The 144179-nt window shown below is 35.3% G+C and overlaps 7 protein-coding genes and 1 pseudogene across 14 annotated transcripts; 2 read left to right on the forward strand and 6 right to left on the reverse strand.

The window, feature by feature from the left end:
* The first annotated feature begins 8294 nt into the window (after positions 1-8294).
* Positions 8295-23714, forward strand: LOC109174880 (vacuolar protein sorting-associated protein 8 homolog). 4 transcript variants are annotated; one of them, XM_019324120.1, is made up of 22 exons: positions 8295-8438; positions 9880-10095; positions 10730-10795; positions 11004-12514; positions 12715-13017; positions 13113-13346; positions 13481-13601; positions 13702-13859; positions 16218-16851; positions 17215-17279; positions 17650-17751; positions 17905-18047; positions 18251-18306; positions 18852-19507; positions 19645-19835; positions 19950-20256; positions 20796-21065; positions 21157-21266; positions 21967-22300; positions 22552-22929; positions 23063-23282; positions 23352-23714. In XM_019324120.1, exons 4-22 carry the CDS (start codon positions 11024-11026, stop codon positions 23414-23416), a joined length of 5838 nt encoding a protein of 1945 aa, XP_019179665.1. In that variant the 5' UTR covers positions 8295-8438; positions 9880-10095; positions 10730-10795; positions 11004-11023; the 3' UTR covers positions 23417-23714. The 4 variants fall into 4 exon arrangements, with proteins under 4 accessions (XP_019179665.1, XP_019179666.1, XP_019179664.1 ...); XM_019324121.1 differs by having other exon boundaries at positions 9904-10095; XM_019324119.1 differs by lacking the exon at positions 8295-8438 and having other exon boundaries at positions 9397-10095.
* A 27844-nt stretch (positions 23715-51558) lies between these two features.
* Positions 51559-53657, forward strand: LOC109174872 (expansin-like B1). The gene is made up of 4 exons (XM_019324110.1): positions 51559-51820; positions 52200-52309; positions 52400-52711; positions 53207-53657. Exons 1-4 carry the CDS (start codon positions 51607-51609, stop codon positions 53408-53410), a joined length of 840 nt encoding a protein of 279 aa, XP_019179655.1. The 5' UTR covers positions 51559-51606; the 3' UTR covers positions 53411-53657.
* LOC109174871 (histone-lysine N-methyltransferase, H3 lysine-9 specific SUVH4-like) lies at positions 53633-57844 on the reverse strand. Of its 2 annotated transcripts, none has more exons than XM_019324108.1 (4): positions 57736-57844; positions 57526-57573; positions 57317-57374; positions 53633-57119 (listed from the first exon to the last, which is right to left on the reverse strand). In XM_019324108.1, exon 4 carries the CDS (start codon positions 57070-57072, stop codon positions 53761-53763), a length of 3312 nt encoding a protein of 1103 aa, XP_019179653.1. In that variant the 5' UTR covers positions 57073-57119; positions 57317-57374; positions 57526-57573; positions 57736-57844; the 3' UTR covers positions 53633-53760. The 2 variants fall into 2 exon arrangements, with proteins under 2 accessions (XP_019179653.1, XP_019179654.1); XM_019324109.1 differs by having other exon boundaries at positions 57317-57419.
* Positions 57845-77770: 19926 nt separating this feature from the next.
* LOC109174868 lies at positions 77771-82475 on the reverse strand (annotated as a pseudogene).
* A 5210-nt stretch (positions 82476-87685) lies between these two features.
* LOC109174869 lies at positions 87686-109345 on the reverse strand. Of its 3 annotated transcripts, none has more exons than XM_019324104.1 (8): positions 108976-109345; positions 107984-108072; positions 107786-107861; positions 106602-106651; positions 106192-106527; positions 105640-105678; positions 104689-104912; positions 87686-87696 (listed from the first exon to the last, which is right to left on the reverse strand). In XM_019324104.1, the coding sequence occupies exons 1-7, from the start codon at positions 109124-109126 to the stop codon at positions 104736-104738; spliced, it is 918 nt and encodes a 305-aa protein (XP_019179649.1). In that variant the 5' UTR covers positions 109127-109345; the 3' UTR covers positions 87686-87696; positions 104689-104735. The 3 variants fall into 3 exon arrangements, with proteins under 3 accessions (XP_019179649.1, XP_019179648.1, XP_019179647.1); XM_019324103.1 differs by lacking the exon at positions 87686-87696 and adding an exon at positions 104450-104654 and having other exon boundaries at positions 104692-104912; XM_019324102.1 differs by lacking the exon at positions 87686-87696 and having other exon boundaries at positions 104450-104912.
* LOC109174870 (bax inhibitor 1-like) lies at positions 98472-101115 on the reverse strand. 2 transcript variants are annotated; one of them, XM_019324106.1, is made up of 6 exons: positions 100883-101115; positions 100029-100172; positions 99838-99932; positions 99208-99394; positions 98949-99104; positions 98472-98751 (listed from the first exon to the last, which is right to left on the reverse strand). In XM_019324106.1, exons 1-6 carry the CDS (start codon positions 100991-100993, stop codon positions 98701-98703), a joined length of 744 nt encoding a protein of 247 aa, XP_019179651.1. In that variant the 5' UTR covers positions 100994-101115; the 3' UTR covers positions 98472-98700. The 2 variants fall into 2 exon arrangements, with proteins under 2 accessions (XP_019179651.1, XP_019179652.1); XM_019324107.1 differs by having other exon boundaries at positions 99838-99929; positions 100883-101114.
* A 642-nt stretch (positions 109346-109987) lies between the features above and the next one.
* LOC109174850 lies at positions 109988-115273 on the reverse strand. The gene is made up of 4 exons (XM_019324078.1): positions 114601-115273; positions 114246-114511; positions 113362-114165; positions 109988-110161 (listed from the first exon to the last, which is right to left on the reverse strand). Exons 1-4 carry the CDS (start codon positions 115271-115273, stop codon positions 109988-109990), a joined length of 1917 nt encoding a protein of 638 aa, XP_019179623.1.
* A 21-nt stretch (positions 115274-115294) lies between these two features.
* On the reverse strand, positions 115295-118101 carry LOC109174851. Its single transcript, XM_019324080.1, has 6 exons — positions 118095-118101; positions 117445-117573; positions 117204-117378; positions 116937-117098; positions 115926-116841; positions 115295-115789 (listed from the first exon to the last, which is right to left on the reverse strand). The coding sequence occupies exons 1-6, from the start codon at positions 118099-118101 to the stop codon at positions 115295-115297; spliced, it is 1884 nt and encodes a 627-aa protein (XP_019179625.1).
* Between the last annotated feature and the right edge of the window lie 26078 nt (positions 118102-144179).

The following is a 144179-nucleotide window of genomic DNA, read 5'->3' on the forward strand; positions in this document are numbered from 1 at the left end:
AACTAATTATTTATTAAGGAAATAAGGAAAGGAAAAAAGGAAAAAAAAAAGTATAGTGGGGTGTTTGACTTGCAAAATTATTTCTTCCAGGGTTTGAGGATAGAGAGCACAATGATGGCGGCAATAAGGAGAAGCAAATAATGGCAATCAGCATGCATTTTCTGGATTTCCTTTGCAGGGTTCTTTGCTGTCTGAAGAACATCTGTGCCCATATTTACATGGTCCACTGTATTTCTCACCTGTAACCAACAAAGAAAGGGAAATGGAAATGCACATTAAACCTAGCATTAAGATGGAGATCAACTTGTAATTTACTATGAAGAAACCTGGGATTCGATGTTATCCAGCATGTCTCCTTGGAGACTCAACCACAACAGCCAAATCTAGATTAATCTGATGAAGGACAAGAAGCTGTCTCTCAATTTCTATTACTGCATCATGCCTTTCCTGAATTTCTTATAAAGTATTTAGGACCTGCATTTAACTTCCTTCACATTAAAGCATAGATGACCGAAGGCGAAAAAGAAGAGGGAAATGTAGATTACCTGTCCTCTTCGTGTCTCTTGAATAGCCTTCTAATTTCTGAAATATTTGCTCACTGTTTCCAGTTTCAATACTCAGGCTCATTTGGTGGCCTTTCTGCAGCTGCATACACAATTTTCTTTTCTCATGCATGTTACCTTAAGCGTAGCCCGCAATAGTTTTAATTCCAAGGGAAATCAAAATCACGTGCACACCATCTGCGACAGCTTGATCCATCCCAGAAAGAATATCGGAATAGGTACACGTTCCGATCGAGCCAGCAAACTTTGTAAACCCTGTGCGTATCCGAAAAGGTTAGCGTTCGCAACAGCAGATCCGGCTGCAATAGAGGCAACATGTGTGCCATGCCCGGTCATATCTCTCGCTGATAATGGTTCATTAACTATTGGCTTTCCAGTAAAAGCTTCATAGCCTTCCAATTACGATGAAGCTCTCCGGTTCCTCTAATGAAGAAACAAAAACCCTGCATACTGAAAGGAGAAATAAGTCAACAAGGCTGCGCTACTCGGGCGCCATCTTCCTTGTCACCGTCGTCTTCATCGGAATCCTCATCGTCATGGTCGTCTTCCTCCTGCACGTCTTCCACCACCGGCTCAGGCTCATCGGAGTTTGGGGGTAAAAAACAGGGAAACCGTTTAGTTAAAAAAAAAATTAAAAATGCTTACATGGACTGAGAAATAAGGCCACATCAGCTTATTACCGTGCCATGTCATCAGATTACTGGAAAACTTATAAAAAAGTCTAGGTGAAAAAAAATTATTGGTTTATGGTTCAAAATATATGTTATTAAAATTCATGGTGCGGCATGAATAATCAAGAATAGTTCATGGTACGGTATGACACTTTAGCCAAAGTTTTTTAATACTGCATGACTTTTAAAAACTCTTTAAAAATTTTAATTGAACACCACCCGACTTTTAATAACTTTTAATAAAAAATTTACTTTATATACTCAATTAAAATTAAAATTATATTCCATAGCGCCCGAAATTTGGCCTTTTAGCTACACATTTTAAAATTTTTGAAGTTGAGATGTATTTGGGCAAATTATGTTGTGGAACTGTGTCCACCTTATTAGGACTCTATGTATTTGAGTTAGATTATGATTCTCTTCTTGAGACTCTCTCCTTATATATATCTCTAATCTGTACAATTGTAAATATATTACTCAATACAATTCATCCCGTTCTCATCTAGTATTAGTTAGCTAGGGTTTTCTTCACAAAATTTTCCACCGCAATGCTGCTGCCAGGCCGCCTCGCCTACGAGAATTTTCCAGACCGTGATGTTTGTAGTTGTTAATGTTTAGGTTGAAACATTTGTATTGGGGATGAAGAATTTATAACAACGATGCATGTTGTTCTTTTTGAAAAATTTACTACGCATCACACTGTACAAACCCTTACCTTTTCAATTTCCAATTGCTCTTTGATTAAGTAATTATGCAGCATCGGCATCGGAGACGACATCGACATGGCGGATGTGACTTTGAAGTTTAGTGTCAAATTTCTGATGGTTTTGGTCACACGGGAATCAATTGTTTTTGGCGCCTTAATGAACCTTGTTAAATTTGTAATGGTTTCGGTCATTCGGGAATCAGTTGTTCTCGGCGCTTTGATGATCAGTGTCAAATTTGTAATAGTTTTTATCACACGAGCGGCAACTGTTTTCGGCGTCATTCAGAGGCTCCGGGTTCTTAGGCTAATTTGGTGTTTCAGAATGATTTGGGTGCTAAAACCTCGTCAAATTCTCATACTTGGGTTCCGGACACTGGAGCCACAAATCATGCAACTCCAGACATAGCTGTCCTTTCTACCTCGGAGAAGTACACTGATAATTACACTTTACGTGTCGGTGATGGTATGAGCATTTCTATTAGTCATGTTGGTCATGCTACTTTTGATACCCCTTCTAGGTCTTTTACGATGTCTGATATACTGCATGTTCCTAGTCTGTCTACCTCTTTATTATCTGTTCAACATTTTGCTATAGATAACAATGTGTCCTTTGAGTTTCATCCTTCCTTTTTTCTTGTGAAAGATATCACCACCCAGGAAATCCTCTTACAGGGCAGTAGTTCGGGTGGCCTGTACACTGTGCCTATTCCAAGTTCGTTTACTTCCGCGTTTCTCTACGCTCGTGCTTCCGCTTCGGTTTGGCATGATCGTTGGGGTCATCCTCATCAGCGTGTCCTTAGTCAAATTCTTCAGTCTTGTCCGGTTAGTAGCTCTAGTTGTACTATTCATTGTAATTCCAGTTTATGTTCAGCGTGTCAATTGGAAAAATCTGCACGTTTCCCTTTAGCACGTGTTGAGTATAATAGCTCCGATGTTCTTAATTTGATATACACTGATATTTGGGGACCAGCTCCTTTGCTATCCTCTAATTGTTGTCGTTATTTTGTCATCTTTGTTGATGATTATTCTCGTTACACCTGGTATTTTCCTATGAAGCAAGAATCTGATCTTTATGTCATATTTGATAGGTTTCGTGGCATGGTTGAGCAATCCTTCAATCGTAAGATTAAATCCATACAATCTGATCTAGGAGCTGAATATAAAAAGTTACATTCCACCTTGCCTCAATTAGGCATTATTCATAGACAATATTTTGCATACACTCATGAAAAAAATGGTCGTGTTGAAAGAAAGCATAGACACATTGTTGAAACAGGTTTAGCTCTCATGAGTCGTGCTTCTGTTCCCTCTAAATTTTGGGATTATGCATTTGAGACTGCAGTTTATTTAATTAACAGGATGTCATCTACTGTGTTAAATAAATCAAGTCCTCATCTCATGTTGCATAAATTCCCTCCGTCATACTCATTTCTTCGTGTCTTTGGCTGTCTATGTTATCATTAACTACGTCCCTATAGCCGTGTGTCTTTCTTGGCTATCCTGAGTCATTTAGGGGGTATAGGTGCATGGACCTTCAGGATAATAAGATATATATATATATATATATAGGTTTAAGTTCAGGTGTGGATCTGTGGGTAAAGTGTGAACTTGTGAACTGCTATCATCCGTTAACAGCGGACGGAGTGAACCTGGTATGCCACCGTCGTCGGATCCAGTCATCATCAACAATTGTCGGTACGGGGCTTGGGGTTCGGTGGAGTCCTCTGGAGCGTAAACAATACTAGAAAGCAGTGGCCTATGCACTTTCGAATTCCTTTTCAAATAAAGTTGCGGGTAGTTATGTAATTGTGTTTGGAATCACATGTACCGTAGTGCACCCACGCCTCGTGCTCCCTCAAATTTCTGACGTACGATCTAATATTTCAATGCACCGGATTGATCCATCAGTTCACACGTTAATAATGGTTCGCACCGGAAAAATAGCCTATATATATATATATATATATATATATATATATATATATATATATATATATATATATATATATATATATATATATATATATATATATATATATATATATGCAGGCATGTTCGGTTTGATGAAAGTGTATTTCCTTTCAGTAAGACAGTTTTGCAGGCACCACCTGTTCAGGCTACTCAACCATAGGCTAAATCCGTTCTCATTCCGGCTTCATCCTCCATTCCGGTTTAACCCACTCCACCTGAACCAGTTCTAACCAGCAACGATCCCAGCTAGCCAGAACCGGCCCAGGACGAGTCCTCGGCGCACAACGAAGCAGCCCCTACCCAGCGTCGTCGTGGCTAGCCGAGAGGGCGATCATCACGGCCCACGGTTTGAACCCACTCAATGGCCACTCGGAGTCACGGTGAAGGTTCCCTTTTGGCTCTATCTGCTCAGGTTTGCCCCACTGAACCTACTTGTTATACACAGGCTGTCAAACATGATGAGTGGCGCAAGGCAATGGATGAAGAGGTTAATGCGCTTCTTCAGAATGAAACTTGGTATCTTGTTCCATCACAGTCTGATATGAATATTATTGGGTGCAAATGGGTTTTTCGCACCAAAAGGAAAGCCGGTGGGTCAATCGAACGCTACAAAGCAAGGTTAGTAGCTAAATGATTTAATCAAGTACCTGGTCAGGATTTTTTTGACACCTTCAATCCAGTGGTCAAACCCACTACTATCAGGTTACTTCTATCTTTAGCTATATCTTCTGGTTGGATTATTAAGCAGCTTGATGTGCACAATGCGTTTTTGAATGGGAAGTTATCTGAGACTGTTTATATGAAGCAACCACCGGGATATATTGATAAACAGTTTTCTAATCATGTTTGTTTATTAAAACGTTCTCTATACGGATTAAAACAGGCTCACTGAGCCTGTTTTAATCATTTACATACCTTTTTTATGGCAACTGGTTTTATAGCTTCCAAAACAGATGTATCCTTGTTTTACTACTCACAAGGTTCATGTTTCATTTATTTTCTTGTCTATGTTGATGACATTCTTGTAATGTGCAATGATCACAGTCTCATCAGTACTCTTCTAACTCCATTGTCATCTACATTCAAGATTATGGATCTTGATGAACATGGTTTCTTTCTTGGGATTGAAACCATTAAGTGTAAGGATGGAATTTTGCTCTCTCAACAAAGATACATGACAGATATCTTAAAATGGGTTGGCATGACAAACTGTAAACCTTTAGCCACACCCATATCTGTTTCAAAATCCACTGTCTTCCATAATGATTTATATGATGATGCCACACAGTATAGGAGTTTGGCTGGTGCTTTACAATATCTTACAGTTACTCGCCCAGATATGTCCTTTGTAGTAAATCAATTGTGTCAACACATGCATGCGCCTACAGTCTCTCATTGGGAGCAGTTGAAACGCGTTCTAAGGTATGTAAAAGGAACTATCACCTCTGGTTTGCGAATTAGGCAATCAGTATCCAGAGAATTACTGCTTTCTCATATTCTGATTGGGCTGGCTGTCCTGAGGATCGTAAGTCAACCAGTGGGTATGCTGTTTTTCTTGGTTCTAATCTTATATCATGGGTCTGCAAGAAACAACGAACTGTTGCTAGATCATTTACTGAAGTCGAATATAAAGCTTTAGCAGATGTCTGTGCTGAGGTAATTTGGACTTTCTCGCTCCTATGAGAAATCGGTATAACTAACGTGCCTACTCCAAAGCTATGGTGTGATAATCTTGGAGCTACATATATGTGTGCAAATCCTATTTTTCATGCTCGAACCAAGTATATAGAGATTGATTATCATTTTGTTAGAGACAGAGTTGCGAATGGAGATATACAGGTTAACTTTATTTCAACCAAGGATCAATTGGCAGATATCTTTACAAAGGCTCTACATGGTCCTCGGTTTTCTTTTCTTAGGGACAAGCACAAGGTACAAGCTACAAGTCACAATTGTACTTTGTGTTTGAGGGGGAGTATTAGGACTCTATGTATTTGAGTTAGATTATGATTCCCTATCACAGTCTCCTTGAGACTTCCTCCTTATATATATATATATATATCTATAATCTGTACAATTGTAAATATATTACTCAATACAATTCATCCCGTTCTCATCCACCTTACAAGGTGGACACGGTAAACTGTTCATAATTATAAATATATAGTTCAAAAATTATGAACATATAGTTCTATAATTATGAACATAGAGTTGTAAACATAATTATGACCATATAGTTCTATAATTATGAATATAGATATTCAATAATTGTGAATATGAAATTCAAAAATTATGAATATATAGCTTTATACTTACGAATATATAATTCAGTAATTATGAACATAGAGTTCTGTAATTGTGAATATAGAGTTCAATAATTATGAATATGAAGTTAAAAAATTATGAATATATAGCTTTATAATTATGAACATATAGTTCAATAATTATGAACATAGAATCGTGTCTGAATCCACCTTACAAGGTGAACACGGTTCCACAGCATAACGATTGATGTATTTGTATTAGTGTAAATTTATATTTATTCTCAATGTGAGACAACTTTTTCAAAGCATTTCAACGTTTCATTTTTCCAACTTCATGAACGTGATTTATGAATCAATTTCCAATTCACATGTTATCTATTTGAGTGTATAATATATCAATTCCTCCGTTCTCTCAATTGAGAAAATCCAAATTCACATTCATCCAATTCTTATATGGAAACACTGAAAGAGTGTCTGATTATTACACAAACACAACTATTTATATTAGGTTGCCAAGTAGCTTGTAGCTCAATGACACCTCTGTGGCTTTTATATTTGGGAGGTCACAGTTTGAATCCTAGCGGGAGTCTATCCCCAACAACACTTGTCCCTTTTTAACTTAGAATAACTAACATTCATACTAAAACTTTCTTAAATAGTAATAAAATTATGCATAATGTGGACTTAATAAGAGGAAGATGGATTTCGTCTCTAACTCTCTCCCGGAAGTGGCTTCACCGACGGCGACCACTTGGTCGTCGGAGGACCAAGACTTGCTCATACGTAGCACCAAGAAGTCCAAAAGAGGACGCGAGCAAGATGAAGCAACTGCGACGAGATCTTTAGATGAATCCGTTCAAGTAACACCGGTCCTTGCAGACTCAAAATCGCCGGAATATGCTCAATGGCGAACTCCTGCTGCGACACCCAACCAGGCTTGGAATCGGGAAGAAACGATGTCCGTGGCTGATAAGGAACTAGTTTTGGACGATGAGGAGATGGACCAAGACAAGCCAATGCACCCAAATTGTCCAAGAATTCCAATATCAAAAGAGGAAAAAGAAAGGCTTCGTCGGCCATGGCGTCGTTCTTTGGTATTAAGAGTTCTTGGTAGAAAGATTGGGTATACCTTTCTCCTCCAGAGAATTCAGCGAATGTGGTATCCAGAAGCAGGTTTTGAGCTCATTACACTCGACCCAGACTACTTTCTTGCAAGGTTCGATTCCCTCCGGGACTATGAATTTGCGAAATATGAAGGTCCATGAAGGATTATGGATCACTATGTGGTTGTTCAAGAATGGGAACCCAATTTTCATCCCCGGAATAACAAGGCTGGAAAATTGCTTGTCTGGATTCACTTCCCAGCTCTGCCCATTGAATATTTCGAAGAACAATTCTTATTCGAAGAACTAGCTTGATTACCATAATAATTATTAGTCAATTATAATATTATTTGTGTAATTATTAGCTTAATTACCATAATAATTATTAGATTTGTATAGTAATAATTTGGGAGATACAAATTTGAAAAACTTACGAATTGGACTAATTACATGAAATTGGTTAGTTTAGGAATCTAGTTGCATATTTTTTGAATTTAATGACCTAATTACATTTTGGTGTGTAGTTCGATGATCTATTTGACCCTTATTTCAAAAAAAAAATTTTTTTATATGTTTATAAAATGCCACCTCATTATTCATTATTTGATTATAGATCTCAATCGTCCAATACTTTATGATAAATTAGCATGAAAGTTTTGTATATTATTTATAAAAACGTCATTACATTTTTTATTTGTGTATAAAGAGGTGTATTCAATCAATCAAAGGAAAAAAATATATTCATTTAATAGGGTTAATATTTATTTTTAGTTTTTTTTTTTTAAATTATTCATTTAATTAATGCCACCCCACCAAAAAAAAAAAAAAAAAGTCAAAGATAATTTTGACTCCTTATAATAACCGGCCCCAACATCTGAACTATTATTTACAGTTGGTAATTAAAATGGAGGACCAAATTAGCACTTTAATTTCAGCATAGCAACAAACTGTACGTACTGCTCCCTTCTTTTTGTATCTAGGTGTCGCTGCAAACACTCAGACTCCACGCTCGCTACAAACACTCGCCGCAAACAGTCGCAGAACACTCAGAGTCCAGCACCGCCGTCGCCGTGCAGCTGTCGCCGCCGCCGCCGCCGTGCAGCCTCCTCCTCCTCGCAGCAGAAATCATTCGCCCGCCTCCTCCTCCTCACAGAAATCAGGTAATTCTTTAATTTGTTGAACCCTCCTGATGAATTATTAAATTTGAACCCTAATTTCTTATGAATAGCTAGTGTGTTGAACCCTAATTTCTCTGGCTTTGACTGATTTTTTGAATCATCTGCAGCCAATCTTAAGGAATGAGAAAAGCCTTCTGTAGATTATAGGATTCATGTTTATGAATGCAAGTAGTTTCAAACAGTGCAATCAAAGAAACTCTACAGCTTGAATTAGAAAAATCTTCTGCAGACTACACACGTCATAATCTATGCATATGTAGATCAGTGTTATTAGATTTTATTTTATTTATGATTTTGTTATTTAATAATTGCTGATTTTGTATTTTCTAGATAGGGTTAGAAATTTGGAGAAGTCAAAGGAGAGAACATATAATGGCTATGCATATGTAGATGGATCAATGCAACCTTCCAAGCTCCCTAAAGAACAGCCCAGTATGATTATCTGTCATAGGGTATTATTAGTCAATGGTTCTAATCTAATATGAGCTGTCATTGAGTATTCCCTCTTTATCTGGTTTTTTTCACAGACTGATTATGCATATCCATTTAGTACTATGTATGATTCTGCATCGGAAGTGAAATACTTTTTAACTCAATTATGCTAAAATATTCAGACAAATGAATCTGGCTGCAGAAAGTGATGCGTTAAGAGGAGCTTGATTGACCATAGAAATGATTGCCTCTGAAATTCCTGTTGTCTGCTTACCTATATTATGACTTGTAATCTTACCTTTTCTGATTTCATTCAAAACTCCTTTAGTTACAAGATTTTGGGGTTATGAGTGTTGATAATTAAATTTTGCATATTACAATAAATTAAGCATTTGAGCTTACCTTTTCTGATTTCATTCATATTTTCGAGCCTCATGCACTCGTGTTTCCATTTTCTTTTTTCTTGCTTGTTTATATTTTGCGACTTTCAGCTGTTAAGAGGGAAAGTTGAAAAGGCTTAGTCTTTGAGTAGGGAGGGGATACGACTTTCCCCGACTAAAGACTGAGAAGTTGCTAATAATTGAAAACTCTCCATTTTGTCTCTAACAAAATAGGCATACTGCTGCCTGTTTGTCCTATGAGCACCTAAACCTTTAATGAGTGGAACATCTATTAGTGAAGCAAGAGAACCACAAGGCATAAGGTCATCATAGAGTCTTGCCATTTTAGTTGATGTTCTGAATGCTTAGTCTTTATTGCCTGTTTGTACCCTCTAATTACACACTAAACGAGTTCCTTATGCAGTATCGGATTCCTTTTTTATTCCAATATCTTTCTGGTTAACAATGAGGTAGATTTCCTAATTAATTCAAAGATGGAGAAAAATTGTAGGGAACTAGGTACTTGTACAATGAATAGAAATACCTGTTTGAAAGAACATTTTTCTTACTAATGCTTTAGAAATAATGACATTCCTCTCCTCACTTCACAGGGTAATTTTCATCTTTCAATGCAGTTTATTAGTGGTGGTCATTGTTGAAAAGCATTGAGTGATAGAAGAATTGAAGAAACAAATTTATAACTCAAAAAGTGGAGAGTAAGACAAAGTAAAATTGGGGTGATTAAGGAGGATGGTTTGTGGATGCCGGTCGATCCCGATACTCAGAAGACCCTAGGCTACTGCTTCATTGAGTACAACACTCCTCAGGTACCTATTTTTATAAGTATTATTTTTTTTGGTTGGTCATAAATTTTACACACATATTTTATATATGCAAAGTGAGTGCTTTTGGACAAAATGTATAAGAAAAATAGAACCTTCATATTTATATACAAAGTTGATGTGTATACAAAGTGTTACTGGGGATGAAAAAACATTTATGTTGGCAAGCAAAAGAGTTGCACAACTTTTGAAAACTAAATATGCTTCTAAGATATCACTGTAATGTTGTCCCACAAATGATATATAAGAGATAGGATGAAATGAGAGGGCTTGAATTCCAATATTATACTAAATTCTATAGTACTTATATATAAATATAATATATAAAGGCCATTTTATTATAAACATTTTCTGTGCACCGAGAAGAAAGCAAGATAGTGCTTTACTTATTATCATTATGTTTTCTTGATGGTCTTTGGGATACTGTTTGTTCTTTTTCTTTATTTGATTGATTGAGTCTGTTAATACTAATCCAATATTTTGCAAGTTTTGGCCGACTCTGTGGAGGCAATGCAGTAGTATGTAATCAGCTATTAGAATGACTATTATTCATGATATACTCAAAAGTTTATAAATCAATTTTGGTATTAATTTGTTGCAATCTTTCATATTTTTGTAGGAAAGATGCCAAGAGCACGTGGAGGTCGTTTTGGAGCTAGACTTTTGACAATACCTGCACCATCACGTATGAATTGTCAACATTAAAAAAAAATAAAACATCCAACTGGCCAAATCCCTGATGTCATTTCAATTGATCTGCACAGAAAGCAAAACGTGGTCGTTTAAGCTGGGCGGGTCACTCATGCAATAAAAAATAAAAAATAATCCTATATTATATTCTAAAATCTTGGGCGGGAGATTGAGCCTGATCTGTTTGGCTTTTTTATATATAGGATTTCCCACGGTGTAGCCTATGATGATGGAGCTCGATCTCGACTCCATCCTCCATTCACATGCTCACACTTTCTCCGACGACGATGATGATCACTTTATCCCTCATCGAACTGTCGACGAAATCCTACTCAACCACTCCTCCTCTTCTTCTGCTTCGCCTTCTCCTCCTCCTTCTCCGTCCACTTCGGTTAGATGCCAGGAACACTCCGACGGCAGTTCACTCTCTCCTTCTTCCGAAGCCCTAAGATTACAGCATTCGCAGTCTCTCTCTTCGGAATTGAATCCCTCTGCTTCAATTATTAGTCGAATAAAGTCCGATGATTTCTCTTCTTTGCCTCCGTTTCTCTCTGGGGTTATCAGATCAAACGCTAAGCCTGGGGCTGCTCTGGCAGCTGCTGCTGCTGCGTCGCGCTCCATTCCAACGCCTCACGCTGCCGCCATTAGGAGAGCTGGCTCCAGCTCTGCAACCGTGCGAAAGGTTTTCAAGCACAGCCGAGATTTGGTTTCTTCAGCCGCCAGTGATGCTGCCGAGGTTGCCTCCTCTAGCAGTGCTGGCACTGTTGAGGGCTTAGTGGCCACTGATGATATATTTACCCCTGGCAGTTCTAATATATTGGATAATTTCCAATTCCCTAAATTGCAAAGAACTGACCGGGCAGATTCAAGTGGGGAACTTTCGTTGCCAGATAAAACTCAGGAGAGTTTGAGCGAAACAAGTGGAGTATTGGCTAAAGCGGATGCTGATTTAGTATCTAAGGTAGGTAATTCCGGCCAATCTTCCTCCACTACCCCAGTTGAAACCAGCATTGACTCCGCCATAAGTAGTAAAAGGTGTTTAGATGTTGATGGGAATTCTGTACAATCAGAGTTACTGGAGAGAAAATATGATAACGGTCAACATTTACCAGCAAATGAAGACAATACCGTTCATACTGAAACCATCACCACAGTAGAGGATATTCTCCCGTCCTCTGTTTCTGGCTGTGAAGTCAGTTCTGACGAGGAGATAAGCCCAACAGTTCCTGAAATGGAACTGGAGAATGTGGTACCTGATACTGGGAATCGTGAGGTTCTTTCAGGAGAGGATAACAGTAGTTCTAAGAATGAAGCTGCAGATATTTTGGAAGAGCAAGTAATGCAAGAGGATGGTAAGAGGGATAGTATAAAGACAGGAAAGAAATCCCTGCCTTCCTTAAGACCTATTGAATTAGCTGAAGAACTTGAAAAGAAGCAGACATTTGCAGGAATGCACTGGGAAGAGGGTGCTGCTGCCCAACCTATGAGGCTTGAGGGAGTTCGTAGGGGATCTACTGCCTTGGGTTACTTTGACATAAGTGCTGAAAATACTCTTACTCACAACTTCTCCTCACCAACTTTCAGGCAAGATCATGGTTCCCCGCAGGTTTTGACAGTTCATCTCAACTACATAGCAGTTGGAATGTCAAAAGGACTGGTTATCATTGTGCCCAGCAGATATACACCTCATCAAGTTGACAACATGGATGCAAAGGTGTGATTTGGACATCTGTTTTTTGTTTTGTATTCTGTCTTAATTTACTTGAATAGTAAATTTGCAGCAAACAATAGAGTTCTTTTGTGTCTTGTTCAGTTTCTAACTGATCATGGACTTATATGATTCAACAATGCCCAACCTTATTGATATTGGTTTCATTAATTTAGTACTAAAAGGTGAATGTATATATGTTTCAGATGTTGATGCTGAGTTTACATGGGGAAAGGGCTCATATCCCTGTAACTTCCTTGTGCTTTAATCATCAAGGGGACTTACTCTTTGCAGGATATGGTGATGGGCAATATACGGTGTGGGATGTGCAAAGGGCCTCTGCAGCTAAAGTTGTGACTGAACATAAAGCTCCAGTAGTTCACCTCTTTTTTCTGGGTCAGGATTCTCGTCAGTTTAATGTGATCAGTGGAGATAGTAAGGGCATAGTCAAATTGATTCGCTTTTCAATAGTTCCCTGGCTCAATAGGATTTCATTTTCTAAATCCATGGTAATGTTTTGTTCTTATTGCTTTTTGTACATGGTACTAATTTAAAATGTTCCTACCCCTGATGTTATATAAATTACTTGATTGGTTTGAAACAGAAGCTGCTAGATGAAACAACAAGCACCGTAGTCTGTGCTTCTCCATTACTCTCTGGTGATAGTCTTGGAACTGCTCTAACACCTTCTCTAGACAGCAATTCAGTGCCTGGTGGTAGTGTTGGTAGTATGATGGGAGGCATGGTTGGTGGAGATACTGGGTGGAAACTCTTTGATGGATCTTCTCTGAGTGAGGAAGGAGTGGTTGTATTTGTCACACATCAGTCTGCTCTAGTGGTATGAATTCTAGAAGATTGTATGACCATTGAATTACCTTTTTCATCCTCCTCCATCCTTCATTCTCTGTAATAATTCATTGAACTTGATGGTGTTTCCTGCTCACTATTCATTTTATCTTGTATTTTGTGCAGGCTAAAGTGAGTCCTAATGTAGAGGTTTATGCTCAACTTCCCAGACCAGATGGTGTTAGGGAGGGTTGCATGCCCTATGCGGCTTGGAAATGTGTGCCTGGGATGCACAATTCTTCAAATGGTATTGAACTTATTGGTTGACCAATCATCCTTTAGAAATTAGAAGTGCTAGAGATTTAAGACAGCACCCCCTTTTTAAAAATTCTTTTAAACATCGACAGAAAATGTGCCTGTTGAATCATCACATAAAGTTTCACTGCTTGCAATTGCATGGGATCATAAAATTCAAGTTGCTAAGTTGGTAAAGTCAGACCTAAAAGTTCTCTGGGAGTGGACCCTGGATAATTCAGCAGTTGGAGTGGCATGGTTGGATGATCAGGTTGGTCCATGCAAGTTGCAATTATCTTTTTATTTTCCATTGAAGAAATATACATAGTACTCTATTTCTAGTTAAATCTTAAAGTGCCTGATTTGAGAGAAAACAATCTTCAAAATGAGATGAATCTGTTGAGATATACATAGTACTATTTCTAGTTAAATCTTAAAGTGCCTGATTTGAGAGAAAACAATCCTCAAAATGAGACGAATAGAAGTTGAGATATTATTTTTCTCTTTTTAAAGATTTCCAACCTTTCAGTTTCTTGTTTTGGACATCTATAGTTATGAAAGTGACATAGGCGGAAAGTAGTATGTATGATCCTTTTGGGGTGAATAAGTTGCAAAGGAGCTATGGGCTAGGGCGTATTTTTTTTTTTACCAAAACAGGCAATGGATAGAAAGAGGAGAGGAAACAAAGATAACTAGGATGCTAATTAATAACTAAATCTATAGGAAATAACCAAAACTATCCCTAATGATTCTGGGAAAATAGCATAGATTCCTTCTCAGATTTTGATTTCTACCAACTTGCAAAATCCCAAAGAACTTATGAAAACCCAAGAATCAAAGCCCTGGCATCGGAGAGCTAATTATAGGTAATTTCTTACATGCGCAGATAGTTGGGGTTTGAAGGGAAACACCATTTTCTCCTAATAACTGTTTTTGGACAATGAGTTTCCTTTCAGCAATTATTACGCTTAATACATCACATACTATTGTACTAAAGGAAAGACAATACTGTGTCAGACATTCAAGTGAAATCCATTGATACTTGTTTTCTCTCGCTCTTTTTTAATGCTAGGTATGGGGTTTAAAGGGAAAACACAAATTTCTCCTTAAGGACGTGTTTAGTGACAAATGCTTTTCATTCTCTATTTCCAGTTTTCATTTATCCATTATGAAATTAGCAACTTGTTCAAATTCAATTGTTTTCCAGTTTACACAATATGAGATTGCATCAAATTTCAATTATTTTCTTTATATAAAAATACACATGCGCATGATTAGGTTGCAATGGTAGATTGGTAGTGGGTGGTGTAGGCGTTGAGTCAGATTGGACCTGACTATATTTATACAAATTTTTCTAGTGGCCGAAAAGGTAAACTAGAAAAAAAATTAGAAATAATGTTTGAAATTTGGGGTGAATGAATTTTGGGTTAGATTTAAAATTTTAGACATTGTGTTCAGGTTGTTCATTCAATTTGGGTCATGGCACGCCATAATTATTTTGAATACTAAAATCTTTTGAGTTCCCAATACGCCAATAGTCAATATATAACTGATTTGAAAATAAAGTTTAGGTTTTAGGTTGTAGTATAGTGTTTGTTTGGCCAGCTAATGTCTTTATGAAACAACACTTTTTCTGACAAGTCTCACTCTAAAGCTTCTTGAGAATGAGGAAAGAAAAGCCTTTCTATATTATTACTGTTCGGCATAGGGTCTGTTTCTTGATGCACATAAGCTCCAAATTAAGGTGGTTAAGTAAGCATGTATCTATATTTTGTTTAGTTTCTGATGCCATATATGGGTTTGAATTTCGTAATATTCAAACAATTTGAGGTCAAGTTTTAAATTCAGATAGTTAATTTCAACTTTGATCATGACACAATTCAAAATTACTCCGTAATAAATTATTTTGGATATCAAAAATTTTGGGTAACCTAAAAGTAACTATAAAAAGAAAGTTGAAAATTACTCTCATTTTGTGGTAAATTAATTTTGTGTTGGGTTTTGAGTTGAGTACAGTTAAAGTTCATGTTGTTCACTATTAGACTATTTTAATGGTTGGTGTGTAGTGGGCTGTTGTGGTCAGCGATGGTGGTGGATAAATTGAGGATAGAGATGTTTGATGATTGATGATAGTAAGTAGAGATGTGTGATGGTTGGGGTGGTATGAATGGTAGTAGTGGATGGAAGTGGACGGCAGTGGTACTGATGGTGGTCATGCATAGGGGTGGTGGTCATGAGTTTGATGCTTTATGTCTGTTTTTGCAGTTTTGGAAAACATGAACATTGCTTTTATTTACTGAAGGAAAATATTAAAATATAATTTTTCCAAATTCTTCTCTGTTAAGTTGAAAACAATTGTTTTCCATTTTTTGTTTTCTAAAGAAAACAGTTCAATTTGAAATGAAAAATTCTCTGTTTTCTGTTTTATGTTTTTCTACGTTCTAGTTCTGTAGAACACTGGAGACTTTTTTTTTTTTTTTTTTTTTTTTTTTTTAACTTCATAGGCCCTAATTTCCCCATGCCACAATGATAATTGTCATAATGTTTCTGGAATCTAAGTTTCTCATTCCACAATTTTAATTGTTGTTATGTGCTTGTTACATCTTGTACTGACACAGTTACAGTACAGATGTTGGTAATTCTCACGTCAACTGGACAGCTCTGTTTGTTTGAAAAAGATGGAAATTTGATCCACCAGACAAGTTTCTCTACAGATGGGCCTTGTGGAGATGATCTCATTTCATATCATACATACTTTAGTAATGCCCATGGGAACCCTGAGAAAGCTCATCACAACTGTATAGCTGTTAGGGGGGCCAATGTATACATTCTAGGAACATTGCAGCTTGTTGTCTCCCGCCTCCTCCCTTGGAAGGAACGCATAGAAGTTTTGCGAAAAGCAGGTGACTGGATGGGTGCACTGAACATGGCAATGACACTTTATGATGGTCAAGCACATGGTGTAATTGACCTCCCTAGAAATTTAAGTGATGTTCAGAAGACTGTTATGCCATATCTTGTTGAGTTACTATTGTCATATGTAGAAGAGGTATTTTCATACTTATCTGTAGCATTCAGCAACCAAAGTGGGAAGTTATGCCATTCAGATGAGTCAAATGATAGAAGCCATCTTATGCATCCTGAAATTAAGGAGCAGTATGCACGGGTCGGTGGTGTTGCTGTTGAATTCTGTCTCCATATCAAGAAAACTGATGTCCTCTTTGATGAAATATGGAAAAGATTTGATAATGAAAAACAACAAGGTACTGTCTAATTCTCTACTTCTGCTTGGAATTGGGAAACCCACACTACTACATATATGTTTTAAGTTTAGTGAACATCTGGTAAGATAATTCCTAATGCCTGTACTGTTCTTGCTGTTGGCCTGTGATGTCCGTCTCTCTCTCTCTCTGCTTTTTGATAAAAGGCTGGATTGAGGATTTGAGGGTCTGTTAATGATCAGCCATGCAATTTAGGTTTTATGGAACCTAAGTAACTCAAAAAACATTGTTTCAAATGTAATCTTTCCAGTGTGATGTCGGCATTATATTAGATATGCAACAAACAATGATATTTCATTTGGTGCCATACATTACTACATATCAACCTCTCCTTTCCTTGTGTAGATACATTCTTGGAGCTTTTGGAGCCTTACATATTGAAAGATATGCTCGGTTCCCTGCCACCAGAGGTAACTCCATCAATCTCAATCTCACCCCAACTTTATCGTCCTTTTGCATATTGTTGGAGACAGTTGAGATGCATATTACCTCAGAATGCCCAGCATTGAGTTTTCCACTATGTTCTCTTTTGCTCCCATGTGTTTTACCACATTATAGTTATTCTCTTCAGAAGACTAACAAGTGGTAACTAACTGTAAATGTTTTAAGAATAGAACAAAACAATCAGACTATTAGTTTTTATATGGAGTTATTAGTATTAAGAGAACATGCTGCAAATTATCATCCCTCTAACTAGATATTTATGTACTATGGCATGCATTGTTAGTAAAATCTTATACTCTGTAATTTATCCATAAGTGGTTTTTGTTTGTTCTGAAGATTATGCAAGTGCTAGTGGAACATTACAGCAACAAAGGTTGGTTGCAGCGAGTTGAACAATGTGTTCTCCACATGGACATTTCATCATTGGATTTCAATCAGGTACTCAGGTAGTATTGAGTTTAGCCTTTTATAATGAATCATTAAACATATTTTTTGTAATATTATTCAAGAAATATTTATGCTAAATCCTTTTGTCCTGTATTTTCCTTGATATTTTTTTCTAGTTCCTAATCTCTGTAGTCTGGTCTATAGGTTGTTCGCATATGCAGGGAACACATGTTGTATGGAGCACTAATATACTTGTTCAACAAAGGTCTTGGTGATTTCAAGGCACCCCTAGAGGAGCTTTTTTCAATTATAAGGAATAGCAAAGGAGAGACTGCTGCGCCATTTGGGTAGTGGTTTCATGGATTTTTCATTTAGTATTGAAACTTTCTCATAGTTTATGCATGCTCAACTCCTATTCCCTATTTCCCTTTGCTTCCGTCTTAGTACATTTGTCATCTGGAAGTAATTTTATCAGAATACTAGTTCAGGCTGATATGATTTTATGATGGTTGTTTCTTAGGAATAATCATGTGTTACTTTAATGTAACAGGTACAAGATGCTTGTTTACCTGAAATACTGTTTCCAGGGTCTTGCTTTTCCTCCTGGTAAGGCACCAAGCCATCTAGATTGCCAAATTTTGAAATTAATTTATTCTTGTCTCTTGTTGAATCTGTTTCTCCTAATCTGGTTATTGATGCATGTCAAAATGACTAAGACTTGATTAATTTCCATGTACGTGGAAAATGCATTCTAGCTTGCTAGCTGTATATATTTGAAAAGCAGTAACTAAGGATCCTCTGCCTATGTGGCACTGCTTTAGCAAATGCCAGGTAGTAGTAACTGATCAGAATTACTGGTTACTACATCAAATTCTTCAGGATTGTCAATACTAGCTGTTTTAGGGATAATAGAGAGTCCACTAATCATTTCTTGTGCTTGTGTGTGCACACATGTGCATGGATAACAACTGGATTGTAAACTTAAAGCATGAACCTCATGTTCTTGAAGACAAGCTGACGAATGTTACAAAGAAGTTGTAGAACTTGTACTTAGTTCTTACACCTTCCTACTAGGTTTTGGGGTGTCCAACTCACTCCAACATCAAAAATTGAGTGGCAAGAAAGAGTGTTAAACTATTTATGTTTTGCAGGGCATGGAACTCTCTCTACTAAAATCCTGCCATCTCTTAGAAAAGAGCTTGTGCAATTTCTGTTAGAAGACTCTTGCTTGCCGAATTCATTGGCAATTTCAAGCTTTCCAGCCAATGGGCCACATCCAAACCTGCTTTATCTATTACAGCTGGATACTGAAGCTACATTAGATATTCTGCAATGTGCATTTGTAGAAGATGTTCCACAATTGGACCATATTTCTGATGATTCAGCCAATTCATACACTGAATCAGCTGAAGTAAATGGTTTGTCTGACAGTCAAAACTTGGTCCAAGAACTAGTAGATGTCTTAGCTGCAATTCTTGATGCAAGTTTCTTCCAAAGTAGCAACTCTTGTAGCAGTGGTGATGATAGATCCATTGATATCTGGCCTTCAAAGAGAGAGAGAGATCATATTTTGGACTTCATTGCTTACTATGTTTCTTGGGAAAGGGCTAAAGTCTCAAAAAGTACCCTAAGTCAGATTCTTGAATACTTGACTTCAGAGATTGATTCCTCAGATAATGCATCTGAGAATGATGAAACCTCGAAGAGAAGACAAAAACAACTTGTTACACTTCTTGAAGTATTGCCAGAGCATGAATGGGATGCTCCTTACTTGTTACATTTATGTGAGAAGGTTCAGTTTCAACAGGTGCCACACTCACATTCATGCTTAATAAAACACTATCATATTTTACATGTTTTTTTCCTCTTTCTTCTCTCTATATGTTTTTCACTTGTTTTCTCAATTATACTTTATTTAGGAGAAGATATTTCTTATTTATTTAGGTTTGCGGCTTCATTCATTCTATCAGACATCAGTATCTTGCTGCTTTGGATAGTTATATAAAAGATGTTGATGATCCAATTCATTCCTTCTCATTTATTCATGACATGCTGCAACAACTGGGCAACAAAGATTCTGATGCTTTCCGGTCTGCAGTCATCTCTCGAATTCCTGATCTGGTCAAATTAAGCCGGTAATGTCTTTGAAACTCTTAATATCCATGCAGATATTGATTTATGCATTGTGTGCAAGCTCAACTACTTGTAAATCTCATTTTGATAATCTCTAAATGATTTTTTATCTGCAGGGAAGATACTTTCTTTATGGTTATTAGCCATTTTGGAGAAAAATTCCAACACATTTTGTCTGAGCTACGCTCTCATCCAAAAAGCCTCTTTCTTTACCTAAAGACACTCACTGAGGTTCAATCAAGTGGTAGCCTCAAATTTTCTTCCATGAGAAATGAAAATGTTTTAGAATTTCCTTCTCTAAGAAAGGGAATGCATCAGTCACTAAAGATTCAAGCCTACCTGGAAAATCTGTCTAACTTTCCAAAAGTTATGCAAAACTATCCAGTTCATGTGACTGACGAAATGATGGAGTTATATCTTGAGGTGATTTCTTAATTATTCTGCTGTCATTCACTTAGGCTTTCTTTCTTAATCAAGGACAATTTGTTATCTGTTCTATGAGTGCCTGGATACTTTTAATGATAAATATTCTCAGAAAGTGCTCCTTTTGGTAAAATATATCAATCAACCTGATCTGAATGAGGAAACATGTTAAGATTATTGAATAGAACAAAGAGATTTTTTGCCTCGGTAAGATTGTTGTCTCCTACACTTATGTTTTCCTGCAGCACTTTGCAAGCTTCTGCAACACCAACACCATCCATGCTGCAGATCTTTGCCTTAAATGATCTATCATTTGTCCACCCATTTTACAATGTTTTGTTCATTAGTGCTCTCACAAAAAATTCAAATTCAACTCCTAGAGCTGAATAATCTTTGTTCTTCTTACTCGATTTCTGTGGATGTTAAAAAATCTCTTAAACGTAATTTAGTCTTATCTCTTTGTGCCTCTTAATGAATATCTTCTCAACCAAAAAAAAAAAAAAGTAATCTAATTCGTCATTGGTGCAAAATTTTTGCAGCTTTTGTGTCAGTATGAACGTAACTCAGTTTGCAAATTCTTGGAGAGTCTTGAAAGCTATAGGGTGGAACACTGTTTACGTTTGTGCCTGGAACATGGCATTACAGATGCAGCTGCTTTCTTGTATGAAAGGGTTGGCGACGTTGGAAGTGCACTTTCCCTGTTACTTTCTACCCTTAATGATAAGTTCATTCTACTTGATGCATCCATTGAGAAGGAGCTTTGTGGTGCTCGTTTGAAGCATTTTAATAATCTTTTAGAGACAAAAGAGGTCTACTTTCTCCCAGACATCATTTTTTCTGTTACAATATTTAGGTTTGTCATGATTGTTCTCTATACTTGATTTGCATAATTTGTGACAGGTCAATGACATACTTGAAATGGTGCACTGCTCTATCTCGCTGTGCCAGCGGAATAGCCCCAGGCTTGATCCTTACGAGTCTGAATGCCTTTGGTTTGAGTTGCTTGATTCGTAAGTCATCACTTTTAACAAAAGTTATATGGAATACAAAAGAGAATTATAGCCTTAATATGTACATAATAAAGATAGCGAATTTATTAGGTCATTAAGAGTTCAACCATTTATGAATTTGGTTAAGACTTAAATTGGTGTCCTGCTTATGCCTGGATAAGAGGACATTCATGTCTTTGAGCTATAAATGTGTATCCTTGTGTTGAACACACATCAAATAAAAAATAAGGTTACAAAAGTAAAAATATAGGATACAATGTTTGGAGTATTTGAGACATGATTGCATGAACCAGTTTCCTGAGTTCACATTTGGTGGGTCTTGCTTTCTAGATGTATGGTATATTTTGGGATGCTGTATATTAGCTTTTAATATTTTTTGAACACATTTTCAAGTGATTAGCACACTGATTGGACTATTGCCCATGGAGCCTAACTCTTGGTTACTCTTGGGGTTGGGATTAAAAACTTTTTTTTTTCTTGCAAACTAGCTGAAACTCCCCCTTTTCAAATAGTAAGAGCACTTAAACTAGCCTTTATATCAATTTTATTTTTTATGCTTGCAATTTGATGACTTTTATCCTAAGTTGGAAATAGAATTTTGGTCTTCAATCTCAGAATTGTTCATTGACCAATTTATTTCTTTATTACTCTTGTTTACTTTTCATTTTAAAAGGTAACAAATACATTAGCTTTTTTACAGGTTTTGTGAACCTTTAATAGATTCATATAATGATAAAGTGGAATATGAGGGAGATAAGAGTGTTGGAATTTCAGTCAATTCAATGGGAAATCAAAAGGATGAAGGGGCTTGCAGAATCAAGTGGAAAGTCTCAAAGTCCCATCAGAATGCTGAAGTTGTTAGGAGATTGCTCTCATTCTTTATTAAAGAGATTGTTGAGGGAATGATTGGATATGTTCGCTTACCAACAATCATGTTAAAACTGCTTTCTGAAAATGGTAGCCAGGAATTTGGAGATTTTAAACTTACCATCATGGGGATGCTTGGAACCTACGATTTTGAAAGAAGAATTTTGGTTAGTCTCCTTGTCTGATTTTTGTCATTTTGTCCCTCCAATTATTCAATTACATCACACTGCAATCTTAACTAAAGACCAGCAACCATTGTGCCCCAAAAAACTGGCGAAGTTGTGTCTCATAGTTGCATTAAATTACTTTGTGTATTTGTCAGTGATATCTTCTATTTCAAACAGAACTAGTTGAGATAATTTCTTTCTTTGAAATGCGCTGAATGCTTCAGACTGAGTAGTTGGCATTGCTATTTCAGGACACTGCCAAATCCTTGATTGAGGATGATACGTACTATACCATGAGCTTACTTAAGAGGGGGGCTTCTCATGGTTATGCTCCTCGGAGCCTTACATGTTGTGTTTGCAATTGCCTTCTATCCAGAAGTTGTAGCATTCAAATTTTCAGTTGTGGTCATGCAATGCATCTGCACTGTGAACTTCCAGAAAATGGTACGTCGGTTGGATGTCCAATTTGTATGCCTAGAAAGAATTGTCAGAGGTCAAGAAGCAAATCCATGTCATCAGAGAATGGATTAGTGAGCAAGACTTTGAAATCTCAGCAAGGACATGGGCACGCAAATGCTTTACATCTACATGATAATGATTTTCTTGAAGGACACCACCCTGTTTCAAGGGTGGGTACTCTTTTAAATTATGTTTACCTTCTGCTACTTGTATTACCTTGCTTCCTCTCTCTTTCTCCACCCCCCCCTGTGTTGCTAATGTACTGAGAGTAAGCACTCACAAGATTAACCTTGGCTGTAACAGTTTGAGGTCTTGAGTAATCTTCAGAAAAAGCATGTAGAAGAAATGCCTAAGTTGAGGCTAGCACCACCTGCTCTTTACCACGAAAAGGTAAACAAAAGGATAGAATTCCAAACAGGAGAAAGGTCATCGAAAGTGGAAAAAGCAAGCAGGAACAGACAGTTGAGGGACATAAAAGTGAAGGGATCAGCAATAAGGTTCCCCCTGAAATCAAATATATTTGGTAAGTCTTCTGATTTCTGATTTCTGATTTATGTAGTTTATTATTGGTTTGTGTCTGTCTTGTCTGAAGCATCCATAAACTTGTTCCCTTCCCAGGCAAGGAGAAGATTGTTAAGCGTAGCTAGCATTAATTGACTGAAAACTGAAAATGCAAATGGAAACCGAGTAGCTGACAAGTAATCACAATCTAAGGGCAGAGATGGAAATTGAAAATAGATGTGATAGATGTTTCTGAATTTCTTTCATTCTATTAATCTGTAAATAACTTCCAGGTCAGAATATATATAGGTTGTAAATTTTATGAAACAATTTTGGCTGTGCTGTTGTAATTACAAAAAAGTGTCGAGGCAGAAAGTTGGTTGGCAAAGAGGAAAATGTAGTTTTAACAGATGGTTTTGGTGTTGGATTGAAAATTTTAGTTTTAGTTTTGGTATGAGTTGTTATTCAAGTGATGATAGTTATCCCCAAAACTGGCAAGGAGTGTAAATAATGGATTTGGGTTTCAGCATACACTTGAGAAGTGAATTTATACATGAATGAATGATCACAATCTTCTATTTGAATGTACATAAACACAATCTAATATTTCAAACGCCCAATGCACACAATCTACTTTGGAGTAGTTTGTGTGTATCCGTGTAGTAAATATTATATGTATTAATTAATGTTACGTTGGTTCCTATTTGCTCATTAGTTGTCTCTCATTTTTTATTGAGTCATTTTTTATTAATTAAAAAAATATTTTTGTTCATAGGAGTATGCTTGTATTTTCCATTACCCTCCTCAAACCACTGCTACTACTTTCACATCTAACTTTAACATGAATTGAGTTTGGTATTAAGAATACATCTAATGTCACAAGTTACATAGAATTAGAATGTTGTTGAAAGTTTATCATTAAAAAAAAAATTGTGGACAAATTATATTTTGTCTTGTGAGTGTTTAGTAAATTGTAGTGCTTGTATACTTATTTGATTAAATAAACTTTCTCCATAAATTTGAACCAAAATAGCAAACTTAAGTGTGACACCACTCCAATACTTCCTCTCCTAAAGAGGTTGAGTTATCAACCTTAAAGGCTTCACTCTTCGACCTGACGGAGCACGTGAGAAGAGGTAAATCACGGTAACTTTAGTTTAACAAGCATGGACAAATGTTGGTATGCACAAGAGATTTACTTGCCTACTTTAGACATAATCTTCACACTAGTTTCTTATTCCAAATATATCAGAAATCAAAAGAAGCACAACTTACCAAATATATCATAATCCCCACTCCAATACTAGTTCTAGTCATTGGGGATAATTTTAAAGTTACATATTCACTTTCTTAGTTTGAATTGGTCAACTATAAACAATTTAGACTGATCACAAAAAAGTTTTTTTTTTTTTTTTTTTTTTTTTTTTTTTTTTTTTTCATGTTGACTAAGATCATAAAACACTTTTTGTCTATTTTCTTTTGTTGGCTAAAATCACAAAGCTATTTTCATGGAAAGCTAACCTTCGTCTACCTAGCATATATACTACTAATGAAATCAAACAAATTGAATGAAGGAAAGGTTGAAGTATAGGAATTGGGGCAAATAATTGATAGCAACTCCCAACGCTTTGGTACTATTTTCCCTTATATAATTACTAGTATTTGCGCCCGTGCGTTGCACGGAATGAGTTTGTTATAAAATTTTAAAAATATTTATATCGATATACAATTGTATAAATTATAAAATCGAATATTATATAATATAATTGAAGAATTGAGTTGCACCGATTATGTTTTCTGATGTTATCAATGCTTGAATTCGAATAAATAATTGCCCAATTAATAGCTAACGTGTAGATATACGCATTCGGTGTTGCAACTTTAGAGATTTTATATATCAGTGTTTATAATTTGTATTAATTGGGCTAATTAGCTCGTTGTCTAGGAACTCAGTTATATAAATTATTTATACGGAAGATATATTTTCTATGTAGATCAGCTATATAGCAATTTTGTCATTTTTGTATATAAAAAAAAAAAACATAATATCAATGGCTTAAATTATACATTATTGAAAATCTCTTTATAGCTAGACGACATTGGTAGTAGTAACGGAATTTTATCCATCATCGTCTAAAGTTAAAACTATCAGACTATCAGAATGGGTGACTCGGAAAAAAGTAACATACAATTAACCGTGATTAAAGACTGATTTTTTTTAGTAATAACTCAAATATTATATAATGCAATTAAAGATATGATTTCGCCCGTGAATTTGTTGTAATTTGTTGTAATATATTACCTAATATAATTGTCCTACTAATTGATTCCATGCTACTATGTATAATTCATATATTTGAATACTTGTTAAAGCTAAATACCTATTAATTGCTTTAATAATAATTAAGATAATTTTTAGTCAATCAATATTCAATAGTACTAAAAGTATTACTTTGAATTTTTATAAATAAGATATAATATTATTAAAACAAAATAATTAAAAATAATGTGTCCATAGTACAAAAGATTTTATAATAGTAATTTTTATTGCCTAATAGAATATGTCAATTAATTAAACATTATTTATGGAAGATTTTACTTTTATTAATAGTATAGATATAAAGTGGTGTAAATAATAATTAATAAATTATTATTTCCTTATAAAATTACACCGAAATTATAGTATAGATATAGATTGATGTAAATTATTATTTCCTTATAATATCACTATTGAATTACACATTATTGAAAATCTCTTTGTAGACGATATTGGTGGTAGTAACAGAATTTTGTCCATCCTCGTGTAGAGTTAAAACCTTCAGGCCATCAATTTGTATTTTTTTTAAATATAAGATTTACACATGTTATTAGGGGTTAAAAAAATATTTTAATTTTTTTATTAGTAAGTATTTTTATTTTTAAAATATTTTTCGGCAACACAAACACTCCCTTAGTCTCCCATCAAAACTTGATAAAGAAAACTCATTTCGTTAAGAAAATTAAAACTAATTAAAGTAAACTAATCATTCTATATTTATTTTTAACTGAATATTAATTTCATTTTGAAATCATTGGTTCACATATTTGAATTATTTATTTTTTCTTTAATTATTATAAACAGAAATGATATTATTAAAACTTTCAGGCCATCAGGATGGGTGACTCGGGAAAAAATCGCGCACAATTGATTGTGAGTAAAGACTGATTTTTTAAGTAATAATCCAACGTGAGTTAGTGTTTGACCCTGACTTTTGTTGACAGTCATGACATATGCGAGCATCAACGGGAATTGTTTATGCTAGAACTTGAAGGTCAATCTTGTATCAGAAGGGTTAAGAGATAATTTAATGGAAGATTTTACTTTTATTAATAGTATAGATATAGATTGGTGTAAATTATTATTTAATTTTATTAATAGTATAGATAGATTAATTTCATTTTGAAATCATTGCTTCACATATTTGAATTATTTATTTTTTCTTTAATTATTATAAACAGAAATGATATTGTACTAATTAATTTATGATATTTATCAATTTGTATTTTTTTTTAAAAAATATAAGATTTACACATGTTATTAGGGGTTAAAAAAATATTTGACAATTTTTTTTATTAGTAAGTATTTTATTTTTAAAATATTTTTCGGCAACACAAACACTCCCTTAGTCTCCAATCAAAAACTGATAAAGAAAATTCATTTCATTAAGAAAATTAAAACTAATTAAAGTAAACCTAATCATGCTATATTTATTTGTAAGTGTATATTAATTTCATTTTGAAATCATTGGCTCACATATTTGAATTATTTATTTTTTTCTTTAATTATTATAAACCAAAATGATATTGTACTAATTAATTTATGACATTTATCCAATTGTAATTTTTAAAATATAGTGTTTTACTCGTTCGTTGCACAAAAAAAAAAAATTTGTTATTAAGAATTTAAAAATGATAATAGACAAAAATAAAAAGATGTTAAATTGTACAATATAATAATATAGTTGGACTTTTATATATTTGGTCAAGTATCTATTTTCATAACATACAGAATTTAAATTTTGTATGGTTAATATAATCTCTAATCATTACATATTTTGATACATTTATAGAAAAATTCACATAATTAAGTTGATTTATTCCTAATTCTATTTCATATATATTATAATTCTAAAAATATGAATAATAGCTAAAAAAAATTATATATACTTAGAAATCAATAAAATAAATGTAAATTTTAAATTTTGTATGAGTAAATTTAAACTCTAATCAGACGCATTTTCTTATATGATTGTATAATACATTATATATACACATAATATTTATTAATATGTATATATGAAAATTATATAATATAATATCATTAATTATAATTTATATTGATAGATTTTATTGAGCGGTTAGCATTATTAGGATTGTTAGAATAATTCTATGTTAGTTTCCTATCATTTAGCTCTTCTTTGTGTATATAAAGCCTGTAACCTTATTCTCTAAAATACACTGAAATAAACACTATTATGTGCACTCATCGATTTATAATTAAAAATTACATTTAAAAATTTAAAAAAAAAATAACATTTATATTTTGTATGACTATTTAGTATAGTGCGTAACTGTATGTATGTATTTATCTACAAAAAAAGTGTATGTATGTATATTTTGTAAAATTTATAAATATTCCATGCATTGTTAATTTTATAATTTTATTTTCTTAATTATATTTCATATTTTATTAATTATAATGTAATAAAATTACCACAAATATTTCCACGGAAGAAATATTATATTCATTATTGAAAAGGGGTTATAATTTAAAAAGTAAATTATTAATTAGATTATCTAATATAATTGTCCTACTAATTGATTTTATGGTATGTATAATTCATATATTTAAAGACTTTTTAAAACAAAATACCTATTAATTGCATTAATAATAATTAAGATTATTTTTAGTCAATCAATATTCAATAGTACTAAAAATATTACTTTGATTTTTTATAAATAAGATATAATATTATTAAACCGAAATAATTAAAAATAATGTGTCCATAGTCCAAAAGATTTTATAATGGTAATTTTTATTGCCTAATAGAATTTGTCAATTATTAAATATTATTTATAGTAATTATGTTAATTTTACAACATCAAATAATATCTCAAAATCAATTTAGTACTTAAAACTGAAATTACTATACAACAATATTTTTCTTCAAAATAACAAATGATGTGTAGTGTTGTAATATTGACTACTATTATAAATAAATAAATAATTATAAACGTTTATTATACGATTGCGAATTTGCGATGGGAGCATATATATTTCGTCATGGTTGTTCGCTCTAGGCTCTAGCGTTTCTTGAATTGCCATAATGTCCTTATTGTATTCCATATTTGGATAACAACGAAAGAATGCAAGACAATGTTCCTATTGTAATCCAATATGGGAAAACAATGTAAACCTTGTATCGCATTGCCTGAAAAATAAAATACAATTTTCTCCACATAATTTGTCCAAAATATAATTATAATCCGTAATTCAATATTAATACAATTTCACAATACTACTATGTATACAACACCAAAAATTTCAAGCCAAGTATTTACATAACACACGAGTTCGACAAATCAAAACTCATTCTCAATATTTCGAGAATCACCACTCACAATATTATCATTTATCGATAAATGTATTTGTGTTCACATAAATAACATATATCATATAATATCAATATATACAATACTCGGGGAAAATAATAATTTTGGTGAATATAAAATCTTACCCTCGAAGACAAACTTTCTATCAACGTAACCTTAATAGCATCCTAACCACCTTGATAAGAAACCTGTGAATCAAATAAATTCAATAATAATAATAATTGAAACATATTATTCATTGATCATCATCATCAATCTCAACAAACTTAGATTTAAACAAAAGAATTTGGAGAGTAGAAACAATTACCTGAAGTAGAGATTAAGTGAATGAGTTTTGCTAGGATTGAAAAAGACGTAGGAATAGATTGAAAATCATGAAGAACCAGTAGTGTGAGGGAAGATGAATGAATGCCAAAGTCTATAAATTTGTATTTATAGGTGAAAAATAGTAATTCGAAAGGAAAGTATAATAATTTATTTAAAAAATATAGAAAGTAAAGTAACTAAGGTAATAAAATTATTATTATTATATGTAGATTAAATTAAATATTAATTGTATATAATGTCTATATATATCAGAGGGAATATTTACTATATTTAATTATTTAATTATTCTTTTACTACCTAATTTATATATTATTATTAATATCAATATATACATATATATATATATATATATATATATATATATATATATATATATATATGAATTTACATAAATGACACTAAGTTTTGGGAGGAAAATTGGTTTGGAGGATTTTACTTTTATATATATATAGATATAGATTGCAATTACATTGGAATGATGGGAGTCACATTTCTTGTGAGCTTATAATATGCCAGCTTAGATTATTAACGTTAACGTTAAAGACGGCGTTATAGGGCATTCCAGAAGGACCAGAATGAAACGTTTTTCCGTACGCATGGGCAGTTCAACTGGTTATAGAGGTGAAACTTAGAAAAAATAATCAGGAATCGAGTCTTACCAGTGACAGTGTGGGAGCAACCTCTCAAAATGAGAGGGGCTCATTGTGTACAGTAAGCAAAGGTCTAACCTATGTGGTTTATGTTCAGTTAAGTCACCATAATTTACATTTTCCATCCCCCCAGATGTTTTGTCGGGTCGGGGTGTGGGGGTCCTTAGGGTTGGTGTTCAAGCTTTTGAAAAGAATGAAACATTTTTCCTTAAAATGCACAACTACAATTGAAAAGCTGGTCCCTAGCATATATGTTTTGAGCATTTATTTATCTTCTTGTTTTGATTTAAAAGAAGGGGAAATGACACTTTTTTTCCTGTGTTATATACTTATAGTATTTTCTCCCCTGAATTATTTAAGTCGCAGTTTCCCCCTGATATGTTATATATATAATAGGTAGGATAATATTTGATATAAATATATATATGGAAAACATGTGAATTGTTATGTAATATATATTGTATACTGATATATATGATAAGAATCTTTATAATTAATATGATGAGACTACAACTTAAAATATTCTCCTATTAAATTACTACTATAAGTTGATTAAGGAAGGATGATGACCAATATAATTATTTTTCTTCTTCTTTTTTTTTCCTACCTTAGCTGATCCTTCTAGCAACAGAAAAAAAAAAAAAAAAATTCCTCTCTTCTTCCTTTCTCTCCATTTTGGCACTTTTAAATTAAAAGGGAATACAAAACAAATTTCTCATATTCTTTTCAAGAGTTGAAACAATCCACTCAAGCCTACATTGGATTTGAATACCGAGGCTTAGGAAAACTATTGGAAGGGAAATTGCTTAACCGGTAAGTGGTTTTGTCCTCCATTAATTTGCCATATTTTTTTTCAAAATATATGAATTTTGTTAGTTGATGATTATGAAAATGTCTTAGTATATAATGATATAGTTTTTTGATGTGATTATTTGGAAGTATTTGTTGTAATACCTGTGATAAATTTCTTTGTATGAAATGCATGAAGAAAAAAAAATAAAATTTATTTGTTTGATTTATTATGTATTACCGTATGTTTAGGAATATATATATATATATATATATATATATATATATATATATATATATATATATATATATATATATATATCGGAAAATTTATGAATTGAAGTTAAATTTTGGGGTGTTACAAAGAGTGTTGTAAATATCATTTTCATTTTTGTCTTGAGGGAATTGTTAAAATAACCTACTTAATTGTTATTGGTTGTACATGTGATATGATATTTTATATTTTGAGTTTTAAATTTAATCTTGTTCTTATATATAATATCGTATACTTGTATTTTTTTGTTTTTTTTTTTTTTAAATTTTACTGCAGGAAAGAATTTGGAAGAAGAAGTACGTTGTAAAATTTAAAGAAATTGCACAAGTAGCTTTAAAGAAACAAGTTGTTGAAATCAAGCAAATTTTTGCTCACTTATCAAGCAATCAAGCATTCCAAATATGCTATAAGCAATGTATCTCCATCAATACCTCAAGTGAAGAATAATCAAGGCATTTTATTTTAAAACGTTTTTATTTGCTTTCTATTGTATTTCTAACAACATATATTTGTTAGACAATGAGGTCTCTTTTTTTTTTTATATATTTTAATTTGACAAGTAACATTTGTTGAATGAATTATTTTATTCCAGATAATAATTAAATTAAAACATTTAATTATGACAAGATTTTGAAATAAATAATTATATATATATATATATATATATATATATATATATATATATATATATATATATATATATATATATATATATATATATAGAAGAGCGCTCATATGCGGCGGGGTCTTACGGTGCGGCGGTGCGGTCAAATTCCAGAATACACCAACAGTGTAATAAAAACACACCCCAATGAAATGTAATAAAACATCACAAAATACACCACAGACTCAAAAAAATACACCATATAACTCACCACCCCCAATGGTGTATTTCCGAACAGTGTATGGTGTTTTTGCTCACACCTAATGGTGTGTGTTTGGTGATGCAGGGCTCTGTTTACTCTGTTTTGTGTGGTGTATTTCCTAACGTTGATGGTGCATATTTGGTGAACTATTGGTGTTGCCGCACCGTAAGAAATAACCGCACCCTAAGACACTGCCGCACCTGAACCCGCCTCTATCTATATATATATATATATATATATATATATATATATATATATATATATATATATATATATATATATTGTGTGCATTTGGCTAGTATTATTTGAAAAAAAAAAAGTGACCAAATAATGGTCACTTATAAAAATATCAAGATTGACAATAGTGACACTATTTCAACTTATTTTAGTGACACAAGTTTTGCCACTAATTTTGAGTATTGTTACGGCTTTAGTTAACACCAATGATTGTTTCAGAATTAACTTCTTTTTGTCACAAACAAATACAATATTTGTTACCATGATTGTTGTCACAACAAAATAATTATTTGGTAAAACTTTTTAGGTCAATGATTATCATTTTTGAGTCAATAACATTTCTCACAAATAAGTATAAGTATTGTGACTAAAGTGTTGTCACAATAAAAATAATTAATTGAAACAATTTAAGTTGTCACTAGATCCATTTTTTTGTAATAACATATTTCGTCACCAAATATACATTTATTGTGACGACTATTGATATCACTGAAATACTACTTTTAGTGTACGTAAACATTGTCACAAAAGTCTAAGTAATTGTGACAACTTTTCAAAAGTCGTCACTACTACAATAGTGACGGAGGATATAGTGACGACAGGTGACGACTTCAAAAATTGGTCACTAATTTCAATAGTGACCAAAATCGATAGTTTTGGTGACAATTTCTATTATCACTAAATGTGAAATTTCTTGTAGTGTAGGTTTTTTCCACATGGTTTTCTTAGTGAAGTTTTTAATGAGGCATGGATATATTTTCTATTATACTCTTTTCTTGTCTAGGTTTTTCCCATAGGGTTTTCCTAGCAAGTTTGTATGAAAGCAAGATTGTAAACGAATAATGTCCAAGGGGGAGTGTTATAAATATTATTATTTTATGGCCATTATCTCCCACAAACCCATGATCTTCCCCATTTTTGATATTATTATATTGTAACTGTTATCCTTGTGATGTATATATGTTTGATTCAATGCTTAATGAGAATGGGAGTTATTCTGGAGTTGATCCATTCTTGGTCTTTCTGCTCTTTCCCTTTCATGGATACGACCAAAATATAACATAAAAGAGTTAAACTTAAAACTTTTTATTGTCAAAAGAATTATCTTGTCAACTTAGTTAGAATTATTCCAATATTGCATTATAGTTGTATTCATAGAATCATGCTAATTAATTAAGCATTTGTTGTCAAGACGTTGTGGTCTAATGACACCAATGTTGAACTCTTATATAGAAGGTCGTGAGTTTGAGCTTTAGTGGAGGTTGCATTGACTCTTTATGCTTGAAAATAGTTTATGAACAGATACTACATTGTAATGGAGTCAGTAGCATTCAAAAAAAAAAAAAAGTTTTTGTTAGCCATCTGTGAAAGTTATGTGTACCAACTACAAGTGTGTTAGAGAGTGGTAAAATAATTTTAATTAAAATATAATATATTTTCTATGTACTCATCATAAAAAAATATAATATTTTTTTATAAAATATTACATTTTTCATGATAAAGCAATCTCAGCCAAAACTTACTCGGATCGGTGTTAATGTTAGAGTTAATATCAAATTTAGTCATCAACTATAGTGAGTTTACTCGATTTATTAGTCCTAAACGATATATTGTGTTTAATTAGGTCATCGACTTTGATAATTTTACTTAATTGAGTCACCTGTTAAGATAATTTGGTAATTTAATAATAAATCCATAAGAAATATACAGAAACAATACCATAACAACATTACAAATTTATAGGGATTTTACATATTAGATTATTTATTTATTTATTTACATATTTAAAATTTTGGTTAATCGACAATTTCAAACCGAATTAATCGTTAACTAAATCAAATCTTCAAAAGATATCATTATGTTCCGAAAGGACTAAAGAGTGGTCAAGTGAGTGAAATATTATTTGAAGATCATTATAGAGTTCCATTTTTGTCAGCACTCTCTCGAGTTTTGGGCACATATAAAATAATGATTGCGAAATTTTCTCTTCACCAAAAAAATAAATAAATAAAGAGAAGACATCTTGATAGTGGATTGATCAAGATCAGTCTAAAGAATGTTTTATGAAAATCATTTTCCAAGAACAAAGACCACATTAAACAAATTAAAAATGGAAGAAATCTCATAATACATATCATATGATGTCGTAATGGATATGTCAGCTTTGGGAAGCAAATAACAATTATAAGGTTAGATTCAAGAGAATAATAATTAGTGTACTCTAATCATATATGTTTATTTAACTAAAAGAAAAGAAATTGAGATTTCATTAGGTTTTTTTAGTCAATTAACTCACACCACATTTAAGGACGAACAGACTGACTTTAGTAGTTTACATTTTATTTTTTAAAATAATACTGTAGGAAGTAATATGGTGGTGGGAGACATTGTCCCAATAATAATAATAATAATAATAATAATAATAATAATAATAATAATAATAATAATAATAATAATAATAATAATAATAATAATAATAATAATTAATACCCGTTTTGGTCCGTCGACTATTAGATAATAATAGTTAATACCCATTTTGGTCCTTCAACTATTAGATAAAAGGATGTTTTTACCCCTCCCTATAATGGTGGATGAATGGAAATTGTAACGGAGGACCAAATTGGGTATGATTTTACAAGTTAGAGGACTAAATTAGATATTTTTAATAGTATGAGACTAAATTGCGCATTACCGAATAGTCGAGAGACCAAAATGGGTATTAACTCCAATATTTATTACTTTGCCTCTAAGTGTTTCAATTTTTTTTTTTTCAAAATATCTCATTAATTTTAATTTTTCGCTCCCACTCGAAAAGATTTTTGGATCCGCCCCTTGTAGCAAGTAACCTTCTTGAGGTCCAAGTCAGATATAGTCTTATGAAGTCGAGAAATCTGAATTATAAATTTTTTTTAAGTGATAAAAAATTCGTAACTACTATCAAAAAGTATACATTAGTTAAACAATAATATGAATTAAACAAACTTATTATGGGTAGGTATCATCAAATCAGTTTGCCACAACATAAAGATGAGTGTGACATATATACATGTAAAAAAAACCAGCTTAAATCCCCACCACTTGGTTACCACTCTCCATACTGGAAATGGAGATGTGGCAACATTATATTAATAAACTTCAATTATAAACATATAAAATATTTAGCAACTTAATATCCACACACACACACGCTTCTGGATGCTAAATCATTAGAATGGCCATTATCTCTTTCATGCATTTTTGCACATCTCCTTGTGTAATGACTAGTGTCATGCCTGCACTATGCTACTATACAACCAAACCTATGCTTTCTAGAGGTGCAATGGTTGGTAAATAACAAATTTGTCTAATTTTAATTGTCTTTGAAAATAGTAATTTTTTAAAAGATATATATGCCTATGTATATACAACTCTAATTGCCACAACCCCACAAATCATTATTGCATGAACCATGATCTACACAATTGTGTGAATCGTAAATAAAAAGTACATTTTTAATATACTAAAGGTACATTATTTATGTACGTAAGATACACTTTTTAAAAATACATTTTAATATACTAAGGATATATTATTTTATATAATGTACCTTCAGTACAAAAATAATGTATTTTTAATATATTAAAAATGTACCTGATATTCATGGTCCACACAATAATTTGCCTCATTACTGTGCACAACATTGCTTTTCACACACATAATATTTGAATAGGGCCAAGAGACAACACAGTACAAGGCGTTTGGTTGAACGTAATTTGGTTGGAATTGTAATTCAATGAAGGCCTCAATTACAGTGTTTGGTTGGAGGGAATTGCAATTCCCTCCTTTTGTTGAATTGCAATTCATGGGTACCCCCACGAATTGCAATTCATTGCTTGTGGGAAAGGAAAAAAATAAAAGAAATGACAAAAATACCCTTGTTGATTGTTATTATTCTTATTATTATTACACAAAGACATTTTAGTCTTTATACTACTTTTTCCTTCTCTTCTCCAATAATTCTATTCCTACCTACCAAACAATGTAATTTGAATTCCTACACTATTCCTACCTTATTCTTTTCCCACCGAATTGCAATTCTTTTCCTTCCTCCCAACCAAACACCCCTTAGTAGTATTAGACTATGTTATTATTATATACTATGTTTTTAATATATATAATTAGTTATGTAATAATCTGTTAATGATCTAGTCTCTAGCCTAGAAGATAGTTCTCTCTCTGTGAGAGTATTAATGTAACTATGATTCTGTTAATTCAATCGATAATCTTTTCCCAAATTCATCTGGTATCAGTTAGCCAGTAGGGATCTCTTTTTTCTCTCTCTTCTTCTCCGATCGACAATGTCGTTCAGTTCCGAACGCACACTCACAACCACCACCATCTCCTCCCCAAACACCCACCCAAACTCCCTCCCTAGTGCGCACCATTTTATGTCGCTTAAATTAACCCATCGGAACTATCTATATTGGAGAACCCAAATAATTCCCTTCTTACGAGGACAACGACTCCTCGGCTTCATTGATGGCACACGGCCGTGCCCTTCTCCGGTGATCGAACTACCGGCCGGTAGCCAGGGAGATGCGGCATCAGTTGTCGCGAATCCGGAGCATGAAGCTTGGATTGAGCAGGATGCTTCTATTTTATCGCTGCTTATATCCTCAATCTCTGAAGAGGTTATGTATCTCACTCTCGGCCAAACAACGTCACGTGCGGTGTGGCTTGCGGCAGAAACGGCGCTCGGCTCCTCCTCCCAAGTCCGCTGTCTCAACCTCATGGGGCAGTTTCAAGCACTCCGTCAGGGAGATAGCTCCACACCGGAGTACCTCGGCCGTGCTAAGCATTTGGTGGAGGATCTCGCACTCGCCGGGCGACCGCTAACGTTGACGGAGCAGAACCTGTATGTCTTCCGGGGGCTGCGACCGGAGTTCCTGTCTATGGCGGCCTCCTTGGCGGTCACCGGTACGCCGGTGACGATTCCTCCAATTGGCGGATTATTTGCAGGCGCAGCAGTTCATCCATGCGGATGACTTCCCGGCCTATCAACCTGCAACGGCGAATGGAGCTCCCACGGCGTTCTATGCCGGTCGCGGTGGACGGCACCAAAACAGTGGAGGCCGTGGTGGCCAGTCACGCGGCGGCGGCAACCATGGAAGCAATCGCGGAGGTGGAGGCCGCGGAGGACGTGGCCGGAATGGTGGCTTACGCTGCCAGATTTGCCGAGTCCAAGGGCGCTCGGCGACCTTCTGCTACAAGCGATACTCGGAGCCACCACCTTCGGCGCATGTGGCAGTTGCTGGAGACGGAGGCAGTGCAGGCGCATCGTCGGCAGTCACCTCCTGGCTGCCGGATACGGGCGCATCCACTCATGCGTCGCCGGATCCCGGAGTTATATCGCAGGCCGAAGAATATCACGGTGATGACGTTCTGAGAGTGGGTAATGGCACAGGTTTGACAATCTCGAGTGTGGGTCGTGCAGTAATTCCTACGGTCATTAAACCTTTAAAATTGTCTCGTGTTTTACATGTCCCTGAGTTGTCGGTGTCATTATTATCTGTAAATCGTTTTACAAAAGATAATAATTGTTACTTCGAATTTCATCCTAATTTTTTTGTTGTGAAGGATTCCACCACACAGGCAGTTCTGCTTAAAGGTCCGAGCTCGGGGGGATTATACACGTTGTCAGTTCCAAGTCCGCACCATGCGTTTGTTTCTGCTCGTGCCTCTTCCACAATCTGGCATCAGCGTCTCGGTGATCCACGAACAAGCCCTAAAACGAGTTTTACAAAAATGTCCGGTTGAAGCTAATAAAAATGTAACTCGTAATTTATGTTCATCTTGTCAACTCGGGAAATCCTCTCGATTCCCGTTAGATAGGGTAGCTAAATCTAGCAATAATATTTTAGACCTTATCTATACTGACATTTGGGGTCCCGCACCTGTTATTTCTGCGGATGGCTCACGTTACTTTGTACTCTTCGTAGATGATAATACCCGCTATTGTTGGTATTATCTGCTACGACTCAAAACCGATATATACAAAATTTTCGAGGTTTTTCGGGCAACGGTAGAACGTACTTTTTCACGCTCTATCAAGTCCATTCAGTCTGATTTGGGGCGGGGGGGGGGGGGGGGGGGAATATCAAAAGTTACACAAAGTGTTTACCTCCTTAGGAATTGTGCATAGGCAATCATGCGCCTATACGCATGAGCAAAACGGGCGCGTGGAACACCGGCACCGGCATATTGTCGAGACCGGTCTTGCCATGATGGCCCAAGCCTCTGTCCCACAAAGGTATTGGGATCATGCCTTTGAGACAGCAACGTACTTAATAAATCGGTTACCGTCATCTTCACTCCAGTTTGATACACCTCACTACCGGTTATATCAGTCTCCACCCACTTACACATATTTGCGTGTATTCGGGTGTCGTTGTTTCCCATACCTTCGTCCATACAACCGTCATAAAATTGAGTATCGGTCAAGTCCGTGTGTCTTCTTAGGTTACCCACCGTCCTTTAGGGGTTACCGCTGCATGGACCTAAACACCGGGAAAACTTACATCTGTCGCCATGTCCACTTCGATGAAAGTCACTTCCCTTTTGCTAACAAGGACCCGGTACAGTCTGGAGCACGTAAAATCGTACCCAGTCTGCCTTGGGGGTCCAGTCCCATCTTGCACCGTAATACGACTGTTGAACCTGCAGTCACCACTCCGTGTCCGGTTATAGAACTAGCTCCAGCTCAGCCTCCTGTTGTCAAAAGACGAGGACGTCGAGCTCAACCTCAGGAGCGAGCCCATGTTATGCGGCTTAGGCGCATGACACAAGGAACTGGGGAGCAGTTTCATGTCTTAACAGCATCCACAGATGACCCGACTTGCTACTCTCAAGCAGTGGGCCATCCACAATGGCAAGACGCAATGGACCAAGAGTTCAACGCGTTACTACATAACAACACGTGGACTCTTATTCCAGCTACTCCGGACATGAACATAATAGGGTGCAAATGGGTTTTTCGCAGCAAGCGAAAAGCCGATGGCACGGTGGAACGTTATAAGGCCCGGCTAGTTGCCAAAGGCTACAATCAAGTAGCCGGCGAGGACTTCTTTGAGACGTTCAGCCCGGTTGTTAAGCCGACCACGGTTCGGCTGTTGCTTTCTTTGGCCATTTCCCGCGGGTGGACTCTACGACAGCTAGATGTTCACAACGCCTTCCTGAACGGGCATCTGGCTGAGACGGTCTTTATGCGGCAGCCACCAGGCTACGAGGATCCTGATCATCCTGATCACATCTGTCACTTACAACGTTCCCTATATGGGTTGAAACAGGCACCCAGCGCCTGGTTCAAACGCTTACATGATTTTTTGATTCTCACAGGGTTTGTTGCTTCCAAAACAGATGTGTCTCTGTTTCACTACTCCGCTGCTGATGCCCGAGTATTCTTACTTGTTTACGTGGACGACATCATCATGCTCGGGAGTGACACAGCCTTAGTTGATTCTATACTAAGGCAACTGGCGACGACCTTCAAAATTCGGGATCTAGGGCAACCGACGTTCTTTCTCGGCATAGAAACCATTTCTATATCTGGTGGTATGATACTTTCTCAGCGCCGTTATATGCGGGATATTCTCCAGCGAGCCGGCATGTCAGATTGCAAGGCGTTAGCCACTCCGGCCTCTGTGACTCAACCCGTGTGTCAGTCCACTGACTCCTTCGACAACCCAACGCAATATCGCCAACTTGCTGGAGCTCTTCAGTATCTCACCATCACTCGGCCGGATCTGTCTTATTCGGTCAACCGACTATGTCAATTCATGCATTCACCGACTGATGAGCATTGGGGTCTACTGAAGCGAGTTCTTCGTTATGTAAAAGGAACTCTAGAGTACGGTCTATGCATCACGGCTTCAGGGGTCTCGGATATTCATGCCTACTCCGACTCAGATTGGGCCGGCTGTCCTGTTGATCGCAAGTCCACAAGTGGGTATGCAGTATTCTTCGGCGCAAATCTTATCTCCTGGGTCTCTCGGAAACAGCGCACCGTCGCCCGCTCGTCGACCGAGCCAGAATATAAAGGGCTTGCAGATGTTTGTGCTGACGTTACCTGGGTTGTGTCCTTGCTACGAGATCTCGGATTAGGGCCTGTCTCTACGCCCACGCTATGGTGTGACAATCTAGGTGCGACCTATCTTTGTGCAAACCCGGTGTTTCATGCGCGCACCAAACATGTTGAGGTTGACTATCACTTTGTCCGAGACAAAGTTTCAGCTGGAGACCTTCAGGTTCATTTTGTATCTACCAAGGATCAGCTAGCAGACATCTTCACCAAACCGCTTCCGGCAGCACGGTTCGCAACTCTGCGTGGCAAGCTCAATGTGGTTCCTCACCTACCTTGTGCTTGAGGGGGAGTATTACACTATGTTATTATTATATACTATGTTTTTAATATATATAATTAGTTATGTAATAATCTGTTAATGATCTAGTCTCTAGCCTAGAAGATAGTTCTCTCTCTGTGAGAGTATTAATGTAACTATGATTCTGTTAATTCAATCGATAATCTTTTCCCAAATTCATCAGTAGCACAATAATTATGCGCAGTGGTCCAATCCGAATAATTGGTTTCAATTATGTTGTTAATTACCTTTCCATAGTTAGTAACCCTCAACTGAATAATCGGTCATAGAGGTGAAACTTTGGAAGAATGACCAGGGATCGAGACTCACCAGCGGCAGTGTGGGAGCAACCTCTCAAAGTGAGGGGGGCTCCTTGTGCGCAGTGAGCACTGGTCTAGCCTCTGTGATTAATGTTCAGTTGAGTCACCATGATTTACATCCTCCCACCGCTCTGTCGGGGCAAAAAAATTAAAATAAAAGAGAAAGTATGAAAAAAAAAACACTTAAAAGAAGTATAACCATAAATATTGTTGGATATAGCGAAAAATAAAACATATCAAAACTTTATAAAAATATTTATAACAAAATATGAAACATAATTAATTTGATAAAATAATTCGAATATAAAATAATTACACATCCCATTATTAATATAAAAGAAAGTTATATATATATATATATATATATATATATATATATATATATATATATATATATATATATATATATATATATATATATATATATATATATATATGTATGTATATATTAATAAGATCCCAAGAGAGTTAGGCCTATAATGGGTAGAAAAATGACGGTCAAATTTTTTAATCAAATGAATGACTCAGATTGATCAGATTTACATTTTCCTTAAGATTTCCTAATTTATCCTTAATGAATATGATGTTAACATTTTCGTTAAATATTATCCTTTCCGTTAATTTATATTAAATATTATCTTTTCTGTTAGTTCACCGTTAACTTACTCATTGAAATTAATAAGAAAGGTCTTAGGTTCGAAACCTCACCCAATCAAAGTTGGCATAATTAGTACTCTATTTTACTCTTATTAAATTAAGTAATAATTTAGTAGCTACAACAAAAAATAATACATATGCATTCCTTTAATTTAGAATTATGTGTCTACAATGTCTTTATTCAAAAAATAATAATCATTATCAATAAATTAAATAAGAGAAATAATTTCATTAGTTATATTGTATTTATTTTTCTCCAATATAAAAATTCTTTACATTCAAATTCATCAATTGATTATATTCGCTACATTGTCCCTACAATATTTTTATTAAAAAAAATTATTCATTATCAATAAATTAATTAAGAGAAATAATTTTATTAGTTATATTGTCTTTATATTTCTCCAATGTAAAAATTCTTTACATTCAAATTCATCAATTGATTATATTGACTACATTGTCTATTATCTTTGTTTGTGCACTATTTTTAATTAAATATCAAAGTTATAATACAAAATAATGCTATATATTTATTTACCAAGTATTTTATTAATACCATGAAAAAATTAAAAAAAATATAATTAATAAAGTCAATCATATTAACTACTTGAGGGATTTGTTGACAAAGAGAGTATTCAAATCACACAACAAAGTAAAGTGAGAATTACCTCGCAATATCCTTGTTTGACAATCATCTGTAGCGGTTAGCGGTTAGCCGATTATATTAACAAATTTGACCAGTGAATTATATCAACGGTTGGTAAAAACATATTTGAAAAAATTAGCTGTTTAGATTAACATGTAAAATAACCTAAGGGTATATATATATATATATATATATATATATATATATATATATATATATATATATATAATAATAATAATAATAATAATAATAATAATAATTGTTTTTAAAAAATAAAATAAAATAAAAATAATTAAGCCAATCATATTAACTACTTGGGGGATTTATTGACAAAAAGAGTATTCAAATCACACAACAAATTGAAGTGGAAAACTATCTCGCAATGTCCTTGTTTGGCAATCAGCAGTTAGCTCTTCAAAATTAGTATATATTTAATATTTTATGTCCTAATTTTTATTTGTTCTCCCTTATGTCCCTGATAGTACTAATGTCCACGTAAACACGGTCCACGTACTGAGTGCAAACGATAATAAGAATAAAAGGGTTTATTTCATATATGAAGAGGAACCTAATACAATCTACACGACTACTCCGAGGGCCGACTGACTGCGGTCGGGCAGCTCTGTAAGTAGTCTATTGATCGTTCCAAAAGTCCCCATCACTGTAGCCGCTGCGGATATTTATAGCCTTCAACCAGGAATAAGCTTCCGGCCTACCGGCATGCTATCCACGTAGCCTCCACGTGCCCCAACCTGGTGAACACCCCCTGTCAACCCCTAGCGTCGCCACGTGTCTCTTTCCGAAGATGTGGCCTCTTCGTAGAACAAAGGTATGGTGGTCGGGTAAAACATCGGTCGGGTCCGACCGTCCATAAGCAAAGGAGCAATATACATGCAGATGGATGACCGGTACCGACCAGCACTCTACTGTAGCGCTCGGGCTAAAGAACCTTACACTATCCCATCTGAAGAGTGTCTTAGGGCGATGGGGATATATCCTACCAAGAGCCCCCCAACCCGGGGCGTTTTGGACCACTCGGGAGAAAAACGACATCGGATGAGAAGATTACGTCACTCGGGCCTCCGGCCCCGACCGCTTAGCCGTCTCTGCTCACGTCACGTGTCGATCTACAGGCACCTTGAGATCTGTAACGGTCACCTCATGCAAGTGGGCACTTTCCCGCCAAGAACTCTCCTATAAATAGACCTCCATTCGCTTCATTTCAACTTTTACCACACTGTGGAAATTGACCGGAGCATCCTGAGCAATCAATATTGTCAATCGATCGGATTTTGCACCTACTCAACCGCTCAACAAACTTCATTTATCAGTAAGTTTCCTTTTCTCATTTTCCATTTAAATTTTCTTTACTTTTCGCATAGCCTCTGTCCATGTCAACCCATAACTCGGTCGGTTATAACCCGACCACTTCCCTGATCCGACCATCTCCTTTATGAAGGGGATATGTCTGATTCGGATAGCCAGAATGTCTCGGGGGCGGACTACGACAACACGATCGAAGATGGCAGCGAAGAAACGATGATAAAAGAGTCATCCCCCGAGGTTAATAACCCCGTCCATCAACGACGATCGGTTCCCGAACCAGTGGACAGTTCTTCGAGCTCGGAAGGCTCGTCAAGCTCGAGCGATAGCGACGACACTAGCGACGATGAGAGCGGCAATACTTCATCCAGCGGTCGCGGATCCCCGACCAATCACGTTCGGGAAACGCCCACGAGTACAATCGGGGCCGACCACGACACGCCCGCCTCTCCGCGGGGTCGAGATGCTACGCACGATTCGGCCGAGGAAGAACCAACCCAAGCGGCGGCCGAAGAAGCCGAGTTCGTCTTTCTCAACAGCGAAAGCGTTGAGCAACAAGAATGCCTATTAACTTCCCACGAGGCGGCGAGGATCTCGGTCCTACTAAACGGTCGGGTAAAGTTTGATACGCGTAGGAGCCTCGGGGGAATCAAGGAACGACATCAAGGGAAATGGATCGAGATGCACTACTACTCTCTGCTAGCCCCAATCACCTTCCCCTTTACCCCTTTGCTGACCGCCTTCCTCGGCTATTACCAGATGCTACCGGCTCAAATATGTCCGAACGCACACCGGATTCTGGCGTGTTTCTCCAAATCTGCGCTCGACACAACGTCGTATGCTCGATGGAGCTATTCAATTACATCTACACGATCAAGCCCCTCGCAGCCAAATATGGTGGTGGATTCCTGATGATTCAATCCTGGGATCACCTGTGTTCGATTGATAATCTACCCGGGAATAACCGAGGATGGAAGAACAGAATATCCTCAGTCGAGTACGACCCATGGATTATACCGGTCGACCGGACGTGGGGACCACATTATAGGAAACATGTGCAATCACCAGCCACCCGGGCCCTCCGCGAAGCGACCTTTCACATCTCCTGCGAATTCTACGAATACAAGGTATTTCGCTCGAGAGAGGCATACGACAACGCCCGATTGCCGCCACCCCGATACGACCAAGAGCTGAAGTATAAACCTCGACCAACTACTGTGTCGATCGCCGTAGCGGCCCCTCGAGCTGAACCGACCAATGAAGGTCTAGCACCTATTATGCTCCCTCGGCCTTTTTACGCCGATCAACTACTAACTCTAACATTATGTTTCTTTTGATGCAAAAATGGGCCCCACTCGCGGCTTCCCGACTACCAGCACTCCCCGAATCCCGCGAGCTAAGATGACGCTCCGGAAGAAGGCCACTAAAGCCGAGCTGTCAGCTGGACAAGAGGTCGGTGACATCTCCATCCCGACCGCACATCCTCTGGGCGCCTCCACAACCGCAGCTGAAGGGGTAGTGCTCGCTGATCCTCCAGCCGATCCTTTGGCCCCACGAGTGCCCGGGCGAAAGGGAAAAGAGAAGGCGTCCGGGAAGGACGTAGAAGAGACGGGCGCTCTTAAGCGTCGTCGCAAGCAAAGCCCTCCGACCGAAGTCATCCCGGGCGGTGAACAGGCGGCCGGGGAATCGTCGCTCCTCACCTGAATCCATAATCTACGTCCGCTCGGGGAGGATATGACCGGTTGGACACCGGTTCAAATAGATAAGAAAGGTGCCCGGGATCTAGTCGATGTTTGCCCCATTATCCCTTTAACTTTATTTCTAACTTTCGACCATTCTTTAACCAACCGTCTAACTTAAGGCTTTCTTGCAGGCTTCGCGAGCGATCCTTAGTCTTCAGTACCGGGCCTTATTGGCCAATGAGGCCGAGGCTTTGAAGAAGGTCTCCGAGCGACGTGGTAAGGAGATCAGCGATCTCCAAAAAGAGCTGAAGGCCGAGAAGGATGCCCGAGTGGCGGCCGAAAAAGATGCCCGGGTTGCCCTGAAAGAAGCGGGCGAACTAAAGACCCGATTGGGCAACTTGGAAGGCTTGGCCAAGTTCCTCTGCCGCGATGAGCCTACAGCTGACAAATTCTTCCGAGCGCTCATGAAGAACAAGCTCGGGGAAGAGAAAATCTGGACTTTCAGCCATTGGGCATATGCGTCCGGCCAACGGGCGATGCGAGAGGAGACCCGATCGATAATGGGGGAGGTTTTCGAAGGCGAAGATCTAAAGGCGGTACTGACCACGCTTCCCGAGGAGATTGTCGACCCCGGACCCACGCCTTTTACCGAACCATCCTCATCAGGAGCCGCACCCGAGCCTAGTACTAGCGAAAAGGCTGAAGGGAAGGTCGCATGATTACCGACCGACCCTTCTTAGAAGCCTTTCTTTTTGTCAACTTAACTTGATCGGGAGCCCGGTCCCGTTTGTACCGGGCAACTTTCTTTTGGCATTTCAATGAATCATCCGTTATTTTATATCCTTCGTTTTTATTTTTTGCGTTTTTAGAGTCATTTGTTTTACGAGTTTTGTTTACGCTCGTTGTGCGACCAGTCGATTGACTGACCTTTGTGCTCATTTTAAACTTAAGGGTTTACAGTCGTTAACCGGTCGATTGACGCTAATCGGCTTTAGTCGACTTCAATTCCTTCTCTTCCTTCCCTAGCCCCCACACTGCCGGACATACGAGGAACGAGTAAGTGCGGCATTGGCTAAGAGGTTAGGATATTTTAAAGATTGACCGGGCTTATGTTTTCTGACATTCTTTCCCGATTCCTATCATTGTCCGACCGTTCGCTGGATTTTTATCCATCGGGCATTGTGAACAGCCCAGTTAAAAGTGTTAAGGACTTTTAAAGTCTTTAGGTTTTTACCCTTATCAGCTATAACCGAAATTTTAGATCCCGGTATTATCGGGCAAATTTTAGTGACATTGTGGTCGTTGGGTTTTCGCCCGTTCGATCGTTGAGGTCAAGTCTTGGAAGTTGTGAGTCACTGAGTTGGTTAATTCACGATCAAAATCACCTTCCTGACTTGATTCAAAAATCTACTTACTATTTACATTTCTTATTGACAATTATAGACTATATTATCTTGCATTTGACAATTATAATCAATTATAATCAATCTTGACTATATTATCTTGCATTTGTAAACTTAGAATTGCCTATTTAAATACGCAAATTTAACATTTAATTATTTATGCATGAACAATTCCAATATAATCTTGTCTTGATATACTTTAAAGTACTTATTTAAAAAAAAAAAAAAAACATTGAGCATTATCCCAATCGCACAATGCGCGTAAAAATAATATATATATATATATATATATATATATATATATATATATATATATATATATATATATATATATATATATATTAAGCACTACACACTCACGCACATTAAGCACAAATCTTACGCACCTTAAGCACAAGACTCACGCACATTAAGTACAAAACTTACGCACATTAATCACCCGCACAACTGCACGGGAAGCATTCACCCGCACTCATGGGCGGAGTTACAATGGGGGCAGTGGGGGCAGTTGCCCCCACCCCCACCCCATATATAACATTGTATCTATATATGTATATATAGTACAAGTTATAGTATAAATAGAAGAAAACATAAAATGTTAACAAGAGTTGAGGTAGATCAGGTGGCAAGTAATGCGTGTTATACAATGATAGTGCTCGGGTTAGAATCCCTCCTATGGCTATAGCGTAGACTTTCACTATTTTTATTAATAGTTGCTTGTTCTACAGTTTTTTAAATTACTTTAGATTTTTACAAACCTACAAATTATTATATCAAATTAATTATATTTCATATTTTATTATAAATATTTTTATAATGTTTTGATGTGTTTTATTTTTTGTCTATATCCAACAATATTTATGGATAACTTCTTAAGTGTTTTATTTTATTTTTCAAACTATCTTTTTGTTGTAATGTTCCGCCCCCACTGAACAAAAATTCTGACTCCGCCCCTGCCCGCACTGAAACTTAAACATATATATATATATATATATATATATATATATATATATATATATACACACACACACACACACACATATAAGGGCTATATATAGAGATATAGGGTGGGGGTAGAAGAGGGGTACAACTGCCCCACTGTAGATCCGCCCCTGTATAGCAATTCCATTTCCACGTACTGAGTGCTACTTCCATTACTTAATTTAACGACTATGATAATAGCCACTGAAAACTACTTTCAAGGACGGAGAGATATTTTGAAAGTATAGAAATGTTAAGATCTTGCCTAATAGAATATACACAATTTGTAATAGAATTGTTAGAATTGTGAACTCTTGTGTATCATTATATTCATGCTTTTATATATATATATATATATATATATATATATATATATATATATATATATGTATATATATATATATATATATATATATATATATATATATATATATGTATATATATGTATATTGGGGTTGGGGGGGGGAGTATCATATTAGAACTTATTTTCATGAGAAAATTAAGAATCAATCTCAATATTTTATCTAGTAAATCTAACGACGGATTTAGAGCGAGAAAAAAAAAATTATAGTGACATTTTATTAATTTTTTAACCAAGTCAAACAGCTAATAGTGGTCAAATAAGCGAGTAGATGATAAATTAATTGTATTACCAAATAGGGGCATACAATCTATGTTTATTTGGTTTATCCAGAGATCCATGAGAGAGAGAGAAGCGTATGCAGTTGATGTAAGTGTTTACTTCAATCCTATGATGTACCTATCATTTCAAACACAATTAGGATTGCATAAAATCCGTTCTTGAAACAGCAAAACTATGAGTTATGTATCTTGAAAAGACAAAGCTAAATCTGAAAAAAAAAAAAAAAAAAAAAAAAAAAAAAAAAAAAAGCATCTTATAATATTTATCTGGAAAAAAAAAAAGTACCGAACCAAGGGGCTAGATTTTATTTTATTTTTTCATTTGACAAAATTATATCGAAAATTCTATTACTTTCACCAAACTTAATCATTGAAGACCTTTTAGATATTTTGAACTGAATTTGATTGATTGATAAAGTCGTGAGATCAAAAGTGGTCGAATTGATAATTGATGATCAAGTTGAAAAAAATAATTTAAAATGGCATATAGAATTGTCATTTTGAGGTATAATTTTAAATGGGGTCTATTTCTAATTTGAATTGAGTTAAAGTGGATCAAATTGTCCTAAGTGAAAGTTTAATTTGATATATTATACATTCGAAATGAATATTAAGTAAATGTATATCCATAGTTTTGAGAATGCTTTGAAGTAGCATCTGTCGTGCATTGAAAAAGGATGATTTGTACTAATATAAGTACGATTTAATTTGTAAGGAGTTTGAATTGTATAACATAGAGACACCCTCCCTTGCAATGAAGGGTAGGGGAGGGGTATTCAATTCAAACGCCAAAAATGAACTAGTTTACCAAAAAAAAAAAAAAAATTGCAATTAGTCAATTTTTTTTTTTTTTTGGATCAGATTTAATTTTGCCTTTTAACTATTGCATAAATGTCATATTTAATTGCTGTGTTTAATCCTATTATATATAAAGAGGAAAATTTAAGAACAATGGTAAATTTACACTCTTTTTCATCCCAACTATTTGTAATTTTTGTACATTGTGTTTTAATAGTTGTACTTTCAAATTTCTTTGGCACCATATGCCCTTACCACATTAATATTCCAATTAAGTTTTCTTTTTCTTTTTCATTTTTTTTCTATTTTTTTACCTTTGTTTAGATTTATATTTTTTCTATCCAAATTATTAGTATATTATGTTGTACATTTTTTTTGGACACATTTCCTTACCACATTAATTTCCAATTACATTTTTCAAACCGCTTTTATTTTTTAATGGTTGTGCTTTTAATTATTGTAATCAAATTAAACAGATAAAAACCTACAATAAAAATTTGATAAAATGTATATGCAAGTTCTGAAGTGCTAAATTTTCTAAAGTTGAATCTAAGCAACGTAACGATTGACTAAAAGTTTACATGTGTCAGAATAAGGCAAATTAAAATGTTGCAAGCGGCATATATATTTAAAATTTGTCTCTCCAACATTAAAAAATAATAAAAATAAAAATAAAAATTGAATCCAAGTATAAATAGGAGTAAAATGTTAAAAGAAATACGTACAAACAACACAAGATACAACACACAACATCAAAGCTTACACTTAGAGAAATTTTCAACGAACTTTTTTAAAACTTAACGTAGAATACTTCAAGATTCTTAAAGTTCGAAGCATCATCTAGCAATACTTGACTCTGTTTTTTGTTTGAGATTTTATCAACATTGATTGAACACTTGTTGTAATTGCTAATACAACTGTAAAGTTAGAGTCAAATTCTGCAGATACAATCCGAGTCAAATTTGGATTGATCTTGGTGGAAACTGGAGGTTGTATAAATAAAAATAAAAATAAAAAATTTAATGGATTTCATATTCATTTGAATTGAATAATGTTCTCAGAAATAAAGAGAAATTGACTATTTATTTTTGTAATAAAATTGGCATAAAAATCAATTGAAATAGTAGTTGAGTAGGTAGCTACCAATTTTGGTCGTCCATTTGGCCATGCCACCTCAAGCCTCAAATATTGATGTAACTTGCCAGAAACTTCCAATTATAAATTCTGTTGCCTTTTTTTTTTTTTTTTTTTAGGTTTAGGAAAATTCGTAGCCCATATTCAATGATTTGAACTAGATAAAATTTAAGAAATAATTCAATTTTTTTGTACTACATTTATAGGATTTTTCAATGGCATTTCAGTCTTCAATTATGATTTTTTTTTTCAAAAAAATAAGGATAAAAAATATAGCGATTCAACCTCATTTGTATAAAAAAGATTGAAATGTCTTTGTATTTATAGACATTTCAATGATTTTGTTGAAGGAGAACTAAAAATAGTCATGTCAGAACAATACTAGGACTAAATGAAGATGTTCTAATAAAAAAGAACTCAAAGTAGACTATCACGTATAATAAAACACAAATTATACAAGAAAAAAAAAATCACACTAAAAATACCTTTTGCAATAAATTCAACTGAAAAGGTGTCAATAATAATCGAAATTCTGTTGTTTTTTAGTAGCTTTAATCAAAGACTTTGATATAAGAATTGTGTCAGATTTTGTCTTTCTTTGAATGTATCAAACAAAATTCTTTTTAAATTATAATGTCACTCATAACAATGTTATATGAGTATATTTTATATTTAATAATTTAAATAAATATTCTTCTCAATATATATATATATATATATATATATATATATATATATATATATATATATATATATATATATATGGTCCATTTCAGGTGTGAATCAGTGAATATGTGAACTCTCACGTATCGTTGAGATGTGAGATTGGAAGGTCAAGATCTGAGGAGTGGTGTAGTGGTACATCCGGTACAGTTATACAGTTATATTTACCAAGTCAAAATCATTATAAATCACAAGATTGAGAAAAATCAACGGTGCATAATAGTACACATGTTCGCATGATAGCATTGATTCACACACAAATAATATAACTTTATCACACTTAGACATCATTACACAACACAAAATTTTTTAAAAACTTCATTTCTAACCTTAAATTAGGACAAATAGTTACAATTTTAGTCTCCCAGTGAACATATTAGGATTCTATATTGTATATGAACAATTGAACATTCAAGTGATTTCAATTTTTTTGAAAATATAACCTTGACAGGTTTAAAGTCAGAATTATATTCATCGAGAGACCAGTTTGCTATATTTTTGCAAAGTTAGAATAATATTTGCAACTTCAAATTGGCTAATGGCATATAAATAAAAATTTTAAAAACAAATGAGTTTAATTTCCTTCATGATCAAAAATGTCAAAAATATGATGTAAATAAATCTGTTTATATGCCAAAACAATGAAACATAGATTTGGTGTGACATGTAGCAATCAAGATTGGAAGCCCTAAAGTACAAATCCCTAAATCCCACATGGTTGCCACTCTCCATAGTGGAAATAGAGAGGTGGCAACATTGCATTATAAAGATGAACTATAAATATATGATTTCCTTGAGCTTCCCATCACACAACTCTGATCTTTCACCTTAAAGGACTACAATATAATGGCTATCTTTTTCAAGTATTTTTGCACACTTCTCTCTATTACTTTGGTCATACCTGCACTTGGCCACCCTCAAGGTGGTGAAGGTGGTGGTGGTGGTGGCGGCGGCGGTTCCACCCAACCTGGTGGTGGTGGTGATGGTGGTAGCGCCTCCTCCCAACCTGGTGGTCCTAAAGCTACCTATTATACCACCTCTGATGGCTTGGGTACTCCAAGTATGCCTATACCTCCTCTCTTTCGTACCCTTACACGATCCAACACGTTTTTGTTATTTAGTATGTAGTGGTTATATGATTAGAAAGTATAATAATTATGTAGGAGTAGATGTTATAATATAGGAGAACATGCTCCATTTATATGGAACATGACCAAAGGTGAAATGAGAATCATGCTTTAGGTGAAAACGTAAGAACTGCACAAATGCACACAATCTACACAGAATCTAATCATTGTATGCCCGGAGAATTAGATTGTGTACATTCATATAGTAGATTGTGTGCACTTATACAGTAGTTCACATATTCTCACTTAAGGGATAGTTCTCATTTGAACGTGAACCTATATATATATATAATGAATTTGTTGGTTTGGCAGGTGGATCTTGTGGCTATGGAGAGTTAGGAAGAACTGAAAACAACGGCCAAGTTTGCACCGCCACGAGTCGGCTTTACAACGGCGGCGCTGGCTGTGGTGCCTGCTACCAGGTAAACCAACCTGCCTGCCTGCCTGCCTTTCTCTTACACATTTGATAAACCATTAAAAGTAGAGTTGAAAATGTTTGGGATAATTTTCAGGTAAGGTGCAAGAACAAAGACCTGTGCAGTGAAGAGGGAACTAAGGTGGTAGTCACAAACTATGGAGAAGGCCCTGCAACTGACTTCATTCTCAGCTACAGCGCCTACGCTAAATTGGCCAAGTACCCGGCTGTGGCGGCCCAGCTCTTCGCGCAAGGTGTTGTCGACATTGAGTACCGCCGAGTTTCCTGCAAATTTGGTGCCAACCTCATGATTAGGATCCAGGAACACAGCAAGTTCCCTAGCTTCTTGTCCATCATTGTCATGAACCAGGGCGGCGCAACTGACATCCTCGCTGTCGAGATCTATGAGGTATGTCCGTCTCGCCTTTTTCACCCGAGTCAATGGATACAATACAACACAAACAACTAGTCAATCACACAAGCAACGACAAATGTCCTCATCATCGAACTACAATACCCCACACGAGATGTGCTTACAATCTCCCATTGCATGACCAACACTAGTCAAAACACCTTTTTGGATCAACTTTTTAAGAAAGTCATTTTGCATGTAATCAACTATCAGCTAATTTACCAAACATCTTTCTACAATCAACTAATGCTATCAACTAGTCAAACCCACTAACCCAATCAACTAACATCTATTTACCAAACACCCCCAATACCTTTTTATGGATCCATAGAATATATTACATGTCCCACATCAATCTCACCACTAGAATCTAGTCCTCAAACAATTGAGAAACAATGATATTGACCAAGCCTCTACATAAATTAGCAACACACACACATGCCAGATAAGAATGTAGGGAATACATAATAATCAAAGACTTTTGGTATGCAGGAATCGAGTGAAAAATGGATATCAATGAGGAGGGCATATGGAGCAGTATGGGACTTGTCTAGCCCACCATGTGGACGACTTAAAGTGAGGTTTCTCGTGAGTAGCAGCGATGGAACAACAGCTTGGGTGCAGTCAGACAAAGCTGTCATTCCTGCTGACTGGAAGGCTGGCGTTACTGTTGAAACAGACATTACACTCTCTTGAGCAACACAAGCACTCTCAGCATCTATCATATCATAGCTTATAGACATCTTAATGTAATGTAATAATAAATTTAATAATCTCTATGCTATGATCAGCCATTGCACTTCAAAGCATGCATGGTTATATACATACATGCTCTAGGCTGAAGTACAACTATCGTGTGTTATCTAAGACCCTGTGAGAAGATAATAAATTTTGCAATATGGTGAAAGAATGATCTGAGATGAGAAAGAGCAAATTTAATTCATTCGATGTATTTACACCAGAAACAACAAGCTAAAGAAAGAGCTTACATTAGGTAATGAGGAAAAACCTGAACCCACCCTTGAGGAGAGACCCTTAAAGACCAACTAATACAGCCTACCGGTACACTCAGCAGATCCACAAAAGCATTGTTTTACCTTGATGTTTCCACTGGAATCACGAACCTGATCCACTGTATAATTATAGTGATAAGTCAGCTCTCGTAATGGAGAAATATTCTCTACAGCAAAGAGCATGATATGCGGCACTTTTCTGTCATCATAGTCATAAAGGACATTTTGTGCATAGAGGTTAGGCGAACAGCTGTGATTGATAAACCTTCCGACATTCCCATACTCTGCTGCATCAATGGTATGGCCAACTTCTTCAACCTGCTCACTACTAGTACATTTTTGTCCAGAAGGATTGATAGAACAGTCACTATAGTTATGGCCAATATCAAAAAGATACTCATCACTACCAATCCTTCGTTCAGCTTCCTTGTCTTCAAGAAGCTCTCCTGCATACTCACATATAAAGGTTCCTGAAGGAATAGAAGTCAGGGATCTGACACCCCAGCCCCGTGACTCAGTCTTGAAGATCTCCAATTGAATCTTGATACCGTTCTGGCTGACTCTGTTATAGCAAGAAGGTGGACACTTACAATGAGGACCACACTCATATACAAGAGGTTTCACTTCAACTATGGCCCCATTACGGTTGTATGGAAGTTCACCTCCATTTCGGACTGCACATGCGCACTTTTTGGAATCAGAACATTTACCGGTACAGTCACAACCTTTAAGTGGAGCAGGGTGGAACCATTCTGGATATTTCATCTTACGGATGTAATTAAATGATGGAGGTTTCTCACTGTCAATTCTGTTGATAGCACATATAGGAAGCAACTCTTTTCCTCCAGTTATGTCAGCAACACAAACTCCATGCCGCATTGTGGACTTTTTGGATGACTTTACTTCTTTCCAAAATACATCCGCTTGACCAGGAATTCTTCTAAGCTCAAACATAAAAACCATCTTACCGTGCTTACCTTCTACTGTCCAATAGTTCTGAACAGTGTATATGCCATCATAAACATATGTTGTGGCCACCTTTGGCTTTGCATCCACTGATTCAGAAGGCTTGGTCTCCTTGTATCCACGAATCACCCGCACTGGATTCTTTACAGTTATGCTATTTCTCAAAGCTAGATTGCCTCTTTCAAGCTTTTGGTCTTCTGGTGTCTTAGCTTTACTAATCACATTTCCACCTTGTCCAGAATATATCAAGACATCAGGATCATCCGTTTCATCGGCATAAGCTCCGGAAGAAACAATACTAACTGCAATTGTAATTCCAGTCTCAGTATGCTTCATTGAATCTATACCTGCTTGATATAGTCGATGAATACCAACAAGGGCAAGTTCCACCCTATACTGGAACTCATCACCAACTTCAACTCCAGGCACTTCACCTAATATAACATTGCCAGTGTTAACTTCTTTACCCATTGCTTTGATTATCTTTGATGCTTCAAGATCAATCCTTTTAGTTTTCTGCTTAGATTGTGCCTCTTCCTCTGGCCTTGACTTTGATTCTTCTCCTTGTAAGAGCTTTCTACAAAGAACCTGAAATAAACGCAGTGTCTCTCTTACTTTGCTACGGACATCACCATGGCTGGAACCATTTGGGCCAAAAGGTGGCAAGGTCACATCAAATTTGGGCAGTCTATTTCCACTAGGAGAAACTTCAGATGGCACTTCAGTATCCTGGTCACCAGCAACAAGAGCATCTTCATTACAAGGAACTTTAGCACCTTTGGCTCCATCTGAAATCTTAGAAACTGATCTCTTCTTAAGAAGTGCTTTCCTAGAAAATTCTTGTTTATGGCCAACTTTTTTTGTGACAGTTGTACGATACTGTCTCGCTTTACCATGAGCATCATTGTGTCTGGAATCATCGGAACCAAAAGGTTGCAGGGTCACATCAAATTCAGGTGATCGCTGTCCACCAGTAGAACCTTGAGGTGTCACTTCACTGATTGCAACAATAGTTTCCAGGTTCTCAGCACCGAAAACACCCTCACTAGTTACTAGGGCACATTCACCACCACTTCTTGCCTCGATAGAAAAAAGTGATGCCTTCCTAACAACACTTTTTTTGGCAACAGCATTGGACCTCTTCCGATAAGAAGCTGTATTTTTCTTAACTTCACCTTCCCTAATCACGCCATCACTAGTTAAGTCCGTTGTCCCCTGCCTCCATGGACAAAGTGGTTCAGCCATCAGAGCTTGCACAAGTGGCTTTACAACTTCATTACCAGAATCAAAATCATCACCCGAACACCTTTGATCATTTTCGTCAACATCACAAATACTTGTACCTCCTTCCCCAAGACCAATAGCATCATCTGGAAGGATGCATTTATCAATTTCTTCCTGGGAGTAGACAACAATCTCCTTACCAACCACAGCTTCAGCATCACGAACACCTTCTGATTTTTCAATGGAAGCCCCCACTTCATCTGCGATAGCTTTCACTATATCCATACAATTCTCTTCAATCGGCTTAGGAGCGTTCGTTCCACAAAATGGAGGAAAGTCACGTATAGCAGAAACTCTTCTCGAGCGGTATTTTTTCTTTATCAAGGACGAAGTGTGTTCCTCGACACTGTTATTGTATTGCAACTGCTGTTGTGAGCATGTTTTTCCCAAACTGGCAGGAACCATCTCATCAGACTGGGCAGTTTCATCAATAGGTAGTGATACTGTCTCATCCTGCTCCTTCATCAAATCGTGGTTCTCTATTTGATCCCCTTCCTCCACTTGCTCCACTTTATTACCTTCTTTGGTAGAATCAGATTCAAGAGGCTCAATACTAGCATGAACAGCCACATCAGACAGGGCACTTTCGACAATAGGTAGTGTTACTGCCTCATCCAGCTCCTTTACCAAATCACGGTTCTGTATCTGATTCCCTTCCTTCACTGGCTCCACTTTGTTATCATCTTTCAATATGTCAGATCCAAGAGGTTCAACATAGCTCATCACTTCTTCCACCCCACTAAGAGTTCCATTTGCAGTTGTGGCCACCACCACTTCTGCGACCACTCTATCCAAGGATTCATCCACTGCCAATTTAACTGAGCAGTTCACAACTTCTAAAGATTGCAACTCACTAACATCATCAGAATCCTTTACACCTGTAACCTCCAAACCGGCGGCAGCAACCACACTTCCACCAGATTTCACATCAGTTTGCGGAGCATTTTCGCCACACCCAGGAGGAAAATCCCGAACTGCTGAGACTTTCCTAGCTTTATATTTCGGCATATGATCCAAGGATGAGGAATGGAAACCATTCTCTAATGGCCTCTTCTGATTCTGATGAGACAACCCACCACTCGACACCATAACCATTTTCTTTACAAACTATGAAGATATCCACCTTCTAGCTAGTGAGAATGCTGAAAAGCAAGAAAGATAATTAGAATCCTATTTCATAGCAGAACCATATCAAACAATAAATAAATCTCAAGTTTTTTTCTCAAATCCACTAACATTAGCTCTCACTTCCCAACCAATAGCTCACATAAATCACAGAAAAGATTCATCAAACATAAAATCAAATTGTTGAACAAGCTAACAAATAACAAAAAGGCACCTCTCCGACTGGTATCAAATTTAACTCCGGTTGTGCTGCTCCGATCATCCAATATTTCCTGGCCGGGAAATTGATGGAAAATAAAACAACAAAACTGAACCAACTGCAAATTTTACAGCAAAAGAATTATCCTACGCATGCAACAAGGAAAAACAGAACTAAAAGCAAACATAAATCAGGAAGTGAAGGTTGGTCGGGAAAGAACTTACCAGGCATCAAAGCTCAACAACCATGACGATTTTGCGCCAGTTTGGTACCTAGAACGAAAAAAATCGCAGAAAAAAAACGGTTAAAAGGGGAAAAGGAAAAGGGAGGAGAAGCAAAGAAGGGAAAATTTGAAGCTAAATCAGGAAAAAGGAAGAAGAAATGTAAGAAGAAGGTATTGCAATGAATAAGAGTGGCGGAAAATCGGAACGAACCGGGTCGGCGATCCGGATCTGGAGAAAACCCAGATTGAGAAGGCATAGCATACGGTAATGGGAGGTGGATCAAGAAATGAGGGAATCCATGGATGGATTACAAATTACAAATTACAAATTACAGTACAAATTACAATGGTGGTGGTGTGTTGGTTTCTGCGCGAGAAGGGGACGGTGGCCGTTTAGCAATTTGCAGCGTCCGAATAAAGCAACAAGAAGAAATGGAAATTGCTAAATTCGATGAAAATAATAAAATGATTTTTTTTCTTTTTGGTACAACTTTATTTTATGTAAGAACCCACTATATATATAAGTGATTGTACTCAATTTTCCAATTTAAAATGAATTAATCACACTTCTTATCCCTCAATTATGTTATAACTATCAAATTGATTCTCGATTATTTATTTTGACCAATTAAATTCTCAGCTATTGATTTCATAACTAATTTGATCCTCGGCCAAACTGATTGAGAACCAATTTGATAATTACGAAATACCAAATCGATTACAAAATTAATAATAGAGAATTTAATTAATCAAAACGATCATTAATTCGTTTAAAATTGTGTAATACGATATTTATATTTAATATAATCTTTTTATGCAATAGATTTTTTGGTTTAAATAGTTACCAAATTTATATAAAACACTTATGCATTAATAAATTGTCATTGCCGTATGGCGTATGCCGTATAAACTCAAATAATTAATTTCTTTAATAGTTAAGGGAATTAATTTGTATGGTCTTATCATTAATTAGAGGTGAGCATAATTACTGAAAAAATCAATGAAATCGATAACCAGTTACGTTATTGATTATTAGTTCTTTAAAAAAATTTAATTAATCGGTTATGAACGCTCAAAAATCGTGGTTACCGAATAACTGATACTCTGTAATATATAAAGGTTATGTAAAATTTAGCTCATCACTAAGCCCAATAAAATATTTTAAATGGGTTATGACATTCAATTTGACATAACTTATCAAAAATTGAAATTCGATTTTCGGTCAGTTATATCTATTATTGGTCATTTTCAGTCGGTTATGAAGATTAAAGAATAACTATTATCAGTCGGTTATTGATTGTAATTGACCCATGTGTGTGTGTGTGTGTGTGTGTGGTCATACACCACCAGGTATGCAAGAATGCACCACCACGGTGTTCAGTAATGCACCAAGGTGTGGTGCATTTCTAAACAAGTGGTAGTGCATTTATGCATTCCTGGTCGTGCATGACCGCACGTCCCAAGCTGTGGTGCATTTGTGCATTTCACCCTAGTGTATTTTTAAACACGTGGTGTATTTGTGCATTTCACCGTGATACATTTTTAAACACGTGATGCATTTATGTATACCTAATAGTGCTTGACCGCACGTTCGCACGGGAAAGCCACAAAACTGTCCAACCCCAAAAGAGATGATTGAGTAGGTGAAGCATGACTATAGTATTGATTCTTACTAACACTCTCTCAGTTGAGTTTGTCACACAGTCTTCCTAGTATGCTTTACATCTCATATGTGGTTTGCAATTTTACACTCTATTACACCATCGAGTATTGACTTTTGATTTCTCTCATCACCAAAATAATAATAATAATAATAATAATAATAATAATAATAATAATAATAATAATGTTATTACCTTAAATAAATAAATTATTATACTTTACTTTTGAATTAGTATTTTCTACCTATAAATACAAATTTATAATTCTTTTAACCCTAGCTTCCCCCATCATTTCCTTATCCACATTGGTAGGGCTTCTCCATTCCGTATTTTTATGTTTCAGATGCATTTTCTTAGAACTAAATTAATCGGGATGTTTTCAGTTTGTTGGTTTGATATAGCTATAGTCTGATATACCTTTCCTTTCTTCTGGTGTTGTTTTAGTTTTTTCCATGAGTTTGAAACATTGTATGCTTAGATTTGTGCATCCTTGTCATTATATGGGAGCCTTGTTTTTTTTTTTTCTTTTGGGATAGTTTGTGCTTTTTACCCAAGAGTTTTGAGGAACAGGACTGAACACATAAACATGTTCTCTATATATAGTTTCCATGTATTGAATGAATGAATGGAATATGGCTCCGTTTTTTGGATATGATCATATGAATGCCAATGTTATTACTGTATTTGTATTTTTTTCGTAAATATATATATATATATATATATATATATATATATATATATATATATATATTTGTTTATTTCTATTTGATCTTACTGATGCATAATATATTATTATTGTCACCCCTCAAGTTTCTATGTTTTATAACAAGCAGCTAGCGTTAAGGGTTTACGTGGTTCGCTGGCCAAAAAAAGCAATCAAACAAAAGCTAAATCGAATTGAGGGGTGAGGACGTTGTAGATGAGGCCTTTTCTCATCATACTTTGCATTTTTTTTAGAGAGAATGAGAATGCGATGCTGAGGAAAGAGAAAAAGGAAACGGATAGATTTTTATTTTTTTTTTAACTAGAAGTTTCTATGTTTTTCTTATACAAATTTATAATTGTATATTTATATTAATAAATAATTATTAAGACAAGTATAATTTATTTTATATTGTGAACACATTATTTTTAATCAATTTGATTTAATAATATTATACCTTAATTATAAAAATTACACTTAATAATTTTAGTACTAAATGTCATACAATAATTACCATAAACAATGTTTGATAATTGACAAATTTTATTAGGCAATAAAAATTACTATTATAAAATCTTTGGTAATAAGTACACATTATATTTAATTATATCAGTTTAATAATATTATATCTTATTTTTAAAAAATTGAAATAATACTTTTAGTACTATTGAATATTGATTGACTAAAAATTATCTTAATTATTAAGGTAATTAATAGATATTTAGCTTTTAAAAATTTTCTAATATATGAATTATACATAGTAACATAGAATCAATTAGTAGGACAATTATATTAGGTAATGTAATTAATAATTTACTTTTTAAATTATATCTCATTTTTAATAATGAATATTTTCTTAAAGTATGTACAGACTATGCTTATCAATATAGAATTAAAAGTGTATATATATATATATATATATATATATATATATATATATATATATATAGGGAAGCAAACCAAAAAAAAAATATATATATATATAGGGAAGGGATCAGGTGCATTTGTTGCTTCCCGTGCGGATGTGCGGTGGATTAATGTACGTGAGGTTTATACTTAATGTGCGTGAGATTTGTACTCAATGTGCCTGAGATTTGTACTTAATGTGCGTCATGTTAATATGCGTGAATTTTGTACGTAAGGTGTCTGAGTATTGTGCTTAATATGCGTGAGATTTGTGCTTAATGTGCGTGAGTAATTCAGAATTATGAGCTCAGAAAGAAGCAGAATAGAAAACTCACGCACATTAAAGCCCAAGCTTCTTGTTACTTCTTCCTTCAAAAACTCTTTCTGTTTCTCTCTTCTCTTGGAAACCTTTGCAGTGCTGCCTTAGCTTGCTTATGTATGTTATATGCTGCTGTGTTGAGTTCGTTCTTGCATATTGAGTGTCCTCAGCAACTTCCAAGATTAAGCGCCATTTTTTCACGAAAAATCTGCAATTCGATTCTCCGTAAATCACGCGGGAACTTCGGCGAAGGGTGATCGATCCCATTGGGAAAGGAGAAACTGACATTCATATTTTCTGCTGCATTTTACACATTCACGCACATTAAGTACAAATCTCAGGCACATTAGACACAACATTCACGCACATTGAGTACAAATCTCACGCACATTAATTACCCGCACAACCGTACGAGAAACATTCAACCGCACGGGAACCTTTCACTATATATATATATATATATATATATATATATATATATATATATATATATATATATATATATATATATATATTATACTTAATGGATAATATTATTAGCACAAAATAAATTATACTTACCTTAATATATAGATTATTTTTTAATATAATTTCCTAATTTTTATTAAAGGTAATTATTCTCTTAATTTTTCTTTCCTTCTTTTGTGTAATTATTATGATAATTTTATGGTAATGTATTTAAATATTGGAAGAGAACAAATGTTATAATTAATATAATTAATGAAATTATTATGGTAATTGTCACAATATTTGGTAATTATAATTAATATAATTAATGAAATTGAGAAATATAAGATTTTTTTCATAGAGATATTTTTGACAATTTCATTAAATTATAATTAATAAAATATAAAATATAAATAAACAAATGAAATTATAAAATTAACAAAACATGAATATTTATAATTTTTTAAAATATACATACATACACTTTTTAAATTTCTAAATATAATTTTTTAAATATAAATCTATCAATATAGATTATAATTAATGAAATTATATTATTGAAATTTTCTATATACATATTAATAAATATTATGTGTATATACAATGTATTATACAATCATACAAGGATATGCGTCAGATTAGAATTTATATTTATTTATACAAAATTTAGAATTTACATTTGTTATTGAGTTCTAAGTACAATTCTCTTAATTATTATTATTCATATTTTTAGAATTATAATATATATGAAATACAATTTGGAATAAATCAACTTTTTTTTTTTTGAATGCTGTTCATATACTTTCTCAACCTACTGAAACACAAAGAGCTAATAACGCCTCCACTGAGGCTTGAACTTACAACCTTCCAAATGGAAGTCCAACCCGGGTACCATTGGACCACATAGTCCTGGTAAATCAATCAACTTAATTATATGAATGTTTTCTATAAATTTATGTAAATATGTACATGACTAGAGATTATATTAACCATACAAAATTAAATTTTAATTTTGTATGTTATGAAAATAGATATTTGACCAAATATATAAAAGTCCAACTATATTATTATATTGTACATTTTAACATCTTTTTATTTTTTCTATTTTAATTTTAAATTCATAATAACAAAAAAAATTTCGTGCAACTCACAGGTAAAACACTATATTTTAAAAAATACAATTTGATAAATATTAGAAATTAATTAGTACAATATTATTTATGTTTATAATAATTAAAGAAAAAAATAAATAATTCAAATATGTGAACCAATGATTTCAAAATAAAATTAATATACAGTTACAAATAAATATAGCATGATTACATTTATTTTAATAAGATTTAATTCCCTTAATGATATGATGATTTTTCTTTATCAGTTTATTATTGGAGACTAAGGGAGTGTTTGGGTAACTGGAAATTATTTTTTAAAAAAAATACTTACTAATAAAAAATATTTTTAAAATATTTTTAGCGCCTCATAACATGTGTAAATCTTATATTTTTAAAAAATACAATTTGATAAATATCATAAATTAATTAGTACAATATTATTTCTATTTATAAATTATAATAGTTAAAAAAATCAAATATGTGAACCAATGAATTCAAATTGAAATTAATATACAGTTACAAATAAATATAGCATGATTAGATTTTCTTTAATTAGTTTTAATTTCCTTAATGAAATGCATTTTCTTTATAATTTTTTTATGGGGGGCTAAGGGAGTTTTTGGGTTGCTGAAAAATATTTAAAAAATAAAAATACTTACTAATAAAAAATATTCTTAAAATATTTTTTAATCCCTAAACATTAAATTTTTTTATATTTTTTTAAAAACACAATTTGATAAACATCATAAATTAATTATTGCAATATCATTTATGTTTACAACGAGAATAATTAAAAAAAAAATCAAATATGTGAACCAATGATTTCAAAATGAAATTAATGTACAGTTACAAATAAATATATCATGATTAGATTTACTTTAATTAGTTTTAATTTCCTTAGTGAAATGATTTTAATAAAAGTAAAATCCTCCTTTACAACATTCCAATCCAAATTAACATGAATATTAATTAATTAGTAAAAAATTAATAAAGCTTGATTGGTAACAAAATTTTATATGAAAATTAACTAATATCTAATGAATTGTTACCACAGATTAAAGTCAATATGTACATAAAAATGAAAAATGGTTACCAAATTCTGAAAATAATTAAATTATTATAATTGTGAAAATAATGGATACAAATTCTGCGTAACAAATGAGAAAATTCGTTTGAAATTATTTGTAATTTTATAAGGAAATAATAATTTATTAATTATTATTTACACCAATCTATATCTATACTATTAATAAAAGTAAAATCTTCAATTAAAATGTCTTTCACCCTCCTGATACGAGATTGCCCTTCAAGTTCTAACGAAAACAATTCACGTTGATGCTCACATATGGCATGACTATCAACAAAAGTAAGGGTCAAACACTAACTCATGTTGAGTTATTATTGAAAAAACCAAGTCTTTAATCGCGGTTAATTGTATTTGACTGTTTCCCGAGTCACCCATCCTGATGGTATGATGGTTTTAACTCTAGACGAGGATGGATAAAATTCCGTTACTACTGCCAATGTCGTCTACAAAGAGATTTTCAATAATGTATAATTCAAGCCATTGATATTATGTTTTTTTATATACAAAGATGACAAAATTGCTATATATCTACATAGAAAATATATCTTCCGTATAAATAATTTATATAACTGAGTTGCTAGACAACGAGCTAATTAGCTCAATTAATACAAATTCTAAACACTGATATATAAAATCTCTAAAGTTGCAACATCGAATGAGTATATCTACACATTAACTATTAATTGGGCAATTATTTACTCGAATTCAAGCATTGATAACATCAGAAAACATAATCGGTGCAACTCAATTCTTCAATTATATTATATAATATTCAATGTTATAATTTATACAATTGTATATCGATTTAAATATTTTTAAAATATTATAACAAATTAATTCTGTGCAACGCACGGGCGCAAATACTAGTTAGGTAAAAGTACAAAATATACATGTTTTTGGACTGTATTTTACATACTAGTATTTGCACCTGTGCGATGCACGGCCATAAATAATAATAATAATAATAATAATAATAATAATAATAATAATAATAATAATAATAATAATAATAATAATAATAATAATAATAATTAAACAATATAACATAATAATAAAAATGAACAAAATTTATATAGAGTAAAATATTTAATAGCAATTAACATTGAAATTGTATTACATATTATTAAAAATAAATTAGTATACAACATTTTTAGTTGTACTCACAGATTGTCATTTATCCCTACAAATCAAAATTTTTAATAAAAATTAGTATACAACATTTTTAGTCGTACTCACACATTGTCCTTTATCCCTACAAATCAAAATTTTTAATCCCCTACTCTTCAAGAAAGTTTATACAATAATGCTAAATACAATATAAAAAATATATGAAAATAATTCATATTATTTTTCAATTAAAAAAAAACTTAACCAATAAATAGATGATGGCAGATGATGAAAATCATTTTTGATACCCTATAATAATTCATTAGCTAAGAAAGCCCACACTATTTAATATACTATCCTATTTGGTTGTAACCAATTAAGAATATGATGATATTCTCAAACCTAATAAGAAGTAAACTAACATTTTCTTATGAATAAGAGAACGATCTCAAATAAATACTACGTAGTACATTTTTACACCATTAATTATAGTTGAATGTACATACCTTAATCGAGTATAATAGAGGTCATTTAAAACTAATTTGTTTCAATTTTTTTATTTTATTTTTATGTATAACAGTTTCTAACTAATAAGATAATCATTGAAAGGAATCAATTGATTTAAAAAAAAAAAAAAACTTAAATTTCCTTTTTTTTTTTTTTTGAATGCTTAAATTTCCTTGAATATATTTAAATAAAATATAAATTATACTTTGTATCTGTTTTATTTAATTTAATTTTTTGTAAATGAGATGTATCAGTTTTATAAAGAAATTATACATCTCTAATCTGTTGTTTTAACCTGTGAATCCAGTAATTCTATTGCATGATCTAAACTTATATAATTAAATATGAAGTATTGTTGCCAACTACCATGTAGTGTGATGGCATCTTGGTTACCATTTCAAATGAATGGTCATAGATTTGAACCTTGAACTTCAGTATTGTGACCAGTAAAGAATCATGGGTATTTCAAAAAAAAAAAAAAAAAAAAAAATATATATATATATATATATATATATATATATATATATATATATATATATATATATATATATATATATTATTGAAATATTTATAATAAAAACTATTAATGTTGTTAAGTTTAATTAAAAATGAAAATATTAACTTTATTCATTTATAAAGTTTTCAGGAAAATATTAACTTTATTCATTTATAAAGTTTTCATCTAATAATTATGTTTTCATTTACATGCTTGACAATTATTTGATGGAACAAAAATCCTTCTATATATATAATACAAATGAGATTGAAAACTAATTTCAATTTTCTTTGAAAATATATAATTCTATAAGTATACAATCTTAAAATCTAGACATGACTTTGTACGCTAACATTGGATATGGTGACCTTCATAAGAAAAAGAATTACTGCATCTGTCCCAGCTTCAACACCTTTTCATTCAATAATGTTTTTAAATTAATCACACACCTCAACGTTTTATCTATTATGTGTATTCATCATTACTTTAGAAATATGAAATGTGTTGTAATTAGTCTGATAAACATGTCTAATGTATACATGTGATTTTCTATCCCATTGATTCAGTTTTTATCACTATTAAGAATGTCGTCAAACCATTCTTAAGATCATACTAATTTCATTATCCGAAACTTTATATTATTGTAGAAAAGTGTCTTCTTTAATTAAATGATGCTATCATTAATTTGTTCACAGATTCATCGCATAATCTGCGCTTTAATCGAATATAATTTGACAATTAAATTTGATAAGATTGCGAACAAAACTGAGGAACCAGCATATATCCTTAAAATATATAATACATATTAGTACTAAGAAACATAAAACTATATCTAGAACAATAAACTTTGAGAATTCTGATTCATTTAACCACACTTCTGGACCTAAAATTAAACTAATCGCTTTTACCTTCTAGTACATGAAATAGCAGTAAAGACTGATAAAACAAAAAAAAAAAAAAAAAAAAAATGAATCAGGCATCAGTGAATACTAAAATAATGAAAAAATAAACATATATATAAAATCTATAAAACTGATAAAACAAACAATGAATCAGGCACAATATTAAGTCTATAAAAAATTATATATAAAGATGAATAAGATTAATTCATATTTAAAAATAAAAAAACATTATTCTTATAATCTTATACAATCCTAGCTAAACACAATCATGTGATATATATATATATATATATATATATATATATATATATATATATATATATATATATATATATATATATATATATATACTAGTTTTTTTACGCGCATTGCGCGATTAAGATAATGCACAATATTTTTTTAAATAAGTATTTTAAAGTATATCAATGCAAGATTATATTGGAATTGTTCATGCATAAATAATTGAATGTTAAATTTGTGTATTTAAATAGGCAATTCTAAGTTTACAAATGCAAGATAATATTGTTAAGATTGATTATAGTTGTCAATAAAATAATTGTATAGATATGGTTGAAACCAAATACAGGATATAAGGGAGAGAAAATAAAAATTAGGGCATAAATTATTAAATACTCCGTATATACTAATATTGAAGAGCTAACTACTGATTGCCAAACAAGGACATTGCGAGATAGTTTCCCACTTCAATTTGTTGTGTGATTTGAATATTTTTTTTGTCAATAAATCTCCCAAGTAGTTAATATGATTGACTTAATTATATTTTTTATTTTTTTTATTTTTTAAAACAATTATTATTATTATTATTATTATTATTATTATTATTATTATTATTATTATTATTATTATTATTATTATTATTATTATTATTATTATTATTATTATTATTATATCATCATACCCTTAGGTAATTTTACATGTTAATCTAAACAATTAATTTTTTCAAATATCTTTTTACCAACCATTGATATAATTCGCTGGTCAAATTCGCTAATATAATCCGCTAACGCTAACCGCTAACTGCTGATTGTCAAACAAGGATATTGCGAAGTTGTTCTCACTTCAATTTGTTGTGTGATTTGAATAGTCTCTTTGTCAACAAATCCTTCAAGTAATTAATATGATTAGCTTTATTAATTATATTTTTTTTAATTTTTTCATGGTATTAATAAAATACTTAGTAAATAAATATATAGCATTATTTTGTATTATAACTTTGATATTTAATTAAAAAAAAATAGTGCACAAAAAAAGGTAATAGACAATGTGTGAATATAATCAATTGATGAATTTGGATGTAAAGAATTTTTACATTGGAGAAATATAAAGACAATATAACTAATAAAATTATTTCTCTTAATTAATTTATTAATAATGAATTATTTTTTTAAATAAGGACATTGTAGGGACAATGTAGCAAATATAATCAATTGATAAATTTGAATATAAAGAATTTTTATATTGGAGAAAAATAAATACAATATAACTAATGAAATTATTTCTCTTATTTAATTTATTGATAATGAATAATCTTTTTTGAATAAAGGCATTGTAGACACATAATTCTAAATTAAAAAAACGATATGTATTCTTTTTTGTTGTAGCTACTAAATTATTATTTTTAATCTATCTACAATCTATCTACATCTACTCTACAATTCTAATAAGAGCGAATAATGTTAGGCCCTTAACTGGAACAAAAAAATTGTCGGTACTATTGTTTCTTAAAATAAATGGTTCATATTATTTTGATTTTAGTATTTTTAATGATTTTCCTTATTTACCCTTTATTATATTATTTTCTTCCCTTAAATAACCTAAACTCCGTTAGTTTAAACTTTAGTAACGGAATATTCCGTTAACTATTTATTATTTTTAAATTACTCATTAATTTCTATAAGAAAGGTCTTAGGTTCGAATCTCATCCGAATAGAGTTAGCATAATTGTTATATATACTACGAATATGTTAAAACGTATTAATATATATATATATATATATATATATATATATATATATATATATATATATATATATATATATATATATATATATATATATATATATAACATAAACTTTGGTCAAATAATTAGTCCAACTAAATACATAACATTTAAAGTTAAGCATCAAAGATTATAAATCAAGAATTTTAAAAATCATTTGATTTTTATGCATTTAAAAAAAAAATAGGTTAAGTTTTTTTTTTTTTTTCCGTCTAATTAATCTTCTTTTGATTATTTAGATCATAACAAAACTTAATATTTCAATTATACTTTTGCATTACTGGTATGATTTAGGTCGTTATGGTATCAATATTTTTTGTATGTATTTTTATAACGGTACAATTGTACATTACTTTACAAATATTACACTATTATTATTTTTATTGGACAAAATGGTTCTTACATTATTGTCAAACATGCGCGACCTAACTACAAAGTCGTTGATCATAAATACAATTACACCTGGACTCTAAAACGGTAGGACCATTTTCCAAAGAATTGACAATGTTGACATCTCAATGGCTCCAATTGAACAAGTTTACACATCAGAATTTTAACAATGCATGAAAACTTCTAAAGAAATTTGTAAGTTAATCTTTAATATATCATTATAACAATATCTATTGTAACTATATATTTTGAATTATTTATTATCATCCTCTATTGACAGGAATTGTAACAATTGTCATTGACAAGCTCTCAAAACAATTTGTCTCAATAACGAATGTAAATTAAAAAAAAAATCAATGATTTTATTATTGTTGATGAAAAGTATGTACGCCACTTTGTTACTCTTATTAAATTAAATAAATTAGTAGCTACAACAAAAAATAATACATATGCATTTAATTAATTTAGAATTAGATGTCTATAATGCCTTTCATATATAATTAAGAAAATTATTCATTATAAAAAATTTGAAAGAGATATAATATCATTATTTATATTATCTTTATTTTCTACAATTCAAAGATTCATTAACTTCAAATTTATTGATTTATTATATTCACTACATTGTCCATTGTCTTCTTTTTACATTATCTTGTAATTAAATATTAAAGTTATAATATAAAATATGTTATATATATTTATTTACCAAGTATTTTATACAAATGTAATAAATATTAATATTTTGTTCAATACTTTCACATGATAACCTACAACACACATCTCACAACACATGAAACATGTAGGGGAAAAACTACCACTACCAAATATCAATAGGTTCTTGTAAGATAAAGAGTTAATAGTACAATTAAGATCTCATCATATACACAACAAGGCAAATTTAAAGCTTCCTAAACCATAATCTCATTGCACGATGAATCCATCCATGCTACCACCAGTAACCCAATTGCACATGACACACTACCAAAAAAAAAAAAAACAGTAACTTAATTGCACATGACACACTACCAATAAAAAAAAAAAAGACATGTATTTAAGATGAAGACAATAACAATGCTACACAAAAGAGAATTAAGAAGAATTAGAGAAATTTAAACCAAAAGTAGTATTTATTTAGACTATCACTTTTAGACTAAGTATTTAGACTAGCGTTATTACAAAGTTGCAAACATTTATTTTAGTAACAATATAATCAATCTCATATATTGTCTTGCATTTATATAAATATTTATTTACTTATGCATGAACATCTCCGATATAATATTGTATTGATATATTTTGAAATACTTATTTAAAAATAATCATTGGGCATTATTTCGTTCGCGCAAAGCGCGTAAAACAACTAGTTAATTTAATTAATTTAATAAGAGTAAAATAGAGTACTAATTATGCCAACTTTGATTGGGATGAGGTTCGAACCTAAGACCTTTAAATTCTTATTAAAATCAATGAGTAAGTTAACGGTGAACTAACAGAAATTAACGGAAAAGATAATATTTAACGGAAAATCACATTCATTAAGGATAAATTAGGAAATCTTAAGGAAAAATTAAAATCTAATCAATCTGAGCCATTCATTTGATTAAAAAATTTGACCGCCATTTTTTTTTACCCATTATAGGCCTAACTCTCTTGGGCTCTTATTAGTATAGTAGATATATAAATATATATATATATATATATATATATATATATATATATATATATATATATATATATATATATATATATATATATATATACTAGTTTTTTACGTGAATTGCGCGATTGGGATAATGCCCAATTTTTTTTAAAAAAAATAAGTAATTTAAAGTATATTAAGGCAGGATTATATTGAAATTGTTCATGCATAGATAATTGAAGGTTGAATTTGCGTATTTAAATAGGTAATTCTTCTCCCAAAGGTTGAGTCTCCAACCCCAAGGGCCCCCCACACTCCGACCCGACAGAGCATTGTGGGAGGTTGTAAATGCTGATACACAAGGAATCTGCCCACTTTGGACATAATTCCCGCACTGCCGCCGCCGAGGTTCAAACCTTGGTCTCTTCTCCCAAATACTACCCACTAAACCATTGAGCTAAGCCGATGCGGGTTAAATAGGTAATTCTAAGTTTACAAATGCAAGATAATATAGTCAAGATTGATTATAATTGTCAATAAAATAATTGTATAGGTATGGTTGAAACCAAATACGGAACATAAGGAAGAACAAATAAAAATTAGGGCATAAAATATTAAATATATACTAATATTGTTTGAGGAGATCAAATTCCGACATTAGGATTTGTGGTTAAGTTCTATTAAGACTTTAATATTAGAATTAGATTAATGGTGTAGTTATAATTCTATAGTAGACTTTAATATTAGAATTAGACTAACGGTGAATTAACGGAAAAATTAAATGGATAATCATATAATTAAGGATAAATTAGAAAATCTTAAAAGAAAAAAGTTAAAACCTGAACAATATGAACCATTCATTTGATTTAATAATTTGGCGGTCATTTTTTCTACCCAATGTTAATAATTAAATAAATTCGCTAGTCAAATCCGCTAACGCTAACCCCTAACTGCTGATTGTCAAACAAGGACATTGCGAGGTAGTTCTCACTTCAATTTGTTGTGTGATTTGAATACTCTCTTTGTCACAAAATCTCTCAAGTAGTTAATGTGGTTGACTTTATTAATTATATTTTTTTAATTTTTTCATTGTATTAATAAAATACTTGGTAAATAAATATATAGCATTATTTTGTATTATAACTTTGATATTTAATTAGAAAAATAGTGCACAAAAAAGATAATAGATAATGTAGTGAATATAATCAATTGATGAATTTGAATGTAAAAATTTTTACATTTGAGAAAAATAAAGACAATATAACTAATGAAAATATTTCTTTTAATTAATTTATTGATAATTAATAATTTTTTTTTCACTGAATAAAGACATTGTAAGGATAATGTAGCGAATATAATCAATTAATAAATTTGAATATAAAAAATTTTTATATTGAAGAAAAATAAAGACAATATAACTAATAAAATTATTTCTCTTAGTTAATTTATTGATAATGAATAATTTTTTTTTTTGAATAAAGGCATTGTGGACACATAATTATAAATTAAAGAAATGCATATGTATTATTTTTTGTTGTAACTACTAAATTATTATTTGTATAATTTAATAAGAGTAAAATAGAGTACTAATAATGCCAACTTTGATTGGGATGAGATTCGAACCTAAGACCTTTTTCTATTGAAATCAATGAGTAAGTTAACGGTGAACTAACGGCAATTCTTAAAATTTTAACGGAATTAGTAACGGTGTGTGGGTATTTTAGGAAATTTTAGTGTAAAATTTAAATCCGATCAATCTTTCAATCAATCTGAGTCATTCATTTGATTAAAATCTGTGACCGCCATTTTTTCTACCCATTATAGGCCTAACTCTCTTGGGCTCTTATTAGTATATATATATATAGTAGATATATATATATATATATATATATATATATATATATATATATATATATATATATATATATATATATATATATATATATATATATATATATATATAGAGAGAGAGAGAGAGAGAGAGAGAGAGAGAGTGGCGGGTTCAGGTGCGGCAGTGTCTTACGGTGCGGCGATTTCTTACGGTGCGACAACACCAATAGTTCAACAAATATGCACCATCAACGTTAGGAAAATACACCACACAAAACAGAGTAAACAGAGCCCTGCATCACCAAACACACACCATTAGGTGTGAGTAAAAACACCATACACTGTTCGAAAATACACCATTGGGGGTGGTGAGTTATATGGTGTATTTTTTTGAGTCTGTTGTGTATTTTGTGATGTTTTATTACATTTCATTGTGGTGTGCTTTTATTACACTGTTGGTGCATATTGTTAACACTGTTGGTGTATTCTGGAATTCCGCCGCACCGCCGCACGGGAAGACCCCGCCGCATTTGAACTTTATTCTATATATATATATATGACCTGTGTATATAATCAAATTATCAAGTATCAACATTAATTTATATGAATGTAATCAATTCCTATAATCCCCACAATTACAAATTTGACCAAATTACCAACATGGAAATAATTCGAGTAAATACCAATTCTGGTCCCAATTTAAGGTAGGATGATGAGGAGAATTACGAATTAGGATAGATTTTAGGACTTAAATTCCATTATTTATGCTCAAATTGGGATCTTAATTTGAAAAAACGAAAATATCCTTAAAATTTTTAGGGTCTGTTTACTAACAGAAAACTGTTCTCTGTTTTCTGTTTTTAAATTTTTCAGTTTTCATTCTCCGTTTTTCATTCTCTGTTTTCTGTTTAGAAAACTTGTTTACTAACCGAAAATTGTTCTCTGTTTTCTAATTTTTCAGCTTTCACTTAAAATTTAGTTTAGATAATATTAATATTTTTTGAGTTAATATTTAAAATTTTTTTTGGATATATTCATTTGAATGACATGCATATGAATATATAACTTTTACTTTGAATTCTAATATATGTGAGATTTCAATATCCGATATCTGGACTGAACTTGTATTATGATATAACATAATTAAAAATATTCGAACTAATAATCTATTGAGTTCAATCAAAATCTAAAACATTATATAGAATTTAATTCTTAATTTTGATAATGTAAGTAAGCAAATAAATTATGTTTAAATAAGTAAAGTAAGTAGAAAAGATAGAAAATAGTGATAAGTAAAATAAGATGATAATGAATGTAATCATACTAATGTGGTTATAGCGACATATAACTAAATAGATGATAGATGATTCTGTTTTTCATTTCGAAAATAGTTTTTAAGTGTGTTTCAGTTTTCCAGAAATTTCCAGAAATTATTTTCAGTTTTGAAAATGAAAACTGTGTTAGTAAACATGTTTTCTGTTTTCTATTTTTCAGTTTCCGGAAATTTTCAGTTAGTAAACGGCCCCTAAATTTCGGCATGTCTTAGACGAATGAGTGACCGGCGTGATGAATTTTGACACTAAAACAATAGTCGTGGAAGAAATTAAGTAGGAACTAAACATGTGAACTAAAATTGTCATTTTGTCAATATTCGTGAGACCAAAATTGATATTTGCTATTTCAAAATAACACATAAGTAACTTAAATGTAATATAAATTTTAATGAAGAAAATGATTCACAAACCCAACAATCACCCGTCTCAAATAAAAAATAGAAAATTATTTATTTTCTGTTTTTTTTTTTAAATACTCATAATTCTTTACAATATAGTATTTGTTTTATATTTTCTCAAACATTTTCAGCCCAAAGAATTTAAGCTTCCACTTCCAAAGTTTGAACTTATAACCACCCATTTAAAATACTAATCAAGAAATCATCACACTACATGATAATTGACTCATATATTACTGCTTAATTGGCTTACTTCACCCTAAGTTAACAAGAATTTATCCCATGAAAAGATATTTTGTCAAGAAATGCTAATTGTAGAGTCCTCTAATACAGTCCCTTTTTAATAATTATTAATTAACTAATTACCATACGCGCATTGTGCGAATATTCCAATGCCTAATGTGTATTTTTAAATTAGTTTATCAAAATATCATTCGGTATCCTGGTATATATCAATGCAAGATTATCAAATTTTTCATAAAAATAAACTGGTGTAATAACAGTTTTAAAGGGAAGCACCATCACTGGATAGTACACTAAACATAGTTTTTGCAACACAAAACCTTATTAATTGGCATGATTAATGTTTCCTCTTGTTGCCACTTTCGCCAGAAATGAATTCTTGATTTGATCTAGTCTCCTAGTGCGCTTCATTGCAATTTTAGTGCCTTAGCACAGTACACATTTAAAAACATAGTCAAATCCTCATTCCCCAAAAAGACAATGATAATAGACATAGTTTCACCTCTGTGTTGAATATATATTGTGAATTAGGTGTACCGTTTCATTAATGCATGTCCAATGCGTGATTCTAATTGGTCGCCTCCTCCAAACGTGATCGGCGACCGTCCGATCGCCAGTAATTATTGCCGGAAAATTTAAGAAAGATCGCTAAAACCCTAGGTAACCTGTAATTACAGGTTACCAACTGATTTCTAGGCTTAAATATTTCAAAATAACATATTTATGAATTTAATTACAATTTTGAAAGTTAATTGATTTTTTGAATAAAATTTATGGGTATATTTGACCCGTTTCCTTTGTATTTATGTTGCAATCATCCAATGTCTCTACCAAAATAATTGGCAAGGTTGTGTTTGGAAATACAGATTTTGAATAATTTATGTTTGCAAAGCTCTCTTTGATCAATGTCATAAAACATGCTTATCCAAGTGATGACAAACAAGTTGACCACAAATTCCAATGAAAATTGCTATTTATTATATTTTAAACTTAGCTTACATCTCAATATTCTTGAACAAAGAAACTTGATTTAATCAGGTAAGAAAAAAAAAATCAAAATTCAAATAAAATAAAAAGATATATCAAAGGCCATGCGAAATATCATAGACAACCTCTTAATTGTAGGGATGGGGGCGGGGCGGGGAGTGTACTCCCCGTCCCCGTCCCCGCGGCCCCGTTCTCATTCCCGTAACCCGTTCCCATCCCCGATGGGGAATTGAAAATATTCTCCATCCCCGTCTCCACGGGGAATTAGGCGGGGACGGGGATTCCCTATTTCCCGTCAACTCCTAGTCAAAATGTTAAATTTTTAATAATAAAAAATTTAAAATGTAAATCCTAGTTTCAAAAACTAAAATACTAATTCTACAAATAAATATATAAAATGCTAACAGTATACTATATATATTTATATATGCAATGAAGTATATATGACAGTAGCAATACTGCAACTTATATCTACAGTAACAACATTAACTATATATATATATATATTCATTACATATATAAATATATATAGTTTACTGGTTTACTGTTAGTATTATATTTATATATATAAATATATTGTTCGGGGATGGGGCGGGACGGGGAGGGGTGTCCCCGTCCCCGTCCCCGTCCCCGTCCCTGACGGAGAATCACACATATTCCCCGTCCCCGTCCCCGTCCCCCGAAAATTTTTTCCATTCTCGTCTTCTTCGGGGCGGGGATCGGGGATCCCCGTCGGGGACGGGGCACATTGCCATCCTTACTTAATTGGAACAATAATACCATTTTTGAGTATTTACGGCACTAATTTTATTGAAAAATTATGAGGTGTCAATCGGCACCAAGTACAACAAAAAATAATTGTAAAAAATTTTAGAATTTATAACCGGCAATGCACCCCGTACATACCTTATACAAGCACGATTACCGATCAACATTCTAAACTTTTGCTCACACGGGCTTAGCTCCTCAATGATTCAATTGAGAGAAGAGACCAAAGTTCGAATCTTGGCGGTGCCGCGACAACAGTGTGTGGGTTATGATCACAGAGGACAGATCCCTTGTGCGCACTGGCATTTCGCCCGAGCAAATTATTGTGGACCATGGTCCATACAGTGCTACGTAGACCACAATAAAAATTACATTTTTAATATATAGTGAATGTACATTATACAAAATAATGTATTTTTAGTACTCAAATAATATACTTTTCCTGAATACAATGTACATTTTTAATATATCAAAAGTACATTATTTGTATACTGAATGTACATTATTTGATAATATGGTCCACATTATAATGATTGTCGTCTTGTCTGCTGAGCCCTTGAATCATCGTGATTTACATCGTCCTAAATGCTCTATCAGGCTAAAGTGTGAAGAGCCATTGGGATTGGGGATTCAATCTTTTTCGGAGAAGCATCCTAGGGCTCTGTTTGGCATAGCTTATTTAGGAGCTTATAGATTATTTTAAGCTACTAATAAACTATAAGCTCTGTTTGGTAATGTTCCTAAAATAAGCTCCTAGCTTAAAATAAAAGCTTATTTTGAAACAAAGGTAGCGTCAAAATAAGCTCCTAGCTTCCTAACTTTTTTTTCCATCTTTATCCTTATTATTTTAAAGAAATGACATAATTTACCCTTCCCAATTAAAACTATTTTCTCTTCTTCTTTATCCGCAACTTTCACCTCAATTATTATTATTATTATTATTATTATTATTATTATTATTATTATTATTATTATTATTATTATTATTATTATTATTATATTTGCAACAATATTGCTACTTCATTATGAGATGCTAGATCATGATTATGCTAATAGTTTTATTTGAAAATGCTAATTTCTTTTTAAAGACAAAATGTTAAATTTTAATATATAAACAAACTAATTTAAATTTTATGAAGGTGTCCTTGTTAATCTTTTTACATTTATCAGCTTATAACTTTTCAACTTTTAGCTCATTTTCAGCTTTCAACTCCTAGCTTATAGCTTTTCAGCTAGGTTTGCCAAACAGAGCCCTAAACTTTTCCTACTTCTATTTTATGCTTTTTACTTTGAAAAGTTTAATTGCATTACAAGAATGGTCCATTCCTCCCTTATCCCACATAGTAGTAGCAGTCTAGCAGACAACTAAGAGAAGGATGTGCTCACAAAATTTAGCCAAAAAAAAAAACTGCATATAGAAGTCTGCAGATTCCAGCATTTAAACTTCAAAAGTTGAAAACTATAGTATACAGTGTTTGTAAAAGATGTATAAACTTTTTTTTGTTTTGTTTTGTTTTAGAAAAGAAAACCAAGCAAGCACACCCATTCCATAATATTCCAAAATTTGATTTGAAATGGCCAAAAGGAAGAAAATAAAAAGGGCAAGAGGGGAAACCACCATATATCCTTACTGGAAGATTTTTTCTGCATATTTTGCAAAATAACTGTCTGTCTGTGTAATCGTGTAGTTTGAGCTTTGAAGGGGATTTTTACTTCTCGATAGATCTAACGATGAATTCAGATCTGTTCAGCAGTATTTCCAAGGGATGTACAAGATTCGGGCACACTAGCGGTTCTTGCTTGGGCACTGAAAACCGGGGGGCTGTCTGCTAGCAGTTCTGCCCGAGGGAAGGATGGCTCGAGTCCGGGTCAGAACTTTCGGTCGCTTGGGCACCGAAACTGGCTGTCAGCTAGCAGTTCCGCTTCGGGGAAGGAGCAGTTGGATGGCACGTCGAGCAGCAAGTCCTGATCGGAACCCTCGGTTGCAAAACCGAAGGAGTCCAGCACGAGGGAACTATTATCGGGAGGCAATGCAAACAGATGCTTCGGGCTGAAGCAAATGCCATCGGCCTCTACTAGCTCCTTGTGTTCATAGGCACCTTTAATCGTCACCCTTATGGGACTCTTCATCACCACCTTTCCTCCTGGACCAAAGGGAAAGTATTAAACTTTCTTCAATTCAAGTTTGCTAGAAAACACAGAATAATATAAGAAACATTGCAGACCTGAAGGCTTCTGATCCAGCCCATCTCGTGATCTTTTAACATTTACCGAGCCAACGTCACTCGGCCCTCCAGCGACTTCATAGCAACTGCTGCTGCTTTTATACTTTGCGTCCTAAAAAGCAGTAAAATACGTTGAGCTAATTCTGTAGTGAGCAAAAGCCCGATTGGGTAGAGAAGTGCTTAATAAAGCAATTCAAGAACTTCTGAAATGATATTCTTCAATGCCCTTTATACCTAGAAACTCGAAACCAAAGTATACACAAACACGGGGAAAATGAAACAAGAGAGAGACAAACAGAAGGAAAATTATCTATAATGCTGCTCATGTCAATAATAACTGCACGCTAAACTGAAAGGTCAAGAAGAAACAGGTAAAACATTAAGCGGAGAATTCTTGGAAATCATTAAAACAAGTTTAGCGATGTTAGCATATCACAAAAAAAAAGGCACCTGATACTTACTTTCAGGTCTATATAATGCAAAGGTGAATCAAGATGCTCGAGAATCTGAAATTCTTCAAATTGATCCTTTTCCCTGAAATATAAAACCATATTAGACAATCAAGTGCATTATATATCAAAAGTAACTGACGAAAACCTTGAATTCCAGAGACGTGAGAAACCCATCAAGGAATTACGTGGCATAGATATACAGAATCACACTTCTTTAGCCCGCTCTTGTTGCCATATTCAGTATATCAGGTGATTCTTGTATCTAATATTTTTAATAACTTAGAAAATAGAAAGCAGCAAGTTTCATAGCATGTTTTTATCCAAGATTATTGATTAGTACCTTTTCACTAGTTCTAGTTCCATTCCTCCTAGTCCAGTAGGCTTCCTGACTCTCTCGGCCCCCGCATCTTGAAAATTGATGGTACCCTTTTTATTATAGTTATGTACAGGAGTACTCAACGGGGAATAAGCCTCGTTTACAGCGAGTTGCTTGTTGTCAACTGATAAAGAGCTGGCTTCAGATTCTTCTTCTCGACCTATAGAGGATGGATGCCGAATGAGCATACTTCCATGGCCTATCTCGACAGAGACCATAGGTTTATCACTCTCAAGAAGCAAATCCTCGGCAGAAGATCCAGAGAGGAACAAAGATTGTTGTTCGTGTAAGATAGTATATAGATCTTTGGTGAGCTTCTCAACTGGAGATGGCTTTGGGCGAGTGAAACATGTCCTCTTCCTCGAAGGCACCATTGTATCCCACACATTAGGTTGTGTAGGACCTGGAAGCACAACCAATGGTTAACTGTTTGAACGAGAAGTCACTCAAACCATTCAATAAATTTTCAAGAACAATATAAATTACAAGTACCAAACTATAATTATATATATATATATATATATATTGTAGCTGCTATGTAGATATAGAACTAACCTGTTAAATCACTTACTTCAGTACCACCAAATTCAGCACAGCTCTCCGAGTTAGAGACAGCAGAACCAGAACTTGACCTGTTGCTTGTATCCTCGTCTAAACCCTTGCGTAAACCCTGATTGTAATCCGGAGGGACTCCTACTTGAGAATAAAAATGGTTTTGCTTCCGTTTCATAACCTTTTCTTCTTTGTTTCTATTGGACACGATTTTGACCCTTGAAATCTTGTAGTTCTCGGAGTCATCCGGATCAATCCTAGCATGCAAAGGAGTATAGTTTGCCAATGTTCCTTTTGTTCTCCAACGTGAGCCACATGCATTGCACAGAACTGGCTTTTCTGGAGGTCCATTACGCCAAAGTGGAGTGCCTAAACATAAATTAACCGCCAGAAACAATTCAGACTGGCAAGTTTATGGAAGAATGAATGGCATAAAAGAATATGACTAAAATAATGAGAGTAACAGACAAGTAATTTTTTTTTTTTTTCTTTTTGACGGTTTTGATACTTTCAGAATGCTACATGTTTTAGAATGTGCAGAAAATGCTAACGTTTTCATACTTCAGCATGCAACGTTGCAACAAGAGGAAGTATGGAATTTGCGTTCCATAACTTGCAAAAAGGAAAGATGGGTTGGTCGAGATGAGCATTGAATGTTAACAAGCAATGCAAACTCATGATCAGAGAATCTGTTCACTCAAACCGCTCTTAAACCACTTGCAGATAGAGTCACTATACAAATGGCACAAAAGTTTAAATGTCTGTAAAGCGGACATGCTAAAAATGGAAGGGAAAGGACCTCATGATAAATCCCAACGCAAAGACATAAGAGCAATCTAAAAGAAAACTTTAAAAGGGAAGGAAATGAGAATTTCTCATAAAGAGAAGTCAGAACCTATAAGATCAAAATAAGAAAGGTCCAGTCAAATGCAGGACATAGCAATTTTATCCAGCAAAGAATTGTAGCCTAAGTGTTCTATCAGAATGTGGTTTGAATACAACAAAGATTATATTCCCGCTAGTCAAGATGTGTTAAGGCCATTACATAATAGCTGAAACAAGGCAGAAACAAAACCGGCAAGGTATGAAGTTAGAGGTAGAGGGTACTACTTAATGGAAGGAGATAGTAAAAACATGACAATTTTGTTTAGTTTTGTTGATTGCGCCTAGAAATGACAACAATGGCATGAAGCTCCATTACGATACTGAAGTAAATGAAATGAATGAATCCTAAACCGCCAAATATTTTTGGAAGAGAGCATTCGTTTTAAGTAAATCACAAACATCAGTTCAAAGAAACACCAGCCACGGTTGGGAAGCATTATTGTCCTGTCAACCCTCTATGGCTGTAAAATTTATCGGGATACTAATCCTGTACAAATAGAACGTAGATTCATGTGCCAAAGAATGTACATTTACCACAAAGGAAATTTCGAAACTATGAAGAGTATGAACCTAGAGAAGAGAAGCATGATTCAATACATTCAGAAACACTTCCCATTGCATTTGGGAGAGGAAATGGTATTGATTTGCATTGCAAATTTTACCAGTCACAGTGTGTACAATACACCTAGCTAAGCAGAGAAGACAGGAAAGTTCAGAACTCCAAATCTTCTTAAAATTTTGCAAAATTCAGGCCCAGAGATTTTTGGGTAGTCATGGTTATATATGAACCCTATAATACAATAAACGGATCTCAAAAACAGATAGAATACACATTTTTGTTCAGTTCCACCGTTCCAAAGCAAGGTACCATATGGGTATCAGAGCATGAAGCTGCATAATTCAACAACTGATCTGAGCATTCAAATCCATTTTACACAGAAAAGAAGACCGACCCGAGAAGCGAATAATCAAATTATGCTCAATCGTTTCTTGAATATTCAAATATTTACAAGGGAAAAAAAAAAAAAAATCAAACTCACTTGTAACACCACAGTGATAGCAAGGTCCTTGCTTTCCCATATCTAGGAACTTTTTTTCCCCTAAATTTAACGAAAAAAAAGGGAGAAAGAAATACTCTCTTCAGAAAGAGAAGAAAAAAAAAAAACTATTTTTTCCAAAGAAAATGAAGATTTATATATTTTTATTTGCAAATATGAGTTTGATTGTTTCCTTTAGCCTTTCTACAGCAAATATGAGCAGTGGGTTTGAAGGCTTTTTTTCTGCAATACAGAGTTTATGCAGAAAAAATACCAAAACCCAACAATACCCGGAAGAGTCTGTATCTTAAAGTCCCAGAAAAACCACTGAAAACTGAAATTAATTTTTTTTTAAAAAAAAAAAAAAAAAATATATATATATATACACATCAGTCTTGAATACGAACAGGTAATTAAGGGATTGAGATTGGGGTGTTAAAGTTTTAGCTGAGAAAATCTGTACAATTCAATGGAGAAAAGGAAAGAGGCCATTGCAGGAATCTAATAATAATAAATGGTTGAGGAAGGAAGGTGAAATGGGGAAGGAAAGAGGTGTTGGTGGGTTGTTTCTAAATGACCTCTTCTTGTTGTATTGTATATAAGAAGTTAAAATGAAAATATTGCTCTTTTGACCCCTAATGTATTTGTATTTTGTAAATCCATTCATTCAATTATAGTTGTTTGCAATTATATTTCATAATTGCTCCTAAAAATATTGATTATAGTCCCTCAATAAAACACATATTGTTGGTCCATGGCAAGATTAAATCTAGAAGGGCTGAATAAACTTAATAAACTTTAAAAAAAAATTGTAGAAAGTGCACAACATAAATCTTAATTTGTCTTATCTGAATAAAAAAGGTTAGCATAATATTTATAGCTAACATTAGATTAGGGAGTAAGGGTTCTACTCTTCGCTACTATTAGATTGAGATAGATAGAGGTTGATAGGGATTATTCCCGACTACATCGCATCGTGTACTTAGTCGGCATCAAAGTTGCCTGTTGAGAAGATCTGTATTCGAGCATGACCTAACCTGATCGATAGCCGGACGTAGTTCCACTTATCACGCAGAGTCTGGTTCTCTTTATTGCGTTCCGATCATATCTAGTCGGACCGACCATCCGACCTATGGTATTCGGAACTTTATGCTTAGTTCCTTCGGCCGAGTATAATAATGGTGGACCTGGAGGGGACAGGAATCTCGCGACACGTATAGGGACCCGCAAGGCCTCCGACCTTCCCCTTGTGCATGTGCCTCCTCACGTCTCCTATAAATACCGCACTAAATGCAATAAGGAGAGACTTTGGCACTTTCTACATATATACTTATCTTTCAATCGGGAACATTTACGTAACCCGAGTTTAAGAACTTAAACCAACAAGCAGACTATAACATGATCCTTATACCCGACCATCGTACCTTACGTATATGTAGGGATCCCTGTATTTATCACATTAGAGGTGAAGGGAAAAAAAAAACTTTTTTACTAACTGTAAAGTATTATAAAGGTCCAATGGTCCCTAGTACAAGGTGACTGTGAGGACAACTCTGATGAGTTCTAAGCTGTTATAGAGTTAACATAGTACTCCCTACAATAACCTAACTAAATATAATACTCTCTCTATCACATTTTATTTGTTCTGTTTACTATTCATTGCTTATTTTCTTTAGTAATTTTAATTATTTTTAAATTTATTTTATTTTTGTGTGTTTAATAGTACTTTTAATGTAATTTCTAAATATATAAATTTTATATACTAATACTAAACTTAATATTATGAACAATTGAATTAAAAATAACTTAAGTCAAGTCTCGTTAACCAAATCATACAAATTAAATAAGAATGGGACAAAGCTGGGGAGTACTACAATGCTGGCTTCATTTTGACCAAGAGTTCTTGTTTCATGCTTTGTCTCCCTCATATTAAGTCCATTTCCATTTCTTTTTATAAGTTTGAACCCCAAATTTAAGTGTCATTCATGTTCTAAAGATTGATGAATGAGGTAAATTACGGGATGTGTCTCGATTAATTGACTAATAGATTCCCAAATGCATGCAAGCCTTAGTTTTAATGATACTATATGGTAGTATGGTATTAGCTAAACATGGTATCATATAAATATAAGTATAGTATTAAATTGTTTAATTATTTTCACACTTAACAAATCAATTAGAGAATAATAAAGGAATTAACATATATATGTAGATAATTCAAGTCCACAATCATGCATTTCACACTTAATACAAAAAACATTCCTTTATAAATTTGTTCAACAAATAAAGTGCAGCCATCTTCAAATGTTTGGATAACGGAATGAGTTTTAGATGAATAAATATATTATTACATAAGGTATAGAATAAGTAAAGAATATAATATATGAATTTTAGTCTATCGTTGTTAGTGAAAGAAATAAATTTTAAAAATTATATTCAAATATTTTGTTGATTTAAGTAATAAAAATAGACAAAACTCTCAAAAAACTATAATATCCCCTATTCTAAATAATATATAAATGTGTATGCGTGTGTATATAATAATAATAATAATAATAATAATAATAATAATAATAATAATTATTATTATTATTATTATTATTATTATTATTATTATTATATAAAAATTTAATATATAACAAAATAGTCTAGATCAAATTAGGAATTACAGAAATATGCTATTCTTGAGAATTATATTATGAATAACCTAATATAGTCTCCATTCCTGAAATAGAGATCCTCTTGCAACGAGAATATATCTATTCTCAAAAATATTATTCCATGAACCATATGTGCAGTTTGTATTGGTTTTTTTTTTTTTTTTTTTTTTTTTTTCACTTGAAACAATAATATAATTTATTATTAAAAATTAAGATATAAATAAATATAAATATATAATATATAGCTAGATTGATGTGTTCAAAAAATAAATAGTAAATTATACTCCGTAGTATATACTATTTTTTTATACGATACATAGATGAATTAATTGATTAATTAAGGGGGTGTTTGATAAATAGTTGTTGGCTGATAGCTGTTAGTTGATTGTGTTAGTGAGTTTGATTAGTTGATAGTATTGGTTGAATGTACAAAAATGTTTGATAAATTAGTTGTTAGTTAATAGCTGATTATATGTAAAATAATTTTCTCAAAAAGCTAATTGAAAAAGTTGATTTGAGCCTTTTTTTTTTTTTTTTTTAAACTTTTTGGAACAATAAGCTGTTACAAAAAGCTAATTAACCAAACATTTATATTGATTGTTTAACCAAGTCAAACAACTACTAGTGGTCAAAAAAAGCCAAAAAATTAACTGATAGACTAACTATATTACTAACCCGGGCCTATGTGTTAGCTAATGGTTGAGGTGGTTGAATTTACGATGAAAATAAGTCACAAATAATTTAATGACAAAGTTATGAGGATTTGCAAGAGACTTATGTTGGCAAAGGAAAGAGACTATCATATTGTGAAGGTGGAACTTGACTCAAAAGTAATAGTGAAATTATCTAAAGAAACGATAAAGGTACTCCTTCATTTGATAAAAAGAAGAAGAAGATATAATGGGGAATTCCCCTCTTTTGCTTGATGCAGGAAGTTAGTATGTAAAACTTCGATTTTGGGTATTGCATTTTTTTTTTTTTTTTGCAGCCCAGGCTTCTAGGCTTCGCCATACTATATTTTGGACTCTATAAACTTGTCTTGAAGTTAATGAAAGAGGTAAATTCTGAGTTACCCAATTTTTTTCCATTACATATACACTTTTGCGCACAAAAAGTCTTTACTATCACTGATTGGTCAAATTCTTCAATAATTCATCAGGTTCTTAGTGGTGTTTGAATCCCAACCCCGCGACGAAAAGCAAAATTAAAGGTTGATTAATTAATTGACCACTTGAACTACCTTGACGGGAAATATATTGCATATTTCATGGAGGGAATAGGGGAAATAAATATGAAGATCACTTATAGTAAATTTAATTAGGACAAACACACACTAAGGACCTTATAGTCCAATGGTACCATGTTGCTCCTTTATGTGAGAGTTGATAGGTTTGAGTCTCAATGGATGTATCTAATGTAATTGGGTATTCCCCTTCATATAAATATATAAAAAAAAAAAAAAAAGAGGTAATGTTATTACTAAATGTTTTGGGAGTTGTGCTTTGGAGGATGGTCCTTTACGGTGTGTTTGGAAACCCGAAAAATGATTTCTGGAGATTATTTTTCGGGTTTTTGGTGTTTGGCTGTGCAAGGAAAATGGAAGTCATAGGAAAACGCCACATAGTCAATGGAAAATGAGGCCTCTTTTCCGGAAAATGACTTCTCTTTTTTTTTTTTTTTTGGGGAAGTCATTTTCCATTCTTTGTTCTCTCATCTTGTGGCCAGAAAATTTCCGCGACTTCACCAACACCTATTGCGCATTGTTCTCTAATCTTCGAATTTGGTTCTCCGATTTGTGGCAGTACATTTTTCGGCGACCAGCTCTACTACTCTCTGGTGTCCGACCGGAAACCAGAGAACACGGTCGGAAACCAGAGAGTACTACTCTCTGGTTTCCGCCGTCTCTTTCTTTTTTTCTTTTTTTTTTTAAAAAAAAATTTTTAAAAATTTTTTTTATAACTTTTTAATAGATAATAATATTATTTGATTTCAAAAACATAAATATTTTTATATTTTAAATAAAATAATTAATTATATAAACTGTTTAATTATATAATTCTACCCCATTTTCCAGAAAATGAACCAAACACACAAAAGACAGTTTTCCGCTTTGCAGCCAAACACGAGAAAGGAAAATATTTTTCAGAAAATAACTCATTTTCCAGAAAACATTTTCCAGAAGTCATTTTCCTGCTTTTCAAACGGACCCTTAGTTTAGTTGGTTCTTTCATTTTTTAAAAGTACTTTTGTTAATGTATAAAAAAATTACAAAGGTCGTGTTTGGTAAAATAGTTAGTCTATCAGCCAATTTTGATTTATTTGGTCATTATTAACTATTTGACTTGATTAAATAATTAATATGAGCTTTGATTAATTAGCTTTTTGTAAGAATTTATTGCTCTAAAACGTTAAAATTTAAAAAGCTGTTCAAAATAGCTTTTTCGATAAGCTTTTTGAGAAAGTCAAATGTAATCAGCTATCAGCTAACAGCTAACAGCTAATTTATCAAACATTTCTCTACATTCAGCTAATGCTATTAACTAGCCAAACCCACTAACTCAATCAAGTAACAACTATTTATCAAACACCCCCAATATGTCAATAAGAATCGCTTACACCAATTATAAGTAAAATGTTATTTGTACAAAAATAACATACAGTAATGAAATTAAGATGTAACATTCATTTGTTAATTAAAAATTAGAATACTACTTCTAGAACATTGGTCTACTAAATGAGAATTTTTATTTAAGACTTGCTTCTAACGAAATGGTGAGAATTCAATTCCTACCAAGAAACTCCGGAAACCTATATTCAACCAAAAAGTGATTAGGTAGCCACCACCTAGCATGCTATTATGATAATATTTCTGAAGTTGGAGTGTTCACTTGTCATTAATGCCACTTTTCATGTGTTGAATGGTACCCCATGTCCCCATGACACCAAGGCAAGAGTGCCCATATTTTACCAGATTTAGTCATCAATTGACTAAAGTGTTAGACTTGATCCCTAAACCTAAGCTACATTTTTTTAATTTCCCAACCTCTCTGCCCCCCTCCCCCCGAGTTGTAAATAACACATTTAACATGACCACATCAACATACATATACAACTAATTCCAATTTTAATCTTTTCACATTTTTAACAAGCAAGATTTATCCTTCCACTTCTATATATAAGTCTCAACGATAAAGTGATAATTAAGTGGACGAGTTATTGAAGTTAAGTAAAGTGTGTAGGTAAAAAAGAAATATTATATTAATCAATAGTATTTGTTCAATAATTCTGCCAACATAAATCTGAGACCACAAAATACTTGATTAATTAATAAATTATACCTGCATAGGCAACTGGAATTGGGGCGTGGTGGACCCCTTAAGGTTGAAATTTGAGAACAATGATCCGAGATCGCATCTCACCAGTGACAGTCCAGATGCTCTGTTGAATCGGGGCATGGTGGACCCCTTAAGGTTGGGGATTTAACCTTTTGGGAACAATTAATAAATTATTTCTGATTAGCTAATTAATAAAGTATAGTTTAATTAATATAATTTTCCTTTTAAAAAATATAATTTTGATGGGATGTGCATACAATGAAATTCACATCACAACATGAACCATGATTAAGAAGTTTTGGTCCACCTAGAAACCAAATTCACCTTCCACTCTGGTTGGATTCAGAAACTTAGTCAATGCATTTGACAGTACAACACTATAATATATATAATTCTTAACCCCCACAAGGGTGAAGCAACCAATGACCAATGCACCTTAAAGGGGTTTCAAAATTTCCGGTTTAATAGCAAGACAATTTGGAAAATTGTACATGGATTATATTTTCTTTTGATGGCAAGTTTTGTATTGTCTAGCTAGTTTATTCTAATTAATTTGTATTTAAATTAGTCAATTATATTTATGTGTAACAAATGAATATAAAATAGAAGCTCACTATATTCCCTTGCAAAAACCACTACTTAATAATTCACCTATTGGTCTTGTCAATAATAATAATAATAATAATAATAATAATAATAATAATAATAATAATAATAATAATAATAATAATAATTCGCTTATTAATTTAATTAATGAATAGAAATCACTTTTATTTTCTAAAATTTGTAAATACAGCATAGCAATGCCACATCATGATTCAAGGTCCCCGTCGCATGTACACCTCTGTGTGAGAATATAATAGGAGTGGAAATTGATAATTCTATTCATACTTCACAGTTCCTTATATACATGAAGAATATGGCTGCACACAAGATGTCTTTACGACCATTGAATGCTTGATTGGTCAAAATCCTCCAATGACTCTTCAGGTTCCAATAGAGTTTGTTGATTAGTCGACCTGAGCTATCCCGGTAAGCATTTAAGTATTGATTTTGGTAGATTTTTTTTCCAATAAGATATTGTGACATTGATAATGATGTTTGTTAAGAGTTTATATATATATATATATATATATAGAGAGAGAGAGAGAGAGAGAGAGTTCAACACCAATTGATAGCATAAACCTATTGGGGGTGGGGTTAATTCATCCCTAACAAAGGTATTTGGTTCCCATTTATTTAATATCAAATAATAATAGTGTCAATAATACTTTTTTGAGTACTATTGACTCTCTTACAATGTAGTATCTGTTTATATATATTTTCTCAACTTATTGAAGCACAAAGAGTCAATACCGCCTCTACTGAAGCTTGAAAATACTTAATACAATTAGATATATTATATATAATTGTACGCATTATTATTTGCATTACAGAAAAATCCTATACATTCATTACTAGTCTTATAGTTTTCATTGTTAGTACTGAACAAAATGAAAGGTTGTGACGAAAATAATCATAAACTATATTATTTAGTTTAAAACGATTTGATTCAAAATACTATTTTCCATACAATAAAGAATGAGAACAGAAAGTAATAAACAACTAATTAAAGATATAATAATAAATAAAAAGGGAGATCAGGAAGAAAAAAGAGTAAATTGAAAGTGATGGGAAACAATAATATAGGCAAAAAAAATAAAAATAAATAAATAAATAAAGAGTTCAATTTGGTCGGCTAAGATGACCAATTAGTTGGTTTCATGTATGCCCATTTGCTTGGCTGAGAAAAACGTGAGAGGCCCCTGTGACAATTGTTATATTCTCCTTTTTTAAAGCTAAGAAAATATGTTCATTCTGTTACGAAAGGGTGACCAAGTGAATGGATCATAATACTCATACTTGAAAGTCATAATAAGTTCAATCATAGTCATTAGTCAGTACCTTCTCAATTAAGCCCGTTGCACAAGAGTGTGTGTGTCTAACTCATCTATTTTTTTCTGCAGCCGCTCCACCACCTCCTCATGCACGTTTGAGGTTGTTTTTGCATAGTGGACCTGCGCGAAGCCGGTCCTCCAGACTCACCCACCATTTCAGACCGTTGCGACTGCTCTCCTTCACCTATTGTCCTGGTGCGGTCCCTTGGTGGATGACCCTTCGACCCTTAGTTGTAACCCTAACCTCTGCCGGATAGACACCCACTTGTCCAAGGGCATGGAAGAGGTCAGTCAATGCCCAATATAGCCGTTCCTTGAACTCCTCCCCCCTGTCCCTCACTTCTCTTTCCCTGGAGCAAGGTTGAGTTTTAGGGCGACCTCCCGTTACGTGGGTTGCACCTTGTTGTTGGTTTCTCTCTTTCCGCAGGGACTCCACCTTAACTTCCTGCGTTGGTGGCGAGGGCATTCAACCTTGCATCACACCCACCAATTGAGCCAGCGCCACCGTAGTGTATTGAATAGCACGGACAGTTGCCTGGAGGTCTATAGGCGGGACTGGCGCCTCAAGGCCTCCACCACAGTTGTTTTTGAGTTGGTCCCGGAAGTTCCGTGAGCTCGTGGGCCGGGCATCCATGGCAGCGTTGCCATTGTGGTTTAGGTTGCAAGATTCATGGGAGTTGCTTGATCCTGCCATTTTCTTCTTTATGTGATATAAAATATAAAGTTGTTTAGCCACTTAAGAGTTTGATCTCCGGCTCTCAATGAAAGCACCACTGACAGTAAATAAGTTACCGGCGTATATTTGGAAAGTAATCAAGTTTGTATTGCTTAAAAGTTTCAATACAAGATTTTGAGTGTGTCCCCTCTTGCTACATGGGGTCAGGTTTTATAATAACAGTAGCTAACAGTTACAAGGCTGCCTAATAACTACAACGACTCTTCTCAATAAGTATCTCTACTCCATAGTAATTGAGGCGCTCTCCTCCATAAGTGTGCTGCCCCTCAATAACTTATGTTATTTGTTGAGGCGGTGTTCTTAATAAATGTTGGGCTCTGCTTTAAGTGTATTGTTCCACCTCCTTAGAGGACCTTGTAGTCCAATGACACCAAGTTGCTCCCTTATAAGGGAGGTTGTGGGAACGTGCCTCACTGGAGACGACATTGACTCTTAAAATAGTTATGAACAGATACTGCGTTGAAATAGAGTCACTAGTATTCAAAAAAATTAAAATTTGCTCATTAAAAAAAATAAACAATTTTTTTCTTGTATTATTGTTTATTTTCATTATGGATTGCAGTGGTGATGATGATGATGATGATGATGATGATGATGATGATGATGATGATGATGATGATGATGATGATGATGATGATGATGATGATGATGATGATGATGATGATGATGATGATGATGATGATGATGATGATGATGATGATGATGATGATGATGATGATGATGATGATGATGATGATGATGATGATGATGATGATGATGATGATGATGATGATGATGATGATGATGATGATGATGATGATGATGATGATGATGATGATGATGATGATGATGATGATGATGATGATGATGATGATGATGATGATGATGATGATGATGATGATGATGATGATGATGATGATGATGATGATGATGATGATGATGATGATGATGATGATGATGATGATGATGATGATGATGATGATGATGATGATGATGATGATGATGATGATGATGATGATGATGATGATGATGATGATGATGATGATGATGATGATGATGATGATGATGATGATGATGATTGATGATGATATGATGATGATGATGATGATGATGATGATTGATGATGATGATGATGATGATATGATGATGATGATGATGATGATGATGTATGATGATGATGATGATGATGATGATGATGATGATGATGATGATGATGATGATGATTGATGATGATGATGATGATGATGATGATGATGTATGATGATGATGTTGTTCCATATGTATTTCGAGAAAATATTTGTCTTTATCGATTCTTTCCAAATGTTCTGTCGAGCCGTATTGTGGAGAACCCTTGGGGTTGGAGATTCAACCTTTTGGGAAAGGAAGAAAATAGTTTTTACTATATCATTATAAGAATATCCATTGTAACCATATATTTTAAATTATTTATTATCATCCTCTATTGACAGCAATTGTAGCAATTGTCATTGACAAACTCTCAAAACAATGTCTCAACAACGAATGGAAATTCAAAAAAAAAAATCAATGATTTCATTATTGTGGATGAAAAGTATGTACGCCACTTTATTACTCTTATTAAATTACTAGTTCTTTTACGCGCTTTGCGCGAATGAAATAATGCCAGTGTTTATTTTTAAATAAGTATTTCAAAGTATATCAATGCAATATTATATCGGAGATGCTCATGCATAGGTAAATAAATATTGAACTTGTTTATTCAAATCGGTAATTTAAAGTATATAAATGCAAGATAATATATGTGAGATTGATTTTATTGTCACTAAAATAAATGTTTGCAACTTTGTAATAACGCTAGTCTAAAAACGATAGTCTAAATAAATACTATTTTTGGCTTAAATTTCTCTAATTCTTCTTAATTCTGTTTTGGGTAGCATTGTCATTGTCTTCATCTTCAGTACATGTCATTTTTTTTATTGGTAGTGTGTCATGTGCAAATGGGTTACTGGTGGTAGCATAGATGGATTCATCGTGCAATGAGATTATAGTGTAGGAAGCTTTAGATTTGCCTTGTTGTGTATATGATGGGATCTTTGTTGTACTATTAACTCTTTATCTTACAAGCACCTATTGATATTTGGTAGTGATAGTTTTTCTCCTACATGTTTCATGCGTTGTCAAATGTGTGTCGTATGTTATCATGTGAAAGTATTGATCAAAATATTAATATTTATTATATTTGTATAAAATACTTGGTAAATAAATATATATAACATATTTTGTATTATAACTTTGATATTTAATTACAAGATAATGTAAAAAGAAGACAATGGATAATGTAGTGAATATAATAAACTAATAAATTTGAAGGTAATGAATCTTTGAATTGTAGAAAAATAAAGATAATATAACTAATAATGAAATTATATCTTTTTTTAAATTTTTTTATAATGAATAATTTTTTTAAATAAAGGCATTATAGACATCTAATTCTAAATTAAATAAATGCATATGTATTATTTTTTTTGTTGTAGCTACTATTTTATTTAATTTAATAAGAGTAATAAAGTGGCATACATACTTTTTATCAACATTAATGAAATCATTGATTTTTTTTAATTTACATTCGTTGTTGAAACAAATTGTTTTGAGAGTTTGTCAAGACAATTGTTACAATTCCTGTCAATAGAGGATGATAATAAATAATTCAAAATATATAGTTACAATGGATATTATTATAATAATATAGTAAAAATTAACTTACAAATTCCTTTAAAGTTTTTATGCATTGATAAAATTATGATGTGTAAACTTGTTCAATTAGAGCTAGTGGAATGTCAACATTGTCAATTCGTTAGAAAATGGTCCTACCATTTTAGAGTCCAGGTGTAATTGTATTTATGATCGACAACATTGTAGTTAGGTCGCGCAAGCCTAACAATGATGTAAGAATAATTTTGTCCGATAAAAAATAATAGTATAATATTTGTAAAGTAATGTACAATGTACCATTATAAAAATACATACAAAAAATATTAATACCATAACGACCTAAATCATACCAATAATGCAAGAGTATAATTGAAATATTAAGTTTTATTATGATCTAAATAATCAAAAGAAGATTAATTAAACGAAAAAGAAAAACTTAACCTAATTTTTTTTTAAATGCATAAAAATCAAATGATATTTAAAGTTCTTGATTTATAATAATCTTGCTTAACTTTGAATGTTATGTATTTAGCCGGACTAATTATTTGAACAAAGTTTATGTTAAATTTTATATTATATATTTTTTAAATATATTTTAACATATTCGTAGTATATGTTTAACAATTATGTCAACTCTAATTGATATGGGGTTTGAACTTAAGACATTTCTTATAGAAATTAATGAGTAAGTTAAAAATAATAAATAGTTAATGGAATATTCCGTTAGTAAAATTTATACTAACGGAATTTAGGTTATTTAAGGGAAGAAAATAATATAATAGAGGGTAAATAAGGAAAATCATTAAAAAAATACTAAAATCAAAATAATATGGAGCCATTCATTTTAAGAAACAATACTACCGACATTTTTTTTGTTCCAGTTAAGGGCCTAACATTATTGACTCTTATTAGAATTGTATATGTATTGTGTTGGATATCCGTTGGTGAAAAACAAATAATAATCCAATAAAATAAGATTATTATTTTCCTGGAAAAGAATGGAAGGAAAGATGGAGAATTTGGCTAGTGTTTGGCGTTGGGTTTTTAGCAAGAGTCAAGCGATCACTCTTTCCTTAAAATCTTATTTGCCACCTCCCAAAAGTGCTAGGAGCGGTGTAGCCTAGACTTCCCAGGATAAAACTTGCTACGATTCAATGTTTGAGCACCCAAACAAGGAATCTGGCAAACAAAGCAAGGTTATGAACACAGTATGACTAAGAAGAAGTAGAAGTAGAGAGTTTTGATGCTGTAAAAGATACTTTCTTGTTGTGTGTAAATCTGCTACTGCCCAACTCCTTCTTATACACGGGTGAAGGATTTAATAGCTTTTATTACAGCAATTAAAACTGACATTAAAGCTGGCTTTCCAACAGCTATAACAGCAGGCCACTACCTGGGATTCCGTAACAGATGAATTCAATCTCCAAAACAGTCAGAACTTTTGGGTTCCAAACCGTTGGCGTACAAGGTTCGGCCTCAACTTTCGGTCTCGATGTTTCGACCACAAGGCCTTTGTTCAGTTGGCCATATGGCCGAAACATTCCAGTGGCGTTATTGGCATAACTGTCGTGCCGGCGCACACGATTTCGGGCTTGAATCAAGCCTTTTCGATCTCGTTTCTAGTTGGAATTTGATTTGCACCTAGTCTACCATGCCACAAATTGAAAGACTCAAGCAAGTAAACAAAATTAACTTTGCTTTTATTGATAACAGGAATTACACTGAGCTTAAAAAGCCCATCAGTTACATATCCTTTACCAACAAACATTCCTAACTTGGACATAACTACTTTGTCTGACTCGAACACCATGCGAAAGCCATGCTTGTTCAACAGAGAGCCAGACACAAGATTCTTCCTCAGCTCAGGAACATAAACCTTTGCCCATGCCTTTCACAACAGACTGAGCAGAGTTTCCCATCCACACCTTTTCACCCTCAACGGTTTCAAAGGTGTTGAACATCTCTCGGTTGCAACACAAATGCCTAGTTGCACCGATATCGATGAACCACTCACGAGGGTTTGAGCCCACGAGGTTCACCTCGGTCACCATAGCCGAAAGGCTAATATCGACCTCCTTCTGACTGCTATCTCCAACAACATTGACTTCAGAACTCTTGTTCTTCTTCCTTGGAGCCTTGCATTCAAACGCTCTGTGGCCAGGCTTGCTACAATTGTAGCATTCACCAAGAAACTTGTTCTTGGTAACGCCACCTTTCGGACCTAGATTTCGTTTGTCCTTCTTATTCCTCTTGGAGTTCTTACCGTGCTCCACAACGTTGGCCTTAGCGCCGACAACGATAGGAACTTTCCTATCATTCGTCATGTTCCCCTCCTCAATCCTGAGTCGCTGGATCAGGTCTTCCAGGTTCATTTTCTTTCACTTATGCTTAAGGTAGTTCTTGAAGTCCTTCCAAACTGGAGGCAATAAGTGGATCACAGATCCCACTTGGAAGGCTTCGCTCACTATCATGCCCTCGTCACGGATCTCGTCGAAGATTAATTGCAAATCTTTTACCTGACTTAGCACGATCTTGGAATCAACCATTTTGAAGTCAAAAAATGGCCAACCACAAATTTCTTTGCGCCGGCATCCTCACTTCTATACTTATGATCCAAGATTTCCCATAGCGCCTTTGATGTGCTTATCTTTCGATATACATCATATAGCGCATCACTCAATCCATTCAGAATGTAGTTTCGGCATAAGAAGTCTGAATCCTTCAAATAACCAACTGCCATCACGGATTAGGCATCTTCTTCCTTTAACTCGGGAACACTCTCGGTCAAGAACCTTGCCAAGCCGAGAGTTGCCAGGTAGAACAACATCTTTTGTTGCCACCTTTTGAAGTTCGATCCGACACCGGTGAACTTCTCTGGTCTTTCGGCCGAACCACTCGGTACCGAAGGTACCCGAGACATGAGAATATATCCATTACTTCCCCCACAATCTTGTGAACCAACGTTCACCGGTGTAGCTTGGGAATTAGCAACATTGTTGTCGTTTCCTCCATTGTTGTCCACAACAACATTTTCCTCCCCATTGATTGGCAGTACAGGATGCTCCATTTTCTTCAAGGAAATTCGGAGAAGACCACCAATGGGAAAAATAAGATATAAGGTTTTAAGACTGTTGGATATCCGTTGGTGAAAAACAAATAATAATCCAATAAAATAAGATTATTATTTTCCTGAAAAATAAGGGAAGGAAAGATGGAGAATTTGGCTAGTGTTTGGTGTTAGGTTTTTAGCAAGAGTCAAGCGATCACTCTTTCCTTAAAACCTTATTTGCCACCTCCCAAAAGTGCTAGGAGCGGTGTGGCCTAGGCTTCCCAGGATAAAACTTGCTACGATTCAATGTTTGAGCACCCAGTATGGCTAAGAAGAAGTAGAAGCAGAGAGTTTTGAGGCTGTAAAAGATATTTCTTGTTGTGTGTAAATCTGCTACTGCCAACAGCAGGTATTAATTCCGTGGCCGAAACATTCAAGCCTTTTCGATCTCGTTTCTAGACTATCGCTTATAGACTAAGTATTTAGACTAGCATTATTACAAAGTTACAAACATTTATTTTAGTGACAATTTTAATCAATCTCTCATATATTATCTTGCATTATTTATATACTTTAAATTACCGATTTAAATAAACAAATTCAACATTTATTTACCTATGCATGAACATCTCCTATATAATATTGCATTGATATACTTTGAAATACTTATTTAAAAATAATCATTGAGCATTATTCCATCGCGCAAAGCGCGTAAAAAAATAGTAAATGTATTATAAGTGCAAGTAGTTGGTGCACCTTTGCAAGTAAAAAGTGCAGGTAAAATCACTTATAAGTGCACCTACTTTCACTTACAAGTACATGTAATTTTACCTTGTTAACATTCATGCATCTAGGTGCAACTACTTATAACTATAGGTGCACCTAGTTATAACGTTAGGTGCACTTAGTTTTGATGCTTTGAGTTATAACGTTAGGTGCAAAAATTATTATAATTTGAGAAATAAATTTAAAACTACTATATTTTAATTTGTTAAGTAATATTTACAATTACCCTAATTTGAGAGAAAAATCCTCTTTTCTTTTCTTTTCTTTTTTTTTTTTCTTTTGTGATAATTTATATCAATAGAGAGTAAAAAACAAAGAGAAATATAACAACCATAATAATAACATATAATGTTGTTTGTTGGTCACTTTATTGCAAATTGAGCACACCAATCTTCAAAATAAATACAAGTTTCAAGATAATATATGGCTTCTTGGACCAGAAATTGTCACCTCAGCTTTACCAAACTAATTGCCAATTTTATATGGAATGTATCTAGACAATTGTTATTAAAAAGGATTTAGATATCTTTACTCTTTTTTTTTTTTTTCTAAAGGTTACTGAGTGTATTACATTGTACTATCAATTCAAACATACTTTCTCAATCTATTAAAATACAAAAAGTTAACAACCATACTTTCTCAATCTATTAAAATACAAAGAGTTAACAACGCCTCCACTAAGACTCGATATCATGACCTCCATATAAAAAAGTCACTACATGCCATATGAGAATATATCATCATTTTATATTTTTATAATCATAATATATTCATTAATACATTTTACTTTTCGTCATCTGACTATTATACAAAAATCACATTTAATTCTTAACTATTAAAATTCTCTAATTATATGTAATTTGTATCAAAATTTTGGACATTCTATTCAATTTTCGGACTAACTATTGTAAAAAGTGCTCTTTCTGAGAGAAGCAAATGCAAAGAAAATGTAGTGCTCTTTTCAAAAGAAACAAATACAATGCTCTTTCTAGTATCATGCAATAATTAACTAAAAAATTAGACAGTAGAACCAAATATTATATACACCTAATTAAATAATTTTAATGTGATTCATTTATAATAATTAGGGAACCAAAAATTAAAAAGAAAAATCAATACTTATGACTGAGAAATTTTAATTTTAATAAAGAAAAAAGAACGAAATATAATTATCTTTTAAAAATTACTTACGAGTTATGACCCAACTAATCAACTCAAAATTGACTACTCCCCAACTCAAAATAGACCGCTTCCGTAAATTGTCAAGATTAAAATCGTGTATAGTTATCAAACCAACTATGAGTATCAGAACTAACATATGCCCAAAAAAAAAAAAAAAAAAAAAAAAAAAACTATTTGTACATATTCTAGACTGAAATGAAAAAATCACGTACAAATTTAGAAAGATTTACGTCAAACACTTGCATATATAGTTATTGAATTGCAAAGTAATGCTTCCAAAAGGAAATGGCACATATACACCATATGCATATTTAGCAGTATCACTATCCCTATTATCACTAACGTTGGTACGTGCATAGTTTTGAGAGTAACAAAGTTTATATGCACAATCAACATTTTCAAGTCAGATCATGGAACTAGTTGCTGCTTTAGCCGAACTCAGTTTCTTCTCTTCTTCTTCTTCTCTTCCTTCTCGGATGCGTTCTTCAACTGCAAAAAGAGTTCACAGAAGAGTTAGGCTAGGTAACACAGTAATGGGAATGGAAAATGAGAAACGAAGGAACGTATGGTATGATATTGGGGAAAAAAAAGAAACGTAGGAAACATAATCCTTAAAGAGTTCCCGTGTATCATAAGAATTAGGAAAATGTAAATTGATAACCGAAGGAATGGAACATCTAGTTTACCATGATGATGAGAATTCGGACAAAAACAGCGACGAAGTCAGTAAACAGGGTTAGAGCATGTTTGACGTAGTCCAAATCTCCATAGTGTGCCTTCTCAATTATTTCCTGGGTATCGACTACAATGTAGCCCATGAACACCAGAAGCCCAAAATACAACTGCAAAGCAATGATGATAAGTTGTTAGGACCAAACACATAACGGTTCTCTCAAAATTATTGTTTAATTGGCAATCAGATGTGAGAGAGTTGGAAGTGAATACCTCAAACTTGAAAAGGGCCATAGAACCACCAAAGATGGAGGATGCAAACTGCAACCAGAATAGTAGGGAGAGACCAGATGAAAGCAGGCCTCCGAGGTAGAGGTACTCTCTGCGCCTTGCCACCATGGCAGCTGCTGAGAAACAGCCAAATACCAAACCGCAACCAACAAATGCACTAACAAGGATGCTGAAGCAAGAAGAAATTGTCAGCAAAGAAAACTAGAAGGTAATCAACTAATCCTTGGCCACCTCTTAAGTTAACCAACGGGTTCTATCAGAAAGACCATGTGTCTATCTCATTTCCTACGGAAAAGGGACAAGAGGAAGATCCGAAGATGTAATTGCACCTATGTTATTTTCATATTGCAATTCTTTTTCTTTTTCTTGTTTTTCTTTTTGGTAGGTTACGATCACTTTTATGATGTAAATATAGAACAAATGGTTAACGGTCATATATATGTATGTAACACATGATCTACGAACAAATTGTTACTTGTTTAAGTCCCTAAAGAAATGCTGAAGGGGTAAAGGTAGTCCTTTAAAAAAGGTAAAGATAGTGTTAAAAGCAACAACAAACCGAGACAAATAACAAATTAAACCATGAACTGAGATAAAGCACATCAAACAAACCTGGGGTCGAAGTCAATGGCTAACTCAATCAGAGGACCAATGGAGGCTCCTTCAAAAAGTGCCGCTGCCATCAAAAGTGCTACCCTTTTTTGCTGCTCATCAGAAATACAATTAAAATTTTAATTAACAAAGAAAAAAAAAAAAAAGGCAAACAAGACACGACTGATCTATAGAGGAATAAATTATAGTACCTCTTGATAAGGAGGACAAGAGAGCATCCAAACAATGCTTCCAATGCATCCAATGGTAGTCAGGAGACCACCGATATTCCATAGAATGTGAAGATAAGCCCCAGCTGCCGATGCTACTAAGGCACAGCATAGTGCAAGATAGACCTGTCACAAGGAAATAAATCAATCAGAATTGCCAAGACAGTTAATTTACATCTGTGGGATAGAGAATAGGACTCTTCTCTTCACAACAAGGTCTTTTGAATAGATTCTGCCATAACATCCCATCTAATATCCCCCAATTCTACTCAACCACACAACTGACACATGGGCAGCATGCAAATTTCTACAAATTGGATAGCTAGCGAAGTACAGAAGCAGTAATAAGTTTCAAAATTTCTTGCAGTCTTCAATCAATTCAAATTAATCACAAACTAATCAAAATCCAGCAGAAAACAACTTCAAGAAATCAATATTGCCGCTCCAACCTCACAACATCTAACAGCCGAAACAAGATTAGGTCAAATTCGGTAAAAACCTAACCTTCCATTTTCTACATAATTACATTTCCTCTGGTCATCGAAAATTAGGCGCAATTCACAAAGAGAGAGGTATCAATACGGAGACAATCACAAACCACGAGAATCGAATCCAAATATTAAAATTAAAGCATTACATAATTACGAAAATTCAAAAGAAAAAAAACGGAACAATATATAATAGTCAACACCAAAGTAACAAAAAAAAAAAAACAATTGTTAAGGATATCTATGAGTTCGTTCAAATATAATTTCCATAAGTTTTCCTACAAATTTCTCGTAATCTGAACCCAAAAAAAAAAAAAAAAAAAAAAAAAACAGATAGATCGAACTAACCTGCTTGAGGTGATTTTGAACGACGGGGGAGATCTGGCGGAAGTTCTTGAGAGAATCATAGCTCCACCGATTGCGAGACTCCGAATTGAAGAACGATGCGAAACCCTCCATTATCTTCTTCTTCTTCGTAACAGGAAACAAGCAAACGAGTATTCCTCAAGAGCGATACGAGACTTGACGTGTATGCCCAAAAAAAATGCTTTTTTTTTTTTTTTTGGTTTCGGGTCGTTGAAGATGATCCGTTTATATAGCGAGAATTTTCGGATTCCCTGGATTATCCAGGAAATTACCAGAATTCGGAATGCCCGTCTTGACTAAAATGCCCCTGATTGCGATGTATGACCCATGGCCTATGACCCGGTTCATATTTTGATATGAACTATATAAACATCCGACAATTTAAATGTCATTAAACAAAAAAAACCATAACCATTAGTTGCACAAAAAATTTGGTATATACTTATGCGATTTTATTTAATAAATTTTTAAATGTACAAAATTAAAAAAAAAACAATTACATTATTATAAGAAGAAAAGGCGAAGTGATTCTTACAAATTGACGGTATTTGGTAAATAGCCGATAGCTGCTAGTTGTTTGTATTAGTGAATTTGACTAGTTGATAGTATTAGCTGTTTATATAAAAAGTATTTGATAAATTAGTTGTTAATTGATAACTGATTATATGCAAAAATGACTTTCTCAAAAAGTTAATCGAAAAAACTGCTATGAGCAGCTTTTTGAATTTTAGCATTTTGAAGCAATAAAATGTTGTAAAAAGCTAATTAACCAAACACTTATATTGATTGTTTAACCCAAAGTCAAACGGTTGATAGTGATCAAATAAATTAAAATTGATTAATAAACTAACTATGTTACCAAACAAGGTCAAAATCAATCGCGACTTCCCGAGTAATGATCAAATGCAATAAGGAGAGAGATTCACCTCATGTGATTACATTATTATATGTAATTAATTTATCATGAAATTAATATATTATATATTAAAATTGAAATGCACCATGTCCATAAAATTTTAATAATTTTGAAATCATATTAACATTATGTAAATTGCATATAAATTTCATTTTTTTTAATGAAAACTTTATTTAAATGTTAACAATAATACATTTAATATTCCATATTTAAATGTTTTTGAAGTTTAAGGAGAAAATGGCAATGTGTGGACGCGTAAACAGTAAACTGAATCATCTCAAACTGGAAGGGTAATTGAGGAAATTCAGAGAAAAAGTCCAGAACATTCTCGGTTGACTGCGAAATCCTCGCGGGCTAGCGACAAAATGTATCCACAACATTTTTGTCTATTACTTAGTTCGCAAGTTACAACTTACAACGTAAGATGAACCAATGTAATCGTGCCATGTCATCCGTAAACTTTTATCTTTTTGTGTATCGATTACAACTTACACCAGTTAATAAAGTTTAAATCAAGTTAATTTACAATATAATTTTTTATAATATTAATTAATATGTAAAATTCATATATTTGAAAACTAAATTAAAAGTACTTTTAAATATAAAAGAAATTAAATTTTAAATTTATAAGAAAAGATCAATGAATAGTAAGTATGATATATAAAATAGAATAAAGTGTGTACTTTTCTTCAATTGTATTAAATGTTTAACAATATTTGAATATTAAATTTGATAAATAATCATGTTTAAATTTTATTTTTTAAATGAAAAAAGAGCTAACATAAAATTTCATTTGATTTCTAAATATAATAATAAATAAAGCGAGATAATGAATAGAATAATTAGCTTTAGGGATTCACATTAAAACAAATTTAATTCATGAATAAATGAACGATTTGGTCCCTCGACAATGAATAGAATAACTAATTGTAACGATTCACAAGGAACTTTCCTATTTTTTTTTTAATATATTAAGTTTCTCAGCTTACGCTAGACTAATCTTAAATTCTCATAACTCATGCTCAAGAATCACTAACCGCACGTTTGGTTCACGGAATGAATTTTGAGGTAATAGGAATGCTATTCCATAAGGAATGGAATAGGCAAGGAATAGAATATGAATTGTATTCTATTGTTTGGTTCGCGGAAGGAATAGACTTTAGGAATTATATTACAGTGTTCGGTTGATTTAAGGAATAGAAATGAATATGTTTTAAAAGACATAAATACCCTTATAAAAATATGTGATGGTGGCGGTGGTGGTAGTGGTGCTGGGGTGGTAAGTGGTGGTGGCGGTGGCAGTGGTGGTGGTGACGGTGACGGTTGTGGCAGTGGTGGTGGGGGCGGCGACGGTTCTGGCGGTGGTGCTGCTGGGTGGTGGTTCTGGTGGAGGTGGTGGCGGCGGCGGCGATGGTGGTGGCGGTGGCGGTGATGGTGGTGGTGGTGGCGGCGGCGATGGTGGTGGTGGTGGCGGCGGCGGCAGCGATGGTGGTGGCGGCGGCGGCGATGGTGGTGGCGGTGGCTGTGATGGTGGCGGTGGCGGTGGTGGTGGTAGCGGTGGCAGTGGTGGGGGCAGCGGCGATGGTGGTGGTGGCGGCGGCAGCGATGGTTGTGGTGGTGGTGGTGGCGGTGATGGTGGTGGCGGCGGCGGCGATGATGGTGGGGGTGGTGGTGGCGGCGGCGGCGACTACGGTGGTGAAATAGGATAAATTTATATATAGGATAAAAAATTAGATTATAGAAAGGGGTAAAAAAAGGAAATAGATTCTAAAATCTATTCCTGAGCGTTCAGTAATAGGCTAATACCGGGGGGCCTAGTAATAGCTATTACCTTATTTGAGGTAATAGGCTATTACCAGGAATATTATTCCTGGTAATAGAAATGGTTACCAAACAACGGAATAGGCCTATTACTAGGAATGCTATGCCATTCCCGGCCTATTCCGTGAACCAAACTGGCCATAAAAGAAATAAATCACAAGGTGCTCAACCAACTTCTTAGTCTCGCGGGAAGAAATAAAATCACGAGGTATCCAAACCAACTTCTTAATCTTGCTGGAAGAAATAAATCTCAAGGTACACAACCAATTTCTTAGTCAGAACTATACTATCTTCAGTATCTTGCTTTTGAAAAGTCTAAGCAAGAGAGTTGGATGTATGATGTTTTCTTGAGGCGAAACACAAAAATCATTTACTAATCATCTCTTTATAAATTTATGTTAAGTTAGAGTTACCACTTACCACTTTTCGGGAGGATAGAAAGCAGAGTTAAATGACCGATTTGATCCTTTGACTATAGCGAAATTACCAATTTGGTCCTCGACTATCATCCTTACCAAATTAAGTCCTCCTTAACTTTGAAAATCCTATTCAATTTCGTCCTCTGTTATCATCTTATAGCTCAAATTGACGAGAAGACGACATTGGGTAAGATTTTAAAGTTGAGAACTTAATTTGATAATGATAATAGTCAAAAACCAAATTGATAATTTTACTATACTCAGGACCAAATCGGCCATTAACTCTAGAAAGTATTTGGAAAGGTGAGAACATTTCTGCTGAGCTTTTGAATGCCATCAAGGGGGTCCAACACATCCTAGAGTGAATATTTGACTATAATTTCCTATCTCAAATAACTTAAGCTGTCACCAATAACATGTCATTGACCCAAAGAATTTCTTCTGCATTGCAGATTTGCACAAGCATAACTGAGGTAAATGTAAATAAAAATTACAGTAAAAAATTAACCCCCCAAAAAAAATGAGAAAGAAGAATAAGGGCCTTTCAACTGAATGAATGCAAATGTGATTCAGTCTCTTTACTGCCCATTTTAATATCCTATGGAAAGACTTTGAGTTCATCAAGCACCCACCTCGGACAAAACCCGGCTAAGATGTCGGTGCTCAATTTCATCGGGGTTCACCTTCTTCTTTGTTTTCTACGGCAATCAAAACATTCGCTGCAAGGAGACTTGATTCCACTCGAGTAGCTAGCTTGGAGCTTGGCGGGCGAGACTTTCAAATCTTCCACCAGTATTTGACGAAGTTTCTCATTCTCCCGCATCAGCTCCTCGATCACTTGTTGGTGTTTCAACACCTAAAACGCAAGAAAGTTTTCAGTCGAGCATTTCCATTTTGGAAAATATATAAAAATGTCATGAACGAAACCCATACTTTGTTTCGGTCTCCACGAAGAACTATCTCATTTTATCTGTCATGTTTACTATTTATTAGTCAAGCTAACTTTTCTTGGATGGACAGGAAAAAAAGAAAGCAGTTGATGATTAAGAAATGGCCCGATAGCTATTCAAGAGGTCTCTCGTAATATAAAGGGAAAATCGCATATTTTGTCCCATAGTTATAACACAGATATAGACTGAGCCCCTCAATTATTGTTTCGTCCCTCAGCTATTCCAAAGTGGCGGTTTTGGTCATGTTTGTTAATATTCCATTAGATTTGAACAAAAAAAAAACTCCAGCAAGATGACAAACTTCAAGCTCCAACCTAACGGTAAACAAAGAGTCATATGTAAAAGCTCGAAGTTTGTCAAATAAACTCATCGGAACATTATGAACATCTTACTCGTATGAAGAAATCAGATTTCCATATTTACCACTGCCATTTAAAGTGTTTTATTGATTTTGCATCCAAATATAACGGAATGTTAATGAAGAGGACCAAAACCATCACTTCGAGATAACCGAGGGACCAGAAATGGACACACTAATAACCAAGGAACTGAGTATATATCTGAGGTATAACATATTAACATAGAGACTAAATATGTAATTTTCCCTAATATAAATACGGGGGGAAATCTTACCAGGTGAAGCAAGTTGTTCTCTGACCTTAAGCGCTCGGCCTGCAAATATGAAACGGTGCATTAAATTATTGGTTTAGTAGGCAAAATTCAACTACAATAAACTCCTTTAACAAAGATTAAAAACTCCAAATTGCAGCAACATCCAATGTACATTGCCCAGGTAGACCAGCTAATTTATTGGATTCAATCTTTTAGTGTAATTTGACCCATGTGCATTATAGCCCAATTTAAGATTATAAAATGGTATCAGAGCCTGTTCGATCCACTTTGTGTTCACCCACTTATGGGTATTGGTGGTGTCCAGAGCTTTCATTTCAGGGGAGGATCCGGTCCAATTTCAAGTAGTCAACCAGTTAGATTCAAAATGGCCCGGTTGTCCACTTGAGGGGGAGTGTTAAGAGAGAGAACATATGAGTTTATAAGGCTATGGGTTAGACTAGCTAATTGGTTAGATTCAATCTTTTAGTGTGGTTTGGCCCATGTGCATTATAGTGACTCTGGCCCAATCTAGATTATAAGATTGAGAAACACGAAACAATTCAGTTCACATACCAGCTCACTAGCCTCGTTCTCTCCACCTTTAAAGAGTGGAGTCTGCAAAAAATTGCTGATAACATTTTCTGTTCGGCTGCTATATGATGATGTGCTTAAAGGATTCTTTTCCAAATCTGAAGTTTCATTAGAAGAGAAAGAACTTGAAAGCCCGTCTTTAGGCATGAAATTCTCTAGGACTTTCGGCTGTACTGGCATTACATTTCCCAAAGGATTGCGAGTCGAGGTCTCATTCATCACCCCTATGCCGGTTTGAATAGATTTTGGAACAATGCCTTGACCAACCAACAAGTCGGGAGCCATTCCAAACTTCATCATAGCTTTTGCCGCAAGTTGCTGGCAAAGTAGATTATTAGAAGGTTGTATATTAAACGCTGAACGGGAAAAAAAAATAATGGAAAAATACATACAGCAAGACACGATTGAATCTGATGTACCACTCCCGGCTTCACAGCAAGACCTGACATTTAGCACCAATGTTTTGCTGTTTAACATAGAAAATAATGGAATGAATATGCTATAATGTAGTTTTAGCAAAAAAAAAGTTCATAATTCAAATTTGGTTCTTCATTACTTTGACTAACATCATTCCCCTACTCACCATAGTTGAGTCAAAGACCTCAGACAATTACCATAGCGATGAACAGTAACTCCGCTTTTAATTTATGCAGAGTAAATTTTTCTTGCTTCACCTGGAATCATTCCTTCCATTTCCTGAATCTGATGATATTTCTTATCTAAATATTTGTATAAATATTTAGATTGGTGTCATCTGTCAGATTTCTTACTGCATTGGTCATATATATATATATATATATATATATATATATATATATATATATATATTTTTTTTTTTTTTTTTTCTTTTCTTTTTTTTGAGTGACAATGGAAACCTACAACTACTACTTGAGGGTGTGCACTAGTTTACCCTACCTTGTGAGTTGTGACACTAGCCGGCAAAGGAAGTAAACCAGCCTAAATTGCCCACAGATGACCCGTTCAAACCAAGAAGGCCAATAGGCCCCTCGTTATATTTTTCTCCATACTCATTACTGTGTTATTTGGTTTGCAAATTATTAAACAATCCTAACATGAACATACAGCAAAACTTCTACAATAAAGCTGAATGACATAAACCCTATGTCCCTATATGATATCCTATGACAACTCAATAAAGATCTCCAACTAATATCTAGCTTTAAGCATGGCCGGATTTTAGGCCGTGCAAGATGGGCAACGGCACAGGGCCTCAATTTTTAGAGGACCCAATATTTATTTTTGACCTAGCTACTTAAGAAATAAAAAAGAATCTACAATTAATCCTAAAACTCATCAGTTTTTTCCCAAATCACTTCTCTCTCCTAATAATTAGGACCTAATTAATTGAGCATGACAAAACTATTCTGTAACTGAAAACAAGTCATATATTTTACGGTATTGGTATTAAAGATTGCGCTTATAGTTTTGGTAGGGTCTCATTTATTTATAAGAATGAGGCCACAAAAATCCAAAAATTGGCCCTGGCCTTTAGGTCAAATTCTTTTAAAACAATGATCAGGTATAGTGCAGTAAGAGCATAATAAGTGATACATACCAATACCAAAGCCATGGCCAAAACCTATTCCACAGCCAATGCCAGCTTCAATGTTCTTAACCCCCAAATGCCGCAACTATAAAATGGAAATCGTGTACAAAAAAAAAAAAAAAAAAAAAAAAAGAAACTAAGAGCTATTAAATATTGCGTTGGTATAAGCATATCGTCAAAATAAATAAAGACAGCAAACTGACGTACAGAGTTATTAACATGCCTTCCGACACCAGAAAAAGCATCCGTCGCACCTCTAGTGGCAACCATAACTTGGTTTACCATTGGTATTGCACCTGATACAGGAAATAATAAATAGCGGTAATCTAACATACAGATGCAATGAAACAGCAGTTCATTAAACGTAAAGTAAAGCATGATGTCATGCTAACCGAAAGGAAATTTAATCCCGAAATATCAATTTGAGAAATTTCTAAGAAAACTTCACAGACAAAAACTCTATATTACTTCAACAGAAAAATACAGTAGTACTGAACTTTAGAGCACAATATCATGAAATCAGCAGAACCAAAATACTACCCGGGGGTAATAAATAGTCAATATGGTAACAATATAAAATTCTTACACGAAGAATGGCAATAAAACACAGAATAAGTACATCCCTATGAACCGCAGATTGTCTCTATATGGACATTTTTGCGTGAGAAAGGCTATACACTCCTACCTTCACTATCACTATCGTAAAAACATTTAGGCTCAAAGAAAACAATCACAATTCACAAGAATCAAACAGGGAAAATTCCATTGGAACTAGGATATAAATCTTATAAGCTGATATTTTAGTGGCCAAGCAGCTGTAAAAAGTGAGTCTAACACCCCCCATCGAACAATAGCTTAAGCACAAGGAAGCAAATCCCCAGCATTAAGAACAATTTAAAGACTCAAGCTTTACAAAACCCAACACAAACTAAAAAGAAATCAGATAGTATTTCAGTACTTCTGACATTTATTGTCTTTGGATTTCATACATTTTCAAAGTTAATAATGGTTTCTAACACAGAAGCACAAAATAAATACGACTGAATACACAAATTACTTGAATTTTTCTGGCATTTTCTGTTTCTGGGTTTCCAAAAATCTTGAAAATTCATATGCTTCCCTTTCTATTTGGGTAATATTTCACCATAAATGCTTTCTGGGAGAGAAAAGAAAGAGAGGGAGGGAGATTGAGCGCAAACCAAGGTTTATAGGGCGGCCAACACCAATGCCGATGCCACAGCCGATTCCAAAGCCAGTGAATACTTGACCCACTTTCAAAGTAAAAGGATTCTCTATTCTCGTCATCCATTCCCTTTCTTTTGTAACAATCACTCCGCTCTTGGGATCCATGCTTATTGTTGAATCAATCCCTTATTCGCTCTTAAACTTCTGGTTCTGGATACAACTTTTCTCACTCTAGAAGCGCTATGCAACCCAGTAAAACCCCCTCCTCAACAATTCTACCATGTCTTCTCCAGCTCCACTCTTTCGGTTGCTTCAGTGCGCAAGAAATGAGCCATCGTTTTGTGGGTTTTCACATTTTGGGGATAGTTCACCTGCGGCTTTTCCCAATTAATTCAAGTGTTCAACCAACAAATGTTTCTTTTTCTATTTTTTTTTTTCCGGTTAAAAATATATAATATATACTCCGTATATTTTAAATAAGAGTTAATTCCAGCAATGGTCCTCTTACGATTTTCCAAAATTAGTCCTTGTCTTTTAATTTGGACAAATTAGACCCTTGACTATGAAATTTGTTCCAGAATTAGTCTTTCCGTTATCTATCTGTCTGTTAGCCGTGAGTGTAAGGGTCAGAATCGTCTTTTCATTAGTTTTGTCTCTTCTTCCACCATTGTTGCGTCAAAGACGATGCTTACAGCCGGGAATTAAATCTCTGTCGAATTCCGCCGGCCGCCGCCAAACAATGAATGCAGATCCATCTTCATTCCACGAAATCAAATCTTCCAAGGATGCCTAACAAATGTAATTGCAAATCCAAAAACTCCCATTTTCTCTGTCGTCTTCTTCATAATCAAAGCAGCAAACTTCAAAGCTAAGATTTCTTTTTCTCTCTCTGTTCATTTCAATGGCGGACGTTTCGAGTCTCCACCACCGTTGCCGCCCACAACCCACGGTTGATGATGTTTCCTTCGTCGTCGACGAGGAGGAGCCGAACATCTACATCTTTGACGACGAGGAGGAGCCGAACATCTACATCTTTGATTTCGCCTCCCAAACCCGCATTTTGTAATCCTCCATTTGTCGATTCAGTTTCGATGAGGAAAACCCTCCGCCGCCGCCGCCGCCGCCGACGAAGTCAGGAACGACGAGTAGTTCCAGATTTGATCTGAGGCAGGTGAAGAAACCAACGGCAAGGCCGAAGTGCTGTTCCAGACAGATAATGAAAAGACGATGGAGGAAGAAGAGACAAAGCTAATGGAGGGGTGGGAATGAGAGTTGTATCATTATTCTCTGTGTTTTTTTATTTTGGGTTATTTGTTTGATTTTGAGTAAGCTATGATGGACAACCATTTCTGTGAAAAGCACTTGTATATGAACAGAATTTGGAGGACGAATGCACTTGTATATTCATGACGCAACAATGGAGGAAGAATAGAGAAAGCTAATGAAAAGACGATTTTGACCCTTACACTCACGGCTAACACACAGATAGATAACGGAAGGACCAATGCTGGAACAAATTTGATAGTCAAGGGTCTAATTTGTTCAAATTAAAAGACGAGGACTAATTTTGGAAAATCGCTATAGTCGGAGGACCATTGTTGGAATTAACTCTTTTAAATAACAACGAAATCTACCTGTCACAATCGTCGGTGGGCTGTCAAGTGGACCTAAGTCCACGGGCTAACCCGCCTCGTGACGGGGCGCAAATTATGCCATGGAATCGTGTTCACCGAGAATGGTGAACACAAGACAAAACGATGTCGTTTTTAGGCCAAAAAAAAAAAAATTCGCGGATGTGGAGTTAACGGTGCGCGTTTGATCAAATTATGAATTTTCTGTTATGAGATTATGAATTTTATGACAAAAAATTCATAATCGCATAACAGAAAATTCATAATCTCACAACTGAAAATTCATAATCTCATAACAGAAAATTCATAATCTTATAACAGAAAATTCATAATCTCATGTTCCAAAGTGAATGTGTAGGCATGGTTCCAAAGTGAATGTGCAGGCATGGATTCATAATTTATTAATGTCCGTGATTTCGGACGGGAATATGTAGGCATGGTTCCAAAGTGAATGTGCAGGCATGAATTCATAATTTATGAATGTCCGAAATTATGAATGTAATGAAAATTCATAATCTCATAACAGAAAATTCATAATCGCATAACAGAAAATTCATAATCTCATAACTGAAAATTCATAATCTTATAACAGAAAATTCATAATCTCATGGTTCCAAAGTGAATGTGTAGGCATGGTTCCAAAGTGAATGTGCAGCCATGGATTCATAATTTATGAATGTCCGTGATTTCGGACGGGAATGTGTAGGCATGGTTCCAAAGTGAATGTGCAGGCATGAATTCATAATTTATGAATGTCCGAAATCTTTGTTCACTTCAAATTAAAGTGAAACCGCAAAATGTGAAAATAAAGAAGAAAAGTCACGCAATTAATTAAAAAAAAAAAAAAAAGATAACGGTGTACTAACACCGTTAGAACCGTGTTCACCATGAATGGTGAACACGGTTCCATGGCATAACGTCTGGTGACGGGGCAGGTTAAGGCCACAAAAATATGACCCACAAAAGAGCGGGTCTAACGGGCTTGGCCCGCTAATCCCCGCAGTTTGCACGGGCTGAGGGCCAAGCCCTATATATATACTTTAAAAACTTTAAAAGTTGAACTTGAACATGATTTTAATATATTTATTTCTTGACTTATTGTTAGACTTTGAAGTTAGATTTAAAATTCACAATGTTTATTCTTGTCATTTTTAAATTATTTACTTAATTTCACGTGAATTCAAAAAAAAAAAAAAAAAAAAAACCAAACAAACAAAAGCCCGCGGGGCCCGCCAAATGGCGTGGGGCGGGCTAGAGTTGCATGAACCTAGCTAGCGGACTGGGCTGTCAAAAATTATGCCCGCGATAGGGCGGGCCGCCTCGCTTTGACTGTACTACTAGTGTTGACACAGATTAATTCTACTCATGTGTAGTTAGCTATTCTGTATTTCGATCACTATGTTGACACTATAGTCATTTAAGTTTCTATGTTTTAAACATTGTTGATCACATTTCATCTTTATGCAGGAAAAAATCATTTATAAGAAATGAAATTTAAATTTTATGAAAATAAATTACTTTAAATTTTATATTCATTTATTTGATTGGTGAAAGAACAAATTAGTGAGAATAATTAGTATAAACATGTTTATACATAATAAAGGTACGTGAAAGTAACCTATTGATTATCTTGGTCCATTATCAAAAATCATCAAATTGTAGTCATTGACACTAAAAATGACCTACACCCATTAAAAGATTGTTATTCAAATGTAACAAAAACAATCATCCTTGTTAATCCGAGGAATAAAGTTGTCACTTTGTTAAAAATGAGTATAATGAGTATTTTGTTGGAGGATTGTTTTGGTTCACCCAGTTCGTGTGACATTATTGTGCAAAGTAAGTAATACTGGTGGTTCGAACTTGTCCTTACCCTTGATCTAAAAGAACAAAATTGTCAGTTTGTAAAAAAAATTAAAAGATGAAAAATAGTCATGCCCAAAATAAAGTGACTAAAGGCATCCCCAATAGTTGTAGTTTTTGAAGAATTTTTGCATTAGGAAAAAGATGATGGGAGGGAAAAGAAAAAGGGGGAAAAAAAAAATTTGAAAAGCATCATTAACGTGCACGACTGGGCGTTGGTTGCGCTTCATGTAATCAGGACAAAAAATAAGAGATTTTGGTGAGTCTCACAAGTCTGATAAAAACCAATGTCTTATAGGGAGATTTTATTCTCTCTCATCACCTCTTTCCTCCACATAAGCTTGCTTTCTCAAAAAACCACACCAAAAACTTCTAATCGTGATGCTCTAAATAGGGTATCAAGACCAAAATTACAATTTTTCATTGTTTGGGTTGTCATTGTATGACACCTCATGCAAAAACTTTTAAAAATTATTAAGTCCAACTATTCAACTATCTCCCGTTCTAGACTTAACGTGGACTAAAACAAATAAAATTTGTTGTTTTTAGCTTGTTGATTGTAAACATAACTTGAACTTGACATTTCAATGGTCATTATTATTGTAAATACATTCTGTGCATTTGAAAGTCACTAGTATTTGCACCGGTGCGATGCACAACCATATTGTTATAGTAACAACTAGTAGTTGCACCCGTGCGATGCACGGCCATGTTATTATGCTGAAATATATTAAAAATTGTTTTATTCATGATATATGGTCAATAACGCTATAGACGTCACAAATACACAAAATATATTTTTTTATTGTTAAATAAATAAAACAATTACAAATTATTAAAGATTTCTTTATAAACTACATTTTGAGTCTTATTTAAAAGACCTCTAAACTCCCCACAAATTAAGACCTTAAGACCATTCGGATTATTGACCCGAGAAATTGCCACATATAATTGGCCATGATTAAAAACAGGTTTTTTCAGTAACAAACCAACATGTGAAAGCGTTTGACCTTGACTTTTGTTGATTGTCATTGCATATGATAACATAAGTGGGAACTGCTTTCTTTGAAACTTGAATGGAAGTCTTGGGTCTGAAGGAGTCAAAGATAGCCTTGGTATCAACACCTTTGTACCTGCGTTATTGCCAGATATGATTTTTGCCTCAATAACATGATTTCCCAATTGTGTTACTATTAACCTTGTACCATTGCACAACCCCAGTGAGTGATCTATATTTCTCAACAGCATAACTGGAGTTCCAACTTTCAGCGTTAAAGAGTGGTTTGGTACACCTGAGCACCTCAAACTATTTAAAAATTCTGTTGTGTGTACCTGAGATTGCATATCAAAGTTTGTCTCCGCCTTGCAAACAGAATCACAACTCAAGTATTTCATTGATGTAGCTTGATTAATACCATTCATGTATTCATTGACCTCGTCAACAACATCTAATGTTGGAGCTAAAATAGCTCTATTCTCTAGTTGTCTGTCATCCATGTTCCCAGAACGGTATTCAGGGAATGTGCTTTCAACAATTTGTCTAATAGGATCAACCTCATTTTCTAATACAATTGAAGACGGTATCATTATATTGCAATCAACACCATTGTCTTCACCAAGATTACCATCACCTAAATCCGCAATCCACTTGGCAAAACTATCTAACTTCTCAACATCGTCTTCATTAGTAACACCTCGCAATCTTAAATTCTTCGTTAGATGAAGAACTTCACAATTATTCCACAAGTAAGATGAATTAATACTGACTTGTACTATATCTTGTCGAGTACCTTTTCAACATCTGCCATCACCTTATTGTATATGAGTAACTGTTCGTCAGTTAGTTTCGGATGCAACGAATTATGTTGATGCATTAGATCTTCCCTATCATATGACATCTCCTCGAACAACAACCTGTTACCAAATAACCAATCATTGTTTTCATCTGGCATTGGCATAGGTGGATAATCTGATAGAGATTTGTTCCAAGCATTCAACAACTTCTCCAATTCAAGCAACACATAATTCTTTTTTTGAGATTCATTCAGACTTAAATCTACAAAATTACAAAAAAAAAAAAAAAAGATGGTAAGATATAATGCTTTTAAAAACGGATATGAATAATAATATAACAATAAATGTTACCTGAGATTGAGAGGTTCCTTCTAGAAATATATTGAGCATCATCTGGTAAGTATTGCCAAACCATCTCCCACACATTTTCTGGCTTGGACATTGAATTGGATGTCAAAAGTGTAACAAACAACTTCCGTAGCAAATGGGCTGAAGACCAAGTTGCTGCCTCAGTGATGGCATCAACATACTCTTTATCATCTTCGATTAATCCGCGGGCATAACATGCATCTCTAAATGAATTGTATTGAACACCATCGACTTTTTTAATCTCATCAAATGAAGTCGGTCCACGAACTATATTAAGTAAACATCTAAGATAAAAGATCTCACCAGTATTTGGTGGCACATAAAAGGTTCGACCAATTGCCCAATTCCTTTGCCTAGGTTGCCATTCTCTCTTATCATTCTTCCAAACAAATTTAGTTGGCATTTGTGAATAAGTCAACTGTCTCCCTTCTGCGTACTTTTTATTAGCCTCAAACCAGGCAGTAAACATGCTTTGAGCTACTGTCGGTCGATTTACAACATCATTGACCAAATCGTCGTCATGAAATATTATTGAATGCTCATTAGGAAGATGGAAACTCAATCGCTCAACAGATGGATTCCTAAATTGTATGTCAAACGCAAAAATCCTCCACGCAGCCTCAGAGGGTGAAATATATCTACAGTCATAGTACATCTTGATTTCATCTATAATCTTTCAAGTAGATTCTTCCACCCCATTGTTGTAGAATTCAGCTGTGACCCTATCATTACCCTTGTTGACGTACATGAATAAGTACTTTATTGATCTAGATTGGTTGCACCACTCCACATTAATATGAGCCTTGTACTTCATAAGCAAATGTCTATTGTGTGGAACAACATATCTACTATCAAGGTCAATCCCATTCTTCCGTATTGTACGACCATTATCTCGACGCTGATAGATTGGATATCCATCGAAATCCACTGTGGAGTTTTCAACCAATTTTTTGGGGAAGAATTTAGAGCACTTACCATTTACCATGCAAGGTGAATTCTTCCTCGCTGCACCACATGGACCGTGAATCATAAATTCATCTATAGCTTTATAATACTCAGGGTCGCACAATTGACTTGGAATCTCAATAGATATGATCACGTCAATATCTTTAGGATTAGGGTAAGAGTTACTCTTGCTCAAGAATATCAAAATGTGAGCATGTGGCAATCCCTTTTTTTGAAATTCAATGGTGTAAATTACTTCAAATACAAACATTGTGAAATTAAACCAAAAGAATTGTAAATTATTTAAAAGATATGTAACAATCAAAAATATTTATAAAATCACATAAATTAATTGCATCTACCACTCCAAAAATGTTCTCTTTCTGAATCTCTTTTATGAGTGCATTTAATTTCATTTTAAACACACGACATATTATATCTGGCCTATCTTCAGCTTTGAGTTTCCTTGGTTGTAAAAATCTTTCAATCTCAGGCCACTTAGGATTACATGTGAATGTAATAAATAGACTTGGATACCCAATCCATCTACAAATAGCCATTGCATCTTGGTAATTTTGCACCATATATCTTGCACCTCCGGTAAAACTCGATGGCAAAATGATGCGCTTTCCTTGGGCAGTAGGATCTACTTCACCACGTGTTAACGCATCTGTCAAACATTTGTATGATTCACAGCGAAGTGACTTTTGATGAGTCCTAATATAAACCAAGCGTCCCAATTCTATCATGGTATAAGCATCAACCAAATATTGTTGAAACAACCTTCTAGCATAAAGCAATGTTGACATTTCATTGAACCTACCTTGCAAACGGAATGAAAAATACTCTCTTGGACTAAGTTTACTCCTAGCATTTGAACTCCGACCTTCGACATTAGTAAACTGTATATCGTCTCTGTATCCGTCTTCACCATAAGGAAAGAGCAGTGGGTACTGCAGTGGGAGATATGCTGGATTTAATTCAGTTATTCTTTGAAAATGACCAGCTTTAGACTCCACCAATATATCTCTTTCTCCCATGTTTGGATCTAAATCACCAACAATCAATGCCGCCACCTCTCCAACCTGTGGCAAGTTATATGTCCTTGCATCTTTGTTCCGCTTACTGATGAGTTTGATTTTAATATCAGCTCTATGATTACTTTCCATCCCTGTTTTCGCCATCCTAAAACTCTTGACCAAAACATTATTTTCATCTAGTGCATATTTAATGTCTTGAACAATTTCACGATGCATTGTAGTGGTTGACTCATCTTCCCTGTTTGAAATAGACAAACCCATACAATTTTATAATCTATTTTATATTAAAAATGATGCTCATTTATTTAAATTAAAAAAACGTACAGAACTTACCCAAGTGCACTTAGACGATTGTTGATCTCATTTTGAGTATCATAAATATACAATTGAGCAAACTTTGGTCTTTCGCCAGATTGTGGTAGCAAACTACCCATTAAGTGAAAATTTTGACCATGTAACCTAAAAGTTGGTGGTGCACTACCATTGTTGATCGTTCTGTCAATTTTTCCACCCATGGAAGTAAAGCAAAACATATTGTTAAAGGACCGAATGTTCTTCAAGAAATGGGTACTCTTTTGATCTTGGTTAAAGAACAACTACCTGATTGCCATAGGTGGAATATTAGGATGCGACAACTTTATCTTTCCATGACTGCAACATAGTGAAATTTTCGGATTTCGAACACCGCTAGATTTATTAACTCGCTCCTCTAACCAAAACATAGCTCCACAGTGATGACATGAGTATGTTTGATCACCAATATCACTGTAATAATCTACCAAAAAACAAATGTTATTACTAAACTCAAATAATAAAGGTTATTAATCGTACCTATACTCACCATTAACATTTGTAGAGTTTGATGGAGTATCATGGGCCACACTATCAAAAGCTGCCATCAAACCACGTTGCATTGACGCCTTTGGTGATGAGCTATTGTAATCCACAACGCATGATCTTGTTGTTTGAACTATAAGATGAAAACAAACATTATTATTCATTTAAAGCAATTTATATAAATTCATATTTTAAAAAATAATTAACTTCTTTGCGAAACTTTACCATTTGTTAAATTGGTCAAAGGCCCTCAACTTTCATTGGACACCATAGGGGTACTTTCCAAAACATTAGATCGCGATGTCATTGATTGAGTAATATTTTGTAAAACTATTAGAAAAAAAAAAACAAATTTGTTTTAATACACAAACTAAAATTCCAAATATAGTATAGTAAATATATATAGATATATAATTTATCATAGAAAATTGTTTTGAAAGACCTCCACTTTGTCCACCAAAAAAACGCCTCTTATTTTGAAATGTTGAATTAACACATGTAAGCTGAGATCTATCACTTGCCGATTGTAGTGCAATTGAACACTCTAAACCAAAAAATTGCAAAAAGCTCACATTAATATATATAATATAAATACTTTAAATAAAATGTACTATACCATAGTACCGACATTAGATTTAAAATGAAAGGACTAACCATCCATCGCAGTTACTTTTGGTGTGTTGAATGTTCCATTTTCCGTACAATCATTTTCTGTCATCAAAGCAATAAAGAAATTAAAACCAATAAAATAAAGAATTACTAATATAATTATTTATGTAAATAATATTAATTCAATTATTACATTAAATAACTAATTTACCCAAAAATAAAAAGGCTATATATGTAACACCCCTAATTTAAATACAATAAATACCATACGTAAGATTTTCATGACAAAGCTAAATATCGTCCTATATAAATAAGCATATGTATAATATACGCATATAAACCATATTTAACAATAAAAAATATTAAGAAAATTAAAAAAAAAAAAACAAATTTGTTTTAATACACAAACTAAAATTCCAAATATAGTGAATATATATAGATATATAACATCTAATACCATTGTTAACGTTGAAAGATTGTTTAGAAAGACCTCCACATTGTGCCCCAATAAAACGCCTCTTATTTTGAGATGTTGCATTAACACATGTAAGCTGAGATCTATCACTTGCCAATTCTACTGCAATTAAACACTCTAAACAAAAAAATTACAAAAAGCTAACATGAATATATATAATATAAATACTTTAAATTAAATGTATTATACCATAGTACCGACATTGCAAGCTAACAGCAATCGCACATACTTTCGGTGTGTTGAAGGTTCCATTTTTCGTACAATAATTTTCTGTCATAAAAACAATAAAGATATTATAACCAATAAAATAAATAAGTACTAATATAATTATTGATGTAGATATTATTAATTCAATGATTACATTAAATAAACTAATTTACCCAACAAAAAAAAAAGAATATATATGTAACACCATAATTTAAATACAATAATTTAAATACAATAAACACCATACATAAGATTGATTTAACAAAGATGAATCTCGTACTATATAAATAAGCATATGTATAAAATAAGCATATTAACCAAATTTATTCCACTTTCTATATATAATTTAAGCATAAATAAGCATACTATATACATATATATATATATATATATATATATATATATATATATATATATATTGACCAAATAAAATAATAATAATAATAAAGGATCGAAGTGTCCAGAAGTGAGACTTCTGGACACAATCCGATCATCACTCCCACTGTCTACGCTTGATAAGTGCATAATTGTTCATATTTATACCACATGTCTACCCCATATTTAGCATTGTTTTGTTTATGAAGTGTCACAATGTTGTTCAAAATGATCTTTATTTTGCTCATTTGATCCATTATGCACAATTCATTATCTTTGAGTAGAAATGAAGGATTTTAGATCATGTTGGATGCATTTGGAGTCAAGGGGAGCCAAGGTGAAGCTAAGGAGATGGATTCAACACTTCCAAATGAGCCAAAGAGTGATGTTTTCAATGGTGTTGATCATATGGACGAATTAAACCAAGGCAAAAGTGGAACAAGTGTCAACAAGCTGAAATTCTCGCATGGATTGTCCACTGTTCTGTTTTTGGGCCATATATCGGTCTAGAAGTATCCAAATTATGTGATTCTTATTCCATTGGAAAGAAGACTCAAAGAGCTATAACTTATATTCAGACATCAAAACCTAAAAAGGAAGCAACAAGGTTCAAAATTGTCCTTGAAGTTGAAGTTCCAAACTTACAATCTAAAACTTACCTATGTTGGTGAATGTTTTACCTATGTTGCCCATCATCTCTAACCCAAAACACCAAATTCTCTTCCAAAAGGAATATTCACGGCATATTGTTACACCAAAATTGTTCATCTCCAACCCGATTAATTTTACATCATAAGTATATAGGTAGTGTATATGAACCAAGGAGATTGAGTAGAACCACAATGAATATTTGTTTAATATACCAAAGGAATATGAATTTGTGTTTTACAAAACTGGAAAAAAAATTAAATTAAATTGTGATTGATGTAAATGTATACAAATACAAATTCTCTTCCGCAAATTACACAACTTGGATATACATCATATATTCATATACTGAAATCGTGATAATGATATAAATGTATACAAATACAAATTCTCTTCCGCAAATTATACAACTTGGATATACATCATATATTCATATACTGAAAAGTACATGAATTACAAAAGAAATTGCATTGAATTTAATTTCCAGGGACTGCATTGAATTTCCATTTCTTGGACCTCGTTAACATAGTTATGGAACGTAGCTTCCATATAGGTCTGCATTTCTTTGTTTAGGGACTCGGGTGTACTTCTTAGCGTAGACTTGTTTGACGCCACGGCTATTTGGCACGTCATATCGTTGATGCCTTGTACTAGCAAACAAAATACAAAGTCTGTAGAATCAGACATTCAACTTCCTTTGGCCGTACCCTCAAAGGAGGCATACATGAACGAACCCTCAAATTGAAATGCAAATTCGCGAAATTTAGTTGAAATTCATTGAATTTTGGATTCACACCCAAAATATGGTGACATGAAATACTGCGCATGAGAAAGTTGAAAAAAAAAAACAAAAAACAAACTTCCCATACAGAATAAAGAAAGAAGCAATGCGGTCAAGTAAAAAATGTAATGTTTGAACGTAAATCCGCAAACGCAATGAGATATTTATAGCCAATGATGTAATGTTTGATATGTATATAATTTTCTTATTATAACAAATAATCACATGAGCTGTCAGCACCAAATCCATTTGAATGCTGACATCCCACCGTCAAAATGCAAGTGGGACGTGCGTTCTTCTGTAGAACACAAGTCCCACATGCGTTCTTAGTTTTTGTTAAAGTGTCAGCACAGATGTGATGGCTTGGCTGCTGACCCCCACCCCACCGTCAAAACGCAAGTGGGACTTGCGCTCTTCTGCTCTGTAGAACGCAAGTCCCTCTTGCGTTCTTTCTTTTTGTTACCGAGATGTGATGTTTCGGCTGACCTGACCAACAGCCTCACGGTTCAACTTAATATCGAGACATATTTTAATTTTAAATTCAAAATATGTTGCGATAAATTAAAAAAAATATATTATTATGTAAAAGATAATGGCGATTTTGTATGGTCTTCTTTTGCACCAATTAGTCTAGCCATTATCCATATTCACTAAAATTTGAAAATGTGTGTCTTGTAGTCACAATTAAACCCATTCAATTTATTATTATTATTATTATTATTATTATTATTATTATTATTATTATTTTTTTTTTATCATAATCGGACGTTGTGATCCACTGGTAGCAAGTTGCTTTCCGTATGCAGGAGCTAGTGGGTTTAAGCTTGGGTGGACGTGATGACATGTTTATTTTTTAGTTTTAAACTTCTTGATAGTCACAACTGAACTCGAAAAGAAACTATGTTGTAAATTGTCGCTTGTAATGTTAATAAGTTTGTGAATAAAATTACAAAGTGTCATTTCACTCAGTTATTTGTAATAATTATAATGTATATATAACTTCACATATCGAAACTGCTGGAAAATAAGAATATAATATTGCTGTGACTTGTGAAACAGATTAATAAACCAAACATATATTGATGCCATCATACTGATTCTTACAGGCCCTCTAGTTTATATTATTAAACAAGGCGTATATTTATAGACTGCGGGGTCATTAATTTTAAGACATCCAATATATTGATGCCATCATATTGATGTCCACAAAATGTGACCCACAGGTACTCTAAGATGGCAGGCGCTCCAAAGCATATCGAAGTCTGATCCTGAACTGTGTATGGATGAGAAGGCAATCATCGAATCTGACTCTTCAACTACGCCGCCATGTAGGTTCACGAGAATTAATTGGAGATCATACGTCTAGTTCAAGGGAGAAAATTTTCCCCATAGAACTTCAACGTAAAAATTTTCTCCATAGAACTTCAACGTAAGAATTGTGTTCATATGATAGTAGATATAACAAAGTATGTAATTTTCAAAGAAAGTGGATGTGACAACCCAAACTTTAATTTTAAAAATTCGGTTTAAGAAATTTTAAAATAGCCATTTTTCACTCTATAAATTTTTTTGCGATAGAATCGGTGTTTGAATAAATTATTTTGAGCCACTTTTAAGTAAATTCAACACCGGGATTTATTTTAAATCTAAAATCCTAAATTCTCAGGTACATTACGTACCAAGTTTTGATCCGAAAGTCAATCTGAGTGAAACCGAGAGAAATCTGAGAAACCTAAGCTAAGTGGTTGTCTAAAAAGTATTTTTGGAAAAATGTATTTTTGACCCCAAACTATTTAAAACCTCATTCCTAGACTATGGTCCATGTTGTAAGATAGACCATAAGCTTGTCTGGTATTTTTAGAACACCAACCAAACTACTACCTTGCCCTCCACCAATCATTGGTGAGCCTTCTAGGGTTTTGAACCCATATAAAAAGAACAACAAGCTCATTTTCATTCCCTGGTCTCATTTCTTGGCCTCCCACTGAGTTCTCTGCAAATCAAAGAAACACAGTAAGCATTTTCTATCCATTCCTTCATCTTCCTTTAAGGTTTTCATCTTCATTTGTTTCAATCTCTGAGGTTTCTATCCTTAGGCTTGGCTTGTATGGTTTGTTTGGGAAGTTTAGGAAGTGAAGGTGGTGCTAGCTAAGTATAGAGGGAGAAGAGGTCCACACAAGAAGAAGAGGCAACAAGAGGTATAACCCCATGGACTCCCAAAGCTATTTTAGACTATGTGAAGTCATTGTTTTGTGCTTGGAAATGAGTAGAAATGCTAGAATAATGTGTGTTTGAGCTAGTAGATGATCTAATGTTGATCTATGATGTGTTGTTGAAGATTTGGGAGTGTTTGAATGCTTGAAATTGCATTTACAGGTGAAGAAAGCTCATCTGGTGCATAGCCAGTGTGCACCAGACAGGTTCACGGGCCTAGCCAACGGCCCTAGGCAGAGGCCGTTGGCCAGAACCGTGAAGAGGCGGCCTCAGGGCATGGCCTATGGCAAGGGACGTGACCCTGAGCCGTAGCTTGGCGGAGCCAAGAGGCGGGCTTCCTCGAGCCCCGCCGAAAGCTCCCCCAGGCTGAAGCTGTGCAGTGGTTGGGCCCTTGTGGCTCAGCTACGTGTCGTTTCGGACCGGGACTTGCGGGTCCTTGAGGCTCAGACACTCTGGATCGTCACGACGCACGAGTAGAACTTGATTTCATCGATTTTGGAGTAGGAATGAGTATTTTACAGTTGAATTTGTGAAGTAGAATGCTATGGCTTGTTCTGAGTATGTTTACAGTGGTTGAAGTTATGAAGTATCAGACTTAGCTATCTATTTGAGAAGCATGAAAATTTTTTAATTGTTAGACTAAGAAGTATGACTATTGTTTTATAAGTTTTGCTAGATAAGCATGCCTAAATACCTAATATGATTTGTTGAGATTGTCTGTCAAGTGTAGAAATGTTAAAGTGTACAGAGAATGTTTTCTTGAATGCTAGATTACAATGAATGAGAATAAGTTGAGTATGTTGAGTTCAAGTGCATGTTAAATACTTACTAAGTGTTTGCCAAGAAGATTTGCCATTATGATTTATAAGCATGATTAGGTAATTGATGAGAGTTCACAGTAAAAGAAGTTCTCAAGCATATTTTATAGTAAAGTGCATATTTGAGCATACCATGTTTTAAAATGCATAAGTGGCCAAAATGAGCCTAAATACTATTTTCAAAACCTCATATCTATCTTGGAAAGTCATTATCCTGTTGCATTGTGAAATTGTTAAGAAGCTACGTGCATAAGTTTGCATAAGTAAAGTGTTGCATGAGTTGAAATGCATGAGCTATATCTATATGTATTAGTGTGAGTAATTCGAGGTTTTGGAGGACCGTTAGGACTATGTCCTTTCAGAAGAAAAGAGATAAGATCGGATTGAAGCGACAAATCAGTGAAAAGAGGAAGTAAAGAAAGAAACGGACATTGCGAGCCGACAGTTTTATCATGTAACGAGGTAGATATTCCCGAGTTACGAGGTTGGAAACTTCCTGCCGGGCTTGGAATCCTGGTTAGGGGGTGTGTACACTAAAAGTGCGATACCTGATTCCACAGAGAAATCAAGCAAGAAAGAAAGATAAAGAACCAAGAGAGTGGTTCTGTGGGCGAGTTGAGTATTAAGCCGGCTAGATTGCCGAGCATGTAAAGGTCCATTCACGAGTGTGAAGGTCCTACCTCCCACACGAGTTAGAGGTTCCGTAGATACAGATGTGGCAGATGCACGAGATTGCACCGTATGCTAGGGTTTCGCTGTGGCAGAGTACCTGCCTCGCACAAGAAGAGAAACGAGAAGTATGAGAAAGTTTGAGCAAGAAAGAAATTGAGTCAAGAGACTCAAGAGAAAGAAAGTGAGTCATTGTGACTCTAAGAAACCTCCACAGAAAAGTATTCTTTTTACAAAAGAGTGTATATGTATATCTATCTATACTTATACTAAAGTATCATGTTCATTTTATTGCATGTTGAGTATATGATTGCACGAGATTGCATATTGAGTATATGATTGCACGAGGTTGCATGTTGAGTATATGATTGCACGAGATTGCATATTGAGTATATGATTGCACGAGATTGCATGTTGAATATATGATTGCACGATATTGCATATTGGGTATATGATTACACTAGATGGCATGTTGAGTATATGATTGCACGAGATTGCATATCGAGTATATGATCGCACTAGATTGCAGGTTGAGTATATGATTGCACGAGATTGCATATTGAGCATATGATTGCACTAGATTGCATGTTGAGTATATGATTTCACGAGATTGCATGATGAGTACATGACAACATGAGATTGCGTAGAGATTGTATGATTGCACGAGATTGCATGATGAGTATATGATAGCATGAGATTGCATTAGAGATTATATGATAGCACAAGATTACTTATTGTATTATGTGTTAGCATGAGATTGCTTAATGCGATATGTGATGATATGAGATTATTGATAAGATAAGTATGTGATAGTATGATGCTTGATGATAAGCTAGATAATTGTAAAAGCATGCCTATTTGTTAAGTAGGTTGCAAGCATATAGAAACCCTGTTAAGCATGTTAAAGTGTTCCCTAAGTGATTGAGAATGCTTGATGAACCAAATGTTTTCCAAAAGTATATACTGTAGTACTTTACATGGTTGAGTGGAGTTATACTTAGTTTCGTGCTAACGAGTTTGTTTTCTACTTGTTGTTTGTTAACCCCTTTCAGGTGAGCCCAGTTCGTGAGAGAGTATGAGTTATACTAGACTAGTATTAGTAGCTTTTGAAGTCTAAAATCTTGATGTTAATCTACTTTTGAGATTTGTAGTTGACTACCCCATGTTTTGATGGTGCTGGACACCGGGGTTTTATCCCCTAGTTGTTAAATATTAGTAAAAGTTTGATGTTTTAGTTTTCTACCTTTGCCTGTGCAATTACCGTGAAGGGTAATTGTGGCGGTAACACCTCCTTTGAGTTGTTTAGTAAAGTTTATTCCGTTGCCTTAGCTTACCTTTCAAGGCTAAGTTTGTTAATTAAGTTTAAGAAAGGTGGGGTGTTACAGTAGAGAATAGAATGGGATGACAAATGTTAGGAGGCATCTAACTTTCTCAAAACATTTCCGGAGTACTTATAGGCAAAGTTCTATAATATCGACAAAAAAAAAAAATGGGGCCAACAATTGTGAGACTTTAGGTTTTACAAATAAAATGGACTTTCGTTGCATGTTGAACTACACGCAAAGAACGTGATCCGCTAGATTAGTGGATCACTACAAACGCAACTCCGAAATGCATTTTAGGTGGCTCGTATATCAAACTCAATGGTACATGCGTTTGATATGTCCCTCCCTATAAATATGCGATGTTATCGTTTTAGGGACTAAAACCTACATGATTTGTAAAGTAGTAATGTATAGTATTTACTTTGAGTTGGCAAAGTTTAGAAAATCCCATTTCAAAGCACGCAATCACATGTGGTTATTTATATTTCAACCACTTAAGAGCAAAAGAAAATATAGAAATGGTAAGTGTAATATATTTATATATATGTGTATAAATATATGGTAGTACCTACTGAATTTATTGGTTTTCATTTCTTTGATTTTTTTGCAGGTACAAAGTATGTCAACTGATCTCCAATTAATTATCGTGAAGAGTAAATGAGTCTCAATTAATTCTCGTGACATATTTCTATATGTATTAATAACAAATATGTCGTGAAAATTTTAAAGAATACGAAATAACAAGCGGGTTGATTAGGCAGAGTACACAAACTGTCAATTTTAAAGGTTATTACCACTGTAACTTAAGCTCATGTAGTTGCAGTTGCTGCCCATTATACCATCGGCGATAAATGTTCCTGGTCACAACTAAAATTTTTACATCATAAATTGTAAGAATTTTCAATTTTTGTATTGTACAGTACACATAGAATCAATTGTAACAATACACATATATTGAAATAAAAAACGAAGTTATATTATATTAATTGTATGTATATTTTGAGTGCACAATTTTTATTTTTTGCTTTTACGGATTAATGCACAAACTATTTTATCAATTTGCATACAACACAGTCTAAAAACAAAATACTTACAACAAATACAGTGACAAATTTTTATTTTTTTTTAAAAACTTTGGAACCGAATAGTGTGACTGATAGGGTGTCAGTCACGCCATTCCAGTTGACGTGACCAGCGCTGCAGGCAGCGACTGGTCACGTCGTGTGAAATGTTGACTACCGCAGCGCGCCAGTTGCTGCGTCAGTCGGCTTGTAGTCACGCCAGACTGACGTGACCATACTTATGGTCACGTCAGTTTGGCTTAAGGCACACGTATAGCAGTGTGTATGTATAAATATAACTCCTATAAATCTCCAAAAATTAAGCACCACTCTCTAAATCAAAAAATTGAAGCACTACTCTCTAATATGAGGCGAAATTATTTACATCGCGGTCCAATTGATACCACTTTGTTAACTTATCAAAAGTTTCATCGATCAGAGTCGGTATGGGCGAAACCATAGTACAGAGCGCAATTGTCATGTGTACATTATGCGAGTGGTGCATTTCGTAACGTTCTTTTGAATGAACACGTACAAGATTTGTTACGCGAATAAGGTTTTCTTTCAATGACACGGTTATGTAACATGAAACTTGATCATCACCAAATCACTACATTAGTTGAGAGGTGGCGGCCTGAGGTACATGCGTTCCACATGTCGTTTGGTGAGGTAACAATTACTCTACAAGATCTTGAAGTCCTTTTAGAGCCAAAAATTGATGGAAGGCCATTGGCTGGGAATATTGAAAAAACAATAGAAGCCCTTTTTTTTTTTTTTTTTTTTTTTTTTTTTTTTTCCAAATTCAGCATTTCTTAGGTTTTACACCTCTAGACGATGATGATTTCTTTGTTAGTTTTTTAAATAAACTCGTTTTAGAAAATCACGTTGCTGGCATTAACATTGATGAGGCAAATGATGAAATTTTGCAACAATACGTGCATGGCATTATTTTATTATTTATGGGCGGGTTGTTATTTCCTGAAACATCCCGAAATAAGGTAAAATTATGTCTATTGGATAAATTAGAGGTCCATTCTACTGCCGGACAATATAGTTGAGGATCAGTAGTGATCTCATACTTATACAGAGCACTTTGTAGAGCGTCAAATTACGAGCATTCCGTTGTTGGGGGTTGCCTAACTTTGTTACAGTTGTGGGCATGGGAGCGCTTGCCTTGTACACGTCCTGCTGGCGTGCTTCCACTCATGAACATAAATGATGGACCTTATGGTGCACGGTATGTTTGCTAATTTATATCAACATTAAATATACCTTAAGTTTCAAAACTGAACTAAACACATATTATTTCATATGTAGGTGAAATTGTCGACACTCTTGGACATTTACATCGAGCCACACATACAGAACATACCGGGATGAGTTTGATAGATGTCAAACTAATAAAGTATGCATATATAAATACTTTTGGACACTCTTGGATATTTACATCTAACCATTTGAATAGATACTTTTATATATATATATATATATATATATATATATATATATATATATATATATATATATATATATATTGTTTAATGTGGTTAGATAATTAAATATGTAGATAAGTAATTAATTCGTTTTGTGTAGTTTGTATGGATGCCAAACGATGTTGACACATTGCCAGTATGTTGTCGGGAGGGGCAACAATTGTGGACGGCACGAGTGCCATTAATATTTTTTTACGTCGTCGAGTGGCATTATCCCGATAGAGTTTGTTGGCAATTTGGTGGATACCAAAACATCCCTCTCCATGTTGACTTCGATCCTAATTTCCACAGATTGGATGGTCGTAATAAGAATCAAGATTGGGCTAATTACCATCACATATATGTTGCATTGTGGGAACATCGTTATGATAACTTGGTAGCAATTGCACCTCATACCCCATTAGGTCCATACGTAAGTCAAGCTTACGAACATTGGTTCTATAGGGTTGGGTGGCGTTTAATTGGTAACCCTGATCATCATCAAACCGAAGGATACTTACATATGACCCCTTCATATGCTGCTACGGTTTAACTCAAGATCTCTTCATATATTATTTTTAAAAATGTTTTTATTTGACTTTTTTGTCCACTAATTAAACTATGATTAGGTTGAAGCTTTGCGACACATTAACATTGTTGGTGAAATTGCGAAGAAGCGCGAACAAAGTGGCGAGTATACGAATTTAATGCAACAAATTGCCCGAGATGAACTTAATAGACTCAACTACGGTTACCTCATGGATTTCCCTCAGAATAACGAGGAAATTTTTTACTAGCCTATTCATCAAGTTCGAACCGGGGACAGAAGACGGGACGTAAACAGACGCGGTGGTCCAGCTTAGGGTAGTCATCGACGTCGGCAAGTTCCACCTATCAACCTTAACGCCGTCGCTCCAATCAATGCCGATGTTGAACAAGAAGCGGTAGGCGATGATGATCCAGCCGGTTATTAGCAAGACGATTATGGAACGCAATATATGGGAGATATCACGCAACATCAGGTTCACTAATCTGGAATACTTGTCACATTTTCTTTGGCCTTACTGGTATTTGCCCTGCTTTATCTAAAACATATTAAAAGTGAAAGCTAATCAATTACTTTCTGAGGATCGCCGGCTTGGGTAGCAGTCGCAGGAGCCGCATAAAGGGTTAGTTCCGGTGGTGGGGAAGTACTGGAAAGTTGCTGCTAATAGTTTTTTTTTTAAGACCAATATCTATGTTTTTTTAAGTTTAATACTGTTTTAGCTTGCAACTTTCCTTTCATCTGAATGAATGATATTTTGTTTCTAAATTTAAGTCTTCCTTAAGCTAACATTTATAATATATAATCTATATCTATAAATATTAATCACACTTACCATATAATTATTAATCTCATATAATATATATATATATATATATATATATATATATATATATATATATATATATATATATATATATATATATATATAGGAGCAGTTCGAATCTTTTGCTTTGATACCAAGTTGGTATCAGAGCAGTACTGATACTGCTAATTCTACGTAAGCAATATAAAATAACACGAGACCAACTAAAGCAAGTAAAATCTTTATTGATCCCGGTAAAGGCCCTAAGTACAATCTACTTGGCTGCTCTGAGTACCGACTGACTGCGGTCGGGATTCTCTAACAACAACCTATCGATCGTCCCAAAAGTCCTTTACACTGTAGCCACTGTGGGTATTTATAGCCGCTATGCCGGGGACAGGATTCCAGCCGTTCGGCATGTCCTCCACGTAGCCACCACGTGTCATCCTCCCGGGTGTCATGGCTGTCGATGTAAAGAGCCGCCACGTGTCCGTTGTCAGCTCTTTCGCCAGAGGGCTACCGCTCGGTGGTCGACACCGTCGCTCGGGCAACTCCCGGCCATTCCCGACCGGGGTCTTCATGGAAAAAGCCCGACCTGCCACCTGCAAAGATCACAAGAGAAAGACAAAGGCAAGTCGGTCGTGGTGGAGCTTATGTCGGTCGGGATATTCCCTACCAAGAGCCCCCCAGCCCGGGCCTTTTTGATCAGCCGGGAAAAAACGGGACGGGATGAAGAAGCCCAACCGTCAGCCACCAAGCCGACCTGCCAGCTGTCATTCCTTCCTACGCCACGTGTCGGCCTCTGCCGGCCTCGGCGATCCCATCCGTCGCCTCGGATTCAGCGCGGGTCGTGTCAGGCAAGTTGGCCCATTTCCCGCCTAAATGCCCTCCTATAAATAGGCCCTTGAGGCCCTCATTTGAACTTTCCTCACTCTTTTGCTTCAGTCGGTATCCTCTAAGAATCCCGAGCAGAGCATCTCAGCAAGGCGATCAAGCAGAGCAAAACTTCAGATCTTCTTCAAAGTTTCCTCACTCGGTAAGCTCTTAGTTCTTTGCTTTTTGTTTACTCTCCACTTAGCGTAGAAGTAGGATAGCACTAACTTCGAGCTAACTCCCCGAACCCTGTACTAACTCCCGACCGACCTTTAGGTAGAACTATGTCGGACTCGGATAGCCAAAACGCATCGATCGCGGATTACGACGAGGAGGTCGAGCACCTCAGCGACGAGGAGGTGGACATCATGTCCTACTCCCCCGAAGCTATCAGCCGACCGGGTCCTTCTCCCGAGCGGGCCGCCGCACAAGACACGTCGTCCAGCTCATCCGGGTCGTCGAGCTCCAGCTCAAGCGGATCGGGGAGCTCCGACGAGGAAGAAGAAGGAACCACGTCGGGGAAACAAGGATCTCCGACCGAAGGCGTTAGGGAAACGCCCACTCGGGTGGTTGGGGACCACCCGAGTCCGGCCCCCGAGCCGACCGAAGAGGACACGGCCGGGCCAGCCGCCCCAGCCGTCGCTGAGTTCGAGTTCTTGAACAGCGAGAACGTCGAACAGCAAATGAGCCAGCTCACCAAGGGCGAGGCGGCTAGGATTGCCGAAAGGCTCGTGGGTCGGGTAGAATTTGACACTAGCCGGCAGCTGGGGAACGTCATCGATCGGCATCGGGGCAAATGGAATGGGATGCGCTATGACAACCTGATGGCCCCGATCGCCATTCCCTTCACCCCCCTCCTGAACGCCTTCTTGGCCTATTACCGGGTCGTCCCGGCCCAGATCTGCCCTAACGCCCACCGGATCCTCGCCTGCTTCCCGCAGATATGCGCTCGGCACGAGGCCGAGTGCACGATGGAGTTGTTCAACTTCATCTACCAGGTCAAAGTCCTCCCGGGCAACTATGGAGGCGGGTTCCTGATGTTGCAGTCCCGGGCCGATATGTGCGCGATCAAAGGACTGCCCGGGAACAACAGGGGGTGGAAGAACAGGATCTTCTCCCTCAAATACGACCCTTGGATCCTCCCGGTTGATCGCGCTTGGAGCACCCACTTTCGGAAACAAGTGGTGCCGGTCGAGACGCAAGCGCTGAGGGACACGGTCAGCCGGATTTCGAGCGAGGTGCATGAATACACAATCTTCCGGACGGCCGAAAGTCTCGAGGCGGCTCAACTCCCGCCCCCCACATACGAGCTGCCGGAGAAGTACCTGCCCGTGCCGATGGGCGTGACGGTCGCCAAACCTGCGAGGCGAACGAAGAAAGGTTTAACTCGAGCTAAACCCCCCCCGACTCATTTTTATGCCTTGACCACACTAACGATCTTCTTTGTTTTGCAGCTATGGCAAAATTCGGCGATGAAGACACCGCCCTTCCCCCGCCCACGAAGATCTCCCTCGGCGGGAAGAAGAAGGCCAAGACCAAGGCAGCCGGGGAAAAGGAGATTCCCACTGCCCGACCCCTAAGTGCCTCGACCGTGTCGACGGGCGAGGGCTTCATCGTCGAGCAGCCCGACGTTTTGGTCACCCGGGTGGAGGTCGCCCGGGGCAAGGAGAAGGTCGCCGACCAGGGCGCGACCGAGGTGGGCAGCCTGAAGCGCCGCCGTGAGCAACACAGCCCGAGCCCTTCGGTCGGGCGAGAGAGGGAGTCGACGTCCGTGCTGGCACGGATCGGCAACGCCGCGCCAGCCCGAGTGGATCTGGGGAAGATGACCCCGACCCAGGTGGCTGAACGGATCGGCCACGATCTGGCCGAGGTGAGTTTCCCAACTTATATTCTTTGCCCAAGTGTTTTCGATCGGGCTAACCGGACGTCTCTTGTTTTGCAGATTTCCCGAGCTGCCCAGCTCCTACAAGGTCGAGCCATGCTGGCCGAGGAAGCTGATCACCACAAGAAGACGGCCGCGCGTCGCTTGAAGGAGATCAAGGACCTCCAAGCCGAGCTGGAGAAGACCCAGAAGGCCCCGAAGAAGGGCGACGAGGAGCGGGTTCTTGCCGAGAAGGTCGCCAGCCCGGCGATCGGAGAGGCCAAGGAGCTGAAGGCCCAGCTCGAGAATCTGAGCGAGCTGGCACGGGCAGCCTTCAAAGACAAGGACTTGGGCTCGGCCTTCCTCACAGCAGCCCGGGGAACAGAGATCGGGGAAGAGCTGATCGTCTCGTTCGGTCGCTGGGGCTTCACGGCCGGGAAGCGGAAGATGCTTGAACGAGTCCGTTCTCGGCTGGAGCAGGCCCTGGACGGGGAAGACCTTCAGCTGGTCCTCTCGGTATTACCCCCGGACCTAGCCGATCCCGGTCCCTCTCCCTTCGCCCCAAAAGCCAAGGCGGCCGAGCCTGGAGCGTCAACGGCGGCCACCCCGAGCGGAAAAGAACCGGCCGCCGGAGCTCGGGAGACGAAGAAGTAGAATAGGCTCCTTTCTTCTTCTTTGATCGGGAGCCCGGTCCCGAATTGTACCGGGCAACTTTTTGTTTGTTAATAAAATTCATTTTTGCTCTAACTCGTGTTATTCGTTCTTTCGTTTCCTTGCTTTCAATTTGCACACACCGATCATAATCACTCGACCACCTGGCCTCTAGACCCGGTCTCGTAATACTCGGTCCGTTCAACGCCCGACCTACGACCTTATGGCCTGGTCGTGCGTTCGATATTTCGACGTCAAATCTGGCCAACCGATCGGGTTTACCCGATCTCCGGGCCTTTGTCGAAAAAATTTCTGAGAATAAGCCTCTACGGTCGAAGTGTAACCGAGCGACGGGCCTGCAAATACTTCCTTATCCCAGCCCCCACACTATTGTGCGCTCGAGGCACGAGTGGGTGCAATAGTGGACAGAAGTTGGACGGATCGGGGAATAATGCTGAGAGCTCCTGGCTTCCCCGATCAGTGGCATGACTTGGGTGTCCGCCGGTCGATAGATTTCGCCCGGTTGATGAATGTCGATCTGATCTGCATGTAACGAAGGTGAAAGAAAATAACCGATCGGGCCGCCGCATACAAACGGTCGGGCAATCATCGATCGTATATACATAAACTTTCCCGCTCGCAGGCGGTTGAATTAATTTTACAACCATAAAATTACATAGAAATGACGACCGGGACTAACTCGCAGGTCAAGCCCCTACTTCGTCTAAAAATACAAAAAATAGGCTAATGCCTAAAGAGAACGAGGTGCTCGGAATTCCAAGTCCCCTCGATTAGCCGACCAGTCGTTGTCTCTAGTCGGTATGTACCCGGCCGTATGACAGCGTTGATGATGTACGGCCCTTCCCAGTTCTGAGCTAGCTTTCCGCCCTCTAACGGCTGACTGGCCTCCCTTCGTCGTAGAACGTAATCTCCGACTTGAAAATAGCGAGGGTTGACCCGAACGTCTTTTGAACTCTTGACACGTTTCTGGTACTCGGCCATACGCCGAGCGGCTAGCTCTCGTTTTTCCTCGACCCCATCAAGGTCCACGGCCATCGCGTGTTCGTTCTCTTCCGCGTTATAGGTTCTCTCTCGATCGGTCGGAATCCAGGCCTCGATCGGAAGTCGGGCCTCGGCTCCGTAAACCAGGGCGAACGGGGTCTCCAAAGTAGCTTCCCTCGGGGTCGTCCGATAAGTCCACAAAACATATGGCAACTCATCGGCCCAACTACGACCGGCCGTGTGTAACTTCTTTTTCAGACCTTCCAATATCGTCCGGTTAGCATTCTCCACTTGTCCATTTCCCTGTGGGTAAGCGACCGACGACCGGACGTGAGTCGTCCCGATCGTGGCCAAGAAATTCTGGAAGTACTGGCTCACGAACTGGCGACCGTTGTCGCTAATGAGATGCACGGGCACGCCAAAACGGGAAATGACATTGCGCCAAAGGAAGCGAGCACATTGCTGAGATGTGATCGTGGCTAAAGGCTCGGCTTCTATCCACTTGGAGAAGTAATCTATGGCGACGATCACGAACTTTCTCCGACCGGAGAGCTGAGGAAAGGGGCCCAAGATGTCTACCCCCCACCTTGCGAAAGGAATTGCGGTCGTGACTGGCTGGTAGAACGTTGCCGGTCGTCCAGGCATCCGGGCGTACAGTTGGCACGTCTCACATTCCCGAGCTAACTTTTCACAGTCTAGCTGGAGGGACGGCCAGTAGTACCCGATCAACATGATACGGCGGGCCAGGGATCGACCCCCTTGATGTGAAGAGTAAATTCCCGAATGTAGCTCCTTCATGACCAACTCAGCCTCAAATGCGGTCAAGCAACGCATGAGGGGGCCTCCATACGATCGCCTGTACAGACGACCGTCCAAGACTTGGAACCTTGGGGCTCTTAGCTTGGCCTTTCGAGCACGCTGCGGGTCGTCGGGGAGGCGATCGTGCTCGAGATACTCCTTCAGATCGGTGATCCAATTGTCATCTACCGGTTGGATGGGATTGACCGGTAGACGGTGAATACTGTGTCTGGGGATCACCAAGATCCGAGCTATCTTCGAAATGTGCTCCGGGGCGTCTTGGGCCAGTTTGGATAAGATATCCGCATCGGCGTTATTCAACCGGGGTATGTGTCGGACGGTATACCCTTGGAACTGAGCGAGCTTTTCCATGGCAAGGTCTCGGTACAACTGCAAACGCTCACCCTTGACTTCATAGTCCCCAAGGACTTGCCCGACCACGAGCGCGGAATCTGTCTGAGCTCGAATGTATTCAGCCCCCAAGTCCCGAGCGCACTGCAAGCCATTAACGAATGCTTCGTACTTGGCTTCGTTGTTGGTAGGGTGGAACTGGTACATAAGAGCAAAATAGATCTTGAATCCTTCCGGGCTCGTGACCACCACTCCACCTCCTGCCCCTTTTTTGCTACTCGACCCATCTGTAGCCAGCGACCACCACTCAGCCTCGGGATCCGCAACCTCAGGAGGCCGGGTATCCCGGGCGGTGCACTCAACCAAGAAATCCGCAAGAGCTTGACCTTTAATAGCCGGTCTTGGTCGGTATTCGATCGCGTACTGGGTCAACATTAACGCCCATTTGACTAGGCGACCTGATGATGAAGCAGTTCGGAGGACTGGCCCGATCGGCTGATCGGTCAACACGCGAATTGCTCGACCTTGGAAATAGGGAGCCAATTTCTTTGCAGCAATGTATAGGGCATAGACGACCTTCTCTAGCCGGGAATATCGGAGCTCGGGACCATGTAGCGCGTGGCTTACATAGTACACCGGTCGCTGGACCCCTTCCGGATCGGTTCGGCACAACACTGCGCTTACTGCACGATCGGACACGGCGAGGTACACGTCTAACTCTTCTCCGAGCTCGGGCTTTGAGAGCACGATCGGTGACATGAGATACTCCTTCAGCTCGTCAAAAGCCGCTTGGCATTCTTCGTCCCAGACGAATCCATTAACCTTCCGCAATACCTTGAAGAAAGGTAAAGCGCGCTCGGCTAACTTGGAGAGGAACCGGCTGAGGGCTGCCAACCGACCGGTCAATTGCTGGACTTCCCGAACGGTGGAAGGTGGCTGCATGTCCAGAATCGCTTTTACTTTGGCCGGGTTAGGCTCGATTCCTCTCTTGGTCATCATATAGCCGAGGAATTTGCCGGTCTGAACCGCGAATGTACACGTGGTCGGGTTCAGCCGCAACTGGTACTTCCTCATGATCTGGAAGCACTCCCTAAGGTCCCGAGTGTGGTCGGATCGGTCCCGACTCTTGACCAACATATCGTCGATGTAAGCTTTCATCGTTCGGCCCAGCAAATCAGCAAAGAGCATGTTGACCATCCTTTGGTAGGTCGCTCCTGCGTTTCGGAGGCCGAACGGCATCACTCGGTAACAATACAGCCGATCCGGGGTTACGAAGGCTGTCTTGCTCCTCGTCTTCATGGTGCATCATGATCTGATGGTATCCCTTAAAGGCATCCATGAAGCTCATTAACTCGGCCCCAGCCGTCTCGTCGACCATCTGATGAATGCTCGGTAAAGGATACGGGTCGAGCGGACAGGCTTTGTTGAGGTCCGTAAAGTCGATGCACATCCTCCATGCTGGGGGCTTAGGTACAAGAACAATATTTGCCACCCACTCAGGATAGACCACCGGACGGATGTGCTCGATCGCCGCCATCTTTTTGACTTCTTCTCTTACAAACTCGCGGCGATCGGAGGAGAGGTGTCGTGTCTTTTGCACGACCGGCTTAGCTGCGGGATCGACGGCCAATTTGTGACAAATGACCGACCGATCGATCCCGGGCATGTCTTCAGGCCCCCATGCAAAAATATCGGCATACTCCCGGAGCACGGCCAGAACTTCCGCCCGGAGCTCGGGAGTGAGGGCTCGTCCAATCTTTATCTTTCTGTCCGGGCGGTCCTCGGACAGGGGAATTTCCTCTATCTCTTCGGAAGGCTCAGGCTGCTCCTTCCGTTCCTTAGCCTCCTCCTTGGCTATGGTGTTCACCCGGGAAGATGGACCGGAATCTCGTCTATTGACCGCTCGGGTGTAACACTTCCGGGCGGATTGGACATCGCCACGGACCACGCCGACCCCGTTGGGGGTGGGGAATTTCATGCATAAGTGAGGCATAGAAATTATCCCACCGATCTTCATGATGGCGGGTCGGCCCAAGATAATGTTGTGGACGCAATGGAGGTTGACCACAACAAATTCCAGCTCCGTTCGGATCGACTTTGGAGGCGTGCCGATCTCAACCGGGAGCGTTATTTTTCCCTCAGGGTAGATAAGAGCCCCAGTAAATCCTGACAGTGGTACACCGACCGGAGTCAGCTCCTTCCTGTCAAGGCCAAGCTTCTCAAACACGTCCAAGTATAGGACGTTCACGCTACTGCCCGTGTCAACCATAACCCTTTGGACATCCGTCCCCTTGACGTCAATTGTGACCACGAGCGCCTCCATGCCGTGATCACTGCTGGTGGGTTGGTCCTCGAGGGTGAAGGTTATGGGCTCCATCTTCTGCCTCTTCCCGGTCTCCCGGGAATCCACTACTGCGATCGGGCAATTTGTCCGCGGTCGGGAAGCATCTTCCAGCCCACCAAAAATGACATGGATGGTTGGTTTTCCGGACGGGCGGCTACCGGACGGAGGGTCAGGGTCCTGTCGGTCATCATGACGATCGTCCCTTCGATCGTCTCTTCGGTCCTGGCCCGACCGATCAGAGCGGTGATGAGATCGTCTGTGATCCCTCCGATCGGTATTTCTCTTACTGTCTTCTCTCTTTCCCACACACTTGTCAAATTTTCCCAAATTGAGCAAATCTTCCAATAATTGGCGCAAGTGGGTACACTCCTCGGTGTCATGCCCGGCGCATCGATGGTAAGCACAGTGCTTACTCTTGTCAGGGCCGTCTCGATCGGGATGGGGGAGTTTGATGAGATTGCAGGACTGAGCGTACTGCATGGCCTCCGCCGCGGATCGGTTTAAGGCCGTAAACTCGCCAGGCCTGGTGCGGGATCGGGGATGGTCATCTCCCGACCTATGTTCCGCCCGGCCGGCCGGTTTACGGGACGAAGAGCCGACCTCCTGCAAGCGCTTGACGGCATTCGCCTCACCTGCGTTGGCGTAGTCAGTGACCCTTCGGAGGGCCTCCTCATATGTGGTCGGGGGGTGGAGGATAAAATCCTGGTACAAGTATCCCGCCCGGAGGGAGATGTGAAGCATGTGGGTGGCGGTCGCATCATCCATGGGCTCGACCTCCCCGACCGCCGCCTTCCACTTGATGAGGAAGTCGGTCAGGCTTTCCCCTTCGAGCTGCTTGGCCTTTTCGAGGTACATGTAGGACTTCCTCACCACTTTGGAAGTAATGAACTTCCGTACAAACTTGATCGCCAGGGTCTCAAATTTGTCGATTGACCCCGGCTGCAGGGTTCGGAACCATTCTGCCGCCCGACCGGTGAGCGTTGAGTAGAAGGCCCTGCACATCACGACATCTGAAACGCCCTTCAGCATCATATTGCTGAAAAAATCATTCACGTGAGCCTCAAGATCTGTCCGACCGTCGTAACTCTTCTCTCCCGAGACCTTTAAGTCGAGCGGGTAAGGCTGAGCCATTACCGCTGCTGTGAAAGGCGTTTGGTGTAGGGTCGATCGGTCGGCCGGGGGTGCTGTGGGATATGCACTCCTGAGCTGCGCAACTTCAGCCTGGAGGTTGTAGAGCAAACCTCGGGTTTCGTTGAGCTCGGCGGCTTGAGCGGCTTGGGCTGTATCCCGAGCGCGTCGCCGTCGGTGAGATCTCGACCCGCTATACCCGGATGAAGCCTCATGGCTAGCTTCCTGCATTTGTACGTCCTCTTGCCCGCGATTCAGGTCTTGGGGTCCCAGACGCTGGCGCATCTCTGGTCGGAGACGATCGAAAGCTACCGCTCGGGCAACCTCTTCAGGGTCTTCCGCTTGAACGGCCTGAGCTGGTGCCTCCATCGCATCAGCACCCCCCGACCCCAACCGCGAATGAGCCGAGCGTCGAGCCCGGGAAGTGGACTGACGCTGCGGCTCTACTTGTGCGGTCGGCTGTACTGGAGGGGCGGCGGCTGGAGCTGTATAAGCTGGCGTATATGGTGGATAACCAACCGGGGAAGTGTAGCACATCGGTTGGCCTGGCCAGTACCCATACGGTGGAGGTGGGACCGGGTATGGATACTGGGCGGGATACATCATTGGCGGCTGCTGGTATGGCAGACCGGGTGGTGGGTATCCCGGTTGTATGTAATTCACCGGCTGCTGGGCGGCCGGGTACGCATTTGACGGATGTGGTGGTGAGAGATTGAGGTTGAGGTCCATTGTCTGACCCTGCTGTTGGGTAGCATAGTGGTCGGAGGAGCTCGCCGCATCCGCCTGGTCGTCGGCGAAGTTGTTGTGTGCCCACGGATACATGTCGATATGGTGATCGGGTGCTCGTCAAGACGTTGGTTTCTTGCACGGGTCCCCACAGACGGCGCCAAAACGATACTGCTAATTCTACGTAAGCAATATAAAATAACACGAGACCAACTAAAGCAAGTAAAATCTTTATTGATCCCGGTAAAGGCCCTAAGTACAATCTACTTGGCTGCTCTGAGTACCGACTGACTGCGGTCGGGATTCTCTAACAACAACCTATCGATCGTCCCAAAAGTCCTTTACACTGTAGCCACTGTGGGTATTTATAGCCGCTATGCCGGGGACAGGATTCCAGCCGTTCGGCATGTCCTCCACGTAGCCACCACGTGTCATCCTCCCGGGTGTCATGGCTGTCGATGTAAAGAGCCGCCACGTGTCCGTTGTCAGCTCTTTCGCCAGAGGGCTACCGCTCGGTGGTCGACACCGTCGCTCGGGCAACTCCCGGCCATTCCCGACCGGGGTCTTCATGGAAAAAGCCCGACCTGCCACCTGCAAAGATCACAAGAGAAAGACAAAGGCAAGTCGGTCGTGGTGGAGCTTATGTCGGTCGGGATATTCCCTACCAAGTACGCACCGTTGAGATATAGGAAACCTAAGTATTTGTCCGGCTTTACCTAAGACATAGGAAAACCATTAATAGGAATGTCCTTTTCTTGGGTATTTGGTGCCAAGCCTAGGGACTTGCATCATCCTACGATGCAATGTCCATAGACTAACGCTTCCGTGAGCCGCCATAATCATGCACATTGTGATAAATGCCCTTGGGGTGGTGTTCTTTCTTTGGAAAACTTACAGATGCTTGAACGAAAACAACTATGTCATCTTGCTTCTTGAAATATGCATTTGGGTGTTTCTATTATTACTAAGTATAATAGAACATTTCCTATATACATACTCATTTGAAACGCAACCAGTTTCAAAATGTCGATAAATGGTACCCCATAATAGTGACTTTTATGGCGATTTTGAGTTCGAGAGATCTTTGAACGAAGTTCTAGAGAGTCTGGTTGGACAAAACTGATGTCATGCTGTGCATTTCAAATTTGAATAACTCTTAAACTTGTAAAAATGAAAATAAAAATACTTAAAACATTTAATACAAAAATACTATATAGTAACTACACAATATAAAAATTTAAAACATTTATATAAGTTCATTTTATTTTTTAATTAGATACATAAAATATACATAAATTACGAACTATCAAATTAAAAATAGCCAAAATAAAAATCCAGAAAATCACTCTTCTCATGTGAAAAAAATAATACACAAAAAAAAAAAAACTTTTCAAATTTTAAAAAATCAGTAAAAGATATGCCAAAAGAAATATTATCAAAAAAAAAAAAAAACTATTCAAAGTTCAAATTCTTCAACTATTACAAATAATAATAATAATAATAATAATAATAATAATAATAATAATAACAATAATAATAATAATAATAATAATAATAATAATAATAATAAAAGAATAAAGGTTACCTTTACTTCCGAGTTTCAACCTTTGCCCTTTAATAGTTCAGTGAGTCACTGGAAAAAAACTCCAAAGTACACCCAAACAATAGAGAATCGATTAGGTAGATCGAAGAAAATCTTAGATCTAGACAAATCTGAAAAAACTCCAAAGTACACCTAAAAAAAATAGAGAATCGTTTATGTATACCGAAGAAAATCTTAGATCTAGACAAATCTGAAAAAACTCCAAAGTACACCCAAAAAAAATAGAGAATCGTTTATGTATACCGAAGAAAATCTTAGATCTAGACAAATATGAGAGATTTAAGACTAAAGAAAACTTACAGATGCTTGAACGAAAACAACTATGTCATCTTGCTTCTTGAAATATGCATTTGGGTGTTTCTATTATTACTAAGTATAATAGAACATTTCCTATATACATACTCATTTGAAACGCAACCAGTTTCAAAATGTCGATAAATGGTACCCCATAATAGTGACTTTTATGGCGATTTTGAGTTCGAGAGATCTTTGAACGAAGTTCTAGAGAGTCTGGTTGGACAAAACTGATGTCATGCTGTGCATTTCAAATTTGAATAACTCTTAAACTTGTAAAAATGAAAATAAAAATACTTAAAACATTTAATACAAAAATACTATATAGTAACTACACAATATAAAAATTTAAAACATTTATATAAGTTCATTTTATTTTTTAATTAGATACATAAAATATACATAAATTACGAACTATCAAATTAAAAATAGCCAAAATAAAAATCCAGAAAATCACTCTTCTCATGTGAAAAAAATAATACACAAAAAAAAAAAAAAACTTTTCAAATTTTAAAAAATCAGTAAAAGATATGCCAAAAGAAATATTATCAAAAAAAAAAAAACTATTCAAAGTTCAAATTCTTCAACTATTACAAATAATAATAATAATAATAATAATAATAATAATAATAATAATAATAATAATAACAACAATAATAATAATAATAATAATAATAATAATAATAATAATAAAAGAATAAAGGTTACCTTTACTTCCGAGTTTCAACCTTTGCCCTTTAATAGTTCAGTGAGTCACTGGAAAAAAACTCCAAAGTACACCCAAACAATAGAGAATCGATTAGGTAGATCGAAGAAAATCTTAGATCTAGACAAATCTGAAAAAACTCCAAAGTACACCTAAAAAAAATAGAGAATCGTTTATGTATACCGAAGAAAATCTTAGATCTAGACAAATCTGAAAAAACTCCAAAGTACACCCAAAAAAAATAGAGAATCGTTTATGTATACCGAAGAAAATCTTAGATCTAGACAAATATGAGAGATTTAAGACTAAAGAGTAAAATGTGAAGCTTACCCAAATATGAGAACAAGTGTACACTCGAAAGTCGGAACCCTTGAGTCGGAGCCTCGAAGGGCAGTCTCGGCTCGACAGACAATGGAGTCTGGAGAGTGAGAATCGCTGAACCCTAGCATGTTTTATATATATATATATATATATATATATATATATATATATATATATATATATATATATATATATATATATATATATATATATATATATATATATATATATTAGATTGGGTTTCGGGTGGCATCCGATTTTAAATTCATGTACCCTAAACCCGATCCGATTTATATTAATGTTCATGTTCCAGCTTCGGGTTTGGCCTGATTAAGCATGGGTTCGACCCGTTTCGGGTTTAAACGGGTCGAACCCGTGAAAATACGGGTCAAACCCGAAAAATGCCCACCCCTAGGTTCACATGCGGGTGAGCGCTTCAGCTGCGGTTTAATCTGAGCCATTCATCTCGCTTTAATCAACGTCCAAGATTTCCAAAATTAAAAAAAAATGCGGTGACAATTTTGTAATTTTTGCATCTTGGTCAAAATTAAGGTGAGTAGTTCTATGATTAATATATATATATCAACGATTCGTACCGCTCTGATACCAATTTGGTATCAGAGTAGTTCGAACCTTTTGCTCTGATACCAAGTTGGTATCAGAGCAGTACAAACCGTTGGGATATAGGAACCCTAGTATTTGCCATGGTATAACTAAGACATAGGAAAACCATTAATGAGAATGTCCTTTTCTTGTGTATTTGGTGCCTAGCCTGGGGACTTGCGTTATCCTACGATGTAATGTCCCTAGACTCACGCTTCCGTGAGGTCACCATAATCATGCACATTGTGATGAATGCCCTTCGCGTGGTGTTCTTTCTTTATAGAACTTACAGATGCTGGAACGAAAACAACTATGTCATCTTGTTTCTTGAAATATGCATTTGGGTGTTTCTATTAATACTAAGTATAATTGAAAATTTCCTATATACTTATTTGAAATCCAACCAGTTTCAAAATGTCGATAAATGGTACCCCATAATAGTGACTTTTATGGCAATTTTGAGTTTGAGAGGTCTTTGAACGAAGTTCTAGAGAGTCTTGCCGGACAAAACTGATGGCATGCTGTGCATTTCAAATTTGAATACCTCTTAAACTTGTAAAAGTGAATAAAAATTGCAATTTTAAGGTGATTTAGCTCTAAGGCTTGTATTTGGAAAAAAAAATGAATTGAAAATACCTTGGTGTACTGGCCTATATTTTGAATTCATATCCTCATTTTGTCTCTTTATCTCTAATTTCAATCCTATAAAAAAAATACTACTTGAAGTAATAAAGCAACCACTATGATGACACTGAAACCCTCTATATATTCCTATTCACTATCACCCTTCCATTCTTCGACTTCACTCATATGTTTTTTTTCTCTTCTAGCTCATTCCTCATCTTTTCTTCGTTCTTAGCCTTTTCACTCCTTCAGTTCACTCCCTCAGCTCACTCAATGACTCCATCAAAAATAGTTTTATTTGTTGTTGTCACATTTTTTTTTTGTCTTACTGGTATTTGCTCTGCTTTATTTAAAACATAAGAAAATCATTAAAATTGAAAACTAATCAACTATTTCCTGAGGATCGCCGACTTGGGCATGAGCCGCAGAAGGGTTAGTTCCAGTGGTAGGGGAGTACTGAAAAGTTACTGCTGGTAGTTAGTATTTTTTTTAATGACCAATATCTATGTTTTTTAAAGTTCAATTATGTTTTAGCTTGCAACTTTCGTTTTATGTAAATGAATGATATTTTGTTTCTAAATTTAAGGTTTCCTTAAATTAACATTTATAATCTGTAATCTTTATCTATAAATATTAATCACACTTACCATATAATTTTTAATATCATTATATATATATATATATATATATATATATATATATATATATATATATATATATATATATATATATATATCCCAACGATTCGTATCGCTCTGATATCAATTTGGTATCAGAGCAGTTCGAACCTTTTGCTCTGATACGAAGTACAAACCGTTGGGATATAGGAAACCTAAGTATTTGTCCTGGTT

Source organism: Ipomoea nil, unplaced genomic scaffold, assembly GCF_001879475.1.
Source record: "Ipomoea nil cultivar Tokyo-kokei standard unplaced genomic scaffold, Asagao_1.1 scaffold0666, whole genome shotgun sequence".
Classification (NCBI taxonomy): domain Eukaryota; kingdom Viridiplantae; phylum Streptophyta; class Magnoliopsida; order Solanales; family Convolvulaceae; genus Ipomoea; species Ipomoea nil.

Coding starts and splice junctions, on each gene's coding strand:
- LOC109174870 (XM_019324106.1), bottom strand. CDS start 100,993: ATGGAGGGTTTCGCATCGTTCTTCAATTCGGAGTCTCGCAATCGGTGG. Junction 99,395..99,837: donor GCCATTGACTTCGACCCCAG/GTTTGTTTGATG, acceptor TTCTTGCTTCAG/CATCCTTGTTAGTGCATTTG. Junction 99,105..99,207: donor TGGCCCTTTTCAAGTTTGAG/GTATTCACTTCC, acceptor ATTGCTTTGCAG/TTGTATTTTGGGCTTCTGGT.
- LOC109174869 (XM_019324104.1), bottom strand. CDS start 109,126: ATGGATCCCAAGAGCGGAGTGATTGTTACAAAAGAAAGGGAATGGATG. Junction 106,528..106,601: donor AGATTCAATCGTGTCTTGCT/GTATGTATTTTT, acceptor CTACTTTGCCAG/CAACTTGCGGCAAAAGCTAT. Junction 104,913..105,639: donor AGAACAACTTGCTTCACCTG/GTAAGATTTCCC, acceptor CTTGCGTTTTAG/GTGTTGAAACACCAACAAGT.
- LOC109174871 (XM_019324108.1), bottom strand. CDS start 57,072: ATGGTTATGGTGTCGAGTGGTGGGTTGTCTCATCAGAATCAGAAGAGG.
- LOC109174872 (XM_019324110.1), top strand. CDS start 51,607: ATGGCTATCTTTTTCAAGTATTTTTGCACACTTCTCTCTATTACTTTG. Junction 52,310..52,399: donor GCTGTGGTGCCTGCTACCAG/GTAAACCAACCT, acceptor GATAATTTTCAG/GTAAGGTGCAAGAACAAAGA. Junction 52,712..53,206: donor TCGCTGTCGAGATCTATGAG/GTATGTCCGTCT, acceptor TTTGGTATGCAG/GAATCGAGTGAAAAATGGAT.
- LOC109174851 (XM_019324080.1), bottom strand. Junction 116,842..116,936: donor AATCGTCTAAGTGCACTTGG/GTAAGTTCTGTA, acceptor TATTTCAAACAG/GGAAGATGAGTCAACCACTA. Junction 115,790..115,925: donor AAGAGAACATTTTTGGAGTG/GTAGATGCAATT, acceptor TTTCAAAAAAAG/GGATTGCCACATGCTCACAT.
- LOC109174850 (XM_019324078.1), bottom strand. CDS start 115,273: ATGTACTATGACTGTAGATATATTTCACCCTCTGAGGCTGCGTGGAGG. Junction 114,166..114,245: donor TGATGGCAGATGTTGAAAAG/GTACTCGACAAG, acceptor CATCTAACGAAG/AATTTAAGATTGCGAGGTGT. Junction 110,162..113,361: donor ATAATCCGAATGGTCTTAAG/GTCTTAATTTGT, acceptor TGTCTGGAACAG/CACTTCGGCCTTGCCGTTGG.
- LOC109174880 (XM_019324120.1), top strand. CDS start 11,024: ATGATGATGGAGCTCGATCTCGACTCCATCCTCCATTCACATGCTCAC. Junction 13,018..13,112: donor TTTCATTTTCTAAATCCATG/GTAATGTTTTGT, acceptor GGTTTGAAACAG/AAGCTGCTAGATGAAACAAC. Junction 22,930..23,062: donor GACACCACCCTGTTTCAAGG/GTGGGTACTCTT, acceptor TGGCTGTAACAG/TTTGAGGTCTTGAGTAATCT.